General features: G+C 44.0%; 3 protein-coding genes across 4 annotated transcripts; 2 read left to right on the forward strand and 1 right to left on the reverse strand.

Annotated features, from left to right (window-relative positions):
- Positions 1 to 16,183: 16,183 nt before the first annotated feature.
- PDCD10 (programmed cell death 10) lies at positions 16,184 to 28,331 on the reverse strand. 2 transcript variants are annotated; one of them, XM_058031285.1, is made up of 8 exons: positions 28,168 to 28,331; positions 21,776 to 21,982; positions 21,146 to 21,199; positions 19,715 to 19,832; positions 18,949 to 19,075; positions 18,568 to 18,646; positions 18,173 to 18,255; positions 16,184 to 16,676 (listed from the first exon to the last, which is right to left on the reverse strand). In XM_058031285.1, the coding sequence occupies exons 2-8, from the start codon at positions 21,869 to 21,871 to the stop codon at positions 16,595 to 16,597; spliced, it is 639 nt and encodes a 212-aa protein (XP_057887268.1). In that variant the 5' UTR covers positions 21,872 to 21,982; positions 28,168 to 28,331; the 3' UTR covers positions 16,184 to 16,594. The 2 variants fall into 2 exon arrangements, with proteins under 2 accessions (XP_057887268.1, XP_057887267.1); XM_058031284.1 differs by having other exon boundaries at positions 21,776 to 21,990.
- A 122-nt stretch (positions 28,332 to 28,453) lies between these two features.
- SERPINI1 (serpin family I member 1) lies at positions 28,454 to 72,956 on the forward strand. The gene is made up of 9 exons (XM_058031066.1): positions 28,454 to 28,555; positions 52,244 to 52,511; positions 53,681 to 53,911; positions 56,291 to 56,485; positions 57,253 to 57,457; positions 64,326 to 64,423; positions 69,757 to 69,843; positions 71,005 to 71,094; positions 72,239 to 72,956. The coding sequence occupies exons 2-9, from the start codon at positions 52,262 to 52,264 to the stop codon at positions 72,313 to 72,315; spliced, it is 1,233 nt and encodes a 410-aa protein (XP_057887049.1). The 5' UTR covers positions 28,454 to 28,555; positions 52,244 to 52,261; the 3' UTR covers positions 72,316 to 72,956.
- A 12,009-nt stretch (positions 72,957 to 84,965) lies between these two features.
- On the forward strand, positions 84,966 to 99,551 carry LOC131087598 (uncharacterized). The gene is made up of 8 exons (XM_058031374.1): positions 84,966 to 85,038; positions 88,556 to 88,643; positions 94,551 to 94,701; positions 95,165 to 95,258; positions 96,241 to 96,359; positions 96,911 to 97,053; positions 97,601 to 97,798; positions 99,105 to 99,551. Exons 1-8 carry the CDS (start codon positions 84,966 to 84,968, stop codon positions 99,214 to 99,216), a joined length of 978 nt encoding a protein of 325 aa, XP_057887357.1. The 3' UTR covers positions 99,217 to 99,551.
- The last annotated feature ends 9,664 nt before the right edge of the window (positions 99,552 to 109,215 follow it).

Below are 109,215 nucleotides of genomic sequence, written 5' to 3' on the forward strand. Positions count from 1 at the left end.
CGCCAAGGCCAGAATGTTCAATCCATTATTTAATTAGTCCTATTAAAGATGTCAAGCAGGGAGTTACCAGCAAGGACAGGAGGGTGAGGGCTGTGCCTGGACCATAATGGGAGCAGACAGATGTTTGCAGAGCCTGAGCACTGAACCTCAAACCCCAACAGCTCTTTGAGGCACCATGGAAAACAGCCCAGGAGCAGGAAATTGAAAAAGGCAATTGTTCTCCCTGCCTGCCAGCAAAGGGAGGACAGAACAACATGACAGCATTATTTCCATCCAGGAAAAAATAAAAGCAATCAGGAATAACATAATGATGTTAGTGGGCTGCCAGCAGAGGAGGTGAGCAGGACACCCTGAGCAAGGACAGAGCTCCTGCACAGCCACAGCCAGAGCAGCACTGGGAAATCTGGGCTCTGGGCAGAAATGAGCTCTGGCAAAATCCAGCTCTGAGCCCACCAAAGGGTGCTGTTGGACATGCCCAACTCAACAGGCACTGCTCAGTTCAGGAAAACCAGCGTCTCAGATTGGAATGTTAAACAGCAGAGGGGAAAATAAAACACAGGACAGGGAATATCAAAACCCAATAGAGCAGTGAGGGTGAAAAATGCCCATTTGCAGCCCAGAAAGCACAAGTTTCACAGGTACCTGCCCTAGATGTGTTTATCATCTTCACAACCACGGTTCCAGATACTAAAAAGCAAAAATAGCTTTAGTAATAAAAAACACAGGCCACAGGGCAAGAAAATAGGTTTAAATCTCGATACTAAGAACTATAAACCTCTGAGGGAAATAAATCTGTAATCTAAATCACATCCATTTATAGATGGGAGACAGATTTGCTCTATAGAAGGAGCTGATTCATCTAAATAAACTACCAGGCTTGTATTTACAGCTCTGCTGAGATGACTCTGTTCTCCTTCACGTGGGTATTACTTGATTACCAGCTTTCTTGGAGCAATATTTCATTTCAGAAAAATGAACTGAAAGTCCAACATTTCATGTCAAAGCCGGGATGCTCATTCCAGCCAGGATTAGCTGTGGTGTTTGATGGTGATATTTAATGGTGGCATTCCCAAACCACCGCGAAGCAACACCTTACCTGGTTCCTCTCTGAGCTGTGGGGTCATGGGATGGTTTGGGTTGGAAAGGACCTTAAGGAACATCTCATTTTACCTCTGCCATGGCAGGGACACCTTCCACTGTCCCAGGCTGCTCCAGCCCCAATGTCCAGCCTGGCCTTGGGCACTGCCAGGGATGCAGGGGCAGCCACAGCTGCTCTGGGAGTTCCATCCCAGCCCTGCCCACCCTTACAGAGAACAATTCTGTGACAGTGTTCACAGGGGCCTCAGGATGAGGGAAGAGATGAGAATGTTGACTCCATGTTTCAGAAGGTTTTATTTATTACTTTATCATATATATTACATTAAAGTATACTGAAAGAATAGAAGAAAGGATTTCACCAGAAGGCTGGCTAAGAATAGAAAAGAAAGAATGATAACAAAGGTTTGTGGCTCAGCTCTCTGTCCGAGCCAGCTGACTGTGACTGGCCATTAATTACAAACAACCACATGAGCCCAATCCCAGATGCACCTGTTGCATTCCACAGCAGCAGATAACCATTGTTCACATTTTGTTCCTGAGGCCTCTGAGCTTCTCAGGGGGAAAAATCCCAAGGAAATGATTTTTCATAAAACATGTCTGTGACACCAGGGATGTTCTCAGCCAGGCTGGACAGGGCTGGGAGCACCTGGCACAGTGGAAGGTGTCCCTGCCATAGCAGGGGTGGCACTGGGTGAGCTTTAAGGTCCCTTTGAACCCAATCCATTCTATGATTTATGATCATGAGATAATTTCCTGTTAAAGTTAGGGCTTGCTTCTTTTCACCCCTCTGACATCTCTGAAATCCTTTCCAGTGACACGCTTTCAATCTCTATTTTTTTTTTGTTTTCCAGGGGAATTCAGAAGAAGATCAGTTTGCCTTTTCCCCTTAGCTGCTTCAGAATGGAGTTACCCAGGATCCAAGCAAGGCTTTGCCTCTGACCCTGCTGCAAGTTCCCTGCTCCATTTGCAGGAGCATCAGCTCATTATTAGGGGAGATGAAGGGGCACCTCTGAGCTTCATTAGCACAGAGAGAAGAATGGGATTTCAGATCTCTGGGAAGAAACCAGCAATCTTCTGGGTGCACAGCTGATGCTGAGTGCCCGCAGTCCTCAACACCTGTGGACATAACAAAGAAATCACCAATTATCTCCAGGTCTTGCCTCAGAATGGGATTCAGGAGCAAATAGCTCACACAGCAGAAGGTCTGCCTTGCTTATTATTTTCCTCATTTGCAACTAAACACATTTTGGTTGGCTCTATAAAGAGTTGTTATTTGTTTTGTGTCAACAGTCAGGGTCCTGCTGTACCATTATTCATTGCATAAACACACATTTATTCCAGCAGTACCCTGCTCCTACTCCAGCACATTTTATTCTCTGGCTTTCAGATTCCTTTACAAAAGAAGAAAAGAGCTGCAGGGATGTTTGTGCCTTGCAACACTTGTGCATCTCAGCTCATCAATCACACTCGTTTCCTTGCCCACAGTCTGTGCCTTTCTCACGTGATGTGTCTGCATTAAAACCTATTTTTTTTTTTTTTTAATAATCAGGTGAATCAGAGGCAGTAGAGCCTCTATTGTGTCTGTGGCTCATAGACTCAGAAGGAAACCAGAATTATCAGCAAGGAGCTGGAGCATCAGCACTGGCACAGACCTGAATTTTGGAAGGGTCTCCAAAGAGCTGGAGCTGTGCAGCCCCTGAGGAGGAGATCCAGGAAAAATCCCCTGTGGGATCACCCAGGGGTGGGAGTTTCAGGTGGGAATTGCATGGTCTGTGTGCACAGACAGGGACAGGCAGGCTCAGACTGGTGTTTGCTGGGTGTGCTGTGAGGAGCTCTCAGGGAGCTGCTGGAGCCGAGGGAATCCTGCAGGGGTGGGCTGGGATCTGTGCAGCACTCCTGGAACATTCCTGCATCACTCCTGGCACATTCCTGCATCACTCCTGGAACATTCCTGCAGCATTCCCTAGGCTGGCAGGGATCAATAACTGGGATTAGACAAGGAATAAACCTGCAATCACAGAAATCAAACAGGGTTTGCCACTCACCTTTCCTGTATCACATTCTGCTGTCCAGAGAGACAGAGATTTTACCTTACCCCATTTCTCACTAAATGAGTGGACGACATCTTTCATCTATTATATAAATGCAACCACTTTTTACAGTGGTAATAATATGTAATTTTATTTCTTTTAATTCTACCTTCATTTATGTGTAATTTCACCCAGCTTGTTTTCCAGGCTCCATCTTCTCTTTTCTTTCAAGCTGATTTATCAGATGAAATCACAGCCACCCTCTAACTGAGGCAATAATTCACTCTGATGGCTGACACAGACACAGGTGAAAAAATATTGGCGCAACACCACAAAGTCATCTTAATAAATCATGGTAAATTAGGAGGGAGAACTCATTTTCAAGCTTTTAGCATAACAATTAAGATGAGATAGAGGAGAGTGGAAAGGAAGAGCTCAGGGCCAGGTTGGATGAAGCTCTGGATGGTTGGATGGTCTGGTGGAAGGTGTCCCTGTCCATGGCAGGGTGAAAGTGGGGAATATTTAAGTAATTTCCAACCCAAACCATTCTGTGATTCTGTGTAATTCCCTGGGCAATCCTGAAAACCAATTTTTGTAAAGAAGGCTCTCTGCACACCAGCAGGAGTGCATTAATATCCCTGGCTGCTCTTGAAATGGAGGCATTTAAGGAAGAACTACATGCAACCATAAAGCAGTTCAAGAAATTTGATCCTTACAGAAGCAGGCACATAACTTTAACAGATATTAAACCTCACTGCAGGCTGGCAGCAAGGCCATGGAGGAATCTGCCCATGGTGAAGTGCATTTAGTGGGAATTACACCTGGAGATGTTGGATCCTGGGGGCTCCCCAGTGCTCCTGCTCCAATGCCAAACAGCTCAGGTGGTGAAATCTGTTCTCGGAGAGCTGCCAGGGATTTTTGCAGGATTTGGGTGCAAGGACATGAATTTGACAATGCCCTGGGTAGTGGGTGCTCAGAACTGGGGGGAGCCCAGTGGCACTCCAAGGTGTGGGAGCTCCTCTGTTCCCTAATTTTGGCTCTTACAACAAACATTTCTTATTCTCCCACAAAGGCACAGCTGTTCTATGGATGATCACAACAGGTTAAAAACGCACAACTTTCCACTCAAAAGCCAAGTGCCTTTGTAATTTTTTGCTCTGCAGTCTGTACAGAAAGACAAATAAGGAAGGGTTGGAGCCTGATTGTTGCTCCAGGACTCAAATCTGCAAGGCTGTAAGAGGCATTTATGAGAAGTGGTTCATGAGCTTGGTAATTTGCAGTTTGTTACAAAGACAAATTCGTTTCTGACTAAATTGTATTGTAAGTCAGGCTCCTCAGGGAACATCTGACTAAAAGGTGATGTTAAAGTAATTTCCATAACATCAAACTATGAGACAAATTATAAACTTCATAGAGGAGAAAAGTGGGGGAAAGGAGCAGGAGCTGAGATGGAACAAATTCCTTCATGGTAGTGCTGAGAATGCTCAGAAAATGCTGGGAGACCTGCAGTGCTGAAGCTGCTTGGGAACAAGCACAGCCTTGGGTTTTCAGCTGTTTGGCAGTGACTGCCTTCATCCCTGAACCATTTCTCACAGCGTCCAGACACCCTGCAAAGCTCTCCGGGCTCCTGGCAGGGACAGCAGCTCAGCCCCTGATTGGGAAATTCCCCAGGGGGATCTGCCCCCAGAGATTTCTCACCTCAAACAAGGCAAAAAGCAAATCTCTCAGGTCAGGAGAGGATTGAACCTGCCAGGGCTCCAGCAACCAGAACTGCCTCTGAGTAACGGGATACTCAGGGGGAAGGAGCATTTCATCCATTGCTCTCCCAAAAGGGAACCCCAGCAGCGAGCACAGCTCAGACCAGACAGCAAGAGCTGATTTGGGATGGTTTGGGTTGGGAGGGTCCTTAAAGATCACACAGTGCCAGCCTTGCCATGGGCAGGGACACCTCCCACTGTCCCTGGTGCTCCAACCCCAATGTCCAGCCTGGCCTTGGGCACTGCCAGGGATCAGGGGCAGCCACAGCTGCTCTGGGAATCCCATCCCAGCCAGGAATTCCCAATTCCCAATCTCCCTCACCTGCCCATGCTGATTTGGGCTTGAAGAGGAAAACCTTGACTTGTCAGCCTTGGAGTTTCCAACCAGGGCATTTATCAAACTGCAGTTACAACTGCAGCACAGAGATCCCATCTCACAGCAATCCTCACCCCGCAGATTGAAATCTGCATTTTAATGTTTTAATGTCACTGCTGTGGTTGGTTTCCCTGAGGAGGCAGAGGGGGCTGCAGGAGCTCAGTGTGCCCAGCTGGGGTGGGACAGAGCCTGGCAGTCACTGCAGGCAGCCAACACAATCAGAAAAACCCTGTTTGGTGTGTCACAATGGTTCTGAATGTGAGGAATGCATGCAGCAAGGATGAGAATTCACCCTGAATATTTGAAACAGCTCAAACAGTGTCACTGAATTCATGCCCATGTGCCAAGGGAAAGGATAAATGACAGCAGAGAGTTCCTTTTCCTCCTGTGATTCCCATCACCTCATGATTCAGTGATAAATTCCCTTCCACCTCTGCATTTCATGCGGGTCATGCACAGACACAGCACCAGAACAAACCTCCACAGCCTCTGATGCTGGGAGCAGCAAAATACAGAGTCCTCCCCAAAAGTTAATCATCTCTCACTCGGCTCCAACGTCAACTGGATATTTCCTTGCTGTTTGGTAATTTCAATTTTCTTCTTACAGTTCCCACTGGACAGCTGGAGCACTGACAAGCTGCTCTAATAAGAATTGCCCACCTAAATTATTCAGGGCCAATTTATATTTATATATATAACTGTACTAGTGCTGGACTTTTACCTGGCTACATTTTCCTCATACCCTTTATTACCCAAAAATATAAATTAATGCCATCACAACCTCCCTCAGCCTAGGAAAGACTTACCAAAAAAATCTTTATGTTTAAAAATAATAGAAGAAAAAAGGGCAAGAAAATAATTTATATTTATATTTTTATATATTTATATCCTAAAAATATAGAATGTTATTATTATATAATATATACTATACTGTATAATATATATTATACTGTATTATATCATGCTATTTATATTATATCATATATCATATCATACTATTTATATAATACTATATTTAATTTTATATAAAATGTATTAAAAAAATCTTCAAGCTGAATTTGGAGTTTTCCTCTGCTAGAGATGTTTTAATTCAGATTTAAAGAAATAAAAACCAATGTCTAAAATTTAATTGTTTTTAAAAAAGGGATAAAACCTTCTTCTGCAAATGTTGAGCTAAGTAATCTTGATTTTTTATTAATCTTCTCCCCATACACACACTTCTGTTTCTCTAGTTAACTACAAGCTTTGATCCATTTTTAGAGCTAGATGCAATCTGTCCAGAGTCACATTTTTTATTCCAAAAGAATTTTGTGCTGAAGAAGCTCACCAAGAGTGAAGCTTCAATTGATCCCTACATTATACCAGCACTCCCCCAGGTCCCAGCCCCTTCCAAGCAATCCACAATTTCCAGGATGCCTGTAGGGGGAGGAAGGGAATTGCTGCTGTAATGCACACACACAAAATGAGTTTATTTTACCCAGGTGCTTCAGCATTTGCTGCACTTTGTCCCCCAGCCCTGACTCCTGCAGCCAAACCTGTCACTCAGAAAAAGTGAGAAAAGCCCAGACACCCCCCCTGCCACACACACAGAGCCCTAAAATAAATAAAAAATAAATGAAAAATAAATTGCAGCAGTCGAGGAGGGCAGAAGCAGATGAGTGGCCCCAGCAGTGCCCAGCTGAGGCGTGTGATGGGCACAGAATAAATATCTCCAGTGGCTCAGCAGCCTTTAAACCTCCTGCCTCGGGTGGAGATAAGCCCCAGGTATTTATAGACCTGATCTCATCTCCTGTCCTGAGTCACACAAGGGTTCCCAAGGACTCCCATCCCAGCTTTGAGCCATTTGGGCTCCTTTTCCCAGCAGAACGCAGAATTCTTCCAGGAAAAGGAGGATTTCCCTGTGCCAGGAGCTGTGGGCATGGCAGCTCGACCCCACAATCCCATCAGCTCCTGGCCCCAGCAGCTCCCCTTTTATCCACCCCAAACGTTGGAGGGGAGATCCACAATCTCTCTTCTGAGCTTGAATAGCTTCTGAACGAGCCAAGGGCTTAATCTCTCGTCACAAAAAGATTAATCAGGGTCCTTGATCTCGTTAGCAGCACTTCTCTGGCTCCCACTGCAGTCACGACGATCCTGTGGAGCAGGGGGAGAGCCACAGATCCACTGTTCCACAGATACCCTGTTCCACAGATCCACTGTTCCACACATCCCCTGTTCCACACGTCCCCTGTTGTATTTGCAGGGTGCCCTGTGACAGGAAGGAGTGATGAATCTGACTCCATGTTCTCAGAAGGCTAATTTATTATTTTATGATGCTATATTATATCAAAGAATAGAGAATGGATACTTACAGAAGGCTCAACAAGATAATAATGAAAACTTGTGACCAGAGCAGATTTCCCCACACTCCAACACTCTCCTCCTAACCCTGAAAACCCCTCAATCTTTCCATCCCAACAGCAGCAGCTCTCATGAATGATGTTCCACTGCCACACCTGGGCTAAGGAAAACGTCAAACCTCATTTTAGTACTTAATTACACAATTTCCAGCACTGCCTTTCTGGTTTCAATGCTCCACTGCCCATAGTGGGAGTCCCTGTGTCCAGTTTGAAGTTATTTCACTGAGATAAATCAGCCTAAAAGGAGATTTTTACCATGGAGACTGAAAGAGAATTGTAGGTGTGTTATGTGTGAGAGATGCAGATTGAGGGTTGGCTTTTCCAGCTCTAATAGCTCAGGGATAAAATTCGTAGAGAATGATCTCCCTGCTTGCGGCTGCTAATTCAGCTGAATACAACATATATATATATAAAATATATATAAAATACAAAAATCTGAGGGATGCAACAGCTTTTACAACTCCTTTGCTCCATGGAGGGGGAGAATTCAGCAAAGCAGGGACAGCAATCTCACCCCAACAACAGGAACCATGTGTAATATAAATAAACCCAAAATTCTTACCCATCTCCCACTGTGGCGAGTGACCCCACATTTATTAATTAATATGGAAACATCTTGAGACATTATTTAAATGTTTAACTAATTTGTAATCATCATCCCCTCCTCCCCCAGCAACAAACCCAAAAACAAACCCACAAGACTAATGCTCACCACTTGGGATAGTTTTCAGAGGTCAAGAAAATAAATGTTAAGTCCATGTTTTTAATTAATTTCTACCACATAATTCTCCTCCAAATGGATTTTGGAAAGGGAGAAGTAACAAGTCTTGCCTGCAAGGCAGACAAGCAGCAGGAGGTGCAGGTTTTGAATTGGCTTTTAAGGAGTCAGAAAACCCACAAAGCTGCCAGCTGGTAAAATTTAGTTCTGTCTCCTCAATTTGGAGAGACAGACAATCCAGAGATGAGCAGAAGCAACAGCAGTTTGCAGCTGAACCGTCCCCAGCAAAATCCATTTACTTGAGGCATTTTTGATGATGAACTTTTCCACTTGCTGCTGAAGTTGGGCTGGCAGGACAGTGACCGATGGCTTGGGGAGGAGCTGGACTGGGAGCTGAGCACAGAACACAGCCCAGTGGAAATAAATGTGCGTGGAGGTGTTCCTGTGCAAAGCAGCCCCATCCATCCTCTGCAGCCTCAAAGGCTTTGGAAATAAACACAAATTCTGGGCTGGAATTGTGCCCTGAGCTGAGGCTGAGGGCAGGGCAGGGACACAGGGCACCCTCCAGGTGTTTCCCTGCTGTTTGCACAGCCCTGTGGTGTTAATAATTTTGTGTGGTTCTCTACAGGTGCTTCATCAGTGACAAACAGAATTTTCTTAAGTGGTTTGGAATGGGAGAGCAGAGATTCCTTTCAAGGCTGTAATGCAGTAAGGATAACAAATATTGCCTGAGAAGGTTTAGAAGAAAACTTCTCAGAATCACAGAGGTGATGAGGTTGGAAAAGAGCTCCAAGGTTGGACTCAGTCTTTGAGTGATCCCCACCAGCCCAGGGCACTGAGTGCCACCTCCAGGGATGGGCAATCCCCTCAATCCTCTGGATCTGCACAATCTCTGCAATAGCTAGATCTAAATAAAATCCCCCTGTGATCCTCCAGCCCAGCCCAGTATTTAGGGAGCCTGGGTAGAGTCTTGTCAGACACAAATTTAATGCACTCTGAAGCCCCACAAAGAGCTGTGGTTGCTGCAGGTAATGGGAGAAAAAAAAAATCCCACCTTATTTCTATTCAGTAAGAATTACAAAGCATAAGGGGCAAAGAAAATGTAATTCAGCTGAGTTCAGGAGGGAGTTTTGCGTCTGATCCTTCTCTACCACTTCAAGTTGCAGCAGGAGGATGTGGATGCTCCTTGTTTGGGGTAAGCAAAGCAGCCCCAGCTCACACCGGGAGTTTTTGCTTTCCTCCCTCACTGGGACACCAGGAATGTCCCCTGGGCTCCTCATCCTTGTGGAGCACACCCTGGGACAAGGTTACACATCACACCTGACACCTCAGGAAATGAGAATTGGCCAGGGAGCAGCTTTGAGCCTTAACTGCTGCGGGTGCCAGCCTTGCTGTTAACTCCTGTCTGCCAGACAGAGCACAACAGGAGCTTTCACACCTCAGCTCTGCTCTCCTCGTGCATTACTCTGCTAATGCAACTCGCTGCCTTCTATTGGCAGGGAATTACAGAACCATTATTGCATGTTCATGAGAAAAAGCTCCAGATAGCAAGAGGTCAACAGGTTGAGCTTCACTTACTTTGGCACTGTCAGCAGTTGGCACTGCTCGTGTTTCATGACAAAAAAGTCTCTCCTTATGCTGGAAGGAAAAAAAAAAAAGCATACTTTGCTTTAATGTCTTGGTAATGCAGACATTTGGTTTTGAAAAGAGCAGCTCAGTTCTCATTCAAATAAAAAATACTGACTCGCACAAGGCCTTACTGTTAAACGTTTGCTTTGGGTTTATATTAAAAGTCATGTAAAAAAGGCAGGAAAACTCAGCTGAATTACATTTTCTTTGCCCCTTATGCTTTGTAATTCTTACTGAATAGAAATAAGGTGGGATTTTTTTTTTCTCCCATTACCTGCAGCAATCACAGCTCTTTGCGGGGCTTCAGAGTGCATTAAATTTGTGTCTGACAAGACTCTACCCAGGCTCCCTAAATACTGGGGCTGGGCTGGAGGATCACAGGGGGATTTGATTTAGATCTGGCTATTGCAGAGATTGTGCAGATCCAGAGGATTGAGGGGATTGCCCATCCCTGGAGGTGGCACTCGGAGCCCTGGGCTGGTGGGGATCACTCAAAGACTGAGTCCAACCTTGGAGCTCTTTTCCAACCTCATCACCTCTGTGATTCTGAGAAGTTTTCTTCTAAACCTTCTCAGGCAATATTTATTATCCTTACTGCATTACAGCCTTGAAAGGAATCTCTGCTCTCCCATTCCAAACCACTTAAGAAAATTCTGTTTGTCACTCATTAAGCAGCTGTAGAGAACCACAGAAAATTATTAACACCACAGGGCTGTGCAAACAGCAGGGAAAAATTGGTTACCACATTTTCCTCAACAAGCAAGGTAAAATCTTTCCAATTAACATTTTAGTTAAGAAATTCACTCACCATGCCTTTTGTTAAAGGTTGTAGCTCAGTCTTTTAATTTTTTTTTCACTGTGGCTCTATTGGAGATTAGATACCCAGCAGCAAGAAGGGAAACTAAGTGAATTATCCTTTTACCTCATACTTTATTCTCTTTACTTTAAAACTTCAGGAACTCAGGCATCCATTTCACCCATCATTTATCCTTGGAGACCAAGGCAGCTTCAGGGAAAAAAGCAATTACCTGCTATGGAAAGTCTAGGAGTTACAATTATGAAATAATAAAATGTCAAAGACACGTCTAATTTAGATATAGGGTTTTATACTCAGCTTAGTGAAACAGTACAAAATATTCTCTGCAATTTCTCCATCCATCAGCTGGAATCACTCCTTTGACTGTGATACCAAATGCAAATTCACAAGTGTTCACATAGCAGATCTGAGCGTGCGTTAGAAATCAGCAATTGAAAATCTATTTTGCTTACCTTGTCACCAAAAATGGGATTACAGCACTAAAAAAAAACATTTTTACTTCTGGATACACTAAGTAGAACAGTTCTGTCTCCAGAGAGAGCAGAACTCAATTTCCCTTCCTCTTGGTTCTTGGAGGAATTTAATGTCTTTTCCTCTCAGTGCTTGATGTGTCACTGACAGTCCCCCCCAAAACAACTCCACCTGCCCCCATGGCCACCTCTGGAATCAGCAAATGAATCCTCATGATTTATAAACCTTTAACAGGAAGGAACAAATTCCAAAGGAACAGCAGCAGCAGAGTGTAACCAAACTTTTCACCGAAGCTGTCTGAGCACAGTGATCTTTACCCAACAAGGTTCCCTGGGATGCTCAACTCCTGAACTGCAAATTGTGGCTCTGTGCTGCCAGGAAAAGCCTTTGTGATCTTCACATGGTGATAAGCAGCACTGCCAGGTGGGAGAGAGAGGGAAGAGATAAAACCCTTTATCAAATAATCACAGACTCACCTTTTATCAATTAATCACAGACTCGGATAGTGCCCAGGTGTGGCAGTGCTGCCCAAATCCACAGCCTTGCACCTCAGGTGCTGCTGAGCTCCACTCCTGACCCTCCAATGAACATTAAAGGGATGAACTTGCCCAAATCTGGCAAAAATCATTGTGAGGATGCCAAGCTAGACTGGGGGAGAGATGCCAGTGACCAGCAAGGAGTCAGGGCTGTGCTGTCCCCTCACTGCAGGAGTGCTTGCTGTGACATTGTGCTGCCCCAGCCCCTGCTGCTCCCCGAGCTGGATGGAACAAGGGGGACAAGGTGCAAAATCAGGAGTCAGGGAGAAAATGGTCAGGAAATCCAGCAAGCAAACCTAGGGGGAAGCATCCTGCAGTGTCTGTGTCACAGCCAGGAGAGGCACAGAGAAGCCCAGGGACAGCCCTTCCCCAGACATCTCCAGGTGAGACAAACCTTCTCCTCTGCCTTGGAGACAGAAGCACTGAGGGGTTTTGTAGCAAAATTCAAGTTTGTGTTACAGCATGAGGAAAAAATTGTTTTGTCTCAGCCTCAAAGGAGCAAATTTAGCATTGCCCAAGACCTTGTTCAGTTTAGAGGTCCAAACCCTTGGGATTGTGCATCTGTAAGAAATGAAGCCCGTGGTGGTACAAAATTCACTCCAGGACTAAGTGAAGAAGAGAGGAAAAGAGCAGTTGGTTATGGCCAAGGTTAGTGAATTCTTCATCATAAATTAAATTTATGCAGCATATTAAACTTCAATCTTTGAAGGGTGTTTTTACCCTTGCACACTGTTCTAAAATGACATCTAACAAAAGGAATGAGGACAAAGAAGATGGATTTAAAAGAGAACTGGGCAGATTTAGGACCAACATTCTCCCATGTAAGAATTCTGTAAGAGAAGCCAAATGACCCAGGAGCATCTTTTCAGTCCTGTTTTCATGCACCAAGGCTGCTGCTAGGGAACCCTGTTCCCCTACAGCTCTCTTTCAAAAGCAACATCAGGCCAGATGTGCATGAGGAAAAGCAGAAGAGTGAACAGTGCCCACGGCCAGGATGAGCTCAGGGAGCTCCCAGCACGCTGTGCCTGCAGTGCTTCCCCACAAGGCCAGTCCTGGGGGAGGATGAGCCAGGCTGAGCAGGGCAAAGCCAGAAACTCAGGCACAACTGCCAGGGCCTCCTCCAAGGGCAAGGGATAATCACTGCTCTGCCCAATCCACTTATTACCATTGCATTACTCCAGTCTGAAGGGGAAATCAAATAAATGTAGCAATCTAAAGCTTAGATCTGTGGCAAGTTTGTCTGGGGAACCTTCCTTTCCTTCCCCACCCAAGTGAGAGAGGCAGAGCCTCTGTAAAATGAGGAGGCAACACCTGCAGAACAAACAAACTGCCCTGGACACACAGTGTGAGATCTGAACAGCACATTATTAAAAGGAGCACTTTGGTGGAGATCTAGATAAAATAATGTTTAATCCAGACTGGCATTTCTGCTGGTGCATGTGATGGTGTTCACAGGGGTCCCAGGATGAGGGAAGAGATGAGGATGTGGCTCCATGTTTCACAAGGCTGATTTATTGTTTTATTATATATATTAAAATTATACTAAAGGAACAGAAGAAAGGATTTCATCAGAAGGCTAAGAATAGAAAAAGAATGGAATGATAACAAAAGTTTGTGTCTCAGTCTGAGCCAGCTGACTGTGATTGGCCATTGATTAGAAACAACCACATGAGACCAATCAAAGATGCACCCATTGCATTCTACAGCAGCAGATAACCATTGTTTACATTTTGCTTTTGAGGCTTCTCAGCTTCTCAGGAGAAAAAACCCTAAGGAAAGGATTTTTCAGAAAATGTGTTTGTGACAGGTGCTGGCTGGAGCCAGGGAAGGTCTGACACCAGGACACTGAGAGGTTTCATACTCACCACTTCCCCTCAGCTCAAGATGAACCTTGCTCTGAGCTGGGCACCTCTCACACACCTGGACACAAATTGGGGATCAGGATTAAAGCTTCCAGCTAAAACCAAGCCAGCCTAAGCTTTCCTTCACTTCTTTATAGGCTGAGGAAAATCAAAACAAGTGATTAAGACGGTTCTTTGCTTCATTAACAAATATACAAAGTTTTATTTTGTTTATTAGATTGGTTTTCTGTATGTTAACATTATCATAGCAGTTATAACCCACATTCACAGCAGAAATTTTCTAAGAGCATTTTGCAACACTAACTGCTGTATCAGAAATCCTTAAGAGAAACTTATCTTTTAGCTACTCAGGTAACTTGAATAATAAAGTGCAAAACCACAATAAAATTTGACAGACATATGTCCCAGCTCATATTCAGTGGAAAAGAAAGGTTTATAAGACCACTAGATATGGATTCACTGCACACAACAGAAGAGTGTGACCTGAAGACACCAGTTTTCAAGTTTTCCCATTACCAGACATGGATTACAATGAATAACTTTCCATTAGTTTTAAGGGTAACATAGAGAAATCACAATGAGGTTATAAATAAAACAGAACACATTGGCCAGACAACCTGAAGCTTAGCCCTGTATTTGGTACCTTTTACCCAATAAAGGTTTTGGGAAGAACTGATGAACAGGAACAGTTCATTTCTTGATGAAATAGCCTCTGATTTCACAAGGAACCAGCTGGCAGGACACAACACAGCAGCTTGTGTGGGACACAGGTCATAGGTGGATTTTTTATATGTATTTTTTACCACCCACAGACATGGTCTCATTCAGCTTATGATTGCCAGCACTAATTACTGTCCTGCTCAATCCAAGAAAACAGAGAAAACTCAGAATATTATGGGAATCAGGTCCAATTCATAAACCACAACCCATTCTTTTGTGTTTCTCTCTCTCCACAGCCACTGCTGCAGCCTCTCCAGTAGCAAACACTCTTTCCAGGACAGATGAAGTATCACAAACTCCAAGGGCCTTTTCCTTCCTTCTCCCTGACTCATGGATCTTCATGAAGCCCTCTGGAGCTATGACTTAACTGAGAATCACCCACAAGGAGACTACTCAACCCTTTTAGTTACAGAATGCAAAGATGCAAATTAAACATCACTCTAATTTCGTCAGCTCCAACATTGCTGTTCTACCACTTGCCAAAAATGACAGTCCAGCAGGCCAAGCTTTAAGAAATAGCAGAAAGTTTGAACTATAAATTGGTTCTGCATCCCTTGACTAAGCTCACTTTGCTAAGGACACAAGACACCACTGTCAGAACAGAGAACAGGCTGACCAGCAAAGCTTTAAGGACCACGTCCTGCTTATAGCTCTATGTGTAACCAAAAATTGCACAACATACATTCCCAAAGAACTCATTTTTACACAATACTCTCCTTCACATTGTTCTATTTGACTACAGTCAGTGCTCTCATCAGGAAACAATTCCATGCACAAATAGACAGCAGAACATCCAGTGCTATTTGGGAGGCTGCACTTTGTATTTCCTCCCTTTTTGATCCTTTCAGATCAGCAGATGCAAGGACCCAGCTGTTGTACCTGGGATAAGGCACTTGCCCCAGATGAGCAGTACAGCACCAGGCCAGTGTGCCAGACAATCTGCAGGGACCTTTTCTTCACCACTTACAGCCAAACAAGGAATAGTTCTGGAGCAATTGTGCTCTTTCAGCCTGGAGTGCTCCTCCTGCAACAGCTTTCAGAAGCTGCTTCACATTCTCCCCTAAACTTCCTAGTAATGGCCATGGATTTTGCAAACTTCCAGAGGTTTATTCTATTTCCAAATCAGCTCGAGGTGCACTTCCAAGGGATTCGTCAGAACTTGTGAAACATCACCAGGAAATCACAAAGGGAAAATTTCCACCTGTCCAGCAGCAGCTCTAAACCACCTACACAGCCAAGGTTTGTCAGTCGAGGTCTCACATGATTTCAATTCCCTGAAAAAACAAAGTTGCCTTATGGCATGCATAGTATAGATATCACTAGTGCTACCTGGAAGAGTTCTGGCTCCAATCCTCCTCCCTCCCAAAGGGGACAAATTCAAACCCACTTATCTGAAGAGTTTTAAATTCAATCTTTGCTGCATATATTTCAAATAAACCTGTGCTCCAAACCTTGGAATAAAAAAACCTGTTAACTTGCCACTAACAGAAGACTAAGAAAGAAGTGAGATCTAGTTTCTATCAAAAACAAAAGCACATCTCACTTCTGGGTTTATTTATTACTTTCTCAAAGACATTTTAATATAATTATTCTGATATTCTGGTCTAGATAACAGCCAAAATCTCAGTTTGAAGGAAAACCCCTCATTGTACACTGATTTGAACTCCCAGTAGCTTTAAGCACCCAAATAATTTTAATTTCTTTTTCTATTGAATGAATGTTCTGCAGTTCTAGAAAGATGAGTTATGCACTTTTGTTCACATACAAAAAGACAGTCTAACAGATGTAAACTATTTATTGAATATTTGCCACCAATATTGTTAAATACATAATCTTGCAGTTTTCCGCTTTCAAGTTAAAATGTCAGAAACAGAACACCAAATATTTACAATTCTTGTAAGGAATGTTACATAATGACACATTAAGGCGTAAATTCTTTTGGCTTATAATTCTGAAAAGAATGATAATAGCAAAAAGTGATGCAAAATCTTTCTTGTGAGATTATGATTAAGCTACAATGTTTTACAAAAATATGGTGTAAGATGGCAATAATCCCATTCAAAATCCTGCATTAGGCCCCTCGAGAGGGGCTGATAATTTATACAGTCAAAACTTTTAAAATTTACATATAAAGGTACCCTATCCACCATTGAAAAGTACAACTCTCAACATATACAGTTTTCAGGCCACAGTTTTGAAGGTCTGGAGTATCAAGTTGGTTTGATGAATTAGTCGGTTGGCACTTATGAACACATTTATTGCCCTGTGGAAAGAGAAGAATATTGCTTCAGACACTCCAGAAACATGGCAGGGGAGAGAGCCAGCATCACTGGCATCTAGAACTGGAGAACTGGAAGCACAGGGATGTTCCACCCTGCGCTGACCTACCTGAAGCTCCCTGCTGGCAGCCAGCCAGCCTCATTTGCATGGCTAATCCCAGGAAGGCTGTGTTGATTTGGCAGGAATTTAAAAAGAATTTGGCTCTCTATCATCACTGACATCTCAATCCTTTCCTTCTGGGACTCAGATAACCAAGGGAAAACCATGGAGCAGATGACTGGGGTTTGGAGCCAGATGATCTTTAAGGTCACAGCCATTTTCTGACTCTGTGACTGTTAAACACCTTCCCAAAGCTGAGCTCTTCACCCTTTAGGAATTCCAGAATTGGCAACTCTTCCCTCAGGGAATACTAAACGTGCCCACATGTGACAGCAATGCTATTTTAGTTACCTTTCTGCACAGAAAGGTGTGGGGTCACACAAGTTTTCAGCTCAGCAATGACGTCTGAGCAGTGCTGGGGGCAGCAGGGATCTCACCCCATGAGCAGCTCAGACAGAAATTCCTCGTGATTTCCCAAGGATGGCAAATACAGGATGGAATTTCTCACACTACTGCAAATTATTAACACACTTTAAATTAAGCCCACACGGTTACTTCTGTCCAGGAATCAAAGCTACTAAAGCCTAAACTTCTCATTTTGGTATCAAATTTAGTCCCAATTTCAGGAAAAGGAGAGAAAAACAAGAATGCTTTGATGGGAGCAGGACTGTACTCCCAGCTGGTCTCAAGACTTTTCTCTCCTTTATAATGCACCATCTCCTGGGTGCTCTCAGCCTTTGCCAAGCTCAACAAGAGCTGACATCAAAGTTGGTTCCATCTTTAAAACAGAACATTCTGGCACTGTCAGAATCTGAGGGGGATCCATTCACCCTCCAAAAGAATCACTACAGTGAATTATACAGGAATAGTGACTGCAAAACCCAAGGTGAAGACCTGGAAAAAGCCTCAGTTTGAGGGCTAAAATGCTCAGCTAGAAAAAGATTCAGCTGAATCATTCCAGATACTGTGAGGGTCTATAAAGAAAGGTCAATAAAAATGTAAATCAAAGAGAACCCTGCACAGATGTTTTGTATTTGCAAATGATACTTCAAATAGGTAAATTACTTTTCTCAACAAAAAAATCCCCATAATTTCTTTGTCCTTGTATCTGCACTGAGAAAACCCACACAGGGCCAGGAAATTGAACTTCTCATTCAAATTCAAAACTAACACCACACATGGGTGTTACATGGTGGTGAATTGAACAATTTTCCCTTTCCTCAAATGCAAAAAAGCAGCATTTTAAGGCAGCCATGGTAATGAGAGGACATAGGTAAGGAAATAATTAGGCAACTCCTAAAAAAGGCAGCTTATGCCTGTCCTATTTTCCTGTTAGTCATTATGTAAATTGTTGAAACAACAGGACAAAAGCATACTTACTTTCCATCTTTAAAATAGGTTTTCAGAGTATCACTGAAACTTTTGGAGTATTTTACAAACTCTTTCTTTTGGTGCTCAAGTGCCTACAAAAACAAAAACACCAGGAGCAGAGTCTTAGTTCACATATTTCTGTGTACAGTGAGAACCTTAAGGTTTAACTGACCAGAAAATTAATTAATGTTACATCAGGAATAAAAATTTTGGTTTTTTTTTTTCTTTAGAAGAAACAAAGAGGAATAATTATTTTCTCTAGAATTCCTGAGACCTATCACACAATCATTCTGCTGTTAAAGCATGGTTTCATTGACCAGCTAGGCTCTGCTGTTCATCCTTGGATCAAAGGATGCCTCTTGTGCTGCTATCAGAAATATTGGATGGAGAGCTGGTGCACGTACCCGCCGGTTCTGGTACTGGTATTTCTTGAAGACATTATTTACTGTGTCAAGGAGCTCCTTTATTGCACTTGCAATGTCCCTGTTGGGCAAGAAAAAGAGAATTTCAATATCCTCAGGAGATGCCATGAAATGCTGGAATTGAATCCCTTTCCAGCAGTCAAGTATTTCTCAGGGCAGTCCCTACAGAGGAAATGTCAGACATGATGGAGGAGGCCAAACTCAGCAAGTTTGGTCAAGTAACATCCTCATCATTTCTAAGTAGGATCAGGCTCTCTGGCAAGGGGAACAATGCTGCTACATCTACAGAATTTCAACATTCAGACCTAAATACAGCAAGTTTGACCTCTCCACCTGCAGCAAAATCCACCATATTGTACTTACTTGATTGTCTGAAGAAACCTCACTCTGTCATTGATCTCATCTGGAATCTTACTAAGAATCTGTTTAAGTGCTCGTGCCTTTTCATTAAGATCTTGGAATTCAGGTTCAGGTCTTTCAATCATATACTCTGGCAAAAAGAACATATTCAAAACCACCATTAGTTTGTCCTGAAGTCAGTAGTGACAGCTAAAAACATGACACAAAATGCAGCAGGATTGCCAGGGTGAATTTGAAGGTGAACAGCACAGAACTGCAGTGAATAACCCCTGTGTGAACCAGGACAGTGCAACAATCACCTTCATTACTGCATGGTGGAAAAAGAGCCCATCTTACTTTATTTGAGACATTAAAGTCATCAAATTCAGTATTAAAATAACTTAAAGCCTGCAGTATATTCTCCTTCTGTGACAGTGTAACTGCTGCTTTTAATTTGAAGTAGGGAAAAAAAAAGAGGGTGTTATAATCTATATTTGCCTTTTCCTTTCCTTTGTTGCTAGTGTTGCAAAAGGTGAACTATGCACCCATAAAAACATAGTTCTGAACATTCATTTTATTTCTTTCCTTCTCTTATTAGTCAAGTGTGGTGTTCAGGCAGATTTAACTTCTCCAATAGCAGTATTCAAAAATACAAATTTTCTTCTACTATGCTGACAAAATTCTACTAAGAAACAAAGAATCTCTTCTGAAAAAAGAAGATATAGAGAACTGCATGTTCCCAGTTAGCAGTGTAATTAAAAATACAGTTATCCAACACAGGCTTTGTTACCTTCTACATCATCAGCTGCCATACGCAGCAGAGACTCTGTGAAATTCACATCCACACTTTTCTTCTCCAGAATTTTCATGATGATGTCCTGTGTTAGACCTGGATTTTCTTTTTCAGCCTGTAAAGCAGAGAAATTTTATATTTTTAAATAAGCCAGACCTGGACATTTCAAACACTAAGATTTTCATGTAAATTGTTTCAGATACTGCAGGAGTTTGCTAGGAACTTTGAATGTCTAAGGGCTTTACATTAAAAACATTTGTCCACTACAAAATTCATTTTTCTTGGACTACATCATTGATTTTTGTACAAGCAACTTTTCCAATAAGCCCTTGCACTCATTTTAACTTGAGTAAGAAAGGTTTTAATAAATGCCTCAATCCTGTTATATTTTCATAAACATCAAGCTTTAAGACAAAGATATGGTATCCCCTGGAATTTAATTCGCTCCAACACAGGTGCTACTCCCCCACCTTCCCCTGACATTTATAAATGTGCCCCTCATGAATCACATCATATGCTCACACATCATCAGGGAATTGCTCTTTCAGAAGAAACCCAGCTTTTGATTGATGACATATCTAAGTAGAGAGCTGGATTAACACTGGAGCTGTTCACATCACCTGTGCTGCTACCAGAAACTGCTCTGTGTGCAAGATAAATGAGCCTCTGTGGGTTTTTAGCTGGCACTACCATTTTTACCATCATCTCAGTTTTACATTATTTGCATCCAGCTTAGCTCCTTCCCACCAATTGTGAAAACACACAAAACCAACCCACACTTGTAGGAGCTCACTTTGAGACTTCAGCCCATCAAGGTACATTCAGATTTCAGTGCAGGAACAGGGAACTATCCCAGATTTGCACAGCTCAGATATCTCATGCCTGCCATTACTTTGTTTCAATTTTTGAAAAGATCACCACTTCAATGAAGCAATGTAAAGGAATATCTGTATTTTCACTCCTTAGGAATACAATGGAAAAGTCAGAAGAATCTTTTTTTTCCATTTACTGCTGGATTTCTACACAAGCACTGAAGTTCATCCACAAAAAAATCCCATTACCACTCACTCTGTAAACCAATTTCAAAGTCTGCTACGTGCCTATTGCTCATGAGAGCCTATTCTACAAATCTTGTGGATTTTAGATTAAGTTGATTATTTATTCACTGACTGCTCCCTCATTTAAGCTTTTGTTCTATATGGACAAGAGAAGAGTCTGTTTAAAATTGCTCATTCAGATTTCTACTCATGACATCTGCAGACATCTCAAACTTCCAGTTCATGCAATTGTCCATTTTATTTTTAGACTACTGGATCAAGGATGAAGTCTCAGATAAAAAGACAAGGAAACAAGAGAGCTGACCTTTTAGCTTCATCTTACACAGCTTACTTTTGAAACAACCATTTTTCAATGCAAGTTACTTCTCACCTTAATAAAAGCTGCTCTCAGTGTCTGAGCTGCAGACAGATTTACTCTTTCTAGCTGCAATAAAAGTTTAGAATTAATGATTAGCATTCTGTTGTTATCAGAACAAAACAAATTCAGTAATCACACCTTGCCCCATAAAGCAGAATGGGAAGGGGGATTGACAGAAGCTTTCAAATTGCTGGTCTCACTTCAGAGATACTATAAAGTTAATCCCAAAGGAAAGAGTTCCCCCCACAAATGAAAACAAAAATCACTGGATGCATTTTGCAGCAAAAGTCCGACAGAAGATTGTGAGAACATCTTGGCAATCTCTGATATTCAAAGAAAAACAAATATTAAATTACAACCATTAACAGTAAAATTAAAATGCATCAAGCTGTTCACAGGTTTGACTGTGTGTCATTTCCTGCCAGAGAACACCAGGGCTGGCATTTTTATCAAAATCTTCTGTTAAAGGCAAGAGAAAAGCTCAGGACCAAGACAACCAGCAAGCTTTGATGGCAAGAAGGGTGAACCAATGCAGAGAGAGATGTGTTAGACAAAGCTTTCCCAAGATGAACAGCATGTTCCTGTGGCCTCATTTCCCAAAATAAAGGGGATTACTGCATTCCAAGGTAAACTGGAGCTCACCTCATTAAAGACAGGGTACATAACAGCATAGAGAGGCATGGAAACCATAGAAGTGGTCTCTGCTTCATTCTTCATCTCTTCCATTGTCATCCTCATTCAAAGAGCCACTTCTCAAGGAAAACACTATAGAAGCAAAAAACTCCTCATTCACTGAAATGTCTCCTCTTTTTCCTCGTTGTGCAAGAATACTTGAAGAACTTGGGAAATCTATTGTCCTTAGGGTGTGTGAGAAAAGAGAAAACAAACACACAATTACAAATCTTGAGAGGGACAGGATCTGAAAACGACAAGGCTCAGATCAGTGTGAGTTCTATTGTGTAGAAACCAGGGATTTCCTATTACATGAGTCAAGTAAACATGGAATGACCACTTGGTGTAACTTCAAAACTCTAACTGAAATCTATTAAGTGAATATTTTAAAGAAAAGGTGCTGCTCCAAGTGTTTTCCCCTTCAAGTTCTTATGGAATCAATTCTCCTTAAAGCAGGGATTTTATGTGCAATTTACCAAAATCTTGCCACCACTCACAGGCAGCAGCATAAGGTTCCTGGCAACTCCCATCCAGGAAAAACTTGGAGAGCACTCCATGCTGCAGCCCAAGCCCCATCCAGATGCACTGTGACTATTAAAACTACCTATAAATAGGTATATTTACAAATATTCCATCTTGCACATGCATCAAGCTGTGATTCTGCTGGAGATCAGTGCCTGCTTTCCACCCTCTGAACGTGAACACTGCATCTTTGGTTTAATATAAGCTGAAGTCATGTTTCCACTCAGGGTGTGCCACCAGCTATGTTAACTCAATGGAAAATTATTGTTCCAGTAACTGAACCTCTGTTTTAGAAGTTCTCCACCCAGCCCAGCTCATCATATCCATCACTGCTCAGACCCAGAAATTATGTGGAAAAGAAAAAAGGTCACCTTACAGTTGATAAGCCTGCTGTATTTTCTCTTAATCAGATTCTTTAAAAAATATTTTATATGACATAATTGAGTTTAAAGACCTGAAGTCCAAGTCAGAAATAAAGATAAAAAGAAAGATATTAAGGGTTTTAATTTTTAGATTTGCTTGGAGGATTTAATGCACTAGAGGAGGGATTTTTTTTTCTCCTAGCAAGCTCCAGACACCTGGCATTTGCATGTCTGTGTAATTCACTGACATTTTAGTAAGAAGTGAAAAGAGTGAAATGGTAAGAAACAGCAGAAACTGCTCCAGCAATCAATATCACTTCCTGAGAGCATGAACAGGTTAAGAACATGCCAGGACATTTCTTCAAGCCATATCCCTCATTATGCTCTGCACTGGCTGAAGATCTTCAGGCTGTTCAAACAGAAGAACAGGTATTTTCTGTCCAGAGCAGATCTATAATTGCTTAGCCATAATTACACAAGTGAAATTTGTTACTGATTACAGTCAGCACAGAGAAGAAACGGGATGACTACAAATCTTGTGCATTTCTCTTTTGGGAACAGTAAAAGCTGAAGAAAAAATTCAACATGACTACAGTAAAAACTTTATACAATCTTCTAACATGGACTGCTCACTGCAAAACCTCACTTTGTTCCTCTTGCTGCTCCAGCTCAAAGTGCCACAGATGAGCTGACTCCTCCAGCCCCAGAAAAGGATTCCTGAGGCTTTAGAAAAGGTCTGGATGGATGAAATGCATATTCTGCAATAATCAGGGGTCTCACACTTTATCACCCACCCCTGGTATTTTACAGCTGTCAAGAACATGGAGGAACACAAGTGAATATTCATCATTCCTCAAAAAGTGGAGTGTTTTCCCAAGAACTTGTTTCAGTTACAGAAATTCATGCCAGGTCTGCTCACATGGGGGGAGGGAACTCGTCTGAACAAGTTTGCACTCCCTACTGCAGGTACAAGCTGTCCCATTTATTATCCATGTGTATTCCCTGCTGGATGGAGATTTGTTTTCTTGCTGTTGAATTCCTCCTTTCTGGAGGTTCAGTGAGTGTCCCCTCACACACCTGCATTCACAGATGAATTTGTAGCACATTTTCATCTGTAGTCTCAGAGTAAGTTTTTTAAATAGTTAAATCAGGTCACTGAACATTGTTCTACCCAAAAGATTTTTATCACAGGAAGAAGGGCAAAAAAGGACAAAACTGCCATTAGATATAATTACTTTGTTTTTATGGGTTAGCAGTATCCACACACACACAAAAGGAAATACTAAGTGAAATGATGGATTTTTATGATGATGAAAACCTATTACACTGTGAGCTACCATGAAGAACTCATTTTCTCCTGAAGAACCATAAGCTATTGTTACTAATCCATGGTACAGTTAAAACCCTCATATAAAAACAATTATACATTATCTATTACCCCTTTTCCAGACACTGACACTCCTAAAAAAAAAATTACAACACTTGGATTTATATTAACACAAAGGATACCAATTTTGCAACTGAAGAGGTGGGTTTATATATATGTGCACATAAGAAATATTTAAGAACACCAAATGCTTTGTGGTGCCAAGATATGAAAAGAAATATATTCAATTTATCACACTGCTCGTTCATTATTTCAGAAATCTTCCTGTTTTCCAGAAGATACACTAGGAAGTATCACAGGACCTGATTACTAAAATTCTCAAACTGTTTATCTTTACAGTTAGGAATCAACCTCACATCTTTTGGATGCAACTTATTCACTTCAGTCTTTGCTAGTGTTAAATAGAAAGAATAATTATCTTCACAAAAACTCTGTGTTCATTGTGTTACTGAAAGTCAGTTTGTCATCACAAACCACATCCAAATGCCCTTGAAGGTGGTCTCAATCCTGATGAGGGACCAAATCCTCCTGAAAACTGAAGTTTCTGTAATTAGATCAATTACCAGCAAGCCCACTAACCTTCCAAATGGCCTGACTCAAGCCAGTTTAATGCACATTATCAGCAGCAAGGAGGAGCTTTCAGCATTTCTTTTGGGATGTGATCAAAAGCAGCTCTGCACAGCTGCCAGACTCCCTGACAGTGTCTTGCAACAGCTTAACTTCAGTGCCTCCAATCCCAAAAGAGCCTTTTCTTTGAGAGGAGTTTACCCTAGTTTCATCTGTCATCTGCTTTATTTGACATTCTCACAAAAGGTGAAATAAGATTCCATGAGAAGGTGATTTATTAGGACAGCACAGTGGAGTGGTAGAGCTGGGAAAATCCTGGAAAACTGCAGGATGCAGAAAAGGTGTTACTGTGCTGGCAAAGTTGTTAATTGGTGTGAGGGGGCAGGTGAGGAGAAGGCAGCAGGACAGAGCCAAACACTGAGCTCAGTGTCAGCCTGATGCCCCTCTGTGTCCCAGGGACCCCAAATCTCTGCGTGTGCCATGAGGGAACAGACAGAACGAGACAGGAATTGAAACAGAACCTGGATTTGCCAACTGTGCCCAAATAATCCAGTGAACACAGCCCTGACTGCTCAGTCCTGGCCCATCAAACACAGCAGGCTGCATTCCAAGAGATGCACTAACACGGAATACGTGCTTGCACTGTCAGGATAAATCTTACATTGTAACCTTTAAGTCTCAGCACTAAAATATGATCCCAGCCAGTCAGCAAACATGGACAGAGCTGGTATATTTTAGATGAGGAATAGATTTGGAAAGGTTCTTTGACAGGCCTATTCCCCCACAGCCACCCAATGACATTTTAAATCATTCAACTGAACTTTAGCAGAAAAAAACCCCCCAAAAACCCAAGTCCTGCCAAGAAGGGTGAAGAGCACAGACCACCACAAATCCCAGATGGACAACCACCACTGTCAGTGTCTGAGGTGACAATCTGCTTTCTCTATGTGTGTCATTTACTGGCAGACTTTGGGTCATGCAGTCAAATCAAGCAGAGCTGCTTAACAAGAACACAACACCCCCAGGATCCTCCCCAAATCCACACCTGCTCCTAGGCCAGGCTGGAGAGGTTTGATCAAAGAAAGGTGTTTGTGTAGCACAACCTTCTGAAGCAGTCCTTAAAGCAAAGAGAGCAGACTCTCATGATTTCAACTTTTTAAGTTTTAAACCAACAGAAATATTTGGTATCAATTGGCAGGGTTTCAGCTCTGTCATCAGCAGGTCTGATGCTGTCTCTGTTCCCTTCTCCAGGCTCCATCTACCCCGGATCAGGGAAGTGCTTAGACATTAATATTCTTTTTTAGAAAAGTACTACAGAGGAACAAGGCCCAAGGCAGTGATTACAAATATTATTATTTCAGTGGTTGGCTTCTAGCAAAAATCAGAGCTCCATTCCTGCTAGAAAAGACCTTACTGCCAGGAGGTTCTGCTCCACTTTTTGCAGGGAGGATTCAAGAAGAGGTTTCACCTTTAACCTGATCTGAGATCCCTGAGTTACCAGAAAAATTATTCAAGTCCTGGAAGAGAGAGTGGGGGAAGGGAAATAACAGCATAAATTCCATCTGAATCCAGAGGCAGAGCTTGAATCAAAATGTAAGAGCAATGTGCATGGGAGGAGGGAGTGTAGATAATTTACTACTGCTGTTGTAAAGTTTATGGAAGTAAAAAAAAAATTTGTAGAATTTGCTCTTTTAACTATATACACACCCACACAACCTGTCTTGGTAACTCTTTCTATCATTAATGGTCACTTGAATTTAAAAAAAAGACCTTAACCCACACATCTTCTTTTTTTTGGTCCGATGTTACCTTACCTGCCACTGTATTTTAATTATCAATTGCAATTATTTCCCATTGTACAACTTAGATTATTTGATACAAAGCTTCAAAGCTTTGTGTTTCAGATACAGAATTACTTTCCTTCTTTTTAAAGCTGAGTATGGGTGGATTCACTGGGATTAGCATACAGATCAAGTATTAGGATAACAATCTGTATTTTAAAATCAGCAATGATAAAAAGAGACTTAAAAGGCATCCTACTGAACTGATTCCACATCCTGCTGATTCTTACACCAAATAGTTTCACTGCAGAGTCAATAAAAGGAATGTCACCAGTATTGAAGTTTAAAAGTGTCTTCTAATTCCTCTCACCAGAACAGAAATGCAGTTTCCAAACATCTCCACACACGTGTAACAGTCACCTGCAGTGAAATTCACTCTGGCAAAGCAGAACTGCTTGTGCATTTGATTACTGTAAGAGCAGTTCTATGACTAATTCAGAAATGACACAGACCTGTGATAAATCCAAGATGTCTATTTTTAGAACCATATCAACTCAAAAAACAAAAACCAAGCCTAGCCTGAAGTCAGGCTTATAATTAGTCCGTGTTCTTTTGCTGGACTTCAAAATGGAAGTGATTGAATCTGTCCTAAAACACCCGGTGTGTGTCTCACAAGAGACCCCACAGCCTGTGCTCCAGTTCCAGCAGGCAGCACCACCAGAACTGTTATACAGCACAACTGAAACAGGTCATGAGTGTTGGAATACATAACCACAGCATATCCCCGTTTCTCTTTCGCCTCTTTGGGAATGTGAAAGTGAAGCCATTACTTTACCAAAACACAAACAGGTATGACACAGCTCCAAAGGTACAAAAACACATTCCAGCGTGTGAACACATACCAGAGGTGAATTAGTTCCTCTGATAACAGGAACAGCACAAGGTTTCAGCCACCCAGTATGTGCGAGCTACAGGAAAAACACCAACCCAACTCACCAGTTCAGTGAGCAACTTAATGGAACACGCCAGCCCTGAGTGCTCAGCCCCCAAGGGGGGCACAGCCGGGGGGAGCCTGCGGAGGAGGAACCCCAGAATCAATCGGGCTGGAAAAGACATCCAAGATCACCCAGCCCGACCTTTGAACAAACAGCACCTTGTCAAGCAGACCATGGCACCCACCGCCACGTCCAGCCTCTCCTTAAAACACCTCCAGGAACGGTGACTCCACCGCCTCCCAGGGCAGCCCATTCCGATGGCTAATCACCCCTTTCTGTGAATAATTTCTCCCTAATGTTCACCCTACACCTCCCCTGGCGCAGGAACGGGGAAGGAGCCCAGGCGCCCTTTCTCCCTGCCCGCCGCAGCCACCTGACAGCGCTCCGCTCCGAGAGGACGAGCTAAAAATAAATACACACAAAAATAAAACACATCCGGGCCTGCGCCCGCCGGGCCCGGCCCGGCCCGAGCGAACCAGCACCAGGCCGGGAAGCCCGGACGGGGCCAGGCCCCAGCCCCGCAGGAAGGGCGGGCAGAAGGACAAGCCCCGGGCGCTGCCTCAGGGCCGGAGGAAGGAGGTCACGGCCCGGCCGGGAGGGGAAGGGACACCCCGCGCACCTTCCCCGCACGCCGAGGCCGCCCTCAGCCGCTTCCTCAGCCCGGCCGCCCCTCTCGCAGCCCCGGAGGGCGCGGCGGGCCCCGCGTCCAGCCCGCGAGAGCCGGGCAGGGCTGGGCTCGGCACCTCACCTGCCCCGGCCCGCCGAGCCCCCGCTGCTCCCGAGGGGCTTCGCCGCCGCCGCCGCGCCGGAAGCGCCCGCGAGGAGCAGGAGGAGGAGGAGGAGGAGGAGGAGGAGGAGGAAGATCCGCGGTGTTACCACACACCAGGCGTTGTCCGGAACCGCGCGCGGGGCCCTGGGGCTCGTAGTCCGCCCTCCGCGACCACAAGCCCCACAATGCCGAGCGGAGCGGGGGCGGGAGCGATCGGCGGGGCGGGCCGGGGCGGGGACAGCGCCCGGGCGGAGCGGGGCTCAGAGGAGCCGAGCACAGCCCTCCCTGCTCGGCAGAGCCGCGGCGGAGCGCGGAGCGGCGGCAGCACCGCCGGGCAGCGGGCGGGGCGGCGGCGGCGGGAGTGCCGGTGAGTGCGCCCGTCCCTTCGCGGGGCTGTGGGACCGAATAAACCGGGCGGCTCCGGTTTGTTTCTTACACCGTGCCGGAGTAGCGGCGGTGCGGAGGAGCCGCTGCCCGTGCGGGGGTCGCCGCCGTTCCCTCGGCGCCGGAGGGAGGTAGGCAGGGACGGGCTGCGCCCGCTGCGGCGGGAGAGGAGGCGTTCGGGATCAGAGCTGCTTCTCCGCCGTGGGATGAGCGGCGGGCGAGCCCAGGAACCCTCCGGTGCTCGCTCGGCTGCTGCGGGCGGCCGGGGCGGGACGCGCTCTCCGTCCGGCCCCGCGGAGCTCAGCCCGCGCCCCGGCGGAGTTGGGCTCGGGTGAGGGAGGGGTCGCGGTGCCGTGCCCCGGAACCCGCCCGCGCTGTCCCGCGGCTCCCCGCGGCCGCCCAGACCCTTCCCAGCCCGCCCTGGGCTTCCAGAGCCCTCCCGTGAGGGGTTCGCCCGCCTGTGGCAGCCCCGTCCGGCGGTTCGCTCGGCGCGCCGCAGAGCGTCTGTGTGCGCCCCGGGTGCTGGCCATTAAAAGAACTAAACTTGGGCGCTATTTGTCGGGGTGGTTCTGCTCCTAGCGAGCTTCGAGGTTTGGAGTTTCGAATTGCATCGTAGGAAGAGCTCAGCGATTAAAATTTAATGTTAATATTAAAGCATCAGTTCAGTTCTAGATCCGAATTTGCATTTCTGATGTGTCCCTGTTATCGCTCACTTTTAAAAAATGCTGTTCGTTTCTGCCTAACGTTAAGGCACTGAATTCCCCAGGGTGAACGTGGGAATGAAGCATTAAACTTGCCAGGCTTTGGCTGTAACTTCTTGCGGTGCTGCTGGCAGGGTGGGAAGAGTTGGGTGCCTTTGGGGACAGAGGGACGATGTGCAGGTGTCCGTGTGTGTCACCCATCCACATCTCCTCCTTCGGGGTGGGGTGAAAAATAGGAAAAAAGGCACCTGGGTTGTCACACGTGTGGATTTTCTCCTTCCCACACCGCCTTGTTTTGTTTTAATCAGATCTCTCACATATCGATGGGTGATCTCTCACATATCAAGTACTCTATGCATCCTGGTGTTAAAGGGATGCTCAAAACCTGCAGCATGTGTATGAGTTTGGTACTGTTAATCACCTAAAATCTTCAATTTTCTCCTCATTTTTGTTGTGATCTGGTGATTTAGTCTAACGGAAAATTACGCCCTTCTGTGTAGAGGGGAGATGTTTATTAAAATGATGTAGCATAGATTGAGCTAAATGTCTGCTTAATGGTTATTTATCCTTTCAGTGAAATTACTATTTCATTAGCTCTAAATAAAGCTGCAGTCATGGAGCTGCTAAAACTTAAGATCTTCCATCAGTTTTGTGATACTTTTTCAGATTCTGTCAGGTCTTGGTTGAAGTTCTTGGGTTTGAAGCAGATTCACACTTTGTTATTTTACATCCATTATATTTTTTAGAATTACTCTGGCTTGGTTGAGTGTGATGAGGAATAATTGCCAAGGGAAGGGAGGGAGCAGAAAATGGTGATTTTTTTTTTTTTTTTTTTTAAGGTGTGGGTTGTCTACAGAATTACACAGAGCAGCCTAAGATGTAATGCAATGTGCAGGCTTGTGGCAGTGTAAAGTTTCCTGTTAAAGGCAGTCATGAGCTCCAAAATTTGACCTCATGAGACTGCCTGTCCTGTGTTTTCACATCCTCTAGTCCAATTTGAGTTGGGATTTTTAAATTTGCTCTGAGTTTGTCTCTTCACCTGCCATTGTCAGGGATTTGCTCACACGCAGATGAAAGTTATTCATGAACGTGTCAGTCATCTCCTTTCATATTCAGGGTGAACAGTTCTGGGAGCACTATTGTTGTAACAACTCTCCTGAAATTTATTCTGTTGATGTCAATGTTGTATTTATGTGTAGCCTGGCTCAGTTTATAACCTTGTGTATCACAGCACGTAGCCATGAAAATGGGTTAGTGCTGGTAGAATTCTTCTCAGCAAGATCTGACTACTCCCTGCTCTTTAAAGGCTTTTGCAACTGATGTTTTACTTCTCAAAATTTCAGATTTGTTTTTTGGGCTGCTCGTCATCACTGAAGACACATTGTTGGCATGCCTGAATACCTTTTAAAATAATTTCTAGCAATTTGTGTTCTGTGTGGGCAATACATTATTCTGTCTGTGTAAAGCACAGGCTGAATTAATATAGGGTACATCTGTCCTATAGTGAGTCTTCAGGCTGTCCTTATCTGAATTAAGCTGTGTGTTCAAAATAACGTTAAAAATTGGTGTGTAAGCATGGTTTCCAAAGTTAATGTTTGGTTTTCTCTATGTGGTTTGCATGTCTCTGATACAATATAATGGGCAGATGGTAGGGAAAGATGTCTGTATAGTCAGCTGTAATTAGTGATGAATGTGTCTTTATGAATATATACAAACTTTGTATCTATGAAAAATGAACATGTACATACTTTGTATCTATGAAAAAACAGAGTGGTTTAATTTGGGAATCCCTTAAAATTTTGGGGTTTAATTTGGCTTCCCAGCATGGTCTTGTGCACTGGATGATTAAACATTAGCAGAATGTAGAGGTGGGGGAAATAACATACCATGTATTCCTGCAGGAGGCAGGGAAATACTTTCTGAGTCTTGAATTATTGAATTGACAGGAGGACACATTTTCTGTCAACTTCTTTGTGAAATAGGACATAAAGCTGTAGCTACTGCAAGACAAAAAAATTAATCCCACTGTTCATTAATAACGGTGAAGTTTTTGTTGCTTATTTTCCCTCTCTACTTGGCATTTGAAGCAGTGATGTACAGATACATTGATCCCATTAAGAATGTGTTTATTTCAGGTGTAAATGTGTTTATTTCAGGTGTAAATTTCAGAGCAGTCACTAAAAAGGTTGTGTTGGAGAGGGTTTGTAGCTCTTAAGTAATGTGAGAATAGTTCCTTGCCTGCTTGTGGCTTGGGTAGCTCTCAATAGCATCTCGTTTGGTGGCCTTAATGAAGTATCTGTGATAAAGAATTGTTCTAATGTGGTGTGATTAAAATATCAGCTCTAAGGTCGCGTTCTGGTTTGTTTAATACACTTCAAAGCTAATGATTATGAGAACTGCAGGCCGTGGCTAATGGGATAAAAGCTGTGTGAGTTATCCATGTCCTTTTTGGGCTTTTGGAGTCATTGCAGAGCAGCTGGAGCTGTGAGATGGGAAAAGAGGAAATTTCTTATTCATACAAGCTAATGAGTTAAATGTGTGTATGGCTTTTGGGTTAATGAGATTTGACCTCGTGTGTTGTAAAGAATTTTTGGTTTAGTTCAGTGTTTAAATATGATAATTCTTGAGAAATATTTTTGCAGACCTTGAGACTCTTCTTTCAGGAAGAATAAATGATGACAACAAGAAGAAGAAAGTTAAAACAATGTATTGTATTTACTTTTAACCAACTAGCTTCCAATGTATAGGCTGGCTGTCTTTGCACTTATTTATGAGCTTTGTGTTCTTCAGCCCTGAAGTCTTTCATCATTACAACTAAAGAAATAATTGCTTAATAATGCTCTCTGTTCCTGCTCTGCAGTGTGAGTCTGACAGTTCCAGCCCCGTGATGCCTTGGTGGCCTAATGGACAATCTGCTGCTTCTAGAAAGATCTATCCTGTCCCAACCAGAGCTGAAGCTGTGCCATATGTGCAGGGGGGTGTCAGATGTACAAACCAAGCTCTTGTTGGCCAGCAGTGATCTCCCCAGACTGTGGAAGAGCTGCAGTCCCTGTGCTTTTCCTTTCCTCTAATTCTGTCATGCATGTTTCTGTGTGTGCCGTGGGTTTGGGGGGGGATTTCCTCATCTCAGAAAGGAGAACTCTCATTTCCTTTTTAACCTTTCTGCACAACACAGTGTAGGCTTTGTTTTGCTTTTGCAGTTCTGAGAGTTCTGCTCAGATAATTCCCTTTGCAGCAAGACAGAACGCCCAAACGCCGCTCACCAGTTGCATTCTGCATCTGGCACTGTTTGAGCAGCAGCTCCATTCCAGCCTTGATTCTCCTGTGCAACTTTGGGGTGAGCTGGAGGACTTGGACATCTCCTTTTGACTGTGATGTTTTTAAGTGCCCTTGGCATGTCAAGGTAGTGTTAAGAGCGTGGGTACTTTGCCAAAGACAGCCTGTCAGAGCTGCTCAGCATCACTCAGCCACTGGAGATTGCCTCCTTCCCTGGCACAGCAGCAAAGTGCCAGGCTTTGGGGACTGCCTCCATGGCTGAGGTGATGTTTGCTGCCCTATTTTTCCCCATACATCTCAGTTATGTAAGTTGGAAAGAAAGGTCTAAAGATTTAAGGCATTATTTTTTAATTGGTACACCAAAACTGCCCTTTTTCAATGTTCTTTTTTTTTTTTTCTTTTACCACGTTTAAATTAAAGCAGCTCCTGGAGCATTTAATGACTGTGTACTTCGCACAGCAATTGGAGTTCACTGAAGCAACTCATGTTTTCTCTCTCAGATATCTTTTTCTCAAAAGAAGCATTTGCTCCAGTTTCTAAACTATTTAAAGTAATTAATCAAAACATAAGATGACAGGAACAGCTTCTGTAACATCAGGTCCTCAACTTGAGATGAGGTTGATGCAAAGGGAAAGTGCCCAAGCCCCCAGCAGTGTGTGTAAAGCCTGTAGGTGAATGATGACCTTTTCATCTGCTAAGAGATATGAGAAGTGGGAGGAAGAAGACAGGGGAGCCGAGTTATTTTTACTGTAAATATGTCAGTTTATTGACTTGTTAATTTCAGATTTATTCAAAAAAGCAGGAGGAGGAAACACTAATGTCTGCCAAAAACAAAGTAATTAGTGGGAGTTGAAAGATGTCTAATGACTCTTGCAAGTACTGAAGAGGAATAAACTAGTCTCCTATTAAACTGGATATGGACTTTTAAAAAACTGTAGTAATTCTATTTTATCTTTAAAACATGTGCAATTGCATATGGTAAATAAAAACCTAAAGTAACATTGTTTATTCACAGTAACATTACAGGCAGAGAGTGGGATTTTGATTAAAAAAAATTAAAAAACCAAAGCTGACTCCACACTTCTAAAATAAGGGCTCAGCTAACACTTGACAAAGCTTGAGTTTGAGTTGAAGATGACAGAAGAATTTTAGATTAATGCTTAATGTGCCTGCTACACCTCCTTGGTCTAGAGTGACAAACAAGATCTTGTTTCATGGCTGCATGTGCTATGGAGCAGCTTCTTTTTTCTGTGCCAGGGGACTCTGGTTGTGATGAGTCCAGTCACAGGATCCATCAGCACATCTGCTCTGCTGCTTGTGTCTGCCCAAGGGAGCTGCTGGTGGATCTGCAGGCTGGGGAGCTGGGAAGAAGGGGAGAGACAGAAGGGTCTGAGGACCTGGAGAGAAGAGAGCCAAGGGTTGGGAAGAGCAGCCATGCAACACATACTCCAATAATGCAGCAGCTGGAGATGAAACCTGGGAGCTTCAGAGCTGAACCCTTTAATTCAGCCCTGCTCTGCTCTGTGGTTGCTGTGATCTCATTTCCATCCTGCAGTAATGCTGATTGAAGTGTGGCAGATTGGGATTATGTGTTGTCCCCCACTGGTGATAGTGAAAGCTGGGAGGGCTCCTCTGCCTTTGCCCCTGGGTCATGGTCTACATCTGAGCTGCTGGCCTGCTTTATCCTGCTCCCTCCATGGCCATGGATGGTCCCTCCATCCCCAGGGATCTACCCTTGGGTCATTCTGTGCATCTTATCCTGCTCCCTCCATGGCCATGGATGCTCTTCCATCCCCAGGGATCTGCTCCTGGGTGTCATCTCTGCATCTGAGCTGCTGGCCTGCTTTATCCTCCTCCCTCCATCGCCAGGGCTCTGCCCTTTTCTGCTCTGCTGTGCCCACAGTGCTCCTGCAGGCTGTGCTCACAAATCCCCCAGGGCTCTGTTTTCTGCCACCTCCACAAGGGCTCAGAGCTGTGTCTGTGGTTCTTTGTGGCTGTATCTGTCTGTCCATGGCTGTTGTTCCTGCAGTCCCGTGCTGTGCACACCTGGCTGCAGCTCCCCGGTTTGTGTCACCTGCGTGGTCACTGCAGGCACCAGCTCTGCCTGCTCTGAGCTGCCTGCAGGACTTTGCCTTGGATTTGTCCTCCCCACATCTCTGAGGCACAGGGAATGTCCTGGTGTCACCAAACCCCACGGGGATTTTGGAGCTGTTGGAGTCTCCTCTTGCTCAGAAGCTTGGCGTCATCTCTAGCTGACAGTTCCCATCTGTTTTTCCTACCGTGCCTCTCTTAAAATACTAAAGAAAGCAGGAAATTAGATATAGGGGAAGATACTAAGGAAAACAAATATCAGAAAAAAAGCAAGCAGAAATATTTAATTATAGGGGATATGGAGCAGCAGGGCAGATAAGATACCCATGACAGTGAGCAAGAATCAAATTGACTGTAAGTAGATCTATTTTGAGGGGATGATATGCATGAAGTAAAAAATGCCATTAGTAGTTTATCATATAGAAGAAATGTGAGGGAGGAAAATGTGCATGCAATATTAAAACACGGTGCACTTGTGGATTTGACATAACAGATAGCAGGTCCCCATATATGAAGTGACAGCAAAATACCCTTTAGCTGCAAGGGGACCAGCTTTCACTCAGTCACAGTGCAGACAACTTCTTGAAGTGATGGAAGCACATTTCCCAAGAAGAACATGAGGACATCTCATGTTTGGAAGGGGAGAAAAGCAGCAGAAATTCAAATCTGCATCTAGGAACTGTTCCAAGGAGCTGGGTCTCATAAGGATCTTTGTTACCTTTAGTGAAAGCCCTGTGGAGATAGAGGTATGGAAATGTGTCCCACTGTTTGTCATCTCAGCACTGGCAGACACCAATTAAATTGATTTGCACCATCCTTTCCTAATCCTTATCCATGTAACTGTCCTATCCTGGAGTTATTACTTGATTCCTTAGGAAGTACAGGGCTTTGGAGGAATCCCTGGGAATATTGCTGAAGCATTGAGAGAGCAAGGACAAAATTAATTTTTTCCTTTCAAAGGCTCTAGGATTATCCCAGGAGCTCAGAGAAGGTAACACCAATGGATAGGGTAGTTTCAAGGGAAGAAGGGAAAAAAAATTTCTTATTTTTACATCTTTTGGTAGTGGACAAGTCACTTCATCTTTACTTAACCTGTATAAAATGAAAACAGACTCTTCCTACTCATAATGGCCGTGAAGCATGTGGGGTTAATTTGTTAAAGATAAAGGGATATTTGACAGTGATTTAACAACCTCAGTCTGTAGGAGCCATGTAAGCAACTAACTGGGCATCTCATTCATCAGGCTGGGTGATCTTTGCTGGCTCAGAACAGCCTGGTATAGATTTTTAGAGACACTGGATCGTTCCTATTACTTACTTGAAGGATAAATTGCACCATTTATCATGGCATTCCCATTTTTATTTTGTAAATCTTTCAATACCGTGATTGAAGAACACTTTGAAAGCCAATAAGTGCAAATCTCAGATATTGTAAGAATTGTAAAAAGGGTATTGTGCACCATCCTGATCAAAGTAACAAATGGCATCAATGGACTTGCACAGCACATAAATGTTATGTATTTTCAAGGAGGCCATTAGAGCACAGCATTCATTTGGAAAATATTTGGAATAATAACCTATCATTCACTCGTGGAAAATTTCAGTGTTGGGTGGCGTTTCAGTCAAGAAAATACTTGATATCCTTTAGAAACAAGAAATTGTGCCATCACTGAAGCCTTGCAAGGTTGTGCTGAGACAGGAAGCAGCATATTAATGTGAAATTTCCATCTTTTTCACGCTTAAATGGAGCAGATCTAAAGTCAGTTCATTCAACAAAATGGCAATTTGGATCTATTTTACAGAGCTCACTCGAGGCAATGTGCTCTTCCTAGTTCACTTTAAATGTGGATTCTGAGACTGTGGAAGATTTTTGCATATTTTGATTACCATCAGTTCTGTTTGCTCGCATTTTACCTGCTTGACTAGAGAAATAAAGTTTTCCTGGGTATCTTTTGGCATATACAAAATCCAGTTAATTAAGACATGCTATACTTTCTCCCCAGAGTCAAAGTATAATGTTCAGCTGGCCGACTTGCATGAATAATCCATCACTGTGAATCATTAATTTAGAAGACAAGCTATGGTAATTGATGTCTTTATGCAAGCTATGGAAATGCTTAGGGAAATTGCTTATTTTTTTCTTGTTAGTTCCCTTTTTTTTTTATTTTTCATTTGCTTTGGAATATTTCTAGGCTTGAGAAGTGTGGATTCTGAAATGGATTCACCTGAGATTAAAGTTCCTGTGGGAATGAGATCTCCTTCTTGAGTTTGATAAAAATCTGAATATTTTTGATCTGAAAAACTTTTAAAATCATAAGACTTATCTTGTGTGCCTACATTGGATGAACCACTCTAAGTTTTGGAAGTTTCTAGGAAAAGGAGCTGCCGTGGTGATCTTAGCAGTGGCTTTAATGTGGTGAAGATGCTTTAAAAATTCCTGTCATAATTTGGTAATGCAGACAGGGATTGCAAGGTAAGTTGATATTTAGACCTTCCTGAATTACCCAGCATGATTTTGTATCAAAATAAGCATATAAAAGGCTGGTGATGTATATATAATTATATAATTTTATATATATATATGTATTTGAAATATGTACATTTGAAGATAATTTGTATAAGTAATTATTTATATATATATTGTTGAAAAATGTACATTTGAAGATAATTTATCACATCATTCATAAAGCTCACCTGTATGCTACATTATACTGTAACCGTTATTTCTCTGTGGCATGAAAAGTTACTAATTTTGTTTTCTTTCTGGGAATCTCTTCCCTTTCACTCATAATTGAAATATGAGGGTTTTCTACCAATTTACAATTACTTTGTCTGCCTTGAGAACAAGGAAGAGGCAGTTGGTTGGTATTGAATGGGAGCCAACAGCTTGGTGACATTTCAAAAGTGGGATATCAATAACCCATATATGACTTAAAGCACGTATATATTATGTAATAATGTCATATATGCAAAATATTATAAAGTCCTTCCATTGATGTTAATGGGATTTGGACTATAACTACATAGTACTAAGATGATTTTTATTCCATTGAGGAAATTTCCTAAATATTTCTTGTGTGTTCTGTAGCTGAAATGCAAAATGGACCATTTCTACAGATAGATTTAAAATGTAACAATTCTGAAAATGAGCAGGCAGGCTTATTTTGTGTTCTCTCTCTCTCTCTTTTTTTTTTTTTTTACTCTTGAATATTTATTTCCCATTTAGGCATCAAACTAGAGGCTTATTTGATCTCATGTGCTTGGCTGCTCCTGTTTGTTCCCAGCTGAGCCCTGATGTGCTGCATTTTGAGAAATCCAGCCCTGAATTTTGACATTTTACACAGGAGCAAAAAAGAGAACACGTTCCCAATAAATTCACATTTGAGCTGAATTCAAATAGGTTTTGCTGTTTGGGTTCAGTTTCATAAGGTGGGAGAGGTGAAATGCTGCTGATAGCTGCAGTTATTGAAAAATGGTAATCACGACTTTCATAAAGTGAGATAAGCCATGTTTATTAATGTTTTCTGTGGCCGCAGAGTGACTTGGCCCTGGGACATTAAATGCCTAAATGGGTTGTGTAATTAGCTTTTTTCCACTTACAGATCAAGCAGCTAAACACACAACATTTTCTGAGCAGCTCAAATTATTTTTGTCGTGTTAGTTTAAGCCAAGGGAAAATAATTCTGATTTTTCAGGTTTTTTGAATAAAATCAGAGCTGCACAGTGAACAGAACTGGGGTCCTGAGGAGTTTCTATGCCAGCCATAAAACTCCTAAGCCTGGGATAATTTCTGTGGTCCCACCCCTGACACTGAACAGAGGTTTGAACCATGCTGGCCAAGAATTCCAAAATTATTGCCCCAAACCCATGGCATGTAGTGGCTATGGGTAGAGACCCCCCCAAGCAAACTCTTCCAGAGCTTTCTTGTGTTTGCCAGCAAAATTCTATTGTTTGAGCCTGGTGTGTTGTTTATAGAGTGTGAAACTCAGTTTGTCCCATCCACTGTGCATACACAATCAGAACAATATTTTAATGCCATTCTTCTTCTCCCTCCGTGATTGACATCAAAGAGAGAGACTGAAATAAAACATCCCCAAACTGGCCAAGTTTGAGCTTTTAAATCCATATTAATTTCATACTTGGCTACCTCAGCTGGCATCATTGTTAGTGCAATTAAAAAATAAACACCCGCCCTAAAGAATTTGCAGCCAGGCTGTGTCGCACTCAATCCTGGGGGAAAACTCCTTAGGCACAGGGAATACTCCAGGTTTTTGAAAGGCTCTGCTTGAGTGCCTGCCAAATGTAAGCTTTTTTCCCCCACAGTAACCACTTTGACCTCTTTGACAGTATCATAAACCAAATAAATACACTGCAAAATCCCCAGTTTGATCAGGACATTACAGAGGAAAATTTCTAGTCTGGATTTCTGGATAAAGTAATCTCAGCAGTTCCTGGAGGGAGCGAGTGGGGAGTTGCCAGTGTCAAATAGGAGGTAAATATTTCTCTCCCTGAAACAATTCAGCAAAAAGACCTCTGGAAATCTGAACAACCTGAGGACTTTGAGGCAGTTAAGCTCTAATTTTGTCATGGCATGGTTTGACTCTTTCTGCATGAGACAGGTTAAACGAGTAGGACCTTTAAAATGAGAACAAGGAAATGTTTGTTTAATAAGGCCCCAGTAAAGATTTTTTCCCTCATGCAAACTCGCTGAATGGGAGAGCAGAAGTGTTTGAGGTTAGGGATCAGCTGTGGCCATTCAGGCTTGTAATTACAGCTGTGATAAGTGTGTTTTCAAGTCTTGCTGTACTAAGAGTTTTCTTAATCCATTATTTTATTTGGCCTTTCATTGCTCCTCCTAGCACATTGTAACAATTCCTGAAATCTTCTGAATCATGGGAAAACAAGTGTTAGGCTATTAATTTCTGGCTCTATAGAGACATAAACTTGAGTCTTGCCTGGGCAAGTGCATGGCCGTGTCTGACATCACTAATGTTGTATTTAGTAGCCACAGCAAGCACACAAATATTACAGCTCTGTGTGGTGAACACTGGGCTATTCAAAGTCAATCTTTTTAATGTAGCATTGGGGGGAAAATGTAGTGAATTTCTAGTCCATTATTAGCAGCCTTGGTTACTGTGGGACTTGGGAGCTGGATAAGAGATGGCTCCTGGTGAAGGCTGGATGTATTCTGCTGTTGGCTTCCCTGTGTTTTTAGGGAAACAAGCACTGATGTCTCAGCTGGTTGCTGTCTAAGTGCAGAAATTCATGGCACTGAATGTCCCACAGCTTTGGACACCTGATCCAGTGGAGCTGCTGTCACCTCTGCACAGGCACTTCACTGCTTCAGACAGCAAAACTCAGTGTTGTTCTTCCCTTTAGGGTAGTACAAGTCTGTGTATTCTGCCATGGATGAATTTGAACAAAGAAGAAATCAAGCTAAAAGTAACTTTAGGTGGATGATTCCATGCTCTGAAGGGGGCAGCTGTAATTTTAGTGTCTCATGTGTCCCAGTGATGAACTTTGAGACAGAGGTGGCTGTGCTGCAGTCCACAAGTGCCCAGCTGATCCCTGTGTGCTGCCTCAAGGATTGGCAGAGTTGGTGCAGTGAGGGATGAGCTGCTGCCCATTGACACCCGGGGGTGTGTTTGGATGCAGTGGAATAACTGTCCTGTGGTGACTAACTAAGGAAATGTGTGTCATCTGGGCACTGCTGCTCAGCCAGCTGCACCAGCTCTGGCAGGTCTGTGTGAGGCAAGGCGTTCTGCCTGCTTGTTGCCTAATGGGTTTGGTGCTGAGGCAGATTGACTGAAAATTAAAATATATTTTCTTCTTCTGTGACCATATCGATGGAACTGCTTGGCACAAACTGGGTCTGAATTCCTTGCCTTGAGCTGCAGCTGTCCATTTTGCCTATTTGACAACTTAATTTGGACATAAAAATCAGATAACCCATGTAAAGCTTGAAATTTGGGCTCTTTGTATAGGCACAAGAATTCAGGTTAACCTACTTAGTTTGGAAAGCCACGCCAATTAAAAAGATTAACCTCATTTTAAATAAGTGTGTGTGTTCCCCACCAATGGAAAATACTGGACGCCCATGAATCATAGCTCATCACACAAAAGCTGGGAGCAGTGTCAGAGTCTTTCTAGCACAAGGTGGAATTAATATGAACTTGCCATAAGAAAACATCTGAGACTCACTGGAAAGCAGGCAGTTTGGTTTGGGGAGGGGAGGTCTGAATTGTTCATGGGAGACAATGAGGTTTCAACTTTCAGTTTTCATTCTGGGTGTTGGAAATGATTCAGTTCCTTTCTTTAAGGTACCGGAGCTTTCAAATTATAAAAATCTGAATAGAAAACAAAACCAAAACAAAACCACCCAACCAAAAAAAAAACCAAAAAACCCAGACATCCTCAGATTCAATTCCTTTCTTTAAGGTATCGGAGCTTTCAAGTTATAAAAATCTGAATAGAAAACAAAACCAAAACAAAACCAGCCAACCAAAGCCACCCCAGCCATCCTCAGAAGAGCCCAGCAGGAGCGTGTTCTGCAGCCTCAGGGAGGGTGTGTGGATGTGAGGCAGCAGAGCACAGCACAAGAGCTCTGCTCCCCCAGTGCTTTGTGATTGCTCTTGTTCATGGGAATTGCTGCAGCGCTTGCAGTCGGGTCTAACGTGCTGCAAACTCCTCTGTGTGGGAGAATAAGCAGGATTAAGACAAATTCAGCTCCCTGCATGTGGTGTTTCAGTGGCTCATCGTGGAGTGGGTACTTGGAACAGCGTCAGTTCCCATAAACACAAAGCAATGAGGCTTGAACAGTGAGCACACAAGTGAGCTCCAAGGCCAGATCCCACCTTCCAGGCACAGCTTGAGTGCTGGACTCTGAACTGAGCTGTTTTGTCCATGGTGGGCCAAGAGTGATGTTTCAATAGCCACAAGCCTCCAAGGCCAGGATAAATGAAGCTATCAGAACAGAAATGGGATTTTATTCCCCGTCAGTAAAATGAGGCTTGTTTTTTACTCTGTTTGAAAAAACTATTTTGTGCTTCTGTGTCTTCTGTTGTGGATAAGATGCCTGAACAGCAGGAAGTTGTTTTTCCTCCCTGCCTTTCTGTTTCTAACTTTCCAGTTTATCCCTTAAAGCTGCTGCTGTTCCAGATATTCTCTCTGAACAATTCAGAAACACATGCAGGGCATCAAGCTTACATCTTGTTTTCATGTCCTGCCAGCTCTCCCAATTGGAACAGCATGAGGCTGCTCCTGTCCCATTTGTTGGCTTTTGGGTTTTTTTCCTTGAGTTGGTAAATTCATGGATGCTTGTGAAGGAACAGGAGGGAGGAAGAACATGAATGATGATGTGGAGATAAAAGCATGAGGATTTTAGTGGCAGTTCTGGCCACTGTGCCTTACTGGGTGGTTCATTCCTCCTGCCTAGATCTGACTTGCCTGTATTGGTGTCTGCAGTCTTGTCTGTCATGGGCAGATGTCCTGGTTGCTTGCTTTTTTTAGATATTTGCAGAGCTGCTCTCAAGTGCAAGCAATATAAAACCAGAGTTGTGGGGTTGTAGAAACCATGGAGATAAGGGAGACAATTGAGAATATTTGAGAATATATGAAAAATAGCAGGAAAGTAAATAGCAGTGATGCTGAGGCCTGAGAGGCAAGAATTGGAACTGGCCTTAGGGTGGGAGGAAAGAAGAGTTTAATTTTCTTCTCCATGTGGAATTCCCATGTTTCTCACTCCTTTGGGAAGATCAGTGATCAACATCCTTCAGATCAAAAAGAAATTCTTATGGAATGCCTTGTTGAGCTTTTTCCACTGTGAAAAATACAGAGTGAAAAAATCCTGCTACTGGCTGAATTTGGCATCGAGATTATTCTGTAGTTTTTAGAAAAAAAAAATCTGTACTTTGTAACAGATGTTATTCTGCTATGTTAGAGAAATATTTGGAGAGGCTTAATGCTGAATTTTCCCCTCAGTTCCTGATTTTGCTGAAATCTCCTTGCTCAGTGAGTCCATTTTGCTGGTTCAGAGCTGAACCCCCTCTGAGTGACTCTTCTTTCTCACCCTTTTGTCTCTGGAGACTTTGTGCTAGACCAGCTTTAGAGCATTTTTCCATTCTCATTTTGTGCCTCAGCCGTGGCTTTGCTGGTCAGGCTGGGCACAATTGCCAAGACAGCTCTTTCAGCTGGTTTGAAACCTGGGTTTTTCTAGGTCCTGCCTGGCTCCTGGCCATGCCAGCCCTGCTCTTTCATCTGGTTTTAAACCTGGGCTTTCCTAGGCCCTGCAGGAATGGTGTCCATGCATTACAAACAGCAGTCCTGGTGACGAGGAATTGCTGCTGGTAATTAATCAGGGTATAACATCTACTCTGAATGCTGGGGTTAATTGTTTTGGGTTTGTTGTGGGTTTTTTTTTCTAAAGTAATCTCTGCCTTATTACTGTACTGTAAGAAAGTAATTCTGATCTCAGAAGTGTTAACAGAAGTGAATAACAACTCTCCTGGCAAGAGGGACGTTACCCAAATGTAAATGGAGCCCGGTGTTGATTGCAAGGCTGCAGCCAATATTATTTTGTAGGAAAACAAGCTGGTTTGTATGTCACACTTGCTTTCAGTTCATGCACTGACAGACTCCTCTTCTGAAATTCTGATGCATTTTAATTAACTTTCTTCATCATCCTGACATAGCTATACCATAGCCTGATCTCTTTTCTTCTGAAGTCCTTGTGAAGGGAGCTGGACAAGGTAAGGAAGAATTAACTTCTGCTTTGATCTTTTGAAATGCTGTTTCACGCTGTGTGCTTTTTCTATTTACTTATTCAGGGATGATATAAAGATTGTCATTGTTCATTTTGTTTTGTTAAGGATATTTGAAAACTTTCCTGAGTTGGTTGATGGGCTTTTAGAAGACATTCAACAAAATCTCCTCCAGAGATGCACAATTTCTAGTTACTTCTCCTGCAGTGTTCCCTATTCCAGCAACCCTAAGTAGTGAAGGGTTCCTGTTCTGTTTTTGTTTCTCCTTAATTAGTTGTGTCTTTTAGTCCTCCTACTTTGGAAGGTTTAAAATTGGCTGTGAGAGCTTGTATAATGCCAGGCAAAGTACACAGACTAATGTAATGTATCTCAAGTGACTTTATGCATAAATAGGGAGTTGCAAGAAAAATGCTTGAAACACTGCATTCCAAACTCACTTGCTGGGAATGCTTCCACAGGATGTATTATTAATATATTTTGGTGCTGCTGAAGCTGTAATATCACCATGCATTACAGCAATATCTGTGACATAAGTGACAGCTTTCATCACTTATCCAACTAGGCTCCAGTACATGCAGGGATCTCGCCTTTACACTCCAACTGCAGTGATTGCATCTGGCAGTTGCATATGGTGAAACTTAGCTACTGCCCTTTTAATTAAATTATAGTGGGGGCTTGATGATCAGCTGAGTTTCACAGGAAAATAACAGAAATGGGACTTAGTGTAAGTAGGGAAATTCGTGGTACGTGCAAGAGCAGGCAAGAAGTTGTTCTTGTGTCTAAAATAACTGATTGCAGTGTTCTATCTCTGCTGCTCCTGATGGAAAGAGACTGTTACAGAATTAGATCTCACCCTTCCTTTCCCAGATAGCCCTGAGGAAATCTGAGGGAGGAAAAGGAATGCTGCTGTCTCATTTGGGGATCTTCCCTGGATGGTTGCACCCTGAGTGGAGTACTGCATTGGCCTTTTCACTGAAAAGTCATTGCAGAGGTAGAATGTGTTAGAATTGACTCTGGAGAGCCTCTGAGAGCCACCTTCCCCTCCTGTGTCTGGGCATTGTCCCTCCTTCCAGCAGTCAGGTCAGCATCTTCACCACCAGAGCAATGCACCTGACAGAGACCTCATTCAGAGAGCTGTGCAGGACTGACAGCCCTCCCTGGGACACACATGGATCCTGAAACCACCAAAACCAAACAGGCTGTGCCTAACTGAGGTAATTCTGTGCATCTCACCAGGTAGGAGCTGTGCAGGACTGACAGCCCTCACTGGGACACACATGGATCCTGAAACCACCAAAACCAAACAGGCTGTGCCTAACTGAGGTCATTCTGTGCAACTCACCAGGTAAACTGCCTTTTGGTCTGCTGGAAGCAGATCCTGTGTAGTATTTCAGTCTCAAGCTTGAAGCTCTCCCCATCAGACCGTGTTGGCTTTGTCAGATGAGCCACAGGCACACCCCCAGTTCTGAACCTTTTAGAATCCCCAAGTTCCATAATGCTTCAATTTTTCTCCTTCACAGAGCTTGTGGGTTTTGTGTTTTCTCATTTATAGCTCTTACTTTGTGGGGCACACTGGAGCTGTCAGAAATAAGGCATTCTGCCAAAGTATTTCTAAAAATTTGTTTCTCCTAGACAGAAGAAACAAACAGAGAAATTGCACATGAGGCCTCCCAATTGCAGGCCTTAGAGCAGTAGATTTGGAAACAAGACCACCTTTTTTAATTGTCTAGACATGTATTTAGATGTTCGCTTTAGGCTATTCAGATTTAAGTATTTTGGACATGGCTTCTCAGCATCTCTTTTTATTTTTTAATTAGAGCTGAGGGAATATGCTTGAGGAAGTGCAATTAAGACAACTTTGGCTTGCATAATTGCCTCAGCAGGTTAGTGAGTCAGTGCCAAGCTCCATGAAAGTTTAAAAACATTTGGGATTCAATGGAAAAAAATTGTCAATATGAAATTTTTCAGTGTAGCATTTGTCTTTCAGGTTTTCTCAATGTTCCTGGTGCCATGGGGTCATTTAAAAAACAGGAATAAAGAATCCTGAAGGGCATGACTTGGCTGTGTGTTGGAGAGCAAGGTTTTAGTGTGGTCCGAACACTTCGTATGGAATGACTGTTCCTTGTCTTAGTCACTCTACACTGGAGTTTTAAACACTCCTCTATTTCCTATATCATTATTGTGCTGCTCTCTAATGAAATTAACCTCCAGGTTTCCTGCTCCAGAAGGCAATGACACCATAATTGACAGATGGTGACAAAATCCCTTAACTTATTAATAAATGTTTGTGCGGCTTGAGATAGAGATGTCATTGCACTGAGACAAACTGATTCCAACAAGGTTCCACATGTGTCTGTAGAGTCTCTGCTTGACAAGGTCAGATGCTCACATAGGCTAAGGGCAAACATTTTTTAGGGAGAAACATTTTTTGCAGCACAGAAAATGTGAGTACATCCCCTATAACATGAAGGAGCTGCCTTGCTGGCTAAATGGAACACGTGTCACAGTGAGCAGTGATGGTGCCTGCCTGCTGTCCAAGGAATGCAGAATTCCCCAGGCTTGTCACCACTTCTACTGAAACCCAAAGTGCTTTGTAGATCCCTTCCTGTGCTGCTTGCACAGTTGGTTATCTGTTCAGTTGTAGCTTGAAGCATTTAATGGCTGTTTAGTTATTTTCCCGTTTCCTTGGCTGAATTCTGCTGCTTCAGAGCAGTGGCACCTCCTGAACTGTGCATGTGAGGATGTTGGTGTTTGATTTGCTGCTGTCACCTGCAGGCAGGCTCTGTGTGCAGCCCCAGGTGTGAGCACATCCCAGGGAGCTGGGGGAGCACTGCTGGCCGTGGATCCCAGCAGGATGTGTGATCCCTGGCACTGCTGTCCCCTGCACACCTGGCTCTGGAAAAGAAATTTATTTCTCAGGTGGAGCCAGCTCAGGTTTGAGCTTTATTTCTCAGTTCTGCTCTGAAGTGAGAGAGGGGCTGAGTGCTGGGGAGGAAAACAAGGATTAGCTCAGTGAGCAGCTGATGGGAGCATCACATTAATTCTGTGGGGTTTGCTGTGGTAAAACCACAAGGTTCTGCAGGTGAGAATGCTTTTGCTCCAGTAGTGCTGGCTGGAGGTGCAATTTTTGCCCAGTCTTTAAATAAAAATCTGAGAGGTTGTATTGCTGGACAAAGCAGAGGAAAGGCCATTCTTGTGTTGTTCTGCAGTGGATCAGGAGGGTTTGTGAGCAGCTTGAGGTTTGCGGTAGCAGCCACATTCCCCTGTTGTTGTAGGGCCTGAGGCAAGCCTGAACTAGCTGGGAGCAGATCGTGGACATGTCTGGAGCCTCCTCTGCGCATCCCTCAGGGTAGCCATGACAACCATGCCTGGTCTGGAGAGCAGCTGAGGCTCTCACCAGCTGCTCCTGCCTCCCCTGGGCTGGGCTGGGGCTCGGGGGGCTCTTTGGGAGGGGAACTTGGGTTCCTTGTCTAAGCTCTGTTCATTTTCTGAGCTGCTATTGTTAGTTAGGTGGTGCCTCTCTCTGGTGTTTATTGCCAACAAGAAATCATTCAGAGTAAAGGTGCCCGCAACAATTGGCATATTTCAGTAGTGGCTGAAATTTCACCGACCTCACATCCTTCCAAGATTCACCTGCCACAAGCATGGCACTGTTCTGATTGGGTTTGGGGGCAAGGAGAATCCCCCAGTCCCTGCCTGCATCCCCAGTGGGTTTTTCCCCTGACCCAGCAGGTCTTGTTCCCTGAGCAAATCCGTCTGTTGCTTTATCAAATTGTCCTGCCAGACTTCTGTCTGCTCCTGCAGCTGCTCTTTACAGGAGACAATGTAATCAGTGCTGTTACCACGCTTGTTTTCCTCCCAGGGTTTTTTTTTAACTCACTGATCAGGAATCAGCAGTTTTTCTCATTTGTGCTTCCCACACCTTTGGTGTTTAGCTTGCAGGTAGCCAAGAGTAATCTCGAAGGCAACTAATCTTAGTTTAGTCTCTGTGTGCTGAGGAACCAAGGCAATGTATCACAGCTTTATTTTGTAGGTTTTTAAAGCCATAAATTAGTTTCTTTATAAAACCCTCTGTAAAGGTGTAAAAGAAAAGGAAATTATAACCCATTTTTTCAACCTGTCTGACAAGTACAAGGTACTAGAATTCAACCCTTAATTGAATTTTTGGCACCTTCCTACGCCGAGTCCAGGTCTCGCTGTTTCAAAATCCGTGCTACCTCATGTCTGTGAACTCAGTTGGAGTTTGTTGATAGGATATCTCAAAATATCTCAGCTTCCAGAGAGCGCCTGCCCCTTCTGCATTTTGCTGGAACCGAATAGTTCAGAGTTTGTGGGTGTGAGGGGGCGAATTTGTTCTGCTTCCTCTTAGTCATCCCAGCCTTCTGCTGGGGAGAGGCAAGAGCTGGAGAAGCAGTCCTGCCTTTATCAGATGAATGTTTTTCTTCAGCCATCACAAGGATGGGTGTCCCTTGTGCCCATGCACAGGAGCACATCTGGGCTGGCCCCAGGGCAGGTGAGCAGCAGCCCTGAGCTGGCTGTGGCCACCTGGGGAAATGTGCTGGGCTGAGTTTTGGGGCTGCTGATATCTTTCCAGGTGTTTTCTGAAATGCTGAATTAAAAAGTTTCCTGGGAATTGAACCAGATGGACCTCAGTGCCAACACCTGCTGAAGGATGGATATCTGGAATCTTGTTTTAGTGCTCCATCACTGTTTTTTTCCCCTGAGAACAGTTGCAAGCCAGAACAGAACTGATATGCTCTGACAAACCACTGTAGCAAGTGAGGATTTGTGATACACAACTGTTGTTCAAGAGGAGGCTGTGGCAAGGAGAATTTGTTTGCACTGATTCCTTGATTGCCTGGTAGGAGAGAGGTGTTCGTGCATCAATTGATGAAATCAAACAAAACTCAGAATCTGTCTGACACACCCTCAAATGAGCAGTTCATACCTTTGGCCTTAAAAACTGTATGGCTGAGGAGTGAAAGAATTTTTAACAGCTTTTTTTTTTTTATTTTATTCTCATATTTAGCAGTGAAAGCAAAACGTACACAGTAACATGTGAAACTGATGACTGTTGATTTTTAAACATTGTTCAGTGGGGACACTGACTTCTTTCCCACTGCTGCAGGATTATTTAACCAGATTGCATTGATGCAGATCAGCAGTGACAGACTGTACTGGGGATGTCTGAGGGAGACAGAAAAGACTGAGTAAAATTTTGATGATACTCCCAGGGACTGTTTAAGTTTCTGGATGTGCATTACATAATGTTCAGCTTCATTTCCTTCAACTTGAAGTGTGTTTGTGAGTAGGGTCCAGGCAATCCAAAGATGCTCTCGGTGCTGCTGCAGTGACAGTCCAGGGTTTGGCTGGACAGGGATGCTCAGAAGTTGCTGCTCCAGAATCAGTCCCAGCTCTTGGTGGGACCCAGCCCTCCTTTCTGAAAGCACAAACCCCAAATAATCCAGCCTGCAGTGAGGCAGGATCAGAGAAGCAGGAGCTGCTCTGGCTGGAATGATAATTAAGAGCTGGATTCCCAGTTGTCAGCAGAGCAGTGTGAGCATGAGGCAGAAGTGTGAGAGGAATTGAACTGAGGAATTTACCACAGACATTTCCCATTAGATGGATGAGATGAGACCATTTTCACACTGGGAAAAGGATTGATCTGTGGTGTTTCACAGCCCTTCCCCACTGACCAGCACCCACAGATCTTTAGTTTGCTTTAAAGCACCTTCCCTTCCATTGGACTCATTCATTTATGTATTTTCACGTTGGAGAGCATTGCCAGCAAAGGAGCTGATAAATTCTCTGCCTGTATCCATGTGTTCATTCCTGCCTCCCTGTCTTCCTTTCCCCTTGGTGTCTGTGTGGGGAACTTCACTGTGAGCTTCATTAGAAAACCTCTCTAGACTAAAATGATGTGGAAGGGCTGGGGAGGAAATCAAAATTGTTTGGGTTTAATTCATTCCTACTGGGAACATCTATTTTGCACAGTGTTGCCATCAGTGGGATTTGACTTGTAGTTGAAAACATAACTTTGATACTTTGTCTTGTTAAGAGCATTTCAGTTTAAATTTTATTTTTCTCCATCTATGTAGTTACTGTATTTTCTGTCCAACTAAATAATGAAAAGTAATATAATTATTTCACATTAGGAGCTTTTGGTGAGTGGTCACAAAGAAAAATGATTTTGATTTGTATATGATGTTGGGGTTCCAGCATTGTCTAATAACAAATATTTTATTAGCTCTCAGACAGTCTGACCTGCATGTTAAACACTTAATTAAGATGTATAAATTTCTCCCCTCCTTCCCCTGTGCAATTATTTAAGCCTGTCTGGCAGTGGCACATAGGACAGAGATCAGTGATGGAGTGCTGAGCAGCTGCCTCTGCCACTGCAAGGCTGGGGAACTTCCCTTTCTGAAAATTGCAGATTATTTCACATCTGTTTTAACCACATCAGGTCTCCCAGTGAGCTCAAGCTGCTCTTGATGCAGGAGTGGAAAGCTTCACTCTCTGTGTAATTGCATCCACACTGAGCTGCACAACTTGTTTGTATAGATTCGTGTGGGAGAGCTCCCAAATTTGGGCTCATCCTCAACAAAAGCAAGATGAGCTCCTGCTTATCTATTTCCTGAGCACCATTTTTGGTGCCACTATAGGCCTGTGTGATGGAGCTTTGTTAAGCTTTTCTTGCCTTGTGCAGCTTTTAGGATAAGAGAATAATACCTGGGCTCAGTCTATCACGGGGATGTGCTGGCTCAAGTCTTATGTAACACTGGCAGAGGCATGCTCCAGGGCTTTTAAATAAAGAAATCTACAATGCCCATGATCACACAGAAATCCAGTTATTTTCTGTAGCAGAAACCTTAATATCCTTAAGTCAATAATTTATAAATGGGCAGGTTAAAAAAAGAGTACTGCTATTAAGCAGTTTTGCTGGGGAAGTTTGTGGTGTGTTGATAATGTTTGGGGTTATAAATAGTGTCTCAGTGTTTCTGGAATAAATAATGATGGTCAGACTGATGTTTTGCAGTGGAGTGCTGGGTAGTTCTGTCAGTGCACTGGAACATGCAGACAGGATTAAAGCTGGTGCTTTAGGCTTCTATGACTTTTCTGTGCTGTTCCTAAATAGAATAAGAGCCTTCAGTGGACATTTTTGCTATCTTACTAAGAATCAGAGGAAGCTTGATCAAGTAATGCACAGAAGTGAAGTGATGCCACCACAGATCGTTTATTGGAAATTTAGGAAGGAGAATATTTCTTATATATGTGGAAAGATGAGAGGCAAGGCTCTCCTTTTCCCCTGAACCACGTGGGATTGCTGCACTGGTTCATCTCCAGTTTTCTCAGTTCAGGACTGAACAAAAGGCTGATGGAGGCTGGGGGACAGGAGGAATCTTAACTAGTGCTGGCACCAGTGGCTGCCAAGGCACGTGTGTGTACCCTGTTGTTCTTTGTATTTTCCCAGCTATAAAATGCCAGTAATAACACTTAAATTATGGATCACTCAGCGCCGTGTGAGTGAATTAGATAATGCTACACAGGCCTTTGAAGATGAAATGCAGAATATAAATGTTGCATAAAGCTCACTTTGTGCCGTGTCTATAAAACCTGGTGCTGCAGCCCCAGCATTGCTGGGAAGCATAAGGAGAAGCACTTGGGCTGCCTGCATTGCAAATTGATGGTGTGGAGCAGCAGCCTGCACACAAATCTGGGCTGTGCTGCCGAGCCCTGCAGCCTGGCACAGCAACCTGTAAACACTTGTGGGTGAAGCTCTGAGCCTTGTCCTGTCCAAGCCCTGCTGCAGGAGGGTTTGCTCTGCTGTGCCCTGCAGGCAGAGGGAAGGAGCTGAAACAGGAGCTCTGCTGCTTGCTGCTTCTCACCCAAGGCTTGCAGCAGTAGTGGGTCTCATGCCAAGGTAGCACAGAGTTTAAAGGAAAATAAAAAAGGAAGGATGAAGTTACACATTCCCTGCTCCAGGAGCTGGGATTCTACTATCAGTAGTTGTGTGAGCTAAACTGGGTAGAGTGAGAACTGCTGCTTACCCCAGAGCATTTCAGCAGAGCCTGGGGGATGGATTACTCAGAGGCATCACCCTTTTTTAAATTTAGTTTCCTTCCTTGTTCCCTCTGGTGTTATTTCTCACTGTACAGTGCCTTTATCCTCTGAGTGGAGATTGACTCCCAGCTAACAGAGCTGCCCAGCTTCTCACTGCTATTTACTAACAAAGGGGGTTTATTTGGTAACTAAGGCATGATTGATTTTCTTTTTTTCTTTCAAAGAATTTTTGGCTGCTTGCCACGTGTTTTGCAACTGAGCAACATCACGGAACAGTAACTTTGTCTCGGGTGTCAGGGAGCTCTCTCACAGTGCTTGAAACTGTTTTACCTGTTGGGGGCTTCAAGTGACTTAGACAAATAAGTTCCATCTTACTGGAAGGTCAAATGAAAGAAACAGCAGATTTCTGGGTTTTTTTGTGGAAAAGTGCAGAAACACAAGCCAGTTCCAGGTCAGCACTGCTAAACAGCCACAGTGCCAAAGGGAAGGAGGGAAGGGGTTGCTGTCTTTGGCGTCTTTTCTGTAGAAGCTGTGAGTGTTTTGTTGGTCTGGGGCTGGAAGATTTCATAAACATACTATTACACAAGGGAAGAGGTTATTTTTGTGTGAAAATACATCATCACTTCTCTTTTAATAGTGTCTCCTCCAACTAACTGCACTGTGCATTGAACTCTAGGGATTTTCTTCCCCCACAGATTTAAGATTAAAAAGTTGATTACTCTTCTTTCAAGTTGAACTTTATATTATCCAACAACCTTATTTTGCCTCACATTTACCTTTCAGACCTTAAAATCTCAAGTCATGTATTTCCTTGGGCTGCTGTCCCTGCTTGCTTTGCAAAGCGAAGCCTTCAAGACCAATTTTCCCGATGAAACCATCGCCGAGCTGTCTGTGAACGTTTACAACCAGCTGAGAGCCAGCAGGGAGGATGAGAACATCCTGTTCTCCCCTCTGAGCATTGCCATAGCCATGGGCATGGTGGAGCTGGGAGCCCACGGCACCACCCTGAAGGAAATCCGACATTCCATGGGCTTTGACAGCTTGAAAAATGGTGAGGCCTTCGCGTCATTTATTACTTTTTGTCCTAGAGAAACGGGAGCAGGGGTGGGAGCAGCCTGCTGATGTCCATGGGTTATAAATCACTGGGTTTCTTGGTGGATTTCTGGGCAGGCTCAAAAGTGTGGGTTCTGCATGAGCTGAGAGGTGCTGGCATGTCAGAGCCCAGGACATTGCTCTGGCTACCCTGAGGGCTCCAGACCCTGGCAGGGGGCTCAGGGACCTTGGCATGGAGTCAGAAACACCTGTGCCTTTGGTTTTAACCCATGGAAAAAATTACCAACGTTGTGTGAAAATTTACAAGCCACAGGAGTTTGAGTAGAATGATAATTAACTTGTCGCAGGGTAAAAACATAGAATTTTGGGGGTTTTAGAATGGGGGTTCAAGAGGCAAGGTGGAGGAATCTGGGCATGTCTTGTCTTTCTTCTTCTTGTTCTCCTTGTTCTCCATCTTGCCTCTTGTGCAGTTGATTGTTTTCTGGGCTGCTCACTATTCTGGGATATGAATGTGATATTCAGGGAAAGTGATCCCATGATTTCTGCTTGAAACACATAATTGCCATCAGTTTTAAGGTTTATTTTGTTGTGTTTTAAATTAAAAATTTCATCTTTAAGCATATGATACAGCTTCCTATTTTGAAGCAGACTGCTTTAATCCTGTTCAGGATTCCTCATTACCCACTAAGAATTCTGTACTGTCCCACTAAAGATCCTGGGAAATTCTAGACCTACTTTTGGCATAGAAGAGTGCCTTAGTTTCAAGATTTGAAGTTCATTTTTTCCTTAATCAGCTGGCATTTAAGATGGAACAAAAGTTCTCTTAAGAATTTCTGGTGGCAAGATTTAGAAATGGAACCTGCAAGAAGAATTTTTTAATTGCTTTTTTGGTGTAGAAAGAATTTCCATTGATAGCTTTGCTTCTGGTGGGACTCAAATGTCTCATTAATTAGACTAATTATAGCTAGTAGAAAAAACAAGCTCTAAGTAATATGATCATGGAGATTATTCCCTCAGATCTGAAGGTGTGTGTAGTAGGTTTAGAAACAAGTTTGTTTAAAAAAATGGCTTTCCTTTGCATAAAACATTTTGGTGAATTTTCAGCAGAAAAGCCATGGAAAAAAATCTCCTTTTTGAGCCACTGAAGGTGTTTTTTTTCTTCCCCAGGTGAAGAGTTTGCCTTCCTGAAGGAGCTCTCTGACATGGCAACTGCTGAGGAAAGTCACTACGTGCTGGACATCGCCAACTCCCTCTACGTGCAGAACGGGTTCCACGTCAGTGACAAATTCCTGCAGCTGGTGAAGAAATACTTCAAAGCTGAAGTAGAGAATGTAGATTTCAGCCAAAGTGCAGCTGTTGCTACTCAGATCAATAAATGGGTGGAGAATCACACAAATAGTAAGTGCATGTGATCCTTTTGTGCACTTCCTGCAGGAAGTGTTTCTGCTTCCAGGCTTGTGCAGTGGTGTTGGGTTGGAGCTTTGGCTTTTATCTCTTCTGTCTGAGACTGAAGAGAAGAATTCTAGTATTTCTATTTTTTTTCCTATGTGGGAATGATCTGTCATAAGTAATATTAGTCATTGTTAATCATGTGGCATCTATTTGAATATTTGTTCTCTGGTCTTACCATCTGTAGCATTTATTGAATGAGACTGTTTTAATGGCAGGCATTTTAATAGTATTTTAAATTTTTTTTTACAAAAGGATTATTACTAATGGCAGAAAAGTTGTCTGCAGAGGGGTTATTGGCTTGTGCTTTGCATGTGTGGAGTATCACTCCTCCTCTGAGGAGCTCATACTCACGAGGTACTGAGAAATAGAATAGTGGGGAATAAAAAGCTAATTTTGCACCACAAAATCAGAGTGTGTAATGTAATATTTTGCAGTGTGAGGAAACGAGATAGCATGTTGAGAGGGTAGTTGATTTTAGGAACGCTGTCAACAGTTTCACAACACAAATTTGCAGCAGGGGAGTTAAGCACAAAATTGCTGTTGTAAATATGCACGTTGAGAGCTGCAGGATGCTGCTTGGCTTGGCAGCTCCCAGAGAGGTGGCATTTCCTGGAGCCATGCAGAGCCCCCATATCTGGGAGTCTCCTGGTGGAGGGATCAAAGCATGTTCTCATTCTGGTTCCCCACTCTGAAGGTTGAGATTTTGGGAGTCATTCAGGGAGGTCTGGCTCTGACACAGTTGTACCACTGGGAATTTGGAGGGATTGGAATCACCTGGAAGGAATTAACACATCCCCATGAAGTCTGAGCACTTAAGAATCCATAATTCCTTTTGGAAAAGCACAGCTCCAGAGTGGAAAAGCACCTTCTGCAATGCTTTTATTCCCTTTTGAAAACTGCCTGGTTTGTTCCAAGCAGCCATTCTGTTCCTAACAAACTGCCCTTTCTCTCAGGCTGCAGAAATAGCTGGGTGGAAGTGATGCAGCAGATTGCAGAGGGTTTCCATGGATGTGGTTGTCTGGCTGAGGGAGAAGGAAAATCAGGGCCCACCAGGGCAGCTGGGGGCTCTTGGTGTCAGGTTGGGAGGGTTCCAGTCCCTCAGCTGGTCCCTTTCTCTCTGATTTCCCCCTGGGGAAAGGAGCCCAGCACAGGCAGGTTTCAGTTCCACCCTGTTCAGAGCAGAAACAGAACCATCAAAGGTTCCTCTGGGCAGGAAAACTCTTAACATTTCATTAATGTATTAACAAGATGTGGCTGAAAAAAACACAAAGAAATATGAGTACCAACTAGAAATCTGGAAATGTTTCCCTTTTGTTTTTTCCCAACACCAAGTGAGTGTTGGTCACACCTCCCTCCTTAGAACGTTCGAGATAAAATGAAGTGCAAACAGCAACCCGGAAGAAATCCAGCCCTGTGATACACAAATTTCACACCAGTTAGTCAGGATCATATGCTCCAGAAAGCAGAATTAATTTGTTTTTTAAACCATGGATTAAGGAGTAATAATCAGAGGGAGGAATGTGTTTATTTTAACACTTTGCATTGCAATGTCAGCTAAAAATAGAAGTGAGCAAGGAAGCAATCTGAAGGAGGCCGTAATTGCTAAAGAACAGTGACAGAGCTGGTCAGTGCACCCAGTTTACCAAATTGGGAACGATTTTGGTGAAATGGAGAGCTCTGAGATGAGCTACAGCAGGTACCAGACTGCATTCTGATGTAAATGACTTATTCAGGAGTAGGAGCAAAGCAGCTGCCATGCTCAGCTGCTGTACCTCCCATGAATAGAGCAGATGCTGGATGCTTTTCCTCTTTTGCTTTTCAAGAGCCAATGCCACTGGAACAAATGCTGGGAATTTATGTGGATTTCTGGTGTTTGAATTCAACAGGAGATCACTGAAACTCCCTCAGAACTGGTGGAGGAGCAATGGGTGCAGCTTTGAGTCAAGCACCCATTTAAGTGCTGCTCTGGATTGGAACCAAAGTTTGTACAAGTTCTGACCTTAAGGTGGAAGTGCTGAACAGTTCCATAGCAGCAGGGTAAACATTCCAAATGTGACCCTTTCTCCACGTGGCTTCCTTGTAGGGTGTATTTAGCAGTGATCAAGAAACAGTTGCCTAACACGTCCTCGATGGAAGGGTTTCCACACCTACACTGTGATTTAGGTTTACAAAACACTGGCACTTTAATTGGAGATTTAATGAAACATCTGAATTGGAAATTACATGTTAACACTGCTTTTTATTTTCTTGCATTTTTCAAGCTGCCTTAAGTTTGGATTTAATGCTCACTTTGACATGCAGACTGACAGCTGGGTTTCTTTTTAGGCATGATCAAAGATTTTGTGTCTTCAAGAGACTTTGGTGCTCTAACTCATTTGGCTCTCATCAATGCAATCTACTTTAAAGGCAACTGGAAGTCACAGTTCAGGCCTGAAAATACCAGAACTTTTTCTTTCACTAAAGATGATGAAAGTGAAGTGCAAATTCCAATGATGTACCAACAGGGAGAGTTCTACTATGGTGAGTTAGACCTTCAGCAATTTAGAGCTACTAAATCTTCACTTAATGGGTTTGTTGCAGTAATATCCACTTGTATTGTTGTCTCTTTTTCCACCTGGAATTTTTAATGTGCTGTTTGCCCAAAGAAGAGACTCAGAGTTTGGTTTTTTTCCTTAATGTGTGTATTATAGCTGGTAGCAACATTTATAATGACTTGCTTGGTGCCTTAGGATGGATTTCAGAATATTTATCCATTGGATTGGAGTTCTTTGCAATTCTTGAGCTAGTCCTGCTTATCACAAAAATATTTTTCTTGTGCTGTGCTAAACATTCAAATGAATAATGTTTGTTCTTTACTGTTGGACTGGTATAATAGAAGTTCTTTGAACAGCAGAACTAATGATCATTTTTAGTTGGAGCTTGAGCTCCAAGAGGGTTCTAAAATGTCTGGCAGCATTTTGCTCAATCTCATCACTGAAAAATCCTCTCTTCTGAATAAGATCTCTGCCCATTTCCCTGAAAGTCTCAGCAGCATTAAATTTCAGGCTCTTCTCTGCCTAACCACTGAAAGTTATGTCCCAGAGCTGTGATTATCTACAAACTGTGTGATAGCTTGAGCTTGTGTTCTTTAAGAAATCAAATGTAAGCCTGAAATTCTGTGATGAAGACACCAATTTTATATAAAATTTTATATAGAATAAAGAGGATTTTTAATTCCAGTATCTAGTAAATACACTACAGACAAAAACATTAGTTCTAACAGGGTTTTTGTTGTTTTCCCCCTCTAGGAGAGTTCAGTGATGGCTCCAACGAAGCAGGAGGGATCTACCAGGTCCTGGAGATCCCCTATGAGGGGGATGAGATCAGCATGATGATTGTCCTCTCCAGGCAGGAGGTGCCCCTGGCCACCCTGGAGCCCCTGGTCAAGGCCTCCTTGATCAATGAGTGGGCTAACTCTGTGAAGAAGCAGAAGGTGGAAGTGTATCTGCCCAGGTGAGAGCGTGCTCCCAGGTCCTGGAAGGGGCAGTTGGATCCCCATTGATGGAGGAGCAGAGCAGGGAACACCTGAGCTGTCCTGCTCGAGCTTGGAGTGGTGCAGCAGCCACAGGAGGGGCTTTGGCAGCAGGGCCTGGGGATGCAGTGCAGGGGTGAGGTTATTTCAGCACCTGCATCCCTTTCAGAGAGAGGAGAGCTCTGCAGAAAGGAAAGTTCCCTCATCCACCCAGAACGGTGCTCAGAGTAGTGCAGAACTCATTATGGATAAGTTCCATTTAGACAGGAGCCACAGAAATATTGGAAGTCTGAGCTACCAAATGTTTCATTTAGGTGCTAATTAGGTTTCTATGTGCTGCTATTTTCAGAAGTTCTAGTGGTGTCTGTGCAGATACAAATGGTTGAGGGGTAATTCCAGTCAATTTTGGGTTAGTTTTTTCCCCAGCTGTGAGAAGTTCTGCTTTTCCTCCTTACAGCAGCAAAGAACAACAAGACATCAATACCAGAAGGGCTGAAATGTGTGTCAGTCCATTTGCAGGCACTGGCTGTGTGCTCAGGGCACATTTGCCCACATACAGCATTTGGATCTTTCCTGGAATCCTGCTTCTTCCACCTTCAGATATTTCTCATTCCCGTGCTCTGCCTGGCTTGGTAGCAGAGTTGTTTACTACTAAATGTCACTAATAATGTACAGCTGGCTCACACTGTCCTCCAAGTGATTCATGATGATTTCATGGAAGTGTTTCTGTCACAATAGAGCCCATCTCTGAAAGGAATCACTTCCACTTCTTCTGTTTCTGTGGCACTGTGCAGTGGGTACGTGGCTGCAGAAAAAATAAACTCAGCTGAATCCTTAAATGATTAAAACAGTTCTTTGATTTCAGGTGCCCTGGAGATGTGAGCTTGTTCCATGTCACAGGTTCAGGCTCCCTGCAGTCCATCAGCTCCCTTTCCAAAGCAGAGAGCACTGTCCAGGAGCTGAGCACAATAAACAGGGCCAGCCAGGATAAATTAGGGTGAGGTGGGCTGGTGCTGTCAGCGTGCCCTGATCCCACATTGAGATGGAATCCACTCCTCTGTAGAGCTTAAGGGCAGAGTGCTGAGGGTCCAGCAGCATTCTGGGGCTGGTTTTCAGTCCCCTCAGTAAGAGTTTCTCTCTGATTTTAAGCCCCAGTTCCTTTGAGGAGGCAGGAGGAGCAGCAAGGAGCTGCATTGCAGGTTTTATACACGCTGAACCTGCTGCTCTCCATTCCTGGCATTTGTTTCTTGTTTGTTTTCTCTTGGAGCTTCAGGTCCCAGAGCCCTCAGAAAGTCCACCAAGACACATGGGAGGGGATTTTTCCCTTAGCTGCTTTTCCTGCAGGCCTGGGTGAGCCTAGGGGTGTGTGAATAAGAGAAATCTGAGGATTCCTCCATCCTTAACTTTCCTTCTGTACCTGGGACAGCAGCCTGTGCAACAAGCACTGAAGTTTGGCATCTCCTCTCCTAGAATTTCTGGAGTGGGAGATCCACAGCAGATTATGGAGATCTTCCATTGATTATGGAAAAAATCTGTAAAAACTAGTTTCCATATTGAAGTATTTTGGGTATCTAAACACATGAATGGCATTGAAAACATAATTAATTATATTTATGACTTGGAGTCAGTTTATATTGGTGATTTTGTGTTGTGTTTGCAGACACTCCAGGGTTCTCTGGAGCCAGGTTCTCACATGGGAATTTGAGGCCTGGGGTTCGTGTGATCATAAAATGTCCTTATTTATTCTGCCTTCAGGCTGCTTGGTTCTTACCCAAGAACCCCAAAGAATGGGATAAACACCTGCAAATTCAGGCTGTACAGAGGCAAACCAGGTAGAAACACATGCTGATCACCTTCAATAATCCTTTTCAGGTTACAAAGGATAACTATCCTTGGAATTCTGTGTGGGAATTCTGCAGTCTCCTTACAAAATTCCAGGAATTAATTGCATGCTCCCAAGGTGTTGGATTCCATTAGGGATTCAGAGGTGATCTACAGGATTTTGTCAATGCTCTAAATAAACACTTCATAAATATTTGATGCTGTGACTCAGAAAGGCATGTTATGAAATGTGGCCTCCAGGCTCTGTCCACTGAGAAATTGAAAGCAGCACTGGAATAAAATTAAATTTTTATATCTTGAGAGATGCTATCCAATTATAAAGTGAACATTTTTTAAACTTATACATTTGTAATGGGACTGAATGACTTGCCAAAGCAGAGTTAATCACAACTTTGCAATTTCTGTCTGCATTATCTGTGTGCAAATGAAATTGTGTATTATTCCTCTTAATGGCAAAGGAGAGATTTGTACAGAATGGTTAAATTATACTTCCTCATTTTCATTTCCAAATCATTGTTTCCAGCTTAACCCAGACTAAAATGATCAACATTTTAATCCACTTTTTGCATAGGAGTGAAACAGACCATGAATCTAATTTACAAAGCTGTCTCTCCAACATAAATTACTTGAAGAGCATGGGAGGAACTGGTACCTAATAGTGGTGCTACAGTTTGCAGATCCCTTCTTCAGGATTGTTCCAGCGTGCCCAAATCTCTGTAACAACCTTCTTGCTTCTTTTTTGTGCATTTAAAATAGCTTTAAAATCTTTAGATGGTGCCACAATGATAAGTAGTGTTAGCTGAAGGTTGTTTTCTTTAAAAGAAAAAACAGCAAGCACTAAAATCAGTCCTCAAACTCAATATAAATCCAGACCAAAAAGAATCCTTGAGCTTTCTGGTTTTACTTTCTAACCTGCTGTCTCAAGTGCCCTTTTGATGAGGAATGGGCCAGTGCTGGTTGTCCTTGAGACACAACCACAGAAGAGGCACAGAAATCCCCTGGAACACATTCCCAGCCAATTCCTGCACATGGAGCCCTGGAAGGAAGGAACTTCCCAGAGAAAAACCCACAACCTGCTTTGCTTCCCCTACAGCTGAATGGGGTGTTTTTTCCCTTGGTTTTGCTGTTACTGGGGTTTTTTTGCTCTCTCACTTGTTTGTTTTCAGAGTATTAAATCCTGGAGGCTGCTCTTAGCACCTGGGGACAAGCTGGCTGAAATTCCAGCCAGGATGCTGGAACTGATAGCAGCTGGCACTGGGGCCTGGGTGCCAACAGTGCCTCAGTCCCCAGGGCCTCTTCTCCAGGTGATGCCTCAGGTTTAGCTTTTATATTTTTCACATTCTGTGCTGCTTTAGTGTGTGGGTCTGAGCTTCACATGAGGGGATGGTGAGCTGTGTGCACAGAGCAGGGAGACAAAACAATTCCTGCTCCAGCTGGGCACCAAGGACAAATGACCCAAATCTCAGCCCAGGAGCACAAACCCCGTGGGCTGGAGAGAGAAAAACAAGCAGGGTGGGACTGCCTGGGCTAAAGCTGCAATGGGACAATGAACTGCAAGGGGCAAATGGAGCAGAGCTGATCCCAGGGACAGACCCCGGCAGCGCTCGTGCATTTTGGGGCCATTTTGGTTCATCTTGGGTGCAGCCCTGGCTGGGCTCTGGTGCTGCCCAAGGTGGATCCATGGAGGAGATGCTTTGGGTAAATCCCTGCTTTATTCTGGGACTCTGCCCAGCCTCTGCCCCAGGGCAGCCTGCACAAGGCATCAGCAGCAGGAATGTTGGTGTCAGGCTCTGCAGCCATTGCTCTGCCTGTCCTTGTGCAGGATTCCATCCCTTAGAACCAATCTGAAAACCTGGAATTGTCTTGCTTTGGCTCACTCAGAACCCTCAGGAATTTTTGAAATGGTGGCATTTGGAATGAATCACTCCAGGCTGCAGTTCCCTTCTCCTGATGAGTAGACCCTGTACCTTCATCCTCCTTGGCTCTTGAGCACCTAAAAATCACAGACAATTCAGTGTTTTAAGGGTTGTATGGCACCATAGAAGATGAACACATCTTTTTCTCTTTCTTAAAAGGCTGTAAAATAGAAGAAAGATGGCCTGATGTGGAATGTTAATGCTTAACTACAGAATGTCAGTGACATAAATGCATCATTTTATTCTAATGCTTGTGCAAGTTTTAGATTTCATTAAAATGTCCTGATTCTCTGCTAAAATCTCCAGAGACTTGCTGGTTTCTCTACCTAATCTTCTCTTCAGTGTCTGTTTCTCAGATTTCCCTTTGTGGTTTTTAAAGCTCTCAGTTGCTCGTGTTCCATGATTTTTGATACTGAAGTATTTAAATCAGTTTTTCAGAGTATTTTTAGCATCAGGAGCACCTAAAAGACGGTGGGGGAAATAAAAAATGACCATCTGGTTCATGATATGCAGCAAACAGTGCAGATAACCAAGTGCCAGGGGTAGTGTGGTGGAGCTCAGCATTCCCAGAGTGTGGGGAATGAGCTGGAGTGTCAGTTCTGTGCTCTGGGTTGTCAGCTTTGATTTTGAATATCATCCTCTCTGTCTGTGAGGAGTGCACAGAAATCCTGATCTGACTGAGGGGTAACTCCTGCTGAATGTTTATGTCCAACTGCAGAGCCTGAAATTAAATTTCAGACTGTGTGTGGTAGCTGCCCTGTTACTTTTGAGAAGAGGCTGGTCCTGATGTCAGCTGAAATATTGGCAATCTCATTAATAATTGATCTGTAACTCTGCCTGCTTTTCAGAGCATGTGGGGAAAGAAGGGAGATCTCTTTGGAGTGGGGTTTTACCACCAGAAAAAACTCCAGAAGGGCAGTAATGAGGTTTGCTTTCAAAGTTTGCATTCCATGCAGACTTTACTTGCTGCTTTCTTATCCCAATATTCCTTGCAAATTCGACGCTCCTCCTACCTAAATCGTGTTGAAAGCTTGATGCATTTAATATTGGGGTGAAATAAAAACCACAAAGGGAAACAGACAGCTCTGAAACTTTTGTAAAACGCAATTTAACATTGATTTGCATTCTTTGTAAAGTAGGTTCAGTTGGAAGTGGTTTTCAAAATGTTTCAATGGAAATATAATATAGAAGGAAATATTTCTGAGTTTATTTTCTTTAATGTGCAGGGACAGGACCTCTGGACTGTACTAACTCTAGCATTAGGAATCAAGTCTCAATTCAGCTTTTTTTAGGGTTTTTACTAAAGTCTCTAAAGTAGTTGTAGACGTGTTTTACAAGTGTGTTGTGAGAGTAAAAGTGGTTTTAGTTTTGGATCCTACAGATCAGGGAAATTTGATTGAATGAGCAACTTGTAGAGTTGTTACCACAGTAACTGATGCAGGATCTGCCAGAGCACCATGGGAAGCTTCTTCAGTACTTGAAGTTTTGTTGGTCTCTTTTAGTGATTCTCACAATTTTTGTGATTCTTCTGAGAACTTTCAAGGCAATAAAACCACAAGAATCAGTTCCTGTGTTTTTATTCCATGCATGCCCTGGGATTGGTCTGGACAGAGTGCATGGACACTGCTGATGCCACCAGTGATTTATCAGTGCTGCGCTATCTCCAGATCCTCTTTTAAGTCCTAAAATTATTCTCTGGATAATGATAATTCTGGATGATATCCATTCCACCCCAGATTTTTGGCTTCTAGTGGCATTTCTAAGTTCATTATGAAAGTAGATTATGTACTGGGTTTTTTTTCAGGTTTGTGTAAGTGAGGAAGATCACTTGACTCTCATCCAGTTCTGTTTGATGTCCAGATGATTCCTTTTCAAGCTGCCAAGGCTGGTGCATGCCAAGCTTGGACATCTCAGCTCTCCATCAGCTGTGCCCTGCCCACAGCTCTGGGCCAGACTTTCACTAGAAGAGAACATGTTGTTCTTCATGGGGCTGAGGAGCTCAATCCCAGAGAAGCACATTTATTTGTTTCCAGCATTTCTGTGCCCCATCCCCAAGGGCTGAGCTGTGGCTGGGGCTGACTCAGTGGCTGCAGGAACCAGAACAAGGCAGAGCAGCCTCCTGCTGTGTGTTGGACAGCTCCAGCCAGCACGTTGTAAATCACAAATAATTCACTGCTCACTCTCCAGAGCTCACCCCTCACAAGGATTGCAGCCACTCTCCTGAGGCAGCTGTGCACATCTGGGATTTCTGCTTGGGGCTGCCATCACCAATATTGTTCTGCCATGTTTCTGTGTTTCTCCAGCTGTCCAGTCTCAGTCTGGCCATGTATAAAGGATTTTTTTTTATTCTCCCGACACCAGGCATAGCTTTTACAATGTTTGAAAATCAGCTTGTAAATGGAACAAGCTTCTGCTTGTTTTCCACTCTCCCAGGTTGCCCAGTGTGTTGCCCTCAGGACAGATGTCAGTTTGTCCTTCCAGCACACTAACCCAGCATGGAACAGGCTTTTTCCAGGTTACACTCAGTGCATTTACACTAAGAGCTATTTGTTTTCCCTGCTCTTTACTCACAATCAAAACCCAATTACAATTGTGCCACCACACTAATTAGAAGCTGAATCAGCAATGCTTCATATTCATATTCATAGCTGGTCTTTCTTGTATTATCAAAGTGAAAATGGAGTATGTATCTTACTCCTGCTTTGCCAGCAGCTCTCTGGGAAGTTCTGCTGTCCTTTGCCTCATTTGATATTCTGTTCTGGTATCTGCACAATTAAATTCAGGTTTTAGAGAAAACCTCTTGTGTAAAAAGTAAGCATTTCCATTAGCTGCTGCATAATTTTGCTCTGCAGTTTTATGGGCAGGGGGCTGCACATACCATTAGCATATTTTTGATTGCTTCTGTATGAGGAAAAATCCAGCTGTGAGTAAACTCATTTGTTTATAAGCATTTTTTGGAAGGTGTCACTAGCACTGGATCTCCCACTTTGCATTATTTATCTTGGTGTTTTCACCTAGAAAATTTAATCTTCTAATAACAGTAAGCAGTGCTTACATCTGGCTTTTTGTAATGTTCCCTTCCATTCTGCAGGTTCACAGTAGAGCAGGAAATTGATCTGAAGGATGTCTGGAGAGGTCTGGGAATTACCGAGCTGTTCAGCAGCAGTGCTGACCTCACTGCCATGTCTGGTAAGAACTTCTTGTCCTGTCTCTCAAGGCAGGTGAGGGAATACATTTTTCACCTGGGAAAGTTCACTCTGAGTGTTTCAGAACCGGCTCTCATTAGAGACGGGACAAAGTGAGATGCTGTGCAAGAGGCAGGTGCAGACTGGAGCAGGGCATGGCTGCAGTGCCTGGGTGGGGTTCACTCCCCAGGGGGGTCACTCTGGGTCTCCAGGGCTCTTTGTCCCCAGCATGGGGAGCACTGAGCTCCTGCACCATTAATTCCTCTCCCCAGTGTGATGGGATCTCAGGATGAGGGAAGAGACGAGGATCTGACTCCATGTTTCAGAAGGCTGATTTATTATTTTATTATATATATTATATTAAAACTATACTAAAATAATAGAAAGAATTTCATCAGAAGGCTGGCTAAGAATAGAATAGGAATGATAACAAAGGTTTGTGGCTCAGACAGAGAGTTTGAGCCAGCTGACTGTGATCGGCCATTAATCAGAAACAACCACATGAGACCAATCCCAGATGCACCTGTTGCATTCCACAGCAGCAGATAACCATTGTTTGCATTTTGTTCCTGAGGCCTCTCAGCTTCTCAGGAGGAAAAATCCTAAGGAAGAGATTTTTCTGTGACACCCCAGATACCTGGAAGCATCACAGGAAGGAAGAGTTTGGGGATAAAAGCAGTTTAGTCACAAATGCCACGTGCATTCAGCAGAAGTCGAAATACCCAATACCTTCAAAAATCCATGTGGAAGTGAGATATTTATGCTTTTAATACCTCCTAAAGCTGTCCATGGGGTCACAGCATGGTTTGGGTTGGAAGAGACATTAAAGAACATCTCGTTCCACCCCTTGCCATGGCAGGGACACCTCCCACTGTCCCAGGCTGCTCCCAGCCCTGTCCAGCCTGGCCTTGGGCACTGCCAGGGATGGGCCTGGCACAGCTGCTCTGTATTGAAGTGGCACCTGTGTGATTTTGGGGGTTTTTAGCTCCCCAGCCATTCAGCAGCTCCCTGGCTGGTGGGAAATGCTGTTCCCACTGTCTGACCCTGGGACAGTCACTGCTGTGTGCCTTGGTCCAAGCACTGCTCATAAAGCAAACCTCCCTCCCTCATTCACAGTGTTTGTGATGCTCACAGCATTTCATTCTTGCTAAGTTTGAAATATTCTTTATGGTCTATCATGTAGCTTATTCCACTGGTTTGCCACCTTCACTTTTCCAGTGAAATTGAGGAAAAACTGGCTTTAGCTAATATGAAAAGAGTTGAAATAAATGAAAAACCCCCTTTTCAAAGAAATGGCATTTTTCTGGAGAAAAACACCTTCATTTTCTCTGCCAGCTCAAAGAAAAGTCAGCTTCCCTTTAAATTCTGGTCTATTTATAGGAAATTATTTACTTGAGAAAAAGCTCCAAGGATAATGGAAAATGCACAGGGAACCACAAAGGCAGCACCTGGCTTTTATTTAGTTCCATGTAAAATTCATTTATATATCAGGGACATCTACTTATCAAGGGGTTGGCAGAAAGAACCACATTAGTCTTAATCCATGTGACTTAATGATTTATTTAAAGTTTTGTACTTTTGACAATTGTGCTGTACAAAATAAACCCCATGTTCTGCCTGGCTGAATTAACTGCTCTGCCATTTAAAGATTTACTTCTTATTTAAGTATAGAGCAGTGTATAGAGAAAATTCATGAGTTTTACTGTAGCTTTCCTGATTTTCACTGAAAATAGGTTGTTCTACCTGGGCATGAAAAGGTTATTTGTAAATTAAGAATGAAAAAATGGTTTTGAAGTAATGTCTTTTGTGAAAACCTCACAATTTTCACTAAAGATATTAAACATTAAACCATACTAAAGGCATTTCACTGATGCTGCCTAAATGAAGCTTTAGGTAGTTAAAATACAGAATACTTTCCTTTTTTCTAATTTTCATCATTTAAAATATGGATGGAGGAAGGGGAAATATGTCACGAAGACAAATTGTTTAAAGCTGACTTTTACAGACACCTGAATGGGACATCAGGAAATGGAAGTTGGAAGTTTATGTGCATCCCAGGGTCACCCCTCTGGAAAATCTGGCCCTTCATGAAGTCTTAAATGCAGATATTTTAACAAAATCTTTAATTGGACACTTAATTTAGGAAGATATCAATCAAATTTAATCTAAAGAGATTTTTGAGATATTTGGTTGCATTTACAAATCCTCTCCCCCTGCTGTCCTGTTGCTCTGGCATTGCTGCCAGGAAAAGTCTCCTGCAATTTCAGCAGCAACCCAAATCCTGTCATCAGCTGCAGGCAGAGTGGTGAGCTCAGCAAAATCCTCTGTGGCTTTAGTGGATACAAACCAACACTGCAGGATTATTTTTCAATATTCAGAATTTTTTGCTTGTTTCCCCTCAATCTGCAAAATGGACCCAGAAGGAGCAGGTGTACCCTCTGGAATGTCTGAGCAGCCGAAGGGAAAGTGTTAATGAGGTGCATTTTGCACAAATGTTGCTCCCTGGCAGGAATTGGGTTCTTTGACACAGGTGAGTAGGAGGACATTCCTGTTGGGCTGTCAGCTCTCCTCTATTCTGACTCTCACTTCCAGCAAAGACTTTGACAGTATTTACTTGCATCTGATTCCATCAAGTGTCCAAAATCATCTTGAAACAACCTCTGCTGTTTGAGATGGTACCATTGTGACTTTATCACATCACATAAATTTGCTGCTTGAGTGTTTTAACACCACTGAAGACTTAGCACGGAACTAATTTCAGCGCTAAAACTCCCCTTCTCCTTCAAATGGTTATAATATTTCTGGCTGTTTTATAGAGCCTTAAAAGCAGCTGCTTTTAATGCAAGGTGACCTGGGTGAGCAATGAAGGGATCTCAGTGACTTCCTTCACAATCTGAAGGAGTTAGAAGAGCATCAGCCCAGTAAATAACTCTTGGAAATCTTGACTGACATCCATATAATTTTTCTGGGACAGCCTAAGCGAGAAGAGCCAATAAACCCACATGGTATTTTTTTTAAAAAAATGAGATTTTTGCAGAGCAGCCAGTTGGCAGCTGAGTGGGAGTGTGCAGACATATGGAGATAGTGACAAATGAAGTGTGGTGCCAGCAGAGTCGTGCTCATTAGGGGGCAGCTCCAGCTCCCTCCCACTCCCAGGGGTCAGCATCCCTGCACAAAGCTCAAATTTGCCACCAAATCCACAGGGGGCTTCCCACAACCGAGTCAGGAAATCCACATTTTCTTATGGAAATCCACATTTTCTTATGGAAATCCACATTTTCTTATGGAAACCCACATTCAGAGAAGCTCCTGCAGAGAAATGAAGTGATGGGAGATGCTCAGGAAAACCCCCCCTTGTTCCCTGTGAAAGCTACAAGGGAATGTGGATAATCCTGAGGAGATGGAGCATTGCAGCCAGGGATGGGACAGTCCCAACCTGCAGCAAAGGAAAAGCTGCCTGAACTCTCAGGCACAACATTATGCTTTCACAGGAAAATAGATTCATTCACTGCAGGGAGAGATGAATGAGAAGGATGTGATAGCAGCAATATAAAGAGAAGAATCTAGAGAAGGTAATTTGGGATGTGGAATTGCTCTTTTCATCATCCAAGGACAAAGATATCCAATGAAGTGAAAGGCAACAAATGGAAAACAAATAGAAAGTGCTTCTCTCATGGAAAACTTAACCACAGGGATCTTTGCTGGGTGTTCCTTGAGATTGGCAGGACTGAAAAAATGAAATTGCTCCAGAGCAATCAGATGTCTCTATAGTGCACTGAATAAAGGCACTCTGTGGATGGAAACTTGGGTTAGTATATAAGGTACATGCTGGTGAGAGGATATATTTCTCTTGTGCTGCAGTTTCCATTTTCAGGGCTTTTTGTACCTTCTTGGGAAGCAGCAATTCCATAGCTGGAATTGTACTGGGTGTGCTGGTCTCATCTGCAGTGGCACTTTTTGTGTTCCTGTCAACCTAAAATGTTGGTTTTAGTACTCAGATCCTGAAAGCTCTCACAGATAGCAACCTTTTATACCTGATGGCAACTGTAGGCAGTGTTTGTGCTCTCAGAATTAGGGGCTCTGAGCCCACCAGGTGGAGAGCAATCTTCTAGGGTGTATTTCTCATCAGGAATACACCTTGGAGTTCCATCAGCACCCCCAAACTATGCAAAATAAAGCACTGGGAGCAAAAATGTGGAATATTTCTGTGAGTACTACAGGGCGCAGCATCAGGCTTCAGTGCTGCAGTGATAAAGAAGTGATTAAATCCATGATTAGGCTAAATGGGTGTTTCTCCACTTATTATCTTTTATTGAACATAAAAGTGTGTTTGGATTTAAGATTTTTGGTTGATATTTATGACAAGTGGGTGCTGCACGTGCGATGTTGTAAAGGAACAGGGTGGAAACTCAGTCCTTGCTGAAGGCTTGGGACTGAAGTCTAGACCTGGTATCAGTTTTAGCAGCCTCTGTTTTCCTGCACACAGTCCCTGAGGGGATGATCTGGGGCTTTTGCTGGTGTGATTGAAGTGCAGCAGCTGAACTGGGAGCTCTAATTCAGTGCTGAGTGTACAGAGCAGCAAATGAGCTCTGCTGGGGAAAGGCTTCTCCAGCTGCTGCTCCTCCTGCCTTTGGCTGGCTTTGGCATTGCAGCTGCTGAGCTTTCCAGCAGAGCTGGTCCTTCAGCATCCCCCAAAAACCTGTGAGACATGCAGCAGGAGCAGCCTGGGACTGAAATTAAAATACTGACAGAGAAGGATGGAACAGAAACAAGGTTGAAAAAAGCAGCTCTGTGGTGGTTCTTGCAGTAAATATTTCTCTTCAGCTTCTTGTAAATGTATAATAGAAGAAAGAAAAGACCTCATTTTCCTGGAGGAAGCCTGTGCTGTATCTAGTGCAGAAATGAAATTTTTTGTCTAGTATTTGCCTATAATTTTTTCCTGCTAATTGTGTTTAAAATCTTGTATCCAAGGGCTGTTTTTTCCCTCTCTCTATATACAGTGCTGGGGAGTCCTGAGCTGTTTTAATACCTTTTTTTCCCACTAATTGAGTTTAAAATCTTGTGTCCGAGGGCTGTTTTTACCCTCTTTCTATATACTACACTGGGCTCTGGGCAGTCCTGAGCTATTTTAACATCCATGGTGTAGGAGAGCACTACAAATCTGAGTGAGGTAAATGCTGCTGTTAAAAGGCATTGGCAGAAGGTGCTTTAATACAAGAAATCTTTTCTCCTTCCCTGCCTGCTGTAGAAGGTGGATAATGGTGTTTGGGGTGGGTTCTTTAAATGCTTCAATCTTATTGTTGAGCCTCTTGAAATGTGTTCCCCTTTCCTCTGCAGATAACAAGGAACTTTACCTTGCAAAGGCCCTTCACAAGGCATTTCTAGAAGTTAATGAGGAAGGATCAGAAGCTGCTGCTGCCTCAGGTACCTGACTGAAAAGCAGAATTAAATCAAATGTCTGGGTATTCTGTGCTAATTAATTTTTTACAACTGATTTGCTGTACAGGCAGGAAAGCTAAATAGCAGCATGGAGACACAGCATAGCAAGTGTGCTGCTTGCAGAAGAGAATTCTGAAAATCACGAGTGTTGGCATTTTTGTAACATGTTTTAATTTTACCAAGAGTTTTGAGCATCCTGTGAAAAACCTCTCCTCTATTTTCTGATTGTCAAGAGAATACAGACTGCAATTCATGTTTCCTTCGTGGAACTTGAGCATTCATCATTTTTCACCTGCTAATTGAGATGGTCAGAGGCATTTGATCCAGGAGAGTTAGAGGGAGATGAGGGTGGTTGTGGCAGCTGCATTTTAATAAGCAGAAAAACAAGATGGGAAGTGCTGAATGCACAACCAGAGTTGTCCCCTGTCAATGCTGGGGGCTGGTGCTTGCTTTACAGATTGAAAATAAGTTGCATTTGTTGCCCATATATATCATTAGGTGATTTCTAATTGCCTCTTCTATGCCAGTCTTTGGGGAAAGGAAGAATTGCTGGCCAGGTCTGGGTTGAATTGTGCCCAACTCTCTCTGTGGCCATGCTCCAGTCTTTATGAACTGGAGGAAAAATTTAGAAGTAAATGAAACACTAGAAGTTAGTAATAACATCCTGGAGAAACCCATGAACCTCCAAAGAAAAATAACAAAGGGCCAAATTCTGCCTGATTCACAGTTAATTTTACCTTCAGCTCTGCAGTATTTAAAAACACCAGCCAAAAGCTGCAGGATCAGCCCATTTAATTTTTGAATGTTCCCTGGTTATTAAGGGCTCCCTTTGCCTCTCCACTGTGCAAAGCAGGGCAGCAGAGCTGGTTGATGCAGTGCACTTCCCTCTGAGAGTGAGCAGCACTCACAACCCCTCTGAAGGTTCTGCATCTTAAAATTGATATGCTGCTCCCTCAGCCTGGGAGATTGCAGCACTCTGCATTGTTAATCATTCCTAAAGCCAGAATGAACAGGCAATTGCTCTGCAGGTCTCTTTCCTTTCCAGGGAATGTTTTCCTGCTGGTTTTGGTGGTGAGGGTGGGACTCGGGGAGCAGCAGGAGAAGGGGCAGAGCTGTTGACAAGGTGCTGTGTTCTGTTTCCTCTAGGGATGATTGCCATCAGCAGAATGGCAGTGCTCTACCCCCAGGTCATAGTGGACCATCCCTTCTTCTTTTTGGTCAGAAATAGAAGAACAGGTGAGAATATTGCAGACTTCTCTTGAGTTTTTCACAGCACATCCTCAAGCAAAGGAAAATTGCATGTTTTGACCAATGGGCTGGGCTTTATTATGCATTTCCTTAGTTTGTTTTAAAATACCCAATATTGAAAGACTCGCCTTTTCCATGGCCTTGGACCTTTCTCCAGATAAAACACCAACATCTGACATAACCCTGAAAAACACTCCCAGAAAAGAAAAATTCACCATTTCTGCAGTGAGAACAGAGTGTGACTGCCCTGAGTATCCATAACCCTGCACTCCCTGGGAGCCTGGCTGATGTCAGCCCAGTGAAATGTGCTCCCAGTACCAAATGATTTGCATAATGGAGGCACGTTACAGCTGGGAATCATTCTGTTGTGCTCTCCAAGTGCTCTGTGGCAGCTGAGGGATGAGAGCAGCACTCGCCAGCAAAAGGGGCAAGGATTAAGTAATTCCTGAGTCTGGTACTTGTAATTTGCTGTAATGATGTGGATGTGACTGGCTGATAAAACATTGCTGTGCACCCACAGGGTTTTTATGGATCTGCTTTGTGGGACTTCATTCTCACAAACTTCATTCCCAGCAAGGCAGGATAACAATTCTTAGGGATTTTTTTTAACCATAATGAAATTAAATATTATTATTATTATTATTATTATAGACACATTAGACAGAAAATATATCAGGAGAAGGGTATTTTTATTGCTACTCAACATCCAAAAATCTCCCCACCCAAAAAAAAGTTCTAATCAGGACAGAGTGGAACTTGGTCACTTTGGGACAGTTCTTAAAATTGCAGAACCTTTGTTGCATGTAGAAAGAGGAGCTGCCAACAACTGTAGCTAAAGCCTCAAAGCTTGTTACTTATCCAGAAATCTGGGGCTGGAAAAAGTGGAAAATTTTGACAAAATCCTTTTGGTTGCCCTTTTTCTCCAGACAAGCCCAGGTGCTCAGGTTTGGTTGCTCTCTTCAAACAGGGATCCTGAGCCATCTCCTCTCCCAGGTTCTGAGACATTTGTTCCTGTAACAATCGCACAGATTGTTTATTGTTCATGATTTAAGGTATTCATCACCTTAAACCCCCAGCTCCTCCTGCTTCTGACACCTTTCCCTCCCTCCCTCCTTCCCCACGTTCTCCACAGGTACCGTGCTATTCATGGGGAGGGTGATGCACCCCGAGGCAATGAATTCCAGTGGCCACGACTTCGAAAAGCTTTAACTGCCACCAGCCACCAAAAGGAGGAGATAAGCACATAAAGTTTGAAGTTAATATATTTAAGGTTTGCTGTGTTTTCCCCCAAGACACTGTTTCAAAACGCTTTTGGATCTAACTGTGTGCAAGTCAGTTCCCAGAGGAAAGCTTACAGTATTAAAGTAATGGTTCTGTTTCTGTCATTGTGATTGCTGTGTCCTTAAAATAAAGTTGTGTACATGTCAACAGTTGTTTCTTGTTCTAGTGAGTTGTAAAGCAGAAAACTGCAAATCCATTATTTGTAATTTTTTTACAGTCCAAAGACTGACTTGATCAATGAGCCAGGAGCAGAATGTGTGCAGCTCTGAACAATGCAAATGGCAAAGCTTGGTGGGCATTTCTAGAGCTGAAGAAGCACATGTGGACACTGTGACCTCCTGCTGTCCCTGGCAGAGCAGGACCATCACAGCCTGTGATGGATGCCCTGCTCAGCACAGAAAATGGATCAAACTGAGCCAGTGGATTTGACTCTTGCCTGTGGTAGACTTTGTGTGAACTGTCCCATGTGATTCTCAAGTGCTGCTTTCTGGATGCTCCTGCATGTGACTGCCACTGCTCCCCTGAGTGTTTGATAAATAAAATGATGCCAATAAAACCGATCGCATGAACATCCCAGACCTGTCAGTGTCAGTGTAGAGAGCTCTGTGTGTGACTGAAGTAAAGGACTTCACTAGTAATGCCATTGGTGTGGACATATTTTTTCTCCCCAACAGCAGTTCTGGGCTCATTTCCAGGCTCTAGAATGTTCTTTCTCAAAAAAAACCAAAAAAAAAAACCAAAAAAACAAACCCACCCCAACTTAATTTTAAGTGTCTAAAAATGTTCGAAATGTTCGGTTTGTAAATAACATCATTCTTTTCATTTCCTTACTTTTCCTGGAGAACAGACTGGCAGGAAGGAGAATGACACCTAGCACAAGGAAATATTAGCAGGGGAATTAGTTGCTGTTTCCACTTGGAAGAGTTGATAAATAAAATGATGCCAATAAAACCCAATGGCATGAGTATCCCAGACCTGTCAGTGTAGAGAGCTCTGTGTGTGACTGAAGAAAAGGAGTTCACTGGTAATGCCATTGGTGTGGACATATTTTTCATCCCCCACAGCAGTTCTACTCTTCAGTATCTCATTTCTGGGCTCTAGAATGTTCTTTCTCAAAAAACAAACCCACCCTGACTTAATTTTAAGTGTCTAAAAATGTTCGGTTTGTAAATAACATCATCCTTTTCATTTCCTTACTTTTCCTTGTGAACAGACTGGCAGGGAGGAGAATGACACCAACACAAGGAAATGTTAGCAGGGGAATTAGTTGCTGTTTCCACTTGGAAGAGGAGGAGCAGTGCCCACTGTCAGCAGAGAGATGTATAATTATTTCCTCTCTCATTGTGCAAAATACAGAAAGAACAGAGGTTATTAAAAAGGTGAGAGAGAACAGGAGAAAAGGAGGGAGGAGCTCCTTTGAAACAGATCATGAATACAAATCTTAGGATAATAAATGGGTTTTTCTCAGTCAATGGGAGTTTTCTCTTTGGAATTCTGTAGGAACAGATGCATTTTGGCTGAAGTGCAGTTAGGGGCTTCCCTGGCACTCAGAACAGCAGAGAAACTGCTCCCAAAGTTATTCATGCAAGGAGAACTTGCAAAGTCTGACACATTGTTCACTCTTTGTGCTGCTGGTGCAGGTCAGAGCAGGACATGAGGGATGTTATGTGTGCAGGCTGGGAATGCTCCCTTGTTAAAAAGGGATTTTGGACACATTTCCAGCCCTGCCCCTTGAATTCTTTCACAAATGTGTTCCCTAAGTATGTTGCTGGTGCTTATCACGTTGCTGTATTATAGTCTGGACTGGGTGAGGCAGCTTTTGTATTCAAATTTAGATGGAAATTATAATTTTTAGCTGTGTGTAGCTACAAGTGTTATGCTGGGGAGGGAAAGGGGAGTGCTGCTCAGAGGGAACAGGGGCTAATTTTACCAAAATCTGCCTCACTGCAGGTAAAATGAGCTTTGGTGTGGGTTACACAAGGGCTGGTTCTTCACACTTAAATAATTCTGTGGACATCCCTCATGTCTGTAAAAGTCACCATATGCTGAGGATCTCCTGTGAGTTATCTTAGGGGAACCTGCTTTTCAAGCTTTTGAACGTTTTTAACATTTTTTTCAGGCTCTTTTTTGTGGTGTTCACTCTGACTGAGAGAGACATGAGAAACCTTCAGTTGTGTTTATTTTCAGTCCATCAAAAATTCTTCCTGACCAATTTTGCCTTTTCTCTGTATCAATTCCTTGCAACATATGCATTCCTTACTAAGGGAAGGGCTGAAAACAGATTGGAGCTAAAGCTTTGGATTTTGGAAGCAAGCTGCCAGGCAGAAGGGTTTACAGAGGATATCAGGCAAATGCACTGAATGCCCCTGCAGCTGGATTGAGCAAAACTGCAATGGAATGATGCAGAATCACAAATTCCAAATCAAATCCCCAGGATTGCCTGAGTGAGCACAGAAATGCAAACACTTGTGTTTTCACTTGCTGCTCCCCAAGCCTTACAGATGCAGAATAACCTTGAAAATTGAGAATTACCTGGTTTGCAACAACATGAATTGATTTATTTCCATAGTTTTCAGTAGCAATAATATCTTAAATATTGTTGCCAGTTCATAGGTATATGGATGCTGTTCCATGATGGTTTTTACTTCAGATTTTGTATAATGTTCCTCTCCAAGGTGCCACTGCTTTTTCACTACAAAACTAGCAAAATCATTTTGTCTTTTTTTGGCTTTTTTTTTTTTATTTTTTGGCGTGGGGGATTTGTCAGCTGTAGCTCATCTATGAGTTCAGGTGTGGAGCCTTCAATTGAAAACTGTTTTGTGTTGGAGGCTCTGTCAGAAAACAAATCCCTGATACCTCTGGAATGGTGCTGATGGAGTGACCCAGGTGTGAATCCTATGGGTGCAGCTGGAATTTGAGTTCCTGATGGGATCCTCTTCTCTTCCTTGCACACATCCTGGAGCCCAGGTGGGAATGATTCCCAGAGCTGCCCTTGGAAAGGTTTTCCCCAAGAATCCCTTCAGCAGAGGTGCTACTACTGAAAATGGATTTATTTGGCTGCTAGGATCCCACTTGTGCGTGACCTCGAGCACCTGAGGGTTTTGTAGAGTCTGTATTCAACCAAAATTTTCCAATTTGTGTGAATTAGAATGGGTTTGTTGCTGTTCCAAGCACAAATTTGATTCTCCTTCCACAAGTGGCAGAGTGAGCTTTTGCATCACTGTGGGAATCAAGGACATGAGGCTCCTCAGAGAAATGAGATCTTGGTGCTGCACCAAAGAGAAACCCAAACTTACTTAAGGCTCCTTGGGCTAATTTTTATTTGTCAGTGGTGGACAAAAGAAGAAACCACAAGATGTCACTCTATCCTAAGGAGCTGAGAAGGACTTTCCTTTTGACAGGAATCCTGAGGGAGCGTTGCAAAGCTGGATGTCCTGAACAGAGCTCAGGCACAGGTGGATCTCAGTGTATGGGAGATGCTGAGTTTGGAGCATCATTATCCCCAGTTCCTGGGATTAATAATCACAGGTGGGGAGAACAAAACCCCAAACACCTGCTTTGTGTTGCAAACCTCACTCTGACCGTGGTGAGGGGTTGCTGCAGGGAGTTCATTGCTCCCAGGGGAATTTTTGTCCTGGTGATGCCTGCTGGGCTTGGTGTGAAATGGCAGGAATGGGTTGTTCTTTAACCCATGGGCAGCCCCACAGCTGTGCTGGGGTTATTTCTGAGAGCCACTGCTGTGACAGGACCCAGAATTTCTTTTCTGCAAGAGGTAAATAGCTGGGATTGACTCATCGATGTGCTGTGTTCTTTTTGTTGTCATCTAAATTTCCCCCTTCCCTCTCTGCCTTACAGAGTGTGGAATTCCTGAACGGATTCCCTGGCACAGTGAGGTCCCACCACTGTCAGGGCTTCTCCCTGCCTGAGGAGGAGGCAAGACTGTCCCTAAAATAACAAATGGTGTTTACAGGCTCATTCTTGAGTCGTTCCTGTCCCTTTTATCGGGCAGTGCTTGCTGTTGGAAAACAGGGATTCATGGATTAGAGATGGATGAGGCAGCCCCAAGCCCCAGGGGCAGGCAGGAGGGCAGCAGGGCCTTGCAGCAAGGAGCTGCCTTCCCTTGGCAGCTGCCCTGCATCCCCTGGGTTGGTTTAGCTGGGAAAACTATCAGGATTTCCCAGGTTTGGATCAGGATGCTGCAGGTTCAGGGCTCCAGACAGAGGGGAGGCTCTGGCTGCTTGCTGGGACCTCTGCTCCATCCAGCAGCTTCTGGCGCTTCCAGCTGAGGGCTGTGGAGCAAAGTTCCACATGAGAAACCATCCTCAATGCACATGGGGACACTTGGGAACTCATTAACACGCTGCGTCGGTGGCCCCCTCCACAAGGGCTTCTCGGGTGACATTCCTTTCACACAGCCCTGCCTTCCAACAGCACCCACAGTGAAAATGTTTTCCATTTCCCAGCACTAATTAGAAGCCCAAGTCATGGGCCAGTTGCTGTGGGCATGAGGCAAGCTGCATGAGGAGTTGGGCAGGAGTGAGGGATGAAAATGCAGCTGGAATTGCAGAACAGCAGTGGGGCTGAGAAGGATGCTCAGTCGGTCACTCTGAGCCATGGAGAAAGGTGGGAAAGATAAATGTGTGAGCCCAGATACAGATATTGATTGTAAAAGTCTGTGTCTGCTCAGAGCTGGCTGAGGGAAGAATTGGAATTGTCCCTGCAGCTCAGGAATTGGGCCCATAGCCTGGGTTTTTAATTAGAACCCATAGCCTGGGTTATTTTTCATTAGAAGCCCAAGTCATGGGCCAGCTGCTGTGGGCATGAGGCGAGCTGCATGAAGAGCTGGGCAGGGATGAGGGATGGAAATACAGCTGGAGCTGCAGTTCACAGACAGCAGCACTGAGCAGCAGTGGGGCTGAGAAGGATGCTCATGAGCCATGGAGAAAGGTGGGAAAGATAAATGTGTGAGCCCAGATACAGATATTGATTGTAAAAGTCTGTGTCTGCTCAGAGCTGGCTGAGGGAAGAATTGGAATTGTCCCTGCAGCTCAGGAATTGAGCCCATAGCCTGGGTTTTTATCTTTTCAGGCACACAAGCACAATGGGAATGATGGCTCAGATAGGAGCCAGGCTTTGCTGGTAACAAGGTGTTTTACTGGCTCTCATAAACACACAGCCTCCCTGGGGAAGAGTGATCCTTTTGGACAAACTGAGGGGAAATTCCTGCAGAGAAAGATATTCTGTGTTTGTGCAGAAATGCTTTTAAGTAAGGGAGGGAAAAGATACAGAGGAAATCTGGGTTGTGTCTAAATCATGTTTTTAATGTTCTCATTAAGGGGCTGGAATTGCCTGTGGAAAAAGATGAGCTTCAACCTTTCCTTCAAGTATTCCAATGCTACCAAAAGAGTTTGGAGGCAGTAACAGTTTTTCACTCGATTTACTCTTTGTTAAAAGTCACGTTTTGAACCAAAACTGGAATCCTTGCAGCTGGTAACTGCTTGATAATTTTGCCTGAACAGAGTGAGTCAACTATGTTAAAACTTGGTAAAAATTAAAGATATCAGGAAGATTGCCCTGAGACCTGTGAGGATCATGCTCTGGACAATGCCAAATCTCTCTGGTCACCAGCAGGGTGGCACAAAAATTCTCTTTATTTGGATAAAATAACTCTTTTTCAAAGTCACGTTTTGAACCAAAACTGGAATCCTTGCAGCTGGTAGCTGGGTGATAATTCTGCCTGAACAGAATAAATCAACTATGTTAAAACTTGATAAGAATTAAGATATCAGGAAGATTGCCCTGAGCCCTGTGAGGATCATGCCCTGGACAATGCCAGATCTCACTGCTCACCAGCAATGTGGCACAAAATTCTGTTTATTTGGGGCTTTTGTCACTGTATTTTGTAAATGCACGTTACTAAAGGCAACAGCCAAAAGGTCAGCAAAGCTTAACACAGCAATAATAACATTTCTGGAGTTTATCACAGGACAGATACTGGTCCCCAAATTCTTTGTCTGTGCTGGGGAATGCTGTCCTTGGTCAGGCTGGGATCAGCAGTGGGCAGTGCCAGGAGCAGGGCTGTGTGCAGCTCCAAACCAGGGATGTGCCTTCATCAGCTCAGCTCTTTTGGCAGCACACCTGGAACGAGCTCAGCTTCAAGGTCTGCTCCAACCCAAACCATTCTGAGAGTCTGTGATTCTGTTAAAGCCCCCAGCAAAACCCAGAGAGGTAAAAGAGGCCAGTTCTGCTGCTGCTGCCTGGTTTTCATCTGTCTGCATTGATTTTTCCTTCACAGATTTTTCTCCTTGGTCTGCACAAAAGGAAAATCAGAGACAGTGTGCTCCAGTTTATAAACTCACTGCAGATTTTTTGATCAGAAATCATTTTTGAACCATCCCAGTATTTCAGATCCAGTCTCACGGCTGCAGTTCCATGGGCAGCAAGGTGAGCAGGCTGGCTGGAGTGATTAAATTAATTTATTTTCCAGTGTCATTCCACATTTAATGTGCATATACTCATAGATAAAATTGTTCTGAAGATATGAACTCTTAATTACTGAGCTTTTCAATCTGAACACACGTGGGACAGAGAATTTGGGACCTGAGCAGAGCAGCCTTGTGTCAGCCTTACAGAAAGGCAGAGATGTCTCCAGCCCTGGTGAGCACATCCCACACATCCTGAGGGAGAGATGCAGTGAGCTCTGAGTGGGAATTAGTGAATTTCTGCCTCCATAACCTTAAATGCTTCAACTGGGCAGACAATCTTGTCATGTCAGAGCAAAGAGATAAAAAAAAAGCCACAATTTCATCTGCAGCCTGTTCCAAACCCCTTTGTGCCCCATCATGAAATATTGCCATCCCTTCAGGCAGCTCTGTGCAGGTTTCTCTCAGGCCATGCCCTGAAAACTGGCTGAGAATTGACACACTTGGCATTTTTTGAGACTAGAAAAATTTTTCTCAATTTGCCCAAGTTGCCCAATTTGCAAAAATTACTTTAGGACACTTACCTAAAAATATAAAATGAGCTTCTCATCGCAGGGTTTCTACAGAAAACAACAGGATGAAGACTGTATGCATGCAAGATGTGGAATTCAGAAAATTGCATTTTGTCTATGTACACGTGCACTCATTAAATGTGGATGCATGATGGGAACCACAAATCCTGTTATTATTTTGCTATTAAAAGTAAGCAAAACCCAAGCTATTACTGCATGAAACCATGAGATAATGCAAAATAATGAAGCCACTCTGTGCCTCTTGCTTTAGAGGCTGGGGGGGGTTTCCTTGGTGCCTGCAAGGGAATAAAAAGGTTTTAATAAAAAGGACACATCCCTGGTTTGGAGCTTCACACAGCTCCTGGCACTGACAGACTGGCACTGCCCACTGCTGATCCCAGCCTGACCAAGGACAGCATTCCCCAGCACAGACAAAGAATTTGGGGACCAGTATTTGTCCTGTGATAAACTCCAGAAATGAGAAATGTTATTATTGCTGTGTTAAGCTGTGCTGATTTTGTGGCTGTTGCCTTTGGTAACGTGCATTTACAAAATACAGTGACAAAAGCCCCAAATAAACAGAATTTTGTGCCACACTGCTGGTGAGCAGTGAGGTTTGGCATTGCCCAGAGCATGATCCTCACAGGTCTCAGGGCAATCTTCCTGATATCTTTAATTCTTATCAAGTTTTAACGTATTTCATTCACTCTCTTCAGGCAGAATTATTCTCTCCCCTTCCCTTCTCAGTCACTGCCTTGGCTGGGTTCCTCTCCTTCAGTGCCCCAAGTTTAAATTAGGAATTTTGGCCTCTTGGAAGGGATGGCAGCAAATCCCTCTGGAATGCAGCAGGGTAATGGGAGCAGCCAGAGGGGGAATAAAGGGATGTCAGGGTTTGACACTGGGGCACTGGCAAAGCTCCCCAGCCACTGAAGAGGAGCCACAACCCCTGGCAGGGCTCTCCTGACGGAATTGCTTCGGAATTTATTTGTATTTTCCAGACAGAACAACTTTCTGGTGGATTTATTGGCAGTGCACTAAGTGTCTGGAGCACAAGTTAATTCAGGCTCTCTTAGCCTTGATAACACTCGCTTAAAATACGCTTCCTCCTCTGGGTGACAAGAGCACAGAGATGATGTTTTGATAGTTCCATGAGAAGTGGCTTCCCAAAAAGCAAGCTGGAAGGGTATTTTTCAGAAGGGCCATTACCCAGCTGGCAGCCTGCTTTCCACCCTTCATGGCAGGCATGATAATCTGAGCAGCATTCAGGAGCAGGGCTGAGCACAGCCTTTGCTGCTTTCCCAGGAAATGCATCCTGATGGCTCCATGGAGAAAGGTTTTCAAGTGGAAAGGTTGTTTTACATTTCTATCTCCCTCAGTGCTGCCTTATTTTTTAGGGTTTCTGTACAAAGCTCTTCTTTTTCCACTAGAGCTTGGGGAGTATTAATTTTGCAAGTGTGCTCCCATTGAGCACAGACATCTGAAGACAGCATCTGATGAAGCAGGGGGTATCTGTGACAGCCTGGAGCCTTTGTGTGCCATGGCAATGGTGATTCAGTGCTGTAACACTATCTGAACTTGCCCAGACACAGCAGCTCGGGCTCATCCCTCCCCAGCACAGCTGGCAGAGCAGATAAAATCAGAATTTATTGCTGGTCTCCATCTCAGAGCTTAACCAGCCCCTTGCTGTTAAAATTCGGCTTCGGTGGGGAATGGAAATGCTCTTTTCACAGCTGGGAGCCCAAGGCAGGGGCTGGCTCAGCCTGGGCTGTCAGCATGGTTCCCCTTGTGCCCTCCTGCAGTCCCTGGCTGGAATTGGGCTCAATCCAGGTTTGCCTGCATTTCCTTCCCCTGGCAGGGACCTCAGGGGGAAGGGGATGTGGGGTTGGGGTTGGGGGTTTGGGGATTGGGGATTGGCTCCAGGTGCAGCTGGGGCAGGGCCAGGGCTCAGGACCGGGCTCTTCTCTGGCCCTTGGATGCATCCCAAGGGACACATTGCCCAGAAAACTGCATGGAATGGGGAGGTGACTGATGCCCTGTGGCAGGAGTGGGAGAATTCAGGAATGGAAGAATTCAGGAGTGCAAGAACCCAGAAATGGGAGAACCCAGGAGTGGAAGAATCCAAGAATGGGAGAATCCAAGAATGGGAAAATTCAGGAGTGGGAGAACCCAGGAATGGAAGAATTCAGGAATGGGAGAACCCAGAAATAGGAGAATCCAGTAGTGGGAAAATTCAGGAGTGTGAGAACCCAAGAGTGAGAGAACTCAGGAATGGGAAAATTCAGGAATGGGAGAATCCAGGAGTGGGAGAATCCAGGAATGAGAGAATCCTGAAATTGCAGAATTTGGGAATGGGAGAATCCAAGAATGGGAAAATTCAGGAGTGGGAGAAGCCAGGAATGAGAGAATTCAGGAATGGGAGAATTCAGGAATGGGAGAATTCAGGAATGGGAGAATTCAGGAATGAGAGAATCCAGAAATGGGAGAATCTCCTCAGCTCTGGCTCTGGGCTGAGGTCCCTGCTGCCATACACTCCCATGGTGTCTCTCTAATGCTGGAAATGGGAACAATATGAGGCTGCAAATTGCTGAGTGTAAAACAAGATTAAGGCTGATGTGCAGAACATGAACCTGCTGGCCAAATCCCCCACTGGCCAAATCCTCCCCCCACCCCGGCCTGCTCGGGCCAAAATGCCAATGGATTTATGCAGCAGGAAAACCCAGTGAACAAGCAGAGCATCTCTAAACAAGCTGACAAATCTGCAGCACTTGGGAGCAGCAGCTGATGCTCCCTCAGAGATGTAACACGATTCCTGTAATCACAGAAATAGATTTAATTTTGTTTATTTAAACCAGCCCCGTGTTTTGCTGTGAGCATTCATCATCTGGTGTCGCGGAGCAGAGTAGGAAATGTCACCCTTTGAGTCACATCCCCAGTGACTCTGTTGGCAATGCTCTGGCTCTGCTCCACAGCTGGAGAAAAAAGGGCTTCGTGCCTTGCTGGCTGTGGAGCAAACACTCTCCTGCAGCTTCATTCTGTATTCAGCAGCTCTCCAAAACAGCCAAGGCAGCATGAAAAATGAGGAGGAACATGACTGAAGCTCAGCTGCTGATCCTTCACAACTCAACTGCAAAAACAAAATATGAGGGCTGAAAGGAGACTTTGAAGAACAGGTATCAGCAGAAATATTACCCTGCCCTGATCAAGAAAAGAACACCTGACCACTCAGTTGTTCATAAATGAAGACGGGGCTCTCTTCTTCCCCCAGTGCGAGGCAAAAAGAGAATTCTGGTTTCCCTACTGGGAGTTCAGCATGGAGCTGAAGATGGTGTGGTCAGTGGCAGGGACCGGTTCAGTGAGCTGGCAGGCTGTGGCTGGGCAATATTGTGACACAAAGTGGTTTAACAGCACCTGCACAGCCCCTCCAGGCCAGCAGTGGGCTTGGAGCCCCTTTGAAGCCCAAATATCAGGATGGGTGTGAAGTGCATGGTGTTTAATCCCTTTTACTTTCCCTTAAAGAAAAGCTGCTTCTCCTATCAGCTCATCTCTGTTAAAGAAAAATGTGAGGTGGGGAATGACCTCTGGCAAACAGAGCTTTGTCTGCAGAGGGGATTTTGGGCGGAAAAAGAGCCAAAGCAGAGTGAGGCACTGGCTGAAGTCATTCCACTGAAATGTTTTTCACTGAAAGAATAATAAAGCACTGGAATGCTCTTCCCAGGGAGTGGTGGGATCACCATCTCTGGATGTGTTTAAGAAAAGACTGGACATGGCACTTGCTTGATGATCTTGGAGGGCTCTTCCAATCTCGTTTTTCTGTGACTCTGTGATGTAAGAGCCATAATGAGGGATGTGGGACTCCAGGTGGCTCTCCAAAATGCAGTTTATTGCATACAAAATGCAGTTTATTGTATCCAAGGTGTTACAGCAGCCCAGGGCTGTGGGTGACAGAGCTGTGCCCACAGCTGTCAGCTCCAGCTGCAGGCAGGCCTGGAGACCCTTTGGTTTAGGTTACAGTGCATTTTACACTTTTCTTTGCTGAGCATTTTAATACAGTAGAACCAATCTATACCTTAACTTTTATCTATAGCCTACCATAACTCCTATAATTACAGCTGTGGGACGAAGTGGTGCAAAACCAGCCAGGAATGGCTCAGCTCCCCCAGCCCTGATGCGAGAAAAAGGTGACGCAGCCCTCAGGGCACAAGGATGTGACACAGCAAACACAGCCCCTGACTTTGAGCAGGAACACATCTCCAGTGCATTTAATTCCTTCTGGCAGGCCGTGCCAGCTCCTGGCTGTACATGCAGGGACTGCACTTACAGGGAATGCTGTGGACAGCCACAGCAGGGCTGTCTCCTGCCCAGAAAGGAAGCACTGCAGAGGAGCAAGGCTCATTCCTTTTTCATGTAACGCGAGGCTGCCTTCTGCTCCAAATGAAAGCAAGTGGGAGTAAATTATTTGGATTTCCCGACAAAAGCCGCGTGAACACAACACCTTTAATAAAAACACTTGATTCTTCTCATCATGCTCCTCTCTTCTCTTCCCCACCATCACAGGAGGCCCTGCTTGCTGCTTTCAGCCAGAGAACATCTTTGTTATCCTTGCAGACAGTGAATAGCTAGGCATTCATTTGAACTTAATTTTTTTTGGCAATAAGACTCAGGGAAATAATAGGGATAAAAAAATGGGAGATGCCAGGAGCAAGTTCTGTCTGTAAATACATGTTCAGAGTTCTCAGCTCCTTCTTTGATTGGAATGGGGACAGGGAGCTCTGAATTTTAAACAACTGAGTTATGTTTGTCATTCAAGTGCATTGTTTTTCTGTGTTTTCCTGTTTTTCTCCTCTTTTCTAAGCTCCCGCAGAGCTGGGTACTTTTTACTTTTTTTGTTTTAAGGTGAAAGGGAAAATAGACGTCATTTCAGTGAGGTAAATAATGGGAGAAATCATCAACCAGGAGTGTTGTGTGCCACCAACTCCACTTGGGAAACAATCATGTTTTCTCTTTCATACAGGCAAATGAAGAGGCAGTGAGTTTTATGTCCACCTTCGCCCAGCAATACAATTATTTTCCCATCCCATCCTTAAAGAGATTTTTTTCTATTTGTCTCAAGTATCTACTATATGACAACCTGGCAAAGCCACTTTAATAAATAAATGCTTTGGTGACTCCCAGGTATTCCCACATTTGCAAGATCTGATTTTCAGGAAGGCAGCAGGGGTTTGATGGATGAAATAAACCGATTTTTTCAGTATATTTCAGGTAATCAATTAAAAAAAAAAAGAAAAGAAAAAAAAGAGGAAACATAACTCTTTAGCAGCTGGCAGGATTTTCAAATAAATACAAGAAAATGATGGAAGTGCAATGGCACCTGCAATGGGGGAAGTTAGAGGAGAATAACCAGAGATGCTGCTCCCAACCACACAGGGGAAAAGGAGGCTGCAGCAGGAAATTGCCTATCAAAATGAATTTAAAATGATTTTCATATGATTAAAATTACCTGATGAGATTTATGTTTGATAAATTAGGAAGTACCTAATGAATCTTGCACCCCATGGGGAACCATTAACAATTAACTCGTGAGAAGATGAGACACGAGATCCGTGATGAAGACGTGGGTGGAGGAGATGGGGCTGACCCCAGGATGGAGGTTCCATCAGGTGCCTGATCTGTTTGTTCTGGCAGCTTGGGGTGTTTGAAATGTTGAGGATTGGGCAGGAATGGCAGCTGGGGGAGTGGAGGTGACAGGGAGCTCATTAAAAGGGTGGCAGTGAGCCCCAGACCATGGCCTGTGTGAGGTTCATTCCCTTTGGGGAGGTCTGGCAGGTTCCCAGCAGGTCCCTTTGGGGGTTTTTCTACATTCACATTCAATGCGAAAGCCATGCTTTAAGGTCAAAGGGAAAATAGACCTCATTTCAGTGAGGTAAATAATGGGAGGAATAATCAACCAGGAGTGTTGTGTGCCACCAACTCCACTTGGGATACAATCATGTTTTCTCTTTCATACAAATTGGTGAAATTTGAAGGCAAATGAAGAGGCAGTGAGTATTATGTCCATTATTTCTTTAGAAAAGAAAGTTTTGAGAAAGAAAACCTTGAGATGTTACTTATTTGTGCTTTCCTCAATGTCAGATTCACCCAGAAATTGTTGACATTCATTTTGTTTAGAAAAAGGCAGATTTGATACTGGAATAGGCCACTCCTAAACAAAACAAAAATGCTTTCTTCATTCCACAATAATCTTTTCTTACAGCTTCATCCAAAGGCTGTTAAACCAAGGAAGAGCTCACTCTTCAGTGCCAGGCATTGTCATTATCACTTTCAAGCCCATTGTTTTTCCAGGAGAGAGAACCAAATTTCAGTCCCTGTTGCTTGGCTACAGCCCCTCCAAGCCTCTTGGAACCCATGGGTTTGTAACACCTCAGAAAAGCAGGCATGTACAGCTTTCCCTTCAATTATTTATGCAGCTAGTTGTTGATTCCTTTTTGTCTGGTGACCCCGATGAAGTGTTGCGCTAACTCCGCTCTCCTCCTGCCCAAGGCTTTATTCTGCTTCCTTGGCTTTTCCCTGGGAACGCTCTCCAAGTGGGAATCAAATGTTTTCCTGGAATCCTGAATGGGCAGCCCAGAAAGGAAAGTGTTGCCTGGGGAACTCAGCAAAACAACCCAAACCTGTTGGTTGGAGTGAGTGTGCGCTGCTTGCCTGTCGAGGCACAGAGCAGCACTTGAGCACCAAAAGTGAGCTCCTCGTCCTCTTCAGGGCCATGCACATCACACCTCTGAAATGCCCCAAGAAATTCTCTCTTTCTAACTGAATCATCCAACACAAACGCCCTGGATTCCTGGATATGTTCAAAGCAGGTAAAACCAATAAAAGTTGGCTTTCTGCTGGTGCTGAAGTGTTGTTTTGTGTTTAGGTCTGATTGTGCTGGTGATATTGACCTGATTGTTTGATATCAACACTTTGTATCAAGTTAACACCAAAAAAAAAAAAAAAAGGATTTTACATAAAGAACATAAAATTATGTCAATAATTTGATTTATCCCTGAATTGGGTTTATTTAAACTGATTTATCCCTGAACCAGAAAAAATGTTATAATAGAGAAATTTCTTTCAAGTATCCTTTAACAACGATCAGAAATGTCAGCTCAGAAACTCAGCCAGTAATTGCAGACTTTAAAGCCAGACTGTTCATCCAGTCTGGTCTGAACAAAGTCAGTGGCTGGGAATCCTGTGTGAATGCTGACCCTGGGCACAGGAACAGAATTTCTGCTCCCACAGTGCCAGGATTTCATGGTCTGAGCATCTCAGTTATTTCTGTATAAAAGGAGGAGGGATAATATTATTTCCTTTCTTCCTACTCTTTGTCTGTGTGCTCTGTTCAATTAGAGCACAAACCCTCTGGAGCAAACTCTGTTTTCCTGACTTTCTGTGGTGCCCAGAACAACGGGGCCTCTGGTGGCCTACAGCAGTGAGAATAATTGGGATTGTTTCTGTCATTAATCAGACCTCAGGATGAGCTGGATTCTGCCCAGGTCCTGCAAATTTCATGGACATGCAGGGAAGAATCCAAAGGGACAAAAAAAAAAATGTGAGAGACACAGGGTTGAGAGAGACACCATACCCACCCTGTGTTTACCCAATTCAAAGACAAAATTTCTGGTCAAAATTAGATAAAGTTGGAAAAAAGATTTCTTTCTTGCAGAGCTGGGGACACACTGCTGAATTTCTTGTCAGAAGCACATTTTTATGGGCAGGTTGTAAAGATCTGAAAAATAGTGTTTATAATGGAAAGGCTGACACCATGTAAAATATGTCGTTCCTCTGGAATAGCACAGAGATAATTTTTCATGGGCTTTATGAGGAATGCATTTGCCATAAAAGATCTGAAGCCCATTAGGCTGTGATGGGGACCAATACCTTTCATTTTATAGACAAAGGAAAAAATGGTAAGTAGAAAGGCCCCAAATTACAATCTTGTTTGATTTAGATATTAATTTCTTTATTCTTAGCAGACAGAGAAATGATTCGCTCAAGTGACCTGATGAATCTCTTAAAACCCTGTCCTCGCCCACCCAGTAATAAACTCAGTTCTTAGCACATAAAGTTTTAATGAAACCTGGGTGGAATGACTACTTTGTTAAATTTCACATAATGATCTGTCAGCTCAACATTTGGAACCACGGAATGCCTGAGCATGGAGCTGAAATTCTCTAATTACCATTATTCCCCTCTGTTTTCCTGGCACGGTGAAATTTGCCAGTAGAATTTCTAAGAGAAGGTTTTGGAGCCTTCAGCAACCATTGGGGAAAGTACAGACCTTTCTGTACAGAACGACCTTATAATGATCAGCCTTTGTAGTGACCTAAAAGAGAAAAATGTGAAGGAAAAGGAGGATAAGGAATGTTTTGTATGTGAAGAAGCTGCGAGGTAGAAGTCTAAACCACAGAGGTTTTGACTAAAAGGTATTTCCAACTGAGTAACCCAGGGCAGAGAGGATTGTGGACTTTTCCCACATTGATTTTAATCTATTTACCCCCTCTTTTTTCAGCACAGAGCCCAGGAGCTGAAGTGGGGAAGGGGCTGTGCCTGCGGTGCGGGAGTTGCAGATCAATAGGGCACAATTTACAGCTCCATTGTAACCTTCCCCCAAATCCCGGGTCCCACCACCACTGTTGGAGTTTAAAAGCCGTCTGTGAACTTCAGCAGGGACTAACCAGTGCCCACAACCACACTGGGCTGCTGCAATCCCACCCTGGAGCTCTGCCAGCACCTGCACTTGTCTGGGTGAACAAACAAAAATCAAACTCATATTCACTGGGCCAATTCTCAGAACCTACAGCTTTAATGGTCTAAGAAAAATATAATATAAAAACAGACACAAACCCGGCCTGTTGGTTCCCACCAAGAGAAGAATCTCTTGTTCTCATTCTCAGCTGCAAACCTGAAGAAGGAAGCCTAGAAGAGGTTCCTAAAATGGCTGAGTACATTCAAATGAGGCAAGAACGCCCAACAGAGCGACCAGGTGCCCATAAAAAACCTTCCTGAACATTACATAAAACCTGAGCCTCTTTAAGTATTTTCTTTTCATCCAACAGACAGATACACTAATAAGGCATTTAACAAGCCACTAATGAAGCAGGAGATCTTTTAGGCAACAAAAATACCAACTTCAAGTGGGCAAAACCGTGAAAGGAATTGAAAGTCAAGCGGCCGGCACGCGCAGACCAGAGATTCAGCTGGATGATCACGTATCCTGCTACAGGTATCACCAACCTATCTTTAGGCACCTTCTGCAGAGCCAGCTCACTGATACCAGCTGGATCAGCCCAGGAATTTGTTTGGTGTGCTTAAGAGGTTGGTAACAATAGCTCCTAAGGTGACAGCGGCGGCAGCGCTGCGCGGTGACCGCGTTTCCTTGGAGACAGCGAATCCATCCATCGGGATCCCGGCAGGTTCCCCCTCTCCAGAGAGCCTGGAGCTCCCTCCCTGAGCAGGGCCAGAGATGGGAAGATAAGCCCTGCCTGTAGACAAATAGCCCCGTGCAAGATGTGAGGATTTCATGCAGCAGCCAGACATGTCTGAAAGGTAGGAGGGTGCAAGGAGACACGAACCTGTAGTCATTGCTTGACATGCTTTGACAACAAAGATAGAGTTACAGGATTGAGTGTCTTTTTAAAATGTACCAGCCTGTATTGCTGAGGGAGATTGCTGTGCAGGGAAAACAGGAGCTGAAACAGAGCTGTTTTTCTTGGTGTCAGTGCCTGATTGCTGGAAGGAAAAAGCTGTCCCAACAAAAATGTTGAGTTTGCTGTGAAAATGTGTGGATTGAGATGTGGGCTCTGTGTTGGTGCAAGCTGGATCCAAGAGGAAAATGTTAGTTAATATGCTAAGAGTGTATCATTATGGTGATGGGACCTAATTAAGTTAATTATGTCTTGGGGGGGGGCAATTTTATGAAGCATAAAGCAAGATAATTGATGCTGCAGCTATCAGCAAGGATGCTTTGTAGCCATAACTTACAGGTGTGTTTGTCACTAAATTACGCTCAGAAGAACTGCTTCAAAATGTTGCATAATGTCTCCTAAAACTCCTATAAAAATAATTGAAAGGTAATAGAGCATGCAAACACTGTGTCCATATCTTCTACTCTGCTAAGTTCAGAGAGTTCTCATAATAAATGTTTGCATACAAGCAGAGCTGCTCTGGAGCAGTAAATTGTGTGCATTTGAAATGAAGCACAGCCTGAATTCTGAGTTTGCCATCTCTTAAATACTTTCACAAGGTGTGCTGGTAAGTTATCCCTGCAGCTCATTTATGGCTTTGGCATTTGCCATTGACTGGGACAACATAAATAATTGGGTGTTTGGAACCTGGGAGTGTTCACTTATGTGTGCAGGTGGTTTGGGCAGGTCCAGAACCTCTCTTAGAGCCTACAAAATCAGCAGCTCTCACCCAGTGGTACAAACTCTTTGCTTTGGGAGGATTTATTGCTCTTAGTTTCTCTAGTTTGGAATTTTTTTTTCTATTCCTTCAAGATGATCTTGAAACACATTTGTTTTGGTTCCTTCCTTTAGAATGGTGCACATTTTTCACTCCCACAGCATCAGGACTGAATGATCTGAGAGCACTTTGCTGCTAAATAAGAACCTGACCAGAGCTCCCTGAGCTCAACCACAGGAGCAGGGCCCCTTCCATCAGATGTGGGCTGTGATTTGGTGGGATGTAGCAAGCACCACGGGAATCCTGATATGTGAAGAGTTATAAATAACCCTACTACTGGTTCCCAGACCTTTTATCCAGGGATTTCAGATTTAAGGGGAAAGCAGTGAAAGCTAAGCCTGCTGGAGAATGCTGATTCCTGAAGAGCAGCTGGGTATGAGGCTGTGAGAAGCTAGACCAGACCCCAAAACTGCTCAAAAGGCTGGGACAAAAAGCCTTTCAAAACCCAAATGCAAGAGTTTGCTCATATCCTCACTCCTCTTTAGCTGAGCTCCCCATTTTCTGTGCAGCAGAGCTGAACCTGAGCTGCAGAGTCTCAGATGTTTGTTTGTTGAGGCTGCTGTTCCATGAGGAGAAAGGATTTGACTGACACTCCTTTTTTAACAGCCAAATAGCTAAAACATACACAGGAGGGACTTTTCACTCTGTTTCTCACTCAGTATCTTTCACTGGTGCAGTTTCAGAAGCAGCTCAGCTTCGGCTTCAAAGTCTTTTCGTGGCTTTTAATGTGTCCTGCCCTGAAAGGCAGCTGCACTCAGAGGGGCTTGCACTGCACTCGGGAAACCTGGAGCACCCTGGGCTCTCTGCAAACCTGGCCAAGGTGTCTGAGAGAGGAGAACCTTTCCCTGGGCTCTCTGCAAACCTGGCCAAGGTGTCTGAGAGCAGAACATCTCCCTGGGTTCTCTGGAGACCTGGCCAAGGTGTCTGAGAGAGCAGAAAATCTCCCTGGGCTCTCTGCAAACCTGGCCAAGGTGTCTGAGAGAGCAGAACCTTTCCCTGGGCTCTCTGCAAACCTGGCCAAGGTGTCTGAGAGAGCAGAACCTTTCCCTGGGCTCTCTGCAAACCTGGCCAAGGTGTCTGAGAGCAGAACATCTCCCTGGGCTCTCTGCAAACCTGGCCAAGGTGTCAGTGAGACAGAACATTCCCCAGCCCCACATCCTGATGAGCTGGGCTTTGATCAGGGAGCTCAGCAGTGCAGGATTTTCCAGGGTACAGCCCTGATATCTCCTCAGTCATGCTCTGAAAAAGGCAAGAGCTGTTCTGTTCTCATTCCTGACAGTTTGCAAATCACTTCAGGCACTGAATTCCTCCCTGGGACTTCCACTGAGGAGAATAATGTAAAATGCAAGGGATTGGCCACAAAGTGCCTCCAGTTACCCCCCAGCCTGTGCTCCCTCTTGTCAGCTCACAGGGAGCACTGCAGACTTCAAGGTGCCTGCAAAGAATTGTTTGGTACAGTTTTGTGGGGTTTTGTTTATTACTGAGATGGAAAATAATTTTGTAATGTTTTGGTGTCAGCAGCAAAGCTATGGCTGTGTTAGGAACTGGACTACTAAGGGCCAACCTCAGAAATTAGGAGCTGGTCACACACACAAGATTTTTTTTCCCCCCATTACCTTTTGAAGTTTCCATTCCAAACCTCTATGACAGAATTCTTAAAATATAGTCAAGCACCTCTGCTTAAAGGACATCATAAATAGTCCCCCACAGCCCCCAAAAAGAGGGAGAATGGAGGAATGCAATTGCCACAGAGGTTTTCCATTAGTGAAATTAATTCTTCTCTCATAAGAATTTAGGCCCATGATTTATGATAACCACCAATTTCTCACTGCAGGCGAAGTGAGAGGAAATGACTCAGCCTGGACAGACATCATGAATCTAATTTTTTTTCCCTTAATGCTTGACATAATCTAGTGTGCTGCTCCCAGAGTTGTCATTGGAGATTCATATCCAGCCAAAGGGCCTCACAATCAAGGCAGGAAATTTTGTTCCTTTCATGTATTGTGAGATCTGTAATTGCTTGGAATTGCATCCTGCCTCCTTCATTGCCACTCCTTTTGCATCAATTCTGCAGCAAAACAGGAAGGTAAACAAAGCAAAGGAGGGAAAAGCTGTGTGGCACTCCAGAAAAATCTCCTGTGACATAATCTGGGGGTCCAGCTGGTGCTTATTAAACCCAGGCAGTTTTGAGATGAAAGATGTTTCTTTCTGTCACTCCTTCCCATGGAAATCTCACTACCCACCTGACTGGGGAAGTTGTATCCATCACATCTTTATTTTTTTCTGGAACTTTATGTTTTACTTGCCATCACCAGTACAGAGTTTTGTGAGTGGGTTTCCTGCCAAGAGATCAGAATAGATATCATGTTAAATGGTTCAGCTGAAATGTTTTATCCCACATTTCCAGGGGCTGGGAGTGCATATTCCTGTCTCAGCAGAGGAGGTAGTATCTAGCTGAGAGGAAGGTAGGTTTTGAAAAGTCTTGCAGTTATAAATAGTCATTTGAATACATCCTAAAAGATCACTTCCAAACTGAGCAAAATAATAGATCTTTTTCTTAAACACAAAATAATTTCTACAAATTTCTTTGCTCTGATCTCATTTAACATAAAAGGATCTAAAAGCAGAACAAACAGCAAGATAGAGCTAAACAAGAATTCCCAGCACTTTTTTTTTTTTTTATTTTCAGAGGGTTTTTTTACAGATAGAACTAAACAAGAATTCCCAGCACATTTTTTTTTTATTTTCTGGGGGTTTTTTTACCATTTACCCAAGGTAAATCCTCTTTTCCCAGGGCTGCTGTGAGTGAACTCCTGCTGCTCTCTAACACACACACACCTTAAGGGGCTGCTTGCTTCCAGGTGACCTCAAAAAGTCCCTCAGTAAATATCTGTTATTTTCCAAAATGCTGAGCCCACACAGTTTCCAGGGTGTCCTAGTTCAGGGCAAATTTGGTAGAGAATCTCCAAAGGGGGCCCTTCCAGAAAGCAAACCCCCTGTGCCCAACCGGGTCGGGAAGGATTTTTCAGAGAGAAGTGGAAAGAACCTGTTTATTTAACAGGCACTGCACCCCCCAGCACACAAAATGAACAATACTGAGTGACACCACTCTGAAAAAGATGAGAAACTCAGAAAGTCTCTCTTGGGGGTGCTCGCGCTGTTCTCAGTCCCTCTGGCGCTGTGGCAGCGCTGCCCAGAGTAGGCCCCGCTGGGCCACGCGATGCAAACTCTGTGTGCCCAGTCTGGAGCAGGTTCAAGTAGGTCCAAAAAAAGGAAAAGAGAAACAATCCAGGAAGAAATTTGGACTAAACTAGCTAATGAGAAGAAGCAAGAGAAAGAGCAAAGTGAAAAGCCAAGCAAAAAGCAAAAGCAGCGCCATGTACTGCCCTGTCTCTGTGTCCTGCCAGCCGTGGGGGAGCGGCTGATCGCAAAACCCAAACAAAACTTTCACCCTTCAGAGCCAGTCTTGAAGGCACAGAACATAATATCCAGCATGAACAGAACACACAGATGGGGATACAAACATCATAACGTCACCCTGGGACACCGGGAGTCACCTACAGCTCACAGGGGCTGCTGTGACCCCATTAAACCCCAACATAAAGCAGAAGGGAGCAGAGCTGTTTGCCAGGGCCGCTCCTGCGCTGAGCTCACCAGGACACCTTTCATCACCAGGGTTTGCCAATAATCTGTCATTGTGCATTTCAACAAATGCTCTGCTCAGCCTGTTACTCCCACGATGAGACCTTCCTTGCCTCCCTCCCCAAACCTGCATTTTTTATTCTGTTTTATTCTGTTTTATTTATTAATTTCTGCTCCTGACTCCAGTGGCTTTATGATGCTGAGGCTCCCTGGCAAGAGCTCTCCAAGCCTGTAGAATAAACATCAAATTACAGTGTGCTGGATGCACACCCTGACTAAATTAAGTCATTGCTTTCAACTGTTCTGTGGTAAATTCCTAAATTGCAGCTGCCAGCCTGCACATCCTTCAATCCCTCTGAAGCACAATTGGAGAAATTGCCCCATTTGGGGTGTAAAAATGTGACTTTTAAGTGTTCTTAGGCAAGGGACTAAGAGAGTACATGAACACATGGCTTCAAGCTGAAGGTTGGACTTGGTAACCTTGGAGGGTTTTCCCATAATGATTCTATGATTTGAAGACTCTATTGAGCAAAGTTCAGCTTTTCTGCAGATCTCTGATGTTTTAGGATCTCCAAATCCTAGAATTTATCCAAAAGACTAAAATAAATACACTAATATTAGTAAAACAATGAGTTAAACCACATGCACAATGGAATAAAATCAACAAACGAGGTATCTTTTCATCCAACCCAGATCCATAAAAGCAGGGTTCTCCTGGGTAGAAGGGAACAACCACATCATGCTGTTGGACAATTTCAGCACTCCATTTTCTCCAAAACTCAGTATTTCTAAAAAAATGCCAGGAAATTCCTCTTTCTGGTGTTTGGACACACCTGTGTACAGAGATGCAGCTCAGGTGAGGGGGCTGCCCATGGTTTGCCCTCAGGATATGGCTGCTGCCTGCTGGCAAGTCCTACCCTGAGCTATGCTTATTTTCTGTAATGATTTTCTGTAATTATAAAACAAACCCAACAAAATTTGCATTTCCCTGGACAGAACCTAGGCTGGCTCAACATCTCCTCTCTAGTTCCTCAGGTCTGACTACAAGCAACCAGAAGTTCTTGAAATTCTACTCCTCCTACTGCTCCATCCTGAGGGATGCCCACAATATTCCACTGGTTTTACCCCAAAACAGAGGAACCCTCGGGCAGAGCTGGGACCCCAGGCTCCCTTTCCCAGTAAGTGTTGGTTTTCCCAGTCTGATTGAAGGTTTCTGGAAAAGAGACATTGAAAAAGAGGAGCTAAGGCAGAAATGTCCTCCTCAGCTTTGAAGAGGATTCTGTTTAACTCCTTCTATCCTCCAAAACTGGGGTGGAATGTAAATAAGGTTCTGTTTTTTGGGGTGAGCAGTGGCAGGGGATTTGCCTCAGTCTTTGAGCACCAAACTGCAGCTCTGGGCAGGGGGATAATGAGCCCTGAGGAGGCTCCCTCCAATATTTGAGCCAATTTATTGGAGTTAACCAGGATGAGCTGTGGCAACCTCCACTGAGCAGTGAATTCCCACAGCATTCACCAGCTCCTGCATGTGGCTCTGATTGGGGCATTTCTGCTGTAATAAGGCCAGAAATAAGAGAAAATGCAGTGCCAAAACCTCAAGAGCTTTTACTGATTTTTATATCTTTATTTTTCCCTTTTTTAAAGCTTCCCTCTGACTCCTTCAAGTATCTTGGCTGGTGTGACATAGAGGAACACAGTGTGAGAGGGAATCAGCTCCTCTGCCCCCGAGTGAGGGAAGGTAAAGATCAAAAAGACATTTTGACATCTCAGCCCTGACTCCATCGAGTCAAAGAGTGCATCCTCAAAAACGATGAGCTGAAATCCTGCCCCTTCTCAAAAGAATGGCAAACTCCAGGATTTCAGCTCATAGTGCCCATGCTTGCTTTATTTTTTTAATCATTAGGAAATTATCTTTTGTGATTTCCAAAATGAAAAACAACTGCCTGAACTGCAAACTGAAAAGTTTTAGTATTAATGTGCTGCTGATTACTTCTCTCAGAAGCTGATTAACATTTGACTGTTCAGAATGCAGTAGCCGTGTGCCAAACAGCCAAACAAGAGGGAAGCCCAGCCCTGCAAACAGTGGCACATTTCTTGTATTTTAAGACTAAATTGGCTCAATTACAATCTACAGACACTCTCAAGAACAGATGGGTTTTAAAATCCAGTATTTGCATGTTTGGGAGTAAACAGTGGAAGATTTCCAGCCAGTCCTTGCTTTAATCAGGATTTTGAAGATGCCCACAGCTCTAAACTTTTCATTAAGACTTTAAGTCTTAGTGTGTGTGTGGCTCAATACAAATGAGGTTTGGAATGGAGCTGTTGGTTTTTGGCACTGCTCTGGAAGCTGAAACATTTTCCTTTCTCAGGACAATCAAAGGCTAACTCACAGCATGGCAAGGAATAAGAAGAATTTTAGAGCTCAGGTCCTTAAGAACAACCTTTCAGAAATGGTTTTCATTCTGATCTGTAGCAGATCTGTCATTTACCAACCATGCACAAAGACTGCAGATTGCTGGCTGAATTATGGGCCTGGGAATGGTAGAAAAATCTTCCCATTAATTTAAATCTCAGAAGCCTGGAAAGTCACACACCTATAATATTATATATATTTCTTCATTACAGAATCTTCCCAGCAATATAAATATATATTCTTCCAGCAAGTGACTAAGTGCCAGTTCTGTATCAATCCTCAACTGTAAATCTTTTTCTCTGACCAGGGCCCTCAGAAGAAGAGCTGTTTTTCAGGAAAGAAGAATATACTCTGAAAAGAAGAAAACAAGTAACTGACACAGAGAAATGGGAAAAGAGGCTGCAAGAGAACTGGGAAAACTGTGCTGTAAAACTTCCTCATTAACACTTTGGACTGTAGCTGTAAAGAAGCGAAACAATCACGTGCTGGCTGCTCACTGCATTTAATAAATTTAAACCTGTGATAAGGAAGGTGTCCCTGGTGGTGGCAGGGGGTAGAATTGGATGAATTTTGAATTCCCTGCCAATTCAGTCCATTCTGTGAGGACTCTATGAATATTTAAATCTGGCTGCTGCACAGACCTTTGGTGCCAGCTGGGTTTAGAGGCCAAACCAAAAAGCCACAACCACTCAGTCCTGCTCCCTCCCACACACTGGTTACCCCACTCACGGAGGAAGGAGGAGATGGACACTCAAATTCATGCTTGAGAGATGGTTTCTTTCTTCCTTTCAAAGAGTTAGGAGTCCATCCCTCTGATTCTGAGGTGGATTTGGCACTTGGTACCACCAATTGTTATAAAAGCAGCAGCATAAAATGTGTTCTCATTTTAACTGCCTCTGACTAATTCTATATTTAATTATACAGCTATTGCAAAGCAAGGGGGGAAAAAGTGATTTCTCTTATTTTTCCCTTCCCAGGAGCTGAACCTTTCATTCCAGGACCTGGGTGATCTTTACCAGATTGAAAACCTCAAAAGAATCCTCCACAGATTAATCCGGGTGGAAAAGCTTTGGTTAGTGGACAATTCCCTGACAGACCTCAGTGCCATAAGGTTGCCAAGGTAGACAAAATGTCCTGCTTCTATTTTCATGTAATCTGTTTCTATTTTTATGTAATAGCCCAGAAATCAAAATTTTCCTGAAGTGACAGCTGGAGCAGGCTCTTCAGAGCTGCCAAATCTGCTCTTGGGGGGTGCTGGAGTGAGAATCCATCAGTTCATTGCTGAAAATACCCAGTGAGGAGATCACATCACACCCTTTTATTCCTGGGGAATAATTAATGAGTCCAGCCAGCTTCAGGGAGATCTGTGCCAAAAGGGGAAGTTGTTGCACACAGAAGGAATCTCTGTGAAGAGATGGGGGAGCACAACCCAAGCAGAGAGGCCGTGACAACTGTAAATTTATTTTACAATCCATCTGTTGCTACTCTGCTGTTGTGTATTTAGGTGTATGGAGAGTTGTAGTGTGGAGAACAGAAATAATGATGCATCTGTTGTACAATATAAAGAAATAAGGGAATAAAATATAAACCAGTGTATAAAACCCATCCCTGTTGCAGGGGCTCTGTCCCAGATGTGATAGTGATGCCATACACTTTGTACTTTACAGATGCAGAGAGCTAAATGTAAATAAAAACCACTTTACATCCTTCAAACAGCTGCCAAAGATCCCTCAGATTCAGCACTTATCTCTTGCTGAAAACAACATCACGAGCTTGAGTGGGATTTCAGACTTCAGGCACACCCCACTGGAATCCCTCATCCTCAGGAGGAATCCCTGTGAGTTCCAGGAAAGATACAGGCAGCTGTAAGTCTGACCCTCTCGTGGCTAGCAAAAGTGATAAACACAAAATAATGTTTGCCAGAGTTTCAAAGGAACGGGATCTCAAACCAAACAAACTTTTTAAAGAAGGTTTTCCTTTTCTTGTGGTTTTAATGCTCTGAAATGCTCCAGGAACATGGCTTAGTAAGCCATTATGTGATAAAAGCCCCCAAATATTCAGAAACTGCCTGTGATGCTCTTTAATGGCATGACTGGCAGTTCTGGAACTGAACTAAGCCCATGGATCAAGTTCAGAGACAGTGAGCAGGGCAGATAAATCAGATTCCCTTTTATTAATAGAAACTACCTATAACTCAAACTCTCTTCAGCCTCCTTGCATCCTCGGTGGCTTCTGCCTAAATTGCATTACATGTCAGAGCTGGAATCAGGGGGATGTCTTGAAAGATGGGAGCAAAAGCAGCAGAAAATCAAGTTCCCTTCATTTGATTTTCCTGGATTCCCCCTGTCCCTTGAGCAGCCTTTGGGATTTAACAGAGCAGCCTCAGACCCTGGCAATGGAAATTCCAATCCAAGGCATAACAATCCAAGAAATTAAAGAGAATATAATCTATTCTAAGCTTCTCTCATAGAAAATCTGCATGGTTGCATGTTTTGTCCCACTACAAACACAGCCAGGTGTTGATATTTTGAAGATAAACCTTGCAGAGTGTGTCTGAAATGGGACATACCTCCTCCCATTGCTTACTGAGAGGGGGAAAAAAGGAAGGAGAAGTTCAAAATAAATGTTTAATGAAAAACCTTTCTGAGTTTCCAGCAGTCCTGTGGGCATCCCTTTGGCAGTGTGGTGCTGATAAAGGCAGGGAGGCAGTTATCATCACGGAAGGGGGAAAAGTACATTTTAAATGATGGGTTTCACCTTTTATTATTTGCATATCTACAAGTCCAGGAGAACAAAAGCAGAAACCACCTTTTAACAATTCCTAATTCTGTTTCTGCTCTCAATCTGCCTGTTCTTAGGGCAATTAAATATTGGTGCAATTTGGTGTAACTCTGGTATTGTGTTCATTGTCAGCGTTGGAAGACAGATTCTTGAAGTGCTTTATTGGGTCTGAGGATATAAAGGTGGTGCAATGAAGTGAAATCTGAGAGTTTGAATTAGCTCTTTATCAGATAAATTCTGCATCAAATGACAAATCAAGATTTCCAACCCAAATCCATTTTAGATACGTTTGAATCCACTGTTGCTTTTTTATCATTGTCTCTTTTGTTCTCAACATTTGCCAAGATTATTTTTCTCAATTTCTGTTCTTTTCCTTTGTCTCTCTCTAAGTGTGTTCTCCAATTTGCCAAACCTGAAAATACTGGATGGCATCCCAAAACTGCCAGAGGACTGCTCACCCCCTGAGGTCAGGTTTTTTTACAGAATGTGTACTATACTCTAAAACAATATTTTTGTAGGATCTCAGCTGTGCTACAACCACCTTGCTTAAAAGAGACTGTAAATCCTGCTTATGGAAGCTCTATTTTTCTTTTTTTTTTTTTTTTACTGGTCAAAGATATATTGAAACAGAAATAAAACACTTTTGAGTGCATTTGTGATACCAAGTATGGGTATGGATATGTAAATAAGACATAATGTTATACTGGATATTTATTAAATTTAATTTTGAGTTTATTAATCGAGTTTATTTAATTTATTATTAAAATTATTGATTATTGTTTATTAATAGCAAATTTAAAGTTTATTATTAAAAATAGTGTGTGCCAAGTAAGTATGGGTATGTAAATAAGACGTAATGTTATACTGGATATCACGAGTTGATTAAATTTATTATTAAAATTAATTATTCTTTTTTATTAATAGCAAAATTTTAATTTATTATTAAAAATAGTGTGTGATTTTCTCATCTAGGAGCTCTGTGTCAACAGCTCACAATTATTGATTCCCACTGCATTTAATTAGAACATATCCAGGCTCAGACCCCAAGCTCATTGTGGGAAATGACACAGGGATGGACACCCATAGAAAAGGAAAACAAATTAATAAAAAGCCCCACCAATGTCCAAGTGCTCTTTAATGAGCTTTGTACATGGGAAAAGCTCAGCCACCCCAACCATTTTGACCCTAATAATTAGAAAAGATCTTTCTTTGGAGTTTGTTGTGGCCAGAGAGCACTGGGGAGGGAGATCATGAAAAGGAAAGGAGATTTTTGTCTCTGCTGGCATTGTTTGGGGATGCCCTGTTGCTTAATAGAGGCTCCTGAAAGCAAACCACAGGAGGGAGAGCCCTGACAGGGATTTGGGTTTGTGGATGCAATTATCTCTGAGAGGTCTCTGTCCTTCCTTTGACTGATTTGCTGTCCAATCTTTGGGGTTTTTTTCCTCCCCCAGCACAGAAATAGCTGTGCCACCAGCAGTGCAGGGGGAGAGGCACAGAGCCCTGGAAATGAAGCCAATTAAGGGAATTGCCTCATTCCAGAGGCAGCCAATAAATCCTGTGCTGCAGGGGCAGCTCAGGTGGCTTCAGTGCAGGGATGGACGAGAGCTCAGCCCTGCAGGGCTCTGCAGTGCCAGGGCTTGGAGCACAGAGGTCACAGCAGCTCTGTGCAGCATCTGTGCTGCACCCAGGCAGGAGAAATCAGCAGCTTGCAGAGTTTCCAGGCTGTCCCTTAGGGCTGCCCTTGCCTCTCCCACAGCTCAGCAGCCTGAACAGGGGACCAAAATATTGTACGAATGAAATCAGATTTTAAATGTATTACAGGGTCTGGCTCAGAGGGTTTTCTACAGCTGGGGCAGGAAAAGGCTGTGGAGCACAGCTTGGTGGTCACCCTCAGGAAATCTTGAAATGTGGGGAAGCAGAGCAGGGCTCACAGGGCTGGATCAGTCGGTGGGATTCACCCCAGCACTGGGAGCAGAGCAGGCAGGGCAAACCCCTCCATAAACACATCCCAGGATCGGGAGGGAAAGTCAACAACGCACAGCAGAGAGCTTTCACAGGTTCAGAGAGATCTGCACAGAAACAGCAACACAGCCAGGGCTTTGGGCAGGGGAACAGATCATTGTGTGTGCACATGGCAAATGGGTGCAGAGAGCAGCAATGCTTGCTGGAGAGGGGATAAGAACAACATGACAACATGAAAGCTTTCTGTGGACTGAGGATGGTGGTCTACATCAGGTCTAGAAATGAATCCAGAACCCTATAACTCATTATCCTTATAAAGAACCCCTGTCGTGTCTGGGAGTGGAAGGTTGAACACAAAGGATAGAATATGTTTATTTTCAGCTGAAGATATGTGTGAGAAAACACCGTGATTTTGGAAATGAGGCAGGGAGCTGGAGCAGAGGGAAAAGAGAGTCTGAAGGACCTGCCTGACTGACCACTTGACCCTTAGTGACCACCTTACCCCCACTAACCACCTCACTGACCATCTGACCCCTTAGTGACCACCTTACCCCTACTGACCACCTTATTGAGGCTTCCTTGGCCAAGCCAGGAGCAGAGGGAAAACAGAGCCTGAAGAACCTGCCTGACTGACCACTTGGCCCTTAGTGACCACCTCACTGGGGCTGGCGACAGGACAGACAGACAGACAGACAGACAGGCTTTTCCCCAAGTGCCAGCCAGCCCCTGAGGAGCACTCAAGGCTCTCCTCCCCAAACTCAGCATCACAAAGTGGGGCGGGGATGGGGAATTGCTCCAGTCCCCTGGGCAGAGGGCTCAGTTCCCAGCTCCTGGCAAAGCTCCCGCCCACCTCTTGCAGCTGTAATCAGGATTCTCTCCTGGGAAAGGCTCAGAGGCTCTGCTGTTTGCACCTGAGCGCTGGGTCAGGCACACACACTGATTTATTCTCTCCAAACAGGAAGTTGGTTCTGCTCTCATAATTTTTCATTTCATTATTTTAATGCTCTGGCTCTGGGATCCCAGGGAAATGTGAGGTAATTCTGATTTTATTTAAAGTGCACCCAGGAGCAAGAATGTGCTGGTGATGTTTGAGGCATTTTGCTGTGAAGAGGTTTAAAAGGAGATGACAGAACCACGGAATGGTTTAGGTTGGAAGAGACAGAAAAGCCCATTTAAATCAACCCCTTGCCATGGGTTACTCCAAACCCTGTCCAGCCTGGCCTTGGGAACTTCCAGGGATACAGGGGCAGCTTCTCTGAGAACTCTGTGCCAGGGTCAGCCCTGAAGAATTTTTTCCATCCATTCTGAAATGTAAAACAGCAGCGGCCATTGGTGAGCTCAGTATCAAAGTGTCATGAAATCAATTTCCAATTAGTTACAAGATTCCTTTGGACCTGACATTTCATGAAAATTTAGCAAAGCATTCCCAAAGTCTTGCTGTAACATCCTGGGACAGAATTTCCTCCAAGCTGAGCTTTTTGTCTCCTTGCCCGTTGCCTGCTCGTGCCAGGGCCACCAGAGCATTTGGGGTCTCTGGGGCTGTGTGGACAATAGGAAATGGGTGGTGGAGCAAGTTCTGTGGGATTAAACAAATCAGCCAAACACCCTCCTGAGTTCTGCCCTCCTCCTCCATCCTCCTTATGTTGCTTTAATTCAGTTGTAATTAATCTCTTTCTTTTAAACAAATTATTTCCCTCATTTACTCAGAGTCGCATCCTCTAATTTGCACGGGGCTGCTTGCAGGCGGGCCAGGCTGCAATTCCAGAGAGGAGGAATCTCTGCCCAGGGGTGAAGGGAACTCAGCTGGGTCAAGGCTCGTTCTGAACCTGCCTCAGAACCAATTCCAGCTGTTCCCTGGAGTCTCCTTTTCTCTGTTTGAGCAAACCCCATGGACTGGAAGAGGAGCCATTCACAGAATTGGGGGCTCATCTGTTGGATGGATGTCTGTCTGAGCCCTGGGAGCTGCCCCTGCCATTAATATTGGCTGGGGTGAAATAACATGACCTGAACCATCCAACAATGAGCACTGGAGAGAGCAGAGCAGCCACAAAACCCTGGCCAATCAGCTCAAGTGCAGCTGCCACAAGTTCAAATGAATCAGGGAAAAAAAGAAAAAAAGTTTTATTCACTGGAATGAGCTACAGCCAAAAGAAACACAGATTTCACAGAGAAACACTGAACTTTTGGACAATAATAACCAGCTGCAGTTTGCCACTCTTTCTTCCTTAAGCCATTCTGGGTCTCTTGGTTGTTGAGTTTTTGCTGAAAGTTGTACCCAGCATGCCTGAAAGAGCCCACCTGAGGGAGCTGCCTCTGGGTCTTGGCTTTAAAGGGCCTTTTGTCCTCTTTGTGCTAATTTTTTGGGTTGTGCAAATTATTCTCCAGCGCTTCCTGTGGGCCTCACAGAATTCCAATTCACAGGATTTCTAAAAGGATTACATCCCCTCATTATGGAGCTCCTTCAAATTGCCTAGACGTTCATGTTAAAGGTCCCTTTTAGAGCCACAATGGGCTGGTTCTGTGCAGAGAGACTCCCAAAATTCTCTATGGGGCTGAGCACACTCAGAGCACTCCACACATCCCTCCCAGGCTGTTTCTTCTGGGAACTGTTTCACCATTTCTTCATAAAAATTATGAAATTCAAGTTTTCCACCTATAATTTCACCTTTAGCAGGAGCACAGTGGGTATTTGCAGAGCCTGATTTGGGAAGGTGTTAGCAGGAGCTGCCTGGGCTCTCACAGCCATCACTCCTTCTTGTTCAGCTCCTCTCCCAGGTGTTTCTCATTGCTGGAAATAGCTGTGGTGGTCAGGTGGGGGTAACTCAGTGCTGCTTCATGGATGGACAGGATGGAGCCCATCTTGGACAGGTCAGGTTGGGATGGATCCTTCTGGACCAGCCTCACCCAGGTAAGGGGAGATCCTGCACCCAAAGGTGCCCAGATTGCCCCACAAACTGATTGTGGGGCAATGATTTCATTGCTGCAGCTCAGCAATGCTCAAGGTTGCTGCCTCAGTTTTTGGCTTTTCTATGTTTCACATTCCGTGCTGCTTTAGTGTGTGGGTCTGGGTTTCACATGAGGGGATGGTGAGCTGTGTGCACAGAGCAGGGAGACAAAACAATTCCTGCTCCAGCTGGGCACCGAGGACAAATGACCCAAATCTCAGCCCAGGAGCACAAACCCCGTGGGCAGGAGAGAGAAAAACAAGCAGGGTGGGACTGCAGGGCTAAAGCTGGAATGGGACAATGAACTGCAAGGTGCAAATGGAGCAGAACTGATCCCAGGGACAGACCCCGGCAGCGCTCGTGCATTTTGGGGCCATTTTGGTTCATCTTGGGTGCAGCCCTGGCTGGGCTCTGGTGCTGCCCAAGGTGGATCCATGGAGGAGATGCTTGGAATAAATCCCTAATTTATTCTTTAGCTCTGTCCAGCCTCTGTTCTGGGGCATTGGGGCAGTGCCAGCTCACCAGGATCTGCCTCCACATCCCCTCCATCCCCATGGGTGTGCTGGAAATGCCTGTGCAGTGCAGGGCTGGGCTCTGGGAGCAGCATTTGGGCTGCTCTGTCCCAGGAATGGCAGATTCTGCTTTGCTCAGGTACCACTTCACGAACTTTACTCAGCAGGTATTCATTTACCCAGCATTTCCCCATTTTTACAGGAACAATGTCCTGTACAGCTTTTTCATCTCCTCAGCTGCCAGAGGGGATCAGGCTGTTATATACAGGGGAAAATTGCTCTCATAATCAGTTCTTGAGGGCTTTTGTTGCTAAGTTTTTATTGTATGATGGAGAGTCTGTGCTGCTTTAACATCACACAGTGTCTCAGCCCCTAATCCTTTCACAATTAAGCAAATATATTTTGCTTTCTTGAGAGATAAGAGAAATCCTGCTTAAAGCACAAAGCAAAGCCAAACAACGAGAACAAAATTCTTGCACAATGAAATTGCAGGAGCAGCACTGAGGAAGCTTTTCAAAGGCAGTGAAACCTCTCCACAAAGGTAACTCCAGCCAGCAGGAATGGTTTTAAAGTATTTCCACGTTTTTCATGCTCTTTTCTTTGACCTTTAGTGCAAGGCCATCTGTGCTGAGCAGCTGATTCTTGTGGTCCCTTGAGTGGCTGCTGCAGATAAGCTTCAGAGTGTATAATAAGGACTAAAACCTGTTGGAAGAATACATTTTTTAAGCCTTCCCCCTTCCAGATAAAGTTTGCTATAACTAATTTAGCCCCTGAAGGAACGAGTCTATTAGCCCTTTGATAGCTAATTTAATTCCTGATAATTTATTGTGCTGGGCGGGTTGGGAAAACAGATTCAAAGGCCTTTTGGAGGATAATAAGAAATCATCAGGGGGACTAAAACACTGTGGAAAAGGGAAATGGCTGAAAGATGAGGGTGAGCTGGAAGTGCCTGCCTGGGTTGTGTGAGGAGATTGGCAGCTGGAAGGGGGATCTGATCCGGATCCAGATCCTGATCCCAATCCTGAACCTGATTCCGATCCAGATCCTGATCCCAATCTTGATTCTGATCCAGATCCTGATCCTTATCTCGATCCCAGCCCTGATCCCAACCCTGAACCCAATCCCAATCCAGATCCTGATCTGAAGGCAAGGACAGGGTCTGGGGACAGGAGAAGGTGAAGAATCTGCCTTGAGGGAAAATAAAATTTTTCAGCCTCAGTATTTTGGCAGTTCCTGCTGTTCACTGTTAGATAAAAGGTGTGTGATGAAGTAGGGGGCAATGGTTAAAACTCTGGGTTTTTTTTTTTCCCATAACCTGAGGGATTCATGTCACTTATTTGATTTTTATCTGTTGTTCCCACAGACCTTTATCTGCAGGTAAGGCCACAAGGTGCTGCTTTGTGCAGGTCCCCTGCTGGCTCCTGTTGTTTGCTCTGGAGCTGGCGCTGTGCAGAGCCAGTTCAGAGGAGAAAGGAGAGCATTTATTGGCATTTGCTGTGTCTGTGGCACTCCAGGCTGGGGCAAGGTCCTGCCAGGGAGTACAATGTCCTGCACTGTGACCTGCAGTGCCCCAGACCATCCCCTCCTGCAGGCACAGCTCACCCACACCTCTCCAAAGCCCCTCCGAGCCCTGGCTCTGCTCCTCCCCGTGGGTTTTGGCCCCACAGCTGCTCCAAGCTGATTTGGTCACTGCCAGGTGTGGGCAATGTCCCTGCCATAAATCCAGCCTGCAAACCCTGCAGCTTTCTGCTCTGGAGCAGGACAGCCTTTCAAGGTGGGAATCCTTCTCCTGCTCCCTTCTGTAGCCTTGTCACAGGTTTTTGTGCCATTTTTCAGGCTGGCTTCTTTTCCTTTTTCCCTTTTCCTTTTTCCCTTTTCCTTTTTCCCTTTTCCTTTTTCCCTTTTCCTTTTTCCCTTTTCCTTTTTCCCTTTTCCTTTCCTATCTCTTTTTTCCTTTCCCCTTTTTCCTTTCCCTTTTTTCCTTTTTTCCTTTCCCTTTTTTCCTTTCCCTTTTTTCCTTTCCCTTTTTTCCTTTCCCTTTTTTCCTTTCCCTTTTTCCCTTTTCCTTTTTCCCTTTTCCTTTTTCCCTTTTCCTTTTTCCCTTTTCCTTTTTCCCTTTTCCTTTTTCCCTTTTCCTTTTTCCCTTTTCCCCTTTCCTTTTTTCCTTTCCTTTTTTCCTTTCCCTTTCCTCCCTTTTTTTTCCTTTTTTTCTTTTTTCCTCCTTTTCTCTTTCTTTTCCCTTTTTCTTTTCTTTTCTTTCCCTCCCTAAGGTGCAGCCATAACATTATTAGGGAATATCCTGTCTGCATGAAGCTGGAGGTAGAACAGAGCGCTCAGAAACAACCCCAGCATTTGAGAAAGAGCAGAACGCACAGAAACAAGCCCAACAATCCAAAAGCAGTGTTTGCACAGCTCAGATCTCAGGGGGATGATGCTTGAGAAGCTTTCTGCCACCCCAGCATGCCCTGAACCCTTGTGGGGACGCCCCTTCTCCTGGGTGATGCTCCCTCTTGGAGAAGGATGCTGCCCACAGGAGCAGCTCCCAAAAATGCAGCTCCTTGCAGAGGCCCAGCTGTCAGGGCTGACAGGTTGTTAGAGATTCATGCTCACTTATGAGCCATGAAATAAAGCTCATCTCCCCTGCAATTTACTGCCATGCAGTGCCATTGATTTTTATGGGAGCTGCCTGGTGTTTCATAGCACAGTGTAATTCTGCTCCTTTTTTTTCTTGGACATTTCCAATTTGCCCATCGTTCACTTAATGGCTCAGTCAAGAGCCCACTGAGCTTTTTATAGTATTTAAATGGGAGGCATTAGCATGGCATGGATGCTTTAATACACCTGTGTATCTTTAATACATTCTTATTGATCAGGTCCTTATTTGATAACAGAGGGCTGTCCCCCCTGTTTACACAGGCAGAAAACTCAGGCACAGAAGGGGAAATTATTGCAAATGTCACGTGCAGGATTTAGCAACAGAGGAATCAAACCCAGTTATCCCAAGCTGTAGAATCACAGAATGGTTTGGGTTAGAAGAGACATTAAAAATAATCCAGTTCCAACACCTTCCACCATCCCAGGCTGCTCCAGGCCCTGTCCAACCTGGCCATGGACATTTCCAGAGATCCAGGGGCAGCCACAGCTGCTCTGGGCACCTGTGCCAGGCTCTCACCCCCTCACAGGGAAGAATTTAACCCAAATATCCCCTCTAACCTCACTCTCTATGAGTCTGAGGCAGAGAGTGCCTGGTCCTGGCACTCCAGTCCCTCCCAAACATCCCCTGTAGCTCCCTTCAGGTGCTGGAAGGTCACAACTGGATCACCCCAAACTTTTCCAGTTCTCCCAGCCTTTCCTCACAGCAGCTGTTCTCCATCCCCTGTGGCTCCTGGGGGCTTTGAGAAGGTTTTTATTGCTGTTTTTGTGCCCAGAGCAGCCTCCTGTCTCTGCCTCTCTGTTTTTGCCCAGCTCTGTTTGTGCTGGTGAGGTTTAACCCTGCTCTGCCCCGAGCCCTGGTTCACAATTAGATGAGAATTGTTGCAAAGGAGCTAAAGCAGGTCGTAGGGTTTAACAGGCCCTAAAGGAACTAATTAATTAATGAGGGTAAATTGTTGGTAAGATGATGTGAGCGTGTGGAAACAGCTCTTGGGGTCATTAAAAACCAAGAACAGATTTATTGGCTGCTCAGATGTCAATGAGCTTCCCTTACAAGCGTGGACATGGTATCCTGTGAGGGAGCCGGGACAGGCAGGGGAGGATCTGCCACTGCTGATGCAATATTAACCACAATTCCTCCACTTAATCCTCTTATTAGCTATTGCATTACTGGGCTGCCAGTGCTGCTGCCTGCTGGGGAGGGTGGCCAAGGAAGGAGCTGTCACCTCCTGGGCACGTTTCAGGGGTTTGGACACTGAGGGTGACCCAGAAATCCATTGGCTGTCACAGACATCTTTTATGAACAATCCTTTCCTTAGGATTTTTCCTCCTGAGAAGCTGAGGGGCCTCAGGAACAAAGTGTAAACAATGGTTATCTGCTGCTGTGGAATGCAACAGGTGCATCTGGGATTGGTCTCATGTGGTTGTTTCTAATTAATGGCCAAGCACAGTCAGCTGGCTCAGGCTCTCTGTCTGAGACAGAAGCTTTGTTTTCATTCTTTCTGAGTCTATTCTTAGCCAGCCTTCTGATGAAACTTTTCTTCTATTCTTTTAGTATAGTTTTAATGTAATATATATCATAAAATAACAAATCAGCCTTCTGAAACATGGAGTCAGATCCTCATCTCTTCCCTCATCCAAGAACCCCTGTGACCACCATCACAATTTGCAGGAGGTGATGCCCAAAAGGGCCCAAATCCTGTCAGGAATGGGGGAACTCCCTGCAGGTTTGCAATGCCCACCCTGACAGGGGCTGGAGGTGCTGCCCTGCAAGGATTGGCTCAGTTATTGGGTGTGAGCCTGGTAGCACAAAACGAGCACAGACCTTTCCTCCCTACCCACAAGGAGCCAAGCAAACCAAGCTCTTCCTGCAAGGCTTGGATTCCTTGTTTTTCCCGTGCTTTCCTTGCCTTCTCTGAGATTGAATTTTCTGAGATGTATTTTGTGGGTTTTGGCGGTCAGGAGGGGGCTCCAAGCCCACTTTGCACACCAGGGAGGTGGTGAGGGATCATCAGCACAAACAGGCAGGGACTTCTGAGCTGCTCTGAACCTGACCTGGAGGCAGCTCCTTTGGGTCTGGGAACAATCATCCCAGAAAACACCATCAGAAAGCAAACTGCAGCTTTATGGAGGCAAGGGAACAAACCTGGAAGCTGACTCTGTGCTTTTACCCAGCCTGGCTGCTGCTCCCCACAGGAGGCACCTTCAGCAAAGTTGGAAAGTTGCTCAGAATGAAATTTCTCTCTGGTGTTTTTGTACAGAGCTTCAGGAACCCAACCAGGAGATCTCCAAAGCCCAAACCCTGAGCTCCTGTGGATGATTTGTGCTGCAAAGCAAGGGGACTCAGTGCAAGGATGAGGAAAGAGCAGCCCATAACTTTCAGCCTGCTTCACTTTCCCAGCTGTTGGAAACAGGGAGAGGTGATGTGGG

Source organism: Melospiza georgiana, chromosome 10, assembly GCF_028018845.1.
Source record: "Melospiza georgiana isolate bMelGeo1 chromosome 10, bMelGeo1.pri, whole genome shotgun sequence".
NCBI classification, from domain to species: domain Eukaryota; kingdom Metazoa; phylum Chordata; class Aves; order Passeriformes; family Passerellidae; genus Melospiza; species Melospiza georgiana.

What these genes read in the sequence shown, in the direction of transcription:
- PDCD10 (XM_058031285.1), bottom strand. Translation starts at nt 21,871, where the DNA reads ATGAGGATGACAATGGAAGAGATGAAGAATGAAGCAGAGACCACTTCT. An exon ending in TGTACCCTGTCTTTAATGAG is followed by an intron (nt 21,200 to 21,775) that starts GTGAGCTCCAGT and finishes CTTTTATTGCAG; the next exon opens with CTAGAAAGAGTAAATCTGTC. An exon ending in ACCAGTACCAGAACCGGCGG is followed by an intron (nt 18,256 to 18,567) that starts GTACGTGCACCA and finishes TTGTTTTTGTAG; the next exon opens with GCACTTGAGCACCAAAAGAA.
- LOC131087598 (XM_058031374.1), top strand. Translation starts at nt 84,966, where the DNA reads ATGAGACACGAGATCCGTGATGAAGACGTGGGTGGAGGAGATGGGGCT. An exon ending in GATCACGTATCCTGCTACAG is followed by an intron (nt 88,644 to 94,550) that starts GTATCACCAACC and finishes TCTCCTCTCTAG; the next exon opens with TTCCTCAGGTCTGACTACAA. An exon ending in CTGCCCCCGAGTGAGGGAAG is followed by an intron (nt 95,259 to 96,240) that starts GTAAAGATCAAA and finishes TTCTCTGACCAG; the next exon opens with GGCCCTCAGAAGAAGAGCTG.
- SERPINI1 (XM_058031066.1), top strand. Translation starts at nt 52,262, where the DNA reads ATGTATTTCCTTGGGCTGCTGTCCCTGCTTGCTTTGCAAAGCGAAGCC. An exon ending in CTTTGACAGCTTGAAAAATG is followed by an intron (nt 52,512 to 53,680) that starts GTGAGGCCTTCG and finishes TTTCTTCCCCAG; the next exon opens with GTGAAGAGTTTGCCTTCCTG. An exon ending in TGACCTCACTGCCATGTCTG is followed by an intron (nt 64,424 to 69,756) that starts GTAAGAACTTCT and finishes TTTCCTCTGCAG; the next exon opens with ATAACAAGGAACTTTACCTT.